Source organism: Cervus canadensis, chromosome 19, assembly GCF_019320065.1.
Source record: "Cervus canadensis isolate Bull #8, Minnesota chromosome 19, ASM1932006v1, whole genome shotgun sequence".
Classification (NCBI taxonomy): Eukaryota; Metazoa; Chordata; class Mammalia; order Artiodactyla; family Cervidae; genus Cervus; species Cervus canadensis.
In genome coordinates, this window is record NC_057404.1 from 7,003,346 (window position 1) to 7,147,524 (window position 144,179).

General features: G+C 37.9%; 1 protein-coding gene across 5 annotated transcripts; it reads right to left on the minus strand.

Annotated features, from left to right (window-relative positions):
- Positions 1-36,238: 36,238 nt before the first annotated feature.
- On the minus strand, positions 36,239-104,344 carry N4BP2 (NEDD4 binding protein 2). Of its 5 annotated transcripts, none has more exons than XM_043438529.1 (17): positions 104,276-104,344; positions 99,561-99,624; positions 82,820-83,960; positions 79,243-79,367; positions 76,940-77,028; positions 72,763-72,839; positions 68,324-68,476; positions 64,265-66,633; positions 63,568-63,653; positions 63,020-63,065; positions 61,409-61,605; positions 57,829-57,947; positions 53,131-53,269; positions 48,579-48,767; positions 47,332-47,500; positions 41,052-41,175; positions 36,239-39,647 (listed from the first exon to the last, which is right to left on the minus strand). In XM_043438529.1, the coding sequence occupies exons 3-17, from the start codon at positions 83,947-83,949 to the stop codon at positions 39,602-39,604; spliced, it is 5,058 nt and encodes a 1,685-aa protein (XP_043294464.1). In that variant the 5' UTR covers positions 83,950-83,960; positions 99,561-99,624; positions 104,276-104,344; the 3' UTR covers positions 36,239-39,601. The 5 variants fall into 5 exon arrangements, 4 of the variants coding, with proteins under 4 accessions (XP_043294464.1, XP_043294466.1, XP_043294462.1 ...); XM_043438531.1 differs by lacking the exon at positions 104,276-104,344 and adding an exon at positions 85,357-85,449 and having other exon boundaries at positions 99,561-99,577; XM_043438527.1 differs by lacking the exons at positions 99,561-99,624; positions 104,276-104,344 and adding exons at positions 87,868-88,207; positions 90,068-90,156.
- Positions 104,345-144,179: the final 39,835 nt, after the last annotated feature.

Consider the following 144,179-nt stretch of genomic DNA (forward strand, 5'->3'; position numbering starts at 1 on the left):
ATATAAGATGTTACAGAGTGCTAATTACAAAAAAAGGAAAGTAAAGCAGGGAAGAAGGACAGGAAGCTTGGGTGGGATGCATATTTAAACAGGATGGCTTAAGAAAACCCTGGGTGCGAAGATGAGGGAAGTAAAGTCTTTCAAGGTCCAATAGCGACTTTAATGGGTAGTGGTCCTTAACATCAGCATACATCCCTAGATTTGATGATCATTGGCCTTCTCAGTGATGCAAGATCTGCTTCCTCTTCTACTCAAACTTGGGAGAGAGGAGCCAAGCACCCAGCTCAGGGGGCAGCTCCGCTTCCTCCCTTGACTGAAAGGGAAACTTGTGCATGCTCACCTGTCAGCCCCAGGCCTTCACTGAACCGCTCACTTCTCCTCCTTTCCTAGTCCTTTCTGACTCTCTCTTCTCTGAAACTTTGTAAGTCATTTGCATGATGGACTGCTAATAACTCCAAAGATACATGACCAGAACTAAGTACCTAGTGGAAGATTCCAGAGTAGTAAGAGTTTTTTCAGACACAGTGGCTCAATGCTACCTTGTCCTTCAACTTGCTATTATTCTCTCCCCCCTTGATCTTTTTAACCAAGTCATAGTAACAAGTCACACTGGCTTGCCATTTATTGCACGTTTAACAGGTGCCAATCAAGCACTTTATATGCATTTTTTAATCATCCCAATAATTATGAGGTAGGTAGCATTATTATCTTCATTTGCAGAGAGGGAAACTGAGGCAAGAGAGGTCAGGAATCTTGTTCAAGATCTCAAAGCAGTAAATGGCACACCCGGATTCCATACTCCATCTGCATTGCTTTATGATGGTAACCTGTTGAATTTTGCCAATATCTTTGGTAACCTAACTACAGGATACAGTTATATCATTTAAATGTTATTTATTGGGTCTCTCACACCAGGTAGGTACATCAACATCCCAAACCTGTTTGCCTGATCCTGGATTTTCACATGGCTTGTTGATGAAGATTGATTTTAAATTTCAAAAGCTGTCATTATGCTCATTCAAATAATATATTGTTTTTTTTCTACTTTTAAAGAATAGTTCTTTGCCCCTTTTTTGTCTTTTTTTTTCTTTCTAAGATGACTCAATGAATGTTGGACCCTTCTGTTTTTAGGTCCTATTTTTGTTAGTTAATTTGTTAGTTAGTTAGTTAGTTTTGTTAGTTAGTTTGTTTGTTAGTTAGTGCCACTATACCAGTAAGTAAGAGGAATTTCACCCACTACTGAAAGTTGTGCTGACAACATGAAGAATATGTGTAAAAATGGCGCTCATATGTTCTCCTGAATAAAGTCCTGGAAGCTGTTACAGATATATGCTGATTTATGGAAGAGGCAATTCACTAGTCTCAAAAACACATAAAACTAGAATTTATGTGGCTTCTCAGGGTATATTGAGTTGAAAAAAAGATGACCAGTGATGCTTTCATTACATATAGCAGTCTAAACATTTTTTGCACAAATACCAGAAATGTATGTAGATTTTTGGCCTTGGATGAATGTTTTTTGTTTGTTTTTTTAAGATGCTGTTTACAGTATTACAAATGGTTAAGAAAATCAGCTCATGATCTCTTTAAGCTCACTAGAAAGTAGCAATACTTCTTTTTTTTTTTTGGCTATATGAAACTTTTAGTATTTTATTCATTTTCATAGTTTTACAGTATTAGTAAAAATAATGGCCATTATAAATAAGTATAAAATGGAAGTTGATGAAAAAATAACCCCAAGTCTTCCTTGACTCCCACCCTCCCACCAAAAACTAGCTAGTATATGGCAAATATCCTTTTCACGCATTATCTTTAGGCATATATTCACTTCGTAGTGGTGGATGGTTTAGTCGCTAAGTTGTGTCTGACTCTTGTGATCCCATGGACTGTAGCCTGCCAGGCTCTTCTGTCCATGGGGTTTTCCAGGCAAGATTACTGGAGTGGGTTGCCATTTCCTTCTCCATAGCAATACTTCTTAAGCCAATGTTTTCTTCAACAGAAAATTTATATTTGACTTGTTTGGTAAATCTGGAATAATGTGGCCTAAGTTTTGGGAAGCCAGATTCAAATGAGCTTAATTCTTCTTCCTTAATAGTTAACTTCCTGTGTTGGAAATACCCACTTGTTTAAATGATAAATGTTGACTCAATGAAGTAAAATTATGAATTCTATTCACTTTATTACTGATGCAGCCTTCATGGAGAGAACTAGCTTGAAACGTATGTGCAAAAGTTTTTATTTAGAATATTTATCAGGTCAATAGATCAAACAAAGCATCATGTCATTCAGCTGAGACTTGACAACAGTTGGCATTGCTTATTAGAAACAATAGTTTTGGATGCAATGAAAGAGAGGCTGGTGTAGGCAGTAGAACTACTTGCTTCTGCAAGACACTGATTTCATCTCTTGACTGATGGTGACTCAGTCCTAAGAAGCAAGCAATTTCAGCTCACTATGAATCAAAAAGTGCTTAACAACATGGAAATGTGCACACAATATATTGTTAATTTAAAGAAAAACAGGACAAAACTTTATTTTAACACATATACACACATATGCAAATATTAGTAGAGTAACCCTCTAGGTGACAGGACACCACTAATTTTTATGTCTTCCTTTTCTGTATTTCTCAAATTTTCTATATTATGAAAAACAACTATATGTGCCATATAGAAAGTATTGGATTTTTTAATTGCATTGAGAAAGTCTACCTAACTTTTCTCCATAAACCCTTGTTACTGCTTCCGCCGCAATATGTTTTGCATAATAACCAGTGACTTTATAGCAGTTGATTCTCAGAGGAGAACCGTGGAACCAAGGCTGAACCTTGCAAAGTCATCTTCCTCATTGCTCAGCCTATACAGGGTCACATTAAAATGATTCCAACCAAATGCAAATTCCACTTCCACACAGACTCAAAAACAAGGGATTCTAAAGGCTTTCACATTAAACCTCTTAGAAATCCTATCTTAAATTTCCCTTAAAATAGGAATCAAAGCTGGGAAAGATCCTAGGCTATTTAGTAACTTTATCTTCTCATGGGAAAGATAAAGGAGTACTCAGAAATAAAAGTGAGGTTTCCGGGAAATTTATTCAGTGTCTGAGCTCAAAAAGAAAGAGGTAGTGGGAAATGCTTGGTGCTTATGAAAGATAAACATGTTTGTGACAAGGGCAGTGAACGATTGCAAGATTTGGTTTCAAACTAAACCTGCTGTTTTCTTATGACTATTATTACCTAAATTATTACAGCTGCATTTTTTAACCATTTTGGAGAAAAGAGAGCATTTTTGTAAATTCTCATTAATGAGTATTTTCTGTTTAAATGACACCTAAAATTATACATAAAATTTCAAGATTAGTCCTAAACAAATGTCTATTTCCTTTACTTTTCTTTTTACCACATAAACCTTTAAAAAGGCAAAATTTCTATTAAAATATTTTTTCCAAATAAAAATTTTACGTTCTCAAAGATTTATTGGAAACAAAATGGTTTTAATAATTCTAAACAAAGCTATTTCTAGGGTATGTTTATTATTCAAAACATAAAATAAGATTGTTTTGCTCTCTATAATTCCTATCTTTTAAAATAACCTTCAAAATAAAAATAATGAGTTTTTTTAATGCTTTGGAAGAAAAATGCTAAGTTTCTTATAACTTTGAATCTTTGTCTTTCAGATTCGACTTACAACTTACAAACTATTTTTATGTACATTATTGTATTTGGTCCTCACAAGATCACTGTAAAATAGCAAAACCAGTATTAATATTATTCTCAGGAATCTCATTTTATAAATGAGAAGACTGCAACTTAAAAAAGATTAAACAATGTGTATAAGACCACGCAACCAGTCAGTAAGAGAACTCTCTAGATCAATTTACTTCTGTAGTATTTTCCCTACCAAAAACAAATTACTTTTACCAATTGATTCATTAAAATACAATACGAAATAAACATTGAAGTTGTTGTTCAGTCGTATCTAACTCTTTGTGACCCCAAAGACTGCAGCATGTCAGGCTTCCCTGTCCTTCACATTGAAGAGAGATATGCAAAAAAACCCAGAAAATCTGTTATTTTTATATGGCCATAGATTTACTAGTATAAAGAAGAAGATACAAAAATAAAGTATCTGTGCAATGAAATCCTAATTTTATATGAAAAAATTATTCATATGTCTAAAAGATTGAGAATAATTATATCAAAAATTAATAGTGATTATCTCTGAATGGTGAAATTGGAGAGAGAGAATTTTTTCACTTATTTTTTTCTAATTTTTTGTATTCTTCAAATTTTTAGCTATAAATAAGGATTAACTCTATAATCTGTCAAACATTACCAGCTTTCTTTAATAAAGTGATCTAAACATTCAGTTTATTCACGTCAGTGATTCTCTATGTGGTTTCACTTCAGTTTTTTGGTTTGCTAGGAATTTTTAATTAAAAAAAAAAAGGCATATGTGGTTTCAGTTTTTTTTTAAAAAGTAATGTGAAATCACAGTGCCATATTCTGAAGAGTTGGTTCTCTCTTCTAGCCCATGTAGCAATATAGGGCAGGTTTTTGAGATCTCAACCTGAAAAACCAATTCTGTAGTTTTCTTCATGTGTGCAATAAGTCCCAAAGTTTACTGTTCACTTGGATGACTGCCTTCCCAATAGCCATTTCTTCTTCCTTGGGAGAAGAATCTTCATTTGGTGATAGGCAAAGTGTCCCGAATCAGGGCATGAACCATGATGTCCAGTCGAAGGTAGTGTGAGAGATTCCTCTGGTTTCTGGCTCCCCAACCTCCCTTGCAGCTACGGGTAACCATGTGACCGAGTTCTACTCAATGAAATACTCAGGGAGGTTTTTTTGGCTGTTCCAGTAAAAAGTATTCTTCACTGGCTAGAACAGTGAGAAACATCCAAAAAATACCTATGCTCCTTTCATGCTTTGACTCTTGTCGTACGAGAATTCGATGTTGTGAGGGCTACAGCAGTCATCTCAGGACAAGAGGGAAAGCCCGAAACACTGAAGCGATGCAGAGCCAGAACGCTGCTGACCCACTTGCTACCCCTTAATTTTTATTATGTGAGATAATTAAATGCATGTATTATCTAAACCACAGTTTGTTATTCTAATATTTGCAACTGAATGTCTTCTAATGATGTAGTAACATACAAAAATTTTCCAATTGAAGCTATCAAATCTTACAAAGTGTAAAAAAAAAATTAGCGAATACCCAAACTAAATGGCCAACAGTGCAGAATGTCATAGAGAAATGGTTAGATATTCATCATATGTCATATATGTCTCAATAAATCTGGAAAAGAAAAACAGTGGTTAGGTAGATTATTTTACTGGGATATTACAAAGTTAGTTAAAAATAACATGTGGGAAAATCATGTGGTTACATGCTGTAAGATTATGTGGGGGGAAAAAGAAAAACAGGACTTGGAATTGTATATATGCTATGATTACAATAATGTTTTTAAAGATTGTGAAGAAACAACCCCAAATAACTATCAGGAATTGTCTTGGGGGACAGAATTACCAATATATTGTTTTTATCGATTCCTCTAATTTTTAAATACTGGGCCTCACAGGTTACAATCTTTACATTAAAAATATAAAATAAAGTTAACTCACATAGACAGGCATACCTTGGAGATATTACGAGTTTGGTTCCAGACCATCACAATAAAGCAAGTATCACAACAAAGTCACACACTATGGTTTTTCCAGTGGTCATGTATGGATGTGAGAGCTGGACTATAAAGAAAGCTGAGCACCAAAGAACTGATGCTTTTGAACTGTGGTGTTGGAGAAGACTCTTGAGAGTCCCTTGGACTGCAAGGAGATCCAACCAGTCCATCCTAAAGGAGATCAGTCCTGGGTGTTCACTGGAAGAACTGATGTTGAAGCTGAAACTCCAATACTTTGGCCACCTGATGCAAAGAGCTGACTCATTTGAAAAGACCCTGATGCTGAGAAAGATTGAGGCAGGAGGAGAAGGGGACGACAGAGAATGAGATGGTTGGATGGCATCACCGACTCAATGGACATGAGTTTGGGTAAACTCCAGGAGTTGGTGATGGACAGGGAGGCCTGGCGTGCTGCACTCCATGAGGTCGCAAAGAGTCAGACATGACTGAGCAACTGAACTGAAAGTGCATATAAATGTTATGTTTATACTATAGTCTATTAAGTGTGCAATAACATTGTCTCTAGAAAACAATGTACATAGCTTAGTTTAAAAATACTTTCTGGGACTTCCTTGGCGTTTTAGTGGTTGAGACTCCATGCTTCTACTACAAGGGGCATGGGTTCTATCCTTGGTTGGGGAACTAAGATCCCACATGCCATGCAGAGCAGCCAAGAAACAAATTAATAAAATAAAATAAAAAAACTTTTTTGCTAAAAAATGTTAACCATCATCTAAACCTTCAGCAAGTCACAGTGGTAACATCACTGATCACTGTAATGAACATAACAATGAAAAGTTTGAAATATTGTAAGAATTACCAAAATGTGACTCGGACACATGAAGTAAGCAAATGCTGGTGAAAAATGGCACCAACAGACTAGCTTAATGCAGGGTTTTCACAAACCTTCAACTTATTTTTTTTTAAATGCAGTATCTTTGAAGCACAGTAAAGTGAAGTGTAATAAAATGAGGTATGGAAGTATACACCCCTGGAAAAATTTATATCAATATAAGAATATGTTTGACTCCCTATTGTCAAGCTGGAACTTGCCAGCTTGATTTTCAAAGCCCTTCCAAACATGGCCCCTGCCTATTCCTCTAGCCCCATCCCCCACTACACGTCCAGTTCCAGCCACAGTTAACACCAATTCAGGGCTGAAAAGTCTTTCCTTTTGTGCAAGGTAAACCTTGCCAGATGTGGCAGAGACTGCTGATTATTCCCTCAAATCCCTTTCTTCAATAGAGAATGATTTTCAATTGAGCACATCATAGCCGAAGATAAAGGCAACATGTCCTAGCCTTCCTTTCAGCTGGTCGTAGTTATTTGACTTTATTCTGGCTACTGAAGTGTGGGCAAGCTCCAGGAATGTCCTTAATAGGAAAGCTGCTCTCGTCTTTGTCCTTTCCTTCTTAGATGCTTACATTTGGGCAACCAACTTGGAGCATGGAAGGAAAGCCCTGAGTTGAGCTTGGAGGAACCGGAAGGCTAGGTCCCTGATGAGCCTTTTACTGCCACTCCAGCCCTGGGCTGCCTAGCTCTCAGTTTCATTTCCACAGGAGAGACAAATAGAGAATTTGCATATCCCACTGCTGGTTTTGAGTTTTCTGTCACATACAACCTATCCTAACTAATATATTAATTTATGATAGAAGCTCCTGACAAAACTAGAAGAGGAATGACAATAATATCATTGAATCACTACCCAGAAGACATGAACTGAAAGTTGGAGGTTTGGGGCTGGCACGCAAAGGAAAACAAAAGGCTGAAGAAGCGGGTGGCTGGTGGTAGGACTAGAAATATGGTGAAAACCAGAGCCACCAATGACTATTTGGGGAAGAAGATAAGGGTAAAGAGTTGACTAAAGTAATTTTAATAAAGATGACTGACAGTAAACATTAAGCCACCTAGTGTCCTTTGCTACAATGTAATTCCTTAATGTCACCACCAAATTCTCAGTAAAAATCTAGTGGACACAGTAGCCTGGTGTGAGCAGGGTTTTTTGGAAATCAAGGCAAAGGGCTCAAGGCAGAAAAAGACAACAGCAGAAATGAAAAAACCAAAAAGCTGTTCATTCACTGGAAGCTGGAAATTAGAGCTTACAATAAAGCATAAGCTCTTCCAAATCCCCAGAAAAATGGGTATAAATGCTACATTTCCCATTCAATATGGAGTGATTTTTAGAGTCAATATTTTGCATATACTAGCAAATTTTAATGACATGTTTACCTATACTTTGCATATCAATTTTCATTGTACCAGAAACAGTCATGCTAGACATACTGTTCTGCAACATATTTTCTTTTGGTTTGGTTGGGTTTTAACCAATCAATGTGCCACAGACATCTTTTCAAATAGATTCACCTCATCCTTTAATAAAAGCATAGTATTCCTTCATATGGAAGTACCATAATTAACTAGTCCATGTTTTTTGTTGCTATTGCAGACAGTGCTACACTTGTGCAAAACATGTCACACTTGAATGCAATTGTGCATGAGCAATTAAGTATTTCTGTGGAATAAATGACAGGAAGAGACTTTGCAGGGTTGCTGGACAGATACATTTTTATTGTAGCAGATACTATCAAATTACATTCCAGAGAAGTCCACCAATGATGAATGGCAGCACCTATTCCCTTGTACTCTCACCACACTAGGTGTTATAAATCTTTTTCGTTTTCATCAGCTGAAAACTGGTATCATGCTAATTAATTAGTGAGATTCAACATCTCCTCATGTATTTACTGGTCATTTCTATTTCTTCTCTGAAATGCATGTCTATATCCTCTGCTCATTTTCTATATTGAATTATTATTTTCATATTAATTTAGAAAAATTATTTATATGCTAAAGATGTCAATAACTTGTCTCTGTATATTTTACAAAAGTATCTCTAGGTCTGTTATTCATCTTATAGTTTTGTTTATGGTGCCTTTGGCTGTGCCCAAGTTTTTAATTTCCAAGATTGATTAGACTATTTACCACTCCAAAATGTAAACAGTATTTTCCTATAGTTATGATTTATCATTCTTTCAAAATTACATGACAATAATGTAATAGTTAAGAGTACAATCCTTTGTACCAACCTGCCTGAGTTCAAGGCCTGATTATGCTGTGCAAAACTCAGGAAACTTATTTAATTTCTATGTGCCTTGGTTACCTCGACTATTAAATGGAGATAATACTAGTATCTATATGTCACAGGACTTGATGAACATTAAATGATTTAGTACATACCAGATGCCTGGGACATTCCTTGCAACGTATAAAGTTTCAATCAACGTTAGTTACTATTATTTTGCTGTGTCTTGATAACAAGAGTTTTCCAAAATGTTTTAATATCTGATACGTCCCATAAAATAAATGCTCCAGAACACATCCAACCCTTAAAAATGGTCTTAACCTTTCTGCCATCTGCCTAGATCAGTAAAATGAAACTCTGCAACTGCAGACAGAAAACTGAAGACTGCAAATGAGAAAATCAGTGTCACACGCAAATCAAATAGAAGTAACAGCTGCAAAAGCTCAACAAGTCAGAAGCAAATAGAAGAGCCTACGGTAGGAATTCTATATTTTAACTATGAGTCTTGCCCTGACAGGAAGGACTCTCAGACAGCAGCTGCACAAACCAGTCTTACCCTATCTGAGACAAATGTGCCCTTAACAGGCAATGGAATCTTATTTCCTATACATTTAGCTAATATACTGAGCAAGTCTCAGGGATGATCCTGTCTGCAAACCTTTGAAAACCTTTCTTTAGCTTGAGCAACTTTATGTTACTTAGAGAGTTTGATCACTGTTCTTGTTACAATTTGTAGCTAAAGATCAAGCTTGTTCCTTGGTTTTACAGTGATAAAGTGTGTCCATGTTTGTTAATAATCATGAAAATCTACTAAAAAGGCACATGTTCCCAAGTACCAGGTCCCATTTGTTTTTCTTTAATGCCTTTATCTCTCCCATATCTGTGAGTATCTTTTTTATGCCTAAAGTTGAATTATTTTTTCTTTTTCTTGGTGAATCTTGCCAGAATTTTCTCTATAACATTTATGTATCTTGAGGAACAGCTTTTGGTTTAACTCACCAACTCTTGCTATATTTTTATTTTCTATTTCATTCACTTCTGATTTTATCTATTTCATTTGTATTGACACTGGCAGGCAACAGCAAAGTAGACTGCTTTTTCGATTGTACTCACTTCTGAGTAAACAGTTCACTCTTCTGTTACTTTGATTTATTTTGTTCTTTGTTTTCTTCAGTTGCTTAAGTTAAATGCTTAAACTCTTTTTCAGTTACTCTCACTTCACAATAAAAACATTTAGCTGTGGCAATTGTATTTGAATTTCAAAGGACAGGGTGACCCCAACAGACATCTAGGCTACATGTGATTTATAAAAGTAAAACCTGCTTTCACACACACAAGAAAGACCTGTGTACAGGCTGGAAAAAAAATTAATAGAACTGGAAGTAGCCTTGAGGCGAGCCAAGATCCTACACAGGTACAAATGAGGGTTCAGATGACAGATAATGAGATAATTTGTCTGACATTAAAAAGTCAGATATCCTCGCACTAAGTCTGTGCTCTAGTTGAGCAAGGAGTCTTAAGAAGCAGAGCAAGGAACAACTATGGTCTTTGCCTCCCTTCCTTCCCTCTGCATGATACCAGACCACCTAAAAGTCCACAATGGACCTAGTAAACCATTTCCTTTCATAAGCACCCTAAGTCCATACTGTGCCAATCCTGTTTTCAAAGTTGAGCTTCAGTTGGGCACCGCCCCAGGCCACCTCCTCCCCTCCTGGAGAAAAATCCTAGAAGGCAGAACACTGCCTGTTGGTGACATCTACTTTGACTTCAAAGTTTAGATGCAAACACAGGGAGCTTGAATAATTAAAGTAAATTCTGTGAAAAAAGGCATGTCACAGTTAATGGGGCCATTATTATAGTTCCTCTTGTCATATTTTCTCTACAGTCACCATGGAGTGATCTCATTGCCTTAATCCTGCAGTTAAGGAGCTCGGGGAGAGGTAGGCTATGCCTATGAGAACCCTCACCTTGAGAGGGTTTTATTGTTGTTGAAATTATACACTCCACTCCTGGGAGGATAAACAAGATCTAACTGTCCAAAAACAGGACAACATTTGTTTTCTTTTTTTTTTTTTTCATTTATTTTTATTAGTTGGAGGCTACTTACTTTACAATATTGTAGTGGTTTTTGCCATACATTGACATGAATCAGCCATGTATTCACATGTGTTCCCCATCCCGATCTCCCCTCCCGCCTTCCTCTCCATCCCATCCCTCTGGGTCTTCCCAGGGCACCAGCCCTGAGCACCCGTCTCATGCATCCAACCTGGGCTCGTGATCTGTTTCACCCTTGATAGTATACCTGTTTAAATGCTGTTCTCTCAGAACATCCCACCCTTGCCTTCTCCCACAGAGTCCAAAGGTCTGTTCTGTACATATTTGTCTTTTTCTGTTTTGCATATAGGGTTATCATTACCATCTTTTTAAATTCCATATATATGTGTTAGTATACTGTATTGGTCTTAATCTTTCTGGCTTACTTCACTCTGTATAATGGGCTCCAGTTTCATCCATCTCATTAGAACTGATTCAAATGTATTCTTTTTAATGGCTGAGTAATATTCCATTGTGTATATGTACCATAGCTTCCTTATCCATTTGTCTGCTGATGGGCATCTAGGTTGCTTCCATGTCAAAAACAGGACAACATGTCATGCTAAGTAGCCCATATTACAGAATATGTTTATAACCATTATCATGACTTTTAATAACGTTAAAAAAAGATTCATGGTTTCTCATTGTAAAGTGCAGGATACAAAAATATATGCAAAGTGTGATTTCAACTATTTAAATGTTTAATTTATATACACAGCAGAAAGTTGGAAGAAGAAAATCACCAAAATGCTAGCCGTTGTTTTGAATAGGATTAATGGAGAGCTTTAAAATTCTTTTTTTTTACTTATAATTTAAAGTGAGAAACTTTATAAGAACTCTACAAACGTAAGTTCATTTGTTTGTTTTTGGCTCTGCTAGGGCTTTCTCTAGCTGTGGCGATCAGGGGCTACTCTTCTTCGTGGTGTGAGGGCCGCTCACCACAGCGGCTTCCCTTTTCGGGAGCACAGGCTCCAGGGTACGCAGGCTTTAGTAGCTGTGGTACACACGTTTTGTTGCTCCTCAGCATGTGGAATCTTCTCAGACCAGGAACTGAACTCCTGTCCCCTGCATTGGCAGGTGAATTCTTAACCACAGGACCACTAGGGAAGTCCTTTTTATTTTTATTTTTTTAGTTTCTTTATCATGAGTTTCATTGCTTTTATAATCATAAATAAATCAAGAACGGTTTATGTGTAAAACTTCAAATCTGTACCTTCCATTTCTTGAAATTAGTTCTGGGAAAAAGAAAAGGAAGATGAGGGGAGGGGAGGAGAGGAGAAGTTACAACACAGAGAAAAGGAAATATTGTTGGTTTGCTAGTAGGAATGATATTCAAAGTATTTAACTTGAGTCCAGCCCAGGCACCACACCGTGAGAACACAATTTAACGGTAACTGACTGATCCACTCATACTGATGTATTCTCACTGATCATCAGCCTGATTTCAGGCTACTTTACAAGGCAAGGTGTTGCTGGGGATATCCTGACCATCACTCTGAGTCTTTGTATACATTTTCTCCTTGAACACAGCACATTTAGCTCTAGCTCCATCTGCAAAACCCTGCTTAGGTGTTCCATCTTCCATGAACCCTTTCCAGGTTGTCCCAAAGTAAATTTATGTTTCTCTGTAGCCTTTTCCCATAGTATTTATCGTAATAGTGGTGCCCTGTAGTATAGCAATTATGTGTCCTACTGTCTTTTCTCCTATTCCATATACCCACAGTGCCTAACATGGTAGAGATCATCACATTTGAGTCCTCATCCAGCTATTTTCTAAGCAAGGACCCTTTGTTGTCATAGGGTACCTTCCAAAGAGGTCCCAGAGTTACAGCAGCCAACTTCGTCTTGCAATGTGGGGTTGTGGACTTGTTCACACCCAGGATCTGAGCAATCTACTGAGTGGGATAAGACAGGTTTGCTAAACTGCCCTCTCCTCTGAGAAGATGAGGGGCTCATGGGAAAGTTGGCCTGATTGCAAGGGATGCCCTCTACTGATGGTGAGAGCAGTGGATATATGTAGCAACTAGGGTGGGGAGTGGGGGAGAAAATAGACAACATCAGGGGAGTGTCAACTGTACCTACTCCCAGAGATACATACAGGGGGAACTTGGTGGTGCTTTTGCAAAAAGACAAAAAAGTTCTTAGCTTGGAAACATCATAGATTTAACATAATCATTTTTTCATTTTGTCATCAAACATCAATACACACTGTGTGCTGGATGTTGGGAGATTATAATATATATTGTTGAGAAGGTTGTGTTGAAATGGTCACTCTCACAGACTTAAACAAACATAGCTGAATTGAACTGCTCTAAACTCGATGGTTTGCTAGGGCTGCCGTAACAGAGGACCATAGACTGAGTGGCTTCAACAACAGAAGTTTATGGTCTCAAGGTCTGGAGGCCAGAAGTCCAAAATCTAGGTGTCAGCAGGGTTGATTTCTTCTGAGGCTGCAGGGAAGGGTCTGCTCCAGGCCCCTCTCCTCTTGGCTACAGAGGGCCCTCTCCTCCCTGTGTTTCTTTACATTATATTCCCTCTCTGCATATCTCTGTGTCCAACTTCCTCTCCAAAGGATCCCATTTTAACTCAGTTACCTCTGTAAAAACACCACCTCCAAATACAATCACACTGTGAGATACTGGGGCTTAGAACTTAAACATATGACTCTTGGGAGAATACTATTCAACCCATAATACCAGCCACATCTTAGGCGGCAATCCAGAGGTAAACCCAAACGCCATCAGATAGCCTTGAACGGCCTCTCTGGCCGAGTTGCATGGGGACTAGCACCCGGCCTAGAGGCAAAGTTAGCAGGGACCCCAGTCACAGCAGCAGCAGGTAAAGCACAAGATGCACGCTCATCTCGCCAAAGGGCTGGCAGCCTTCTCACGCAGCTTAAGTCTTATTTCCCCGGCTCTCTTCCCTGGCGGCAGGGAAAGGCCCCCAGCAAACAAGGACAGTGGTAGCGTGCTCTGGCTCTTCATTTCGGAGGCTTCTGCCAGGGTCAGAAGGCAGACTGAGAAAAGTCGAAGCTCAGTCCTTTATGTATGTAACTCAGCAAGACAGGCCAACACATCCAGATGCCTCTGCCAAACCCCAGCATAAACAAGAAAATCATTAAATTGGACATCACTAAGTAAAATATGCCAATCTGAGTTCACTGAAATAGGAAATCTGAATTCTCAAACAAGTTCCAAAAAAACAATTAAATCTCTCAATTGTCAACATGGAAAATATGTATTTCATATTATTTGTGTGGAGTCCTATCCCAAGGCCACAGGTGCTAGGGCCTTGAACCAAGGCCACAGACCAGAACCACGGTCACGTCTAAAGGTGACTAAGCCCTCTTTGTAATCTTGCCAAAAGTCCCCCTGATACTTACCAGACAGCTTTCTGACCCCATATTAGGCAAAAATGCCACCCAGTACTCACCTTATAGTGCCCTAACCAATCACCGAATGCCTACCTTCAAGGAGGAGTTTTCTTTGTCTTGAGGCTATAAAAATTGGCCACTAGCCCAAGAAAAGCGTCTGCTCTGCCGGGTCTGTCAGGAGGTCAGACCCCTGCATTTGCAGCACCTTCATTATCTCTGCTCCTTGCTCTTAATATAAACTTACTCCCTTCTGAAATGCTTTGTGTCTGGAATTCTCTTCCAACCCAGGCTCAGACTGCCATGATAATCTGTTTCTTAGTTTCAATCCTTTTCCAAACACCAAACAGGAACCAAAGTAGGAAAGACATCATTGAACAAAAGGAGGATATCTGAAATACAGTTGCACTGTGTTAAATGACCCATGACACATTAACTCAATGATTTAAGTTAATGCATAACTCAATATAGCTATTGAGCAGGAAATGGTCTCATTGGTAGCATCTGGCCAAAAAGATACAGCTGAAAATATATAGAGTCAACAATTTCCAATCAGAGCATAAAAAATGGATGCGGTCTGCTGAGCTCCTTATTAGAAGTCTCAGTTCAGTTCAATTCAGTTGCTCAGTTGTGTCCAACTCTTTGCATCCCCATGGACTGCAGTACACCAGGCTTCCCTATCCATCACCAACTCCTGGAGCTTACTCAAACTCACGTCCATCGCATCGGTGATGCCATCCAACCATCTCGTCCTCTGTCGTCCCCTTCTCCTCCCACCTTCAATCCTTCCCAGCATCAGGGTCTTTTCCAATGAGTCAGTTCTTCACATCAGGTGGCCAAAGTACTGGAGTTTCAGCTTCAGCATCAGTCCTTCCAATGAATATTCAGGACTACATAGTTCATTTATGTTGGGATGGTATATTTAAGTGTGTTCAATGAGTAAGATTAGAGTGAAGACTCCAATTAATCTAGTTGCTAAGATGTGGTGTAAAAAAGTTACAGGGGTTCCCTTTAAACCTCAAACCTATCTGATTAGTGTTCTGAGCCTCCTCAAAAGTAAGAAACAAAGGAAAAATACATAAAGCTTTATTTACCAGCATGCTCTTGATGAAACCATGTAGGATTCATGGGCTAAATTCTGACCCCTAGTGGTAAAGTTTTAATAAGGTCCTCAAATGATACACTATTCTGAATTACTGCTACCATGGTGGAGAGAAACCATCTTTAAAGGACTGAGAGGAAGACTGTCACCCACAATCTCGGGCACTGGCCGCTTTGACTCCAGGTCGTTCAGTATGTTAGCAAACTCCTTGGCTGGCTTATATTTCAACACTGATCTAAGCCTCACGCAAACAAGCAAAAGAACTCCAGACAAAGCAACAGTCCTTCGGTTTATTTTCAGACTCCTTTCCTCTCCCCAACCACTTCAGAGTACCCGAAAACAAGCATGCAGAGGAAGGAAAGAAAGATGTGGATAATCAGTAACCATGTAAGTGCTAACATGCGCAGACGTAACACTAAATGGGGTGCTTCCAAGAATAGACAGCAATAATGACATTCCAAGGGGAAGGTAACATGTAGACATCAGAAACTAATTCTTCCACTATCATTTATAACCAATTAAATCTAAACTTTTTGAAACCATAAGATGGATGTAACTATTCAAACACTGGCCCCATAGGTCAAAAATTATATTGACACACTATTCTTATTAAAATAATAGTGCAAAAAAATAATAATAATAGTGCAAATATAAAATTTGAGAAGAAACTTCTTTCTCAAGAAAACCCAAACTATATTCCCTTAAGATAATAGTGTGATCACTTTGACTCAAATATATTTCTGTTAACAGAGGCAATAAAATGGCAAATCCCTCGATCTTAATTATGAGTTCCACAGAACCAGTGCTGCTTGAGAAGCTCATGGCATCTTGTCTATATCATAGTTCCTTCCACTGTTCTAAATTTTTTCTTCAGAACCTACATATTCATCCAACATTGCCACACCCACTCTACAAACTTTAATGTCTACTACCCGAACTTTCTTATATTTGAACATACGTAGGTAGATATATATATATATATATATATATATATGTATATATATATATATATAGAGAGAGAGAGATTTGGCCACACAGCACGGCATGTAGGACCTCAGTTTCCTAACCAGGGATACAACTTTTGCCCCCTTGCACTGGAAGCATGGATCACTGGACCACCAGGGAAATCTCACGAGTGTACTTTTTCTCTTTGTTTACCACTCCCCTCCACCTCACCCGGCAACCAAAGTGAACTTCCTACTGTTTATCTTTACATAGCCTTCTTCCTGTTCATATAATCATGAGTACACACACATATCCAAGTTGCCATTAACTGTTTTACAAAAATAGAATTGTATACCCTTTTCTGATTTTATTGTTTGTTCGCTTAACAATACATCATGGGATGCCCTAACTGGTAAGGATCTGTGGAATAGTTTATTTTCCAAAAATAGTCACGATGGTGTGTCCTGTTCCACATGCTCTTCCACGACCTTACTGCTGTCCCATAAAAATGTGGACTCTATTTCTCCTTCTCTTGAACCAGCTGGGCCTGTGAGCATCTTGACAAATGCGGTAGAAGTTGATGCAGTCTGACTTTTAAGACTAAGTTAGAAAAGATGACACATCTTCCACCTATTCTCTCTCTCTCTCTCTCTTCTTTTTCTTCCTTTCCCCGTCTCCCTGTCTCTCTCTCTCAACCAGGACCATTTTGTGAGGGAGCCCAGGCTACCCTGGGAGGCCATGTGTAAAAGTTCTCACTGACCGTTCTAGCTGAAGTCTCAGCCAACAGCCAGACATGTGAGTGAATGAGCCTTCAGAAAACTCCAGATCTCTTCCATCAAGTCATCCTCAGCTATCGCGTCTTCTGAATGAGGCCTCAGACACCACAGAAAACAAACCATCTCCATGGTGCTTATAGGCTCTGCTGCACCTTGTCCGAATTGCACCCAATTCATGAGCATGATAAAACTGTTGTTTTACATCAGGAAGAGTCTCAGGGACTCATGTTACACAGCAATGGATAGCCAGAAACGGATGAGCTCGTCCTTCCTGTGGCTCTGTAGTGTCTCTGCAGGGTGGCTGTGACCGTTTGCTGACGCAGCGCCTTCTTGAGGACACTCTGTTTCCAGTTTTGGTCACTATGTGTGTGTTAGCTGCTCAGTCGTGGCCGACTCTGAGACCCCATGAACTTCAGCTCACCAGGCTCCTCTGTCCACGGAATTCTCCAGGCAAGAATACTGGAGTGGGTTGCCATTCCCTTCTCCAGGGGATCCTCCCAACCCAGAGATCAAACCCAGGTCTCCTGCATTTCAGGGGGATTATTTACCATGTGAGCCATCAGGAAGCTAAACTTTGGTCACTATGAACATTACTAAGTAAATATCTTTGAATATATAATATTTCTTGAGATTTAAGTTTTATTCCCATAAGAGCTGTAGAGTAGAATTGCTAGGTTAAACGTGTATTTTAGTTTTTACTAGGTTTTTTTTTTTTTCTTTTTTACCCTCTGGTTCATAAGGGGTTAATTTTGGGAGGGGTGCTTTTGATTTATCTTTTCTACTATTTTCTACATTTCACCAAAATAAGTCTTTATTTTTATTAATTCCCTCTTTTACTGTCTTCTTGGTTCTTTTTCTAATTTTTAAAGATGAATACTGAGTTCTTGTACTTCTCATCTTTGCACACAGATTTCATCGGGTCTTGTCGGTTTGGTTTTGTTGGGGTTTCCTTTCTCACTCTAGAGTTCACAATTTCAATTTTAGTTTCTAGTTCTATGCAAAGGTTATTTAGAAGGGTGGGTGTGAGCATGCTAAGTCACTGAGAATCGTTCGAGTCTATGACCCCAAGGACTGTAGCCTGCCAGGTTCCTCTGTCCATGAGATTTTCCAGGCAAGGATACTGGAGTGGGTTACCATGCCCTCATCCAAGGGATCTTCCTGAACCAGGGATCAAACCCACATCTCTTTATGTCTCCTGCGTTGGCAGGCAGGTTTTTTACCAGTAGCATCACCTGGGAAGCCCATTTAGGAGGGCAGTCTTTCTTTTTCTTTGGATGGACTGTTTTCCATTTTAATATTTTTCATTGAGGTATAGTTGACATTCACTATTACATGAGTTTCAAGGGTACATCACAATGATATGACCTGTATCTTGTGAAATGATTACAGGATGGTAGTCTTACATTTCAAATAATTAAGTTATCTTTTATAAATTTATTTCAATTTCATTAATTTACTTCTAGGACTTTCCTGGTGATCCCATGGTTAGGAATTCACTTGCCAATGCAGGCGACATGACTTCAACCCCTGGTCTGGGAAGATCCACATGCCTGGAAACAGCTAAGCCTGCACGCCACACCTGCTGAGCCCGCTTGCCCTAGTGCTGGCGCAGCGCGACAGAGAAACCACAAGAGAAGCCAGGAGACTGCAGCCGGAGAGCAGTCCGGCCTGCTGAAACCAGAGGCCGCCTGCACGCAGCAGCGGAGACCGGTGCAGCCAGAACCAAACAAACGGACAGACAAGTCACTTCTAATTTCATCAGATAGTGTGATCTGCAAAAATCTCTACTTTTAAATTTTCTTATTGGTTTTGTGTGTGTGTGTGTGTGTGTGTGGCAGTTTATGGTCAGGTTTTGTATATGGTCAATGGCCATCTGGAAATTGTATGTGTTCTCTGAAGAATGTAAGATTTATACATATTTAATAATGCACATATGTTGACTATATTAGTTTTTGCATGGCCTTATTTTTCTACTAGATTTGTCTAGTTCTGAAAAATGTATGATAAAAATCTACTCTAATTTTATTTTTATGAAGTTGTCCTATTCTCTGTGTGGAGGGAAAGAAAGGAAAAACAGAGAAAGAAGGAGGGTAACAGATGAGGCCTAGCACTGGCAAAGATATCAGAGAGGGTTTTGGCGAAAGAGGGAGAATAAGAAATAGAGGGCAGAGGCTTTGGGGTATCTATGGGATATGACAGAAGGGGAGACAGAAAGAAAATTCTGTGGTAATGTATAGGGGACCAGTGACGGAAACTGCCCGCCCTGGCCAGTCACAATGGTTAAGCACTTACATATGTTATCTTACAACAGGAGGTCCTGGTAAGGAACGCAGAACTAACAAGCTACCACCAACCAGAAGAATTTGAGAAAAGGTCAAAAGGAATGAGGAGACACCAGGCCATCTATCCTACCAACCTCCCAGAATCCTCCTCGCTGGAATCCATCCTGGCAGAGCGATGCATGAGTCGCCAGGAAGGACCCTGAGCCAAAAGTGATCGGCCAGAGACAACCTGGAAAGTAATCCCATCGTCCTAAGACCCGGGACCCGAGCCTAGTGGCCGAGTAGTTCTCCTGGGTTCCCCTAGCCTCCTAGTCTCTGTCCAGGCACCCTTCCCCAATAAAGTCTCTTGCTTTGTCAGCACATGTGTCTCCTCGGACAGTTCATTTCCAAGTGTTAGACAAGAGTCCACTCTGAGGCCCTGGAAGGGGGTTCCCCATCTGCAACAGGAATGCAGACTTAAAGAGGTGCTCATACAGGGTACATAACACATTATATAAAACACTAGTGATGCTCCTGTAAGTTCTTTGAAGAATACAAATAAAAATTAGAATTACTTCTACTATCTTCTGAACATGCTGCCCTCTTGAGACGGAGTAGAATCCTGTGGTCCTTGCCCCCCCTCCCCCATGTCTTCTGCCTGCCTTTGCCTGTGTTAAACTTTAGTCAAAGAATAAGATCAGAGAAATGAGAAAGGGGAAACAAAGAAAAACAGTCAAAGGAGACTAAATAATAATAATGTAGCCATTAAGCACAGTCAAGGACCTTTTGTTCTTTCTCAAGGGCGATAGATAATATTCTGAGCCAAACCCTGGGAGCGGTCTTGTAGAGACTAAAACACCAAGTGGAGAACGTAACTACATGAGGATCAGACTATACCCAGGACATGAGCTGCCACAATTCCGAGAAATGGCCGCAAGGAAATGAGAACAAATGGACCCTGGAACCGATGATTATCTGTACCTAAAACAACCAAGATGATGCTGGCCAGACCACTGATGACCAATTTGAATATGACCGCCAGAGCTGACTGCTGTTTCTACACGTAGCCCACCATGCCACCCCCACTCTGTCAGGGGAGGAGGAGTCGGCCTTTGGACAGATGTCCGCTACCCTCCTCCTTCCAATTGCTGGCATCTGAAACAAAGCAAACTTTCCTTTCCACAAACTTGACCTGTCTATTGGCTTTCGAGTGGCACGTAGCCGGACCCTACATACACGTTTCTTCAGTAACACTCTGAGGCTGAGTCATTAAAGTCCCAGGTTCTATTCCGTTCACTTTATGTGTGAGTTTGCATTCGTGTGTGTGTGTGCATGTTTGTGTGTGTACACAGAAAGCGAGGTATAGTATATAAGTGGATTTATCTTGTTTTTCAGTTGCTAAGTTGTGTCTGACTCTGCGACCCCGTGGACTGCAGCACACAATATAAGTGAATCTATATATATCCTTTTCAGAAAACAAAATTCTGTAAAGCAATTTTCTTTCAATTAAAAATAAAAAATTTTTTAAACATAAATGGGATCATACTGTAAGTACCTTTTTGCACCTTGCTTCTTTTCCCCTTAAACATACAGATGTATTTATTTATATCCTGCCTGTTTTCTGAAAAGATCTGAGTTAGTTCACAGTGAAATCACAGGCACATGATGGAAAACTGTTAAAATTACTCCAAGGACGGGAACAAGAAAACAAGGGCTAAGGGACACAGTATATTCAGAAAGTTCAGAATGAATTCATTTCATGAGGGTAATAAAAAATTAATAAGGTGCTTTAAAAGCAGATTCTTAAGTAACCAAATGCCAGACATTATTTTTTTTTCAGACATTATTTTTAAAGGGAAGAAATTAATTTTACCTAAGACAGAACAATGAAAAGAAAAACAGCCCAGACCCTCAAAAGACAGTACTTCTCACCATACACCTCCACCTGCTCCGGAGTCTGAGCACAGATTCAAGAGAGTGCCATTAATTCTCAGTTGTTTATACAAACAGGGAAGCCGAGATAATCCACAATAGCAAGTGATTTTTAAAGTACATTTCATTGGTTTTCATATATTCGGTGGATAAATGAACAAGAGTGGCTTCAAACACAACCATGAAATCCTACTGCAAAGAATTATTTCAGAAAGACCTTCCCCACAAAAAAAAGAAAGAAAAAGAAAGGCCCGAGAAACTATCCATCTCCCACAATCTTCTCAGCTCCTCCCGATGACCCCATCCATCTCATCTCTTTACTTGGTGCAAAACGGCAGATCAAAGCTGAATAATCCTCACAAATCTTTCTGCAAAGTGTGGCTGTGTTGAGTCAGATCCTTTCAGTGTGAAGGATGGGGACCATGCAAATAAAGAAAATATTTTCTAATCCATCCATATTTTCAGCAGATTGGCTTTCAATCTTCCTTTACCCTCCACTGCCTGTCATCTTCCTGGGAAAAATGTATATTAAATGGATGATCCAGGAATTTGATATCAGTTCTATGACCTTCTCCACTCTGATAACCATCATCTCCATTCTCAGCCACAAATCAAACTCTGTTGGCAACACATATTTGCATCCCTCATATCTTGTTCTCTGAAATTTCTCTCCCTACCTGCATGTCCTTCCACTTTCCCTCACATGCTCTCAGTCTGTTCTTTAATCTTCACTATTCACCTCCATTCCCCCAGTTTACCAGTCCCCTCTGGGTGCCACTCGACTCCTCACCGGGTCTGTATCTCACAGTCGACCATTGCGACTTCACGTATATAGCACTCTAAATTCTTTCTCCTTTCCTTCCCACACTGACCCCCAACTAGACCTGCTTACCAACCACTGACTCTACTTAACCCAAATGATGTCTGCTTCTCCTCAACTCCTAAGAATTTCTAGAAAAAAATCACTTAACCAATACAATATACAAATACCAGGTTTGGGGGATATTCAGATCTCAATCTGAAACCTGGTTCTGCTATTTATTACCTGGGGAAATTTGGGCAAGTGACATAACCTCTCTGAACATCTGTTTTCTAATCTGTAAAATGGGGTGCATCCATTACAATGCTTTCAGCTTAAAAGAAAACCCAACCAACCTATGTTGCTTCTCATAACAAGGTGGTTAAGATCTGTTCCACTGTAAATCAACTACACTCCAATAAATACTATTTTTTAAAATTCTACCATTATTTCCTCATCATTTAGATTTCAAAGTGTACAAAAATACAGTAAAAGTTTTGTTTTGCTGGAAAAAAATAAGAAGACTGGGGACTTCCTTGGTGGTCCAGTGGGCAGGAATCCACCTGCCAATGCAGGGGACAGAGGTTTGATTCCTGGTCTGGAAAGAGTCCATACGCCTTGGGGCAACTAAGGCGATGTGCCACAACTACTGAAGCCCACATAGCTAGAGCCCATGCGCTACAACAAGAGAAGCCTCCAAAATGAGAAGCCTCCACACCACAGCCAGAGAGTAGCCCCCACTCGCTGCAACTAGAGAAAGCCCACAGGGAGCAACAAAGACCCAGCGAAGCCAAAAATTAACTTAAAAAAAAAAAAAAGATATATTCTGGGGTTAATTCAGTGGCTCGGTGATGTCATCAAAAACAAAGGTTCTTGTAAATGGCACTTGCAGCAACATGGATGGCCCTAGTGTCATACTGAGTGACGTCAGTCAGAGGAGAAGTTATCATATGATATCCCTTATATGTGGAATCAAAAAAAAAAAATACATGATACAAATAAACTTACAAAACAGAGACTCACAGACTTAGAAAACAAACTTATGATTGCCGGGGGGAAGGGATAGTTAGGGAGTTTGGGAAGATCACGCACACACTGCTATATTCAAATGGATAACCAACAAGGACCTATTGTATAGCATATGGAACTCTACTCAATGCTATGTGCCAGTGTGTATGGGAGGGGGTTTGGTGGGGAGTGGATACATGTATACGTATGGCTGAGTCCCTTTGTTGTTCACCTGAAACTACCACAACACCGTTCATTGGCTATACCCCGATACAAAATAAAAAGTTTAAAGTTTGAGAAAAAAAAAAGGACAAAGTCCTTCCTCTTTAAGCTCTACCATGCGCACCTCACGGAGTTTGGCCTTGGAATGCTGCTGCTGCTGAGTCACATCAGTCGTGTCCGACTGTGTGACCCCATAGATGGCAGCCCACTAAGCTCCCCCGTCCCTGGGATTCTCCAGGCAAGAACACTGGAGTGGGTTGCCATTTCCTTCTCCAGTGAATGAAAGTGAAAAGTGAAAGTGAAGTTGCTCAGTTGTGTCTGACTCTTAGCGACCCCATGGACTGCAGCCTACCAGGCTCCTCCATCCATGGGATTTTCCAGGCAAGATTACTGGAGTGTATCCACCCTCTAACCAGTCACTGACAAAGGGAAATGGCAGTGCCATGATGGCCTTTTCCCTCCAATCATGATTCACCCTCTCAGGCTACAGAGGGGCCAGTCTTTCCTGAGTACATTGCCACCACATACCTGAGTAAAAAAAGAGTCAGGATAATGAGAACAAAGAATAGCTGTTAGGCTAACAACTTCTGCCACGTGGGTAATGATACCTACCTTGAGCATGGTTATAAAGATTATGTTGGCTACATCTACAAAGTACCTAATGGTGCCTAACACAAAGTAGACACGATGTTCTTTAAAGAAATCTACCAATTCTTTGACAAACTTTCCTTCAAAAAGTAGAGCTAATTCCCCTACCTTTGAATGGAGTCTATTTTTAGTCACTTGCTTCTAACAAATAGAATTTGGCAAAGATAAGGGTGTTGAGACTCACAGACATAGAGAACAGACTTGTGTTTGTCAAGGGGCAGGGCTCGGGGAGAGATGGATTTTGGGGTTAGCAGATGCAAACTACTACATGTAGAATGGATAAACAAGGTCCTGTTGTATGGCACAGGGAACTATATTCAACCTCCTGTAGTAGACCTAATGGAAAAGAAACATACAATGACGTGAGACTTCCAACAGTATAGTTGTATTAGTCACTCAGCCGTGTCCAACTCTTTGTGATCCCATGCATGGGAGACCGCCAGGCTCCTCTGGCCATGGAATTCTCCAGGCAGGAATATTGGAGTGGGTTGCCATTCCTTCTCCAGAGGATCTTCCCCAGCAGGGAATGAACCTCAGTCTCCTGCATTTCCTGCATTGCAGGCAGAGTCTTTACCATCTGAGCCACTAGGGAAGCTCAGGACTTCCAATACTAAGTCACAGAAGTCATTGCAGCTTCTGTCTGCTCACGTGGATTGTCCACTCTGGGGACAGCAGCCATGTTATAAGGGCATTTAAGCAGCCAGTGGAGAAGCTTGCGTGGGGAGAAATTGAGGATTTTTGCCAAGAAACCAGCACCAACTCACCAAGGTGGTGAATGAGTCACCACCTTGGAAGTGGACTTGCAAACCCCAAACAAGCCTTCAAAGGATTGATGCCCCAATCAACATGCTGGCTTCAACCTCATAACAGACTCCAACCTAGAATCCCCAAGATAGACCATTCCCATAATCCTAGGAAACTCTAAGGATAGTAAGTGTTTTTGCTGTTTTAAGCCACTAACTCTTAGAATAATTTCTTAGGCAGCAATAGACAACTAATACAAATTTTGGTACCAAAAAGGGGGTTCTGCTATAACAAAAAGCTAAAATGTAAGAGTAGTTTTGGAACTTAGCAGCTGGAAGAAGTTTAAAGAACCTTGAGGAGAAAATCATTGAAAAGTTAAAGGGTCTTGAAGAGACTGTTAGTGAAGCCTGTTGAGCTCTGAGGAGACTGCCAGAGAGGGCAGAGGTTCACAACTTACTATGTAGTCCAGGTAACGTGCATCTTGGTGTTCTCCTTGATAAATTTGAAGTCTGAGCTTCTTGGACCATTGCTGGGAGGTAATATGCATCACAGTTAAACACACAGGCTTTGAAACCAGATTGCCTTCGTGTGAATCCCGGTCCCATCACCTCTTGTCTGTGTAATCTTAGGCAAGTCACTTACTTCTTTGTTCCTCAGTTTCCCTCATTGGATTGTTACAGGAATTAAGTAAGCTACTCTATATAAATTTAAAAGAGTATAGGGGAGAGGAGGGGAAGGAAATGGCAAACCACTCCAGTACTCTTGCCTGGAAAATCCCATGGATGGAGGAGCCTGGTAGGCTACAGTCCATGGGGTCGCAAAGAGTCGGACACGACTGAGTGACTTCACTTTCTTTCTTTCTATAGTTCCTTTTGGAGAAGGAAACGGCAACCCACTCCAGTGTTCTTGCCTGGAGGATCCCGTGGACAGAGGGGCCTGGTGGGCTACAGTCTATGGGGTTGCAGAGTCAGACACGACTAAGCAACTAACATACACACACATAGGGGAGAGGGCAGGAGAGGGTGAGATATATGGAGAGAGTAAAATGAAACTTACATTACCATATGTAAACTAGATAGCCAATGGGAATTTGCTGTATGTCTCAGCAAACTCAAACAGGGGCTCTGTATCAACCTAGAAGGGTGGGATGGGGAGGGAGATGGGAGGGAGGAGACATGTATACCTATGGCTGATTCATGTTGAGGTTTGACAGAAAACAACAAAATTCTGTAAAGCAATTATCCTTCAATTTAAAAAAAAAAATTAAAATTAAAAAAAAAAGAGTGTCTATTTCTTTCTGGGTCCCAAGACAGAGTTAATTACGTTTGAGGACCTGCAAACCAGGATTGCAATTGAAGCCAAGAGACACTACCTTGAGTAACTAAGAAAACAGTAAACTGTTTCATGAGGGGCTATTCAACTAGGGTAGCATTTCTTAAGGTATGGCCTACCTGCATTATAATCATCTGCGGTATTTATTTAAAATTCAGAGCCCAGCTTCCTGATTCAGGAAGTCTGAAGGAAGGCAAAACTCTGTATTTTAACTGAGCATTTTGTGGATAACTATTCTGTCTCTAAGGGGCTTCCCTAGCGTCTCAGACAGTAAATAATCTGCCTGCAATGCAGGAGACCCAGGTTTGACACCTGGGTCAAGATCCCATGGAGAAGGGCATGGCAACCCACTCCAGTATTCTTGCCTGGGGAATCCCATGGACAGAGGAGCCTGGTGGGATACAGTCCATCAGGTCACAAAGTCTGACATGACTGATGCATTGTGTATCTAAAGTTTGAGAAGCTACTTTGGGGAAAGGGAGTCCAGGTAAATGGCCTAAAGATGAATCTCCTTGAACCCTACTGTTATACTTTTTAAAATTAAGGTAGAGTTTTCCATTCTTCTCCATAATTTATCCATTTTTGTTTTAATATACAAATAAGGTACATTATATAATAATGTGCATTATTTGCCATCGAGTAAAATTAATGCTCCTGAAAGACATGCTAAGTTTACCCTGGGTTTGTGGTAACCCCTGGCATAACTCTACATATTTAAGTTGACACACAAGGCTTTTGTGATAAACACATCGACCTACTTTATTTCTTGTGCATGATTTGACAAGTACCATCAGTGTTGTAAATATGTACATTTGACCATTCACCCTCCAGCTCCACTTTGAGACTTATAGTAGTAGAGGCTGGAAAGTCTAAAACCACATTTCCTAAACCCCTCTTGCTCGTAAAATTCTGAATATAAAAGAGTTTCCACCAATTAGATATACTCTTATGAATCTGGCAGGCAGAAGTAAGTTGAAAGCCATGTATTTATTGCTATTGCTCATTCTGCTAAAAAGTCAAGTTATGGGTAGATAGTGTCAAATTGAGTTGAACGGTAGAACACCTGCTGGTGTCACAGACAGTTGCATGGTGTGGGGGAAACACCACACATTTGACTGAGCAGAAGTTAGGTGTTCTATGCGAATGGTGAAGGAGGCACACAGAAAAGAGACACACAGAAAGAAAGACTGGGTTTTCCTACCGCAACCACAGTAACATCATCTCTAAAAATAGGTCCTTTAATATAATTAAGTGTCCAATCAATCTTCACATTGCCAATTGTCTTGTTATTGTCATAAAAAATTTTATACTTTTTTTCTGAACCAGCACCCAAATAAGGACTACAAATTGTAACTGGCCAATGTGCATCTTAAATCTCAATGTATCGGTTCCCTTTCCATTTGTGGGGAGGTGGTCCCTTCGTAATTTTTGAAGAGACTGTTCGTTTCCCAGTCTGTATTTTGGTGGTTGCATTCACAGTGTTGACACAACCCTCTGTAATCCCTATAAACTGAGTGTTGGATCTACAGGCTTGAACCAGTATCTGGGTTTGTTTTTGGCAATATATGGTAATTTCCACTTATTTTTGAGCACCTGATTCTAAGTATTAGATATCTTTCTGGGATAGTAGAAGTCACCAAAACAAACAAAAACCGGAACATTCTGCATTCAATCAGATGGGACCACAACTATAGAGTTAATGGGGATAAACAAACTGACCCATCATTGGGATATCAAAGGCAGGAAATCTTTCCTTACAGTATTATCCAATTGATCTTTTCATTCACTATACTCTAAAGAGATGGTATTACCAAGACCCACCTAAAAAGAAGCCAATTCATTAGCTTATTATGATAGTTCAGGTAAAATGTGTCTTGTTTTTCTCTTGATAAACTATAAGTCTGAGCTTCCTAGACTCCCTTGATTGTTGATTTTAGCTTATATAAAGCTGAGAGTAGAAAACTTCCCAAAAGCCATTTGGATAATGGTTTCCATAACTGGTCAAAATTACATGTGTAACTATACCCAAAAGTCTACTTTCATTGTTGACTGCTATGGCCAAGCACAAGTCTCTCAAGAGATAAATGTTTTACTGTTTTCTTTGTTTCTGGGAAGCATGACATTTCCAATAAAATTTGAATAGCTTAAGATCCTGGATAACTTTTTTTCATTTGACTAATCAGGCTAAGGAATTTGAGCAACCTCACTGTATTATTAGTCAGGGTTCAGATCACAGAACAAAAACAATTCCAGGTATTTTTTTCAGAAAGAAATCTCAATTACTGTAAACATTGGCGCCACCATGCAACGTTAGCATTAGCAGAAGATGTCTAAGCCTAAGTTTCTGGAAACAAGCAGACTTTGACCTCCTCCCACTGTTACAAGTTACGTATTTAGTGGATTTCATAGCAAAGGGTTCAGTTAGTCATTCTCCCTAGGTCATGGCACACTATCATCTTTGATCTGTGTAAGGCCCCTACATATTATTGATTTAATTCTGTTCTGCTGCCTTCATTTTCATATCCTTTCCTCACCGCCAGGCAAACTTTCTATTTCCCTGTGTATCACTGTTATCTGTTGCTGTGACACATGCATTGTTGCTTATATGTATTTTTAATTTACACAGTATCATGTAATACTGTTTAATTTAAACAGTATTGTGATGCATAGCTTTTTTTCGCACTCCACTGTTGTTAAAATTTGTCCACATTGCTGTGTGTACATCATGCCCACTGCTTTTAAATCCTTCACAGTACTCAATAGTGTATTATCCATCACTTTCACATTCCCCCGGTGACAAAGACCCAAATTACCTCCAAATTCCAGCATTCTTGTGAACTTGTGGAGAAATCCCTTTGGGATACACCCAGAAGTATGACTGCTGTGCCACAGGATACGTAAACATTTTAACTCAACTAAGCACTACCAGAATGCTCTTCGGGTCTTTCATAAGTGGTGCATGAGAGTAACATGTAGCATTATCCAGATTTCCATTTTGTCAAACGATTAAGTATGAGAGAATATCTCATTTTTAATGTATTAACTGTAGTTCTCTTAGTAGAAATAAATTTGAGCATCTGTTTATTGGCTTTTAGAGTCTCACACTTCTGTAAAATGACCTTACCATATTCTCTGACCATTTTCTATTAGATTTATTTTCACCAGAGTTCCTCTTATATTTGGAAACTAGTTCCTTGTCACTCAGACATTGCAAATAGTTTCTATTGTCACTCATTATGTTCTTCAGTTCAGTTCAGTTGTTTACTCATGCTCAACTCTTTGTGATTCCAGGCACTGCAGCACGCCAGGCCTCCCTGTCCATCACCAACTCCCGGAGCTTACTCAAACTCATGTCCATTGCATCAGTGATGCCATCCAACCATCTCATCCTCTGTCATCCCTTTCTCCTCCAGCCTTCAATCTTTCCTAGTATCAGGGTCTTTTCTAATGAGTCAGCTCTTCACATTAGGTGGCCAAAGTATTGCAGCTTCAGCATCAGTCCTTCCAATGAATATTCAGGACTGATTTCCTTTAGGATTGACTGGTTTGATCTCCTTGCAGTCCAAGGGACTCTCAAGAGTCTTCTTCAACACCACAGTTCAAAGCATCAATTCTTCAGCACTCAGCCTCCTTTATGGTCCAACTTTTACATCCATACATGACTACTGGAAAAACAATAGCTTTGACTATATTTTCCTTTGTCAGCAAAGTAATGTCTCTGCTTTTTAATATGCTATCTAGGTTGGTCATAGCTTTCCTTCCAAGGAGCAAGCATATTTTAATTTCATAGCTGCAGTCACCATCTACAGTGATTTTGGAATCCAAGAAAATAAAGTCTCTCACTGTTCCCATTGTTTCCCCATCTATTTGCCATGAAGTGATGGGACCAGATGCCATGATCTTCATTGTTTGAATGCTGAAATTTTAAGCCAGCTTTTTCACTCTTTCACCTTCATCAAGAGGCTCTTTAGTTCCTCTTTGCTTTCTGCCATAAGGGTGGTGTCATCTGCATACCTGAGGTTATTGATTTTTCTCCCAGCAATACTGATTCCGGCTTGTGCTTCATCCAGCCCGGCATTTCACATGGTATACTCTGCATATAAGTTAAATAATGAGGGTGACAATAGACAGCCTTGATGTACTCCTTTCCCAGTTTGGAACCAGTCCGTTGTTCCATGTCTGGATCTGACTTTGTTTCTTGACCTCCTGATTTCTCAGGAGGCAGGTAAGATAGTCCGGTATTCCCATCTCTTTAAGAATTTTACAGTTTGTTGTGATCCACACAAAGGCTTTAGCCTAGTCAATGAAGCAGAAGTAGATGTTTTTCTGGAATTCTCTTGTTTTTCTGTGATCCAACAGATGTTGCCAATTTGATCTCTGGCTCTTCTGTCTTTTCTAAATCCAGCGAACATCTGAAGTTCTTGGTTCTCATACTGTTGAAGCCTCGCTTGGAGAATGATGTTCTTCATTTGGCAGAAAACTTTAATTTTTTATCAAATGCACTATATTTTTGCCTTACAACTTTTGTTTCTAGGGTTTTAAATTCCTTTCCATCTCTACGTCACAAAGATGTTTTCTAAACTATTTATGATATTTAATGAAACCTCATATGCACCATATGAAGATGCATACTGATTTCAGAGATGCTTAACTGTAGAAAATAATGGCCAATGGCAAATATAAAAATTAAGTCTATGGTAAGGCTCATCCCATTTTCAGAAATAATAAATCAGGATTCTTAAAATTGGTATCATGCACAACTTTATAACTTCAACTGTCACAATCATCTTTAATCCTTCTGGAGCCCACATATGTATATTGTTAGACAGGAATTCAGTTTGATTTTAATTTAGATCCAGTTCCCCAATCTCAGAAGGCAAGATTATAGTATTTTACATTTAAGTATATTTGTGCTTTTAACAAAATACTCTTTATCAGACTAAAGTAATTCTTCTCTATTCTTAATTATCTGAAATATTTTACCATGATTAAGTATTGAATTTTATCACATCTCATTTCTGTATCTAGGAAGTTAATCATAAATGCCTTTTCCTTTTTTCTCCCCCTTCTGTTAATGTGGTAAAATAATAAAATATAAATCCTTGTATTCCTGAAAAATTCACTTAGTTGTGGTATATTAACCTTTTTATATGCCACTGGATTTATTTTTCTAACATTTTGTTAAGATGTCTGCATATATGGTCCTTAAGAACATAGGACCATGTTTTATGGTCTTTTATGATTTTTATGATTATGCTTTAATCAATTTTTTACAACAAAGATAGTTTGTAAAGATCTGTTTCTGTTCTCTTGTCTCTACTAGTCATCACTCTTGCCATATATGACAAACCAACAGCTAATGTCATGCTCAGTGGTAAAATCTCACACTGCCAAAGGCTGGAGTTCAATCAGCAGTCAGGGAACTAAGATCCTACAAGTCAAACATACGTGGCAAAAAATGAAGGAAAAAAGAATAAGACAACACTGCCTCCTCTCACCACTCCTTCTCAACACAGGACTGAAGTCTTAGCCAGAGCAATTATGCAAGAAAAGAAATACAAGGCAACCAAATCAGAAGGAAGTTAAATTGTCTGTTTGCAGATGATATCATTTTACATATAGAAAATTCTAAAGACTCCAACAAAAACTGTTAGAACTAATAAACAAATTCAGTAAAGTTGTAGGATACAATATCAACATACAAAAAGCAGGTGTGTTTCTCTACACTAACAATGAACTACCTCACCAAAAAATAAAACAACCCCATTTACGGACCTCCCTGGTGGCATAGTAGACAGGAATCTGCCTGCCAATGCAGGGGACATGGGTTCAATTCCTGGTCTGGGAAGATTCCACATGCTGCAGAGCAACTAAGCCCTGTGCCACACAGCTTCTGAGCCCATGAACCACAACTACTGAGGTTATGGGCTGCAACTACTGAAGCCCACAAGCCTAGAGCCCATGCTCTGAAAGAAGAGAGATCACCAAAATGAGAAGACCACACACCACAACGAAGAGTGGCCCCCACTGGTCGCACACAACTAGAGAAAGCCCATACAGAGCAATGAAGACCCAGTGCAACCAAAGAGAACACAAAAACAAACAAACAAAATCCACTTACAATAGCATCAGAAACAATAAATACCTAGGAATAAATTCAATCAAGGAAGTGAAAGGTATATACCATGAAAACTGCATGAGGCTGATGAAAGAAATTGAAGATACAAGTGGAAAGATTATTTCATGCTCATGGATCAGAAGAGTTAACATTAAAATGTCCATACTATCCAAAATCATCTATAGATTCAATGTAAGGAAGTAAGGGTCAGTCACTCAGTCGTGTCCGACTCTCTTCTATCCCATGGATTGCAGCCCACCAGGCTCCTCTGTCCATGGGATTCTCCAGGCAAGAATACTGGAGTGGGTTGCCATTCCCTTCTCCAGGGGATCTTCCTGACCCAAGGATCAAACCCAGGTCTCCCACATTGCGGGCAGATTCTTTACTGTCTGAGCTACAGGGAGGAACCAATGTAGATTCAATATAATCTCCATCAAAATTTCAGTGGAATTTTTTCATAGAAACAGAACAATCCTAAATTTTGCATGGAACCACAAAAGATCCTGAAGAGCCAAAGCTATCTTAAGAAAGAACAAAGCTGGAGACATCACACTTCCTGATTAAAATAACAAAGCCCAATAGTAATAATCAGAACAGACACAGACCAACAGAACTGAACAGAGAGCCCAGAAATAAACCCAATGACACCCGACAAGAATAGGCAAGGGGAAAAGGATACTCTCTTCAATAAATGGTGCTGGAAAAATTGGATATTCACTTGCAAAACAATGAAATGGAACTCCTATCTTACACCAGTCACATAATTAAATTTAAATCAAGATTACCCAGAGAAGTGCTCCAGAACCTATGAATGGTGTAACTGTATGGTTATACATGGACTAAAGTCATGAATTTGCAGTGTTTAACCTTTTTCCTACACAGTCATTAAAAAAACAAAAAATCAAGAGAATAAATTTCAAGTTTACCACCTCCAGAAAGAATTACTTATCTCCCCTCTATGCTTGCACAATTTTTTATACATAGCTTCTAATTCTCAGGACATTTACATACTTATATCCCCCTACCCTAGTTTGGGCTTCCCAGGTGGAACTAGTGGTAAAGAACCCGTCTGTTAATGCAGGAGACCTAAGAGATGCAGGTTCAATCTCTGGATCAGGAAGATCCCCTGAAGGAGGGCATGGCAATCTACTATAGTATTCTCACCTGAAGAATGCCATGGACAGAGGAGCCTGGCAAACTACAGTCCATAGGGTCGCAAAGAGTTGGACATGACTGAAGCGGCTAAGCACGTACACATGTACCCCAGTTTACTTGGCTTTACATCACCTGTACCAAGTACTGAGCTTGTATACATGGATGGATTAAAGAATGTTTAAGAAAACACAAATGTCACTATACAAATATATTAACTAAACAGTATCGCTAGAAATAACTTACATACTTAATCTAGTTGCCACAATTGAGTCATTAGATCAAAAGTGATCCCATTAGCAGTTAAGTCATCAACTGAAAACCCATTCCATCAGCAATGTTGTTTGCTATTTGAATATTTAAGTTAAAATACATACAACTGTGAGTTCCTTTGTTATTCCTAGCACATAGTAATCAACAAAGACTTGTTGAAAAAATTAATAAGAACTAATTTTCACATTATTTGCACTCAATAATCAAAAATGATATGGCAGAGACTACGCTTCATTCTCTTCATATATTTTTTTCCTCCAAGAGAATGCCCAAATTTTAGCAGAACATATGGTAGTATGAAATAAAGACAACTTCCCAGCCTCTCTTGCAGCTAGATGTGACCACACGACTGAGTTCTGGCTAGTAAGATGTAAGTGGAAGTGTTCTATGGCAGCTTCCACAATTCTTATGCAAAAGACCACTGGCATTTGCCCATTGCTCCCTTCTCGTCTTTCCTCCAAGAGAATATAGATGTGATGATTAGAGCTGTAGCCACCCACACTGCTTTAGGAGAATGAGAGCCCTCCTTGGATCGGCTAGATTGACGAGCTAAAAGAATCCTAGATCTTCAAAAACTTCATGGAAAAGAGCATGCCCATCAGTCCTGGACTCTCTTTATATTTCTGAAATTTTAAATGAAGAGAAAAATCAACTTATCTTTGCCATTGGAGAAACCCATAATAGCAGCTTTATCCTCCTGGATAAAGGGGGAAGACAGATTTATAAATGACAGACTTTCACAGACATACACTGTGGAGCCACATCTCTCTCAGTTGGGGATAACAGGATATTATCTCTTTTTCAGCAATTATTCTTACTCTTAAGACAGATACAGTTGCTCTATACTAGGAGTCAGAGAATTCAGGTTGAAGTCTTACCTCTGCCACTAACTAGGCAAGTCTATTCAAGCTTTTGTAGGACATCTATGTAATAAAATTCCCTTGAGTCTTAAAACATAATGCGTATGAAAAGTGTCCCACCATATAAATTACCGTACACAAAATAGTTGATGAAATACCTGTAGAGAGAAGCTCCGTCTGTCTCAATTGGTATCCCCATTAACAAATGTCCAATAAATACTTGTTGAATAAATATTTTTAAGTCCTTGCTAAATGCATAAATTATTCTGTTTCGGAGTTTAATAAAGTTCAAAAGACTTTAATATTAATTAAAGTATTACTTGAATCCTGTAGAGATACAATTCTTAATTGTGACATCAGTCAAAAGACATAATGGTATGAGAACATAAACCTAGCTAACCCATTTATCTGGTTCAAAGGCAGACCCCTATTTGCTACAGTAGTAGTAGTTAGTTGCTCAGTCGTGTCCAACTCTTTGTGACCCCAAGGACTGTAGCCCACCAGGCTCCTCTGTCCATGGGATTCTCCAGGCAAGAATACTGGAGTGGACTGCCATTCCCTTCTCCAGAGAATCTTCCTGACCCAAGGATTGAACCCAGGTCTCCTGCACTGCAGGCAGATTCTTTACCATTTGAGCTATAGGGAAGTCCTTTTTTGTGACAGCAAAATAGTTTAAATTAGAATAAAAGTTGTGGTATAAAAACAAAAAACTTTTTGACACTTTTCCCTTGAAATTACAAGTTCAGTTCAGCTCAGTCATTGTCCAACTCTTCACGACCCCATGGACTGCAGCATGACAGGCTTCCCTGTCCATTACCAACTCCCAGAGCTTGCTCAAACTCTTGTCAATCAAGTCGGTGATGCCATCCAACCATCTCATCCACTGCTGTCCCTTTCTTCTTCTGCCCTCAATCTTTCCCAGCATCAGGGTCTCTTCCAATGAGTCAGTTCTTTGTATCAGGTGGCCAAAGTATTGGAGTTTCAGCTTCAGCATCAGTCCTTCCAATGAATATTCCGGACTGACTTCCTTTAGGATGGACTGGTTGGATCTCCTTGCAGTCCAAGGGACTCTCAAGAGACTTCTCCAACAACACAGTTCAAAAGCATCATTTCTTCGGTGCTAAGCTTTGTTTATAGTCCAACTCTCACATCCATACATGACTACTGGAAACACCATAGCTTTGACTAGATGGACCTTTGTTGGCAAAGTAAAGTCTCTGCTTTTAAATATGCTGTCTAGCTTGGTCATAGCTTTTCTTCCAAGGAGCAAGCATCTTTTAATTGCATGGCTGCAGTCACCATCTGCAGTGATTTTGGAGCCCCCAAAAATAAAGTCAACCACTGTTTCCACTGTTTCCCCATCTCTTTGCCATGAAATGATAGGACAGGATGCCATGATCTTAGTTTTTTGAATGTGGAGTTTTAAGCCAGCTTTTTCACTCTCCTCTTTCACCTTCATCAAGAGGCTCTTTAGTTCCTCTTAACTTTTCTGCCATAACGGTAGTATCATCTGAAACTTCTTTGTGTTGAGGATGGGGTGGAGCGGAGTGACAGAAGTCCTCTGTCTCATCCTGTTGTCTGTCCTGCTGGTCTTTACTGGTCCATAAGAGTGTATGCTTTTGCAAATGAAAGTTAGGAACACTCCTTTGGTTTTCCTTTCTGCTGGTCACATCCTTCCCCTGAAGCAATGGGAGAATAAAGGCCTCACTGCTTGAATGGAGGGGAGGAGGAGCAAAGCGGAGATTGTGACCATGTGAAATATTAAGTTACACATAAAAATGTACTTTAATATTTAAACCACTAACCCCACCACACTAAATAAAGGATATCCTCACACTGAGCAGTGGTTAAAGTATTTTATTAAATTAAGTATGTAATTTGCAAATGGTTTCATAAGAAATTTTAAAAGCAAAGTTATAAAACAGTTTCAATAAAAAAAGTACAGAGTTAACAGCAAAATTACATTTTCTTTATAGTACAAATAAAAGGATTTTGTTTCTAATAGACTGTCTGAAAATCTTATAATATATTCTCCAACTGACAGGTGCAATATTATATTTTAATGAGAAGTCTCATGGTTAATTCTCAATCATATGTTAATAAATGGGTTCATCATTTGGACCATAAAAGTCATTTGCTCAACTTTAAGGAAAACAATAAAATTTGTCACCATATAATGTGAAGTTATAAAAAGCTCTTCGGGGTATAGATGTATTCTAGCCTTATTTCTCTAACAAATTTTGCAAAGAGACATTAAGTAACACTGTAAACTTGAATTACATTTAAAAATAAGCACCATTTACATACATTCTACCTAAACTTACTTTACCTTTTAAATGACAAGGTTTTTTGGCCACACAAACATTTAAATCTGTTTTCTTTACCATGTAAAGAAAAATAAGCAATATTTAACCACAACACAGAAAAATTATCAAACTTCACCTCAATTGCACAATGAAAAAGCAATTGGAAAAAACAGCACACATTATTTTTGTGTCATTTTTATACATTGTATCATTTTCTTAAATTGAGAGCAGTTAAAACATTGTCAGAGCAATTTCCTGAGTTTCAAAGTTTCCAATTTCCAGCTCAGAAATAACCAATCTTGCTATTATACATGTCTTTTTTCTAAGCATACAAAACACTGGAATTTAAAAAGGACAAAATAAAGGATTGGAAACAATCCAACAGAAGTATTTAGCTTTTCTCTCCAAAATGTTATAATACACAAGACACTTTAAAGGGTTAAGTCGGGGTTTCTACTATACGGTATGTCCCACATTTAAAGGCCTTAAAATTACAGGCAGTATTCAAACACTAATACAAAGAAACCTCAACTTGAAATAATATAGAGATACATGAACAGCCAATAAATGTTTAGACAAAATACTTCCATTTCTCATGTTTAAGGAAGGAAATGAACAGACTGAAAATACTGTTAAGAGTCCCCTCTGTCCAACCCCACTTTCCCTGCGGTTTTGACATTAGTGCTCATCTTCCCCTGGGAGATACTGGTAAGAGACTATTGAAAGAATATAACTGTTATTAAAATCTTCCAAAATTACAGACCTGTTATACTTTTAAAATATTAATAACTTTGCAAAGAGCCATTCTAGTAAGTCATGTATTAGAACAAATATACCAAAACATACATGAAAACTCTGATAAGCCCCACATTATCTTTAGTTTTGACACATAGGATTTAGAAATGAGTAAAAGAGAAAAATTTGATAATCCTCAAACTCTGTTTACCTTTGGCATACAGGATTTAGAAACACGCAAAACAAGAAAAGAGCCATTATAAAATTTTCTTTCATAATTACATGTTGCTTAAACTATACTAGATGGTGGGATAGAAGCCAGTTTGGTACTAAACACCTTTATAAAAACATTTATAATGCTCAAAATTTCTCCATATATTTTATGAATGATGATTAAGAAGAAATGCCCTAGATTTATCAAAATAAAGCATAAAATCAGAGTTGGTACAGTTCAAAACATAGGTTCTTTGATTTCTGCCTACAAAATACCTCACTTCTTGTTCTTTTTGACTGCTCCCATATTAATCATAATAACTAATACTGAAGTAAAGTCTAGTTGAAGCACTCAAAAAGAGATGTCTTTTTTTAAACTGGGATGAGGAAATACAGAAACACAGAAAATGAGTATGCCGCTGCATACGCTCAAATAATTCTAGGTTTTAGTACTGTTATACACATTTCTTAAATCATATCAATTTATACACAGAAAGGTTTTATTTCGTTAACAGTTGTAGTTTTATAATTAAATTTGATGAAAGGAATTGTTTTATTTTTAATGTATACAACTCTTCTAGACCTCACAAAAAACATATGCCAAACTGTTGGCATTTTTTTTAACAAATTACCACAAACGTAACAATGTGAATAATACTTCAACACCAGTCACTATTTCTAAGTAACAAACATATATTTTTATGGAAATAAATTCAATGATATGGCTCTTCTTTTACAAGCATGCTTTCGTGATATATAAAAACATGTTTCTGAATTTTATTTTCATTAAGATGTCTGCTCTTCTGGGAATTCTTTTAGTAACAGCGCAATCCTAAATCCTATCACCTCTAGTCCAAATAATTTTTAAGCTTATTAAAAATCAATACAGTTTTTTGCTAAAACCAGTATGTTGAAAATACCCTTCATATCCAAAGTCAGATTTATTTAAGCCAGCATCTCATATTGGAAAAGTATACTTTATCACACTAAACTTGTGTAAAGGAAGTTATAACTGACAAGTATACTAACAGGGCTTTTTCAGCTGACCAAGAAAAAAGAAGTCAGTGAAAGTTTCCTTTCAGAAAGTTGGTTCTTTTTAAAAAATAAAGGTAAAAAACATTTAAATTGTAAGAATTTCTTTTATGACTATATCAAAAATGTTTTCTATATCTGTTTTAAGTTAACAGGATTTTACCTACTCTAGTTTAGAAATTACATGCCTCAAATACAAAATATAGCTCTTTAGTACGGTCTTCAATAAATATCACACAGGCAGTGCTCTAAGACTAGGCGCAGCTCTAGAAGACAGCAGCGCTCCTTTGAAAACCTGTCTGCCTATGGAAGGTATAAAACTGAAACATAATCTCAGACCCCAACTTCGCTTCTAGGAAATGTACACACCCAGAAAGAAGGAACAAAGGTAAGCGATCACAACCACATACAAAGCAGAAGGGCAACAGAGTGTCTTCCTTCCTGCAGAATATGGCAAAATGACTGTTTCTATTGTTTTGAAATCAAAAAGCACTCAAAGGTTTCTGTTAGATCTCCTTTCTTTCAGTACTACTACTACTACCAGATCTCAAAGCACTGTAAATACCTCTCATTGAAGCCTTTAAGGCTTTACGAAACGTCAAACAATTTATATAAAGGTAACATTTTCTGTCTGAGAAAGTATCAGAGCATTTCAATCTTTAAAACCACAGCTGATAATTTTCTTAGACATCTGGTAATCAATAAAAACTCTCTTTAATATCTTCAATAGATAATATATTTGGCATTTGATTCAGTAAAAATTAAACTTCTCTTGAATTTTGAAAATCATGTTTTTCTGTTTATAACTGGACATCACTACTAATAAAACATACATTTACATAAAACTGACTAAATCACTGCAAATAAAACTAATTTTAAGCTACAAACTGTCACACTTTTTAGTCAAGGATGTTTATTTTACTTTAGCATGACTTTCAAGCACCCTGGTTTAATTTCAGAGAACCTGCAAAAATAAAAAAAGAGTTAAAGATAAAAATTTCAAACTGATCAAGAAATATATCTTGTAACCAATTCTAAGTGCCTATACCAAACATAATATTCACTATCAAAGCACTCTCCTTTAAGTTAAATCAAGGACTAACATCTATGCTTGTGTTCTTTTTAATCTACTGTCAAAATAAATGCATGACTAAGGCTGGGGATTACTCCTAACAACAGTTATTACAATTTAAGATTTTTAAAAATTCTCAAGCCTGATTTTGACGTTAATGAACAACAGTAAGCTGTATGAAGGATATGATGATGTCTGAATTACATTCTCTCTCTGCATTATAACAGTACCAAATAGAAACTTCCATAGGTAAGTCTGATTTATCAGAACATGAAACTTCCTCCGTGTGAAATTTAAAGAAACACCACCAGTCTCTAAAACAGATGATTAATTCCAATATGATAATGTTCTAGCCTATTTCTTTTGTAAAAGTAACCCTAAAATGTCATCTGTTCTCATGCTCAGAATTAATGCTACCACCTTCTATAACATAGCCAACATTTTATTACATGACATAAACAAAACAGGCTGCAATAACTGAAACCAGAAGTAATGGAAGGAGGGCACTGGGATTCCTCAGGGAAACTATCCATCAACAAGTCTTTCTTCTTGGACTTCTCTTGCCATTGGCTGTTACTGAATAATAATCACTTAATGAAAAAGGACATTTCATATTTGCCAGCTAAGACCAATAGCGGCACTTAATTTATGAAGATGTATAAATTCATAACTGACTAGAGATTTCCACTAAAGTTTAAATACATACAAATTATAATCACATTTTAGCAGGAGCTCCAAATTCTTCCAAAACCCATGTACCAAAACATGTACTTCTTTTCAAAAGAATTAAACAATAACCTTAGGGTGGGAGGAAAAGGGGACGACAGAGGATGAGATGGTTGGATGGCATCACCAACTCAATGGGCATGAGTCTGAGTAAACTCCAGGAGTTGGTGATGGACAGGGAGGCCTGGCATGCTGCAGTCCATGGGGTCGCAAAGAGTCGGACATGACTAAGCGACTGAACTGAACTAAACTGATGATATGTATAATCTATCTTGAATTATATATAAAAAAAAGAATATACTTATTTTCTTTTAAATTTTAAATTTATGATAGAAATAGCTTTTTCAAATGACTACTTAAACAACAAACAATTTTTCTTTCATTTCTGGTTTACTAGACATCATAAATCTAGAAGGGATGTTACATATCATAATTTAATCACAAATTTGTGGCTAAAATCAGATGGCTAAATTTAGTAAACTATCTTAACAACTGTTCTGAGCATACTATTAGTATTTACTATCTGCATATGGGCAACTGCCATTATCGATAACAGAAATCTATACTCACCTAAAGTTATGGCTTGTGAGGTATTTAATGACGGCTGGTTTGATGCGAGCAACTCCTCCCTGGCTGTGGTTTCCTCTCCCCGTTATCACAGAGAGATAGGGCTTACCGCCATTCTGCTTAAATTCTGTTACAACAGGAATTGGAACAGTTAAAATTTATTTATCTTACATTCTCAACAGAAAACAAACCTCTACTCAAACACATATGAAATTGTTTTCATGAGGATTTAAAGATTTATTACTTGAAAAAGTCCGACACTGATGTTTTTAAATGTATGTTTCATCTACACTTTTAAGTATGGAAGCTTCATAGCAATTGATCCACCTAAAGACTTGAGTGGAACCTGAGTGGGGAGAGAGACATGCATGTGCTACCAGAATTTCTCTCTGAAACAATGATGACAACAATAATATTAACAATACTGAACAATTATTACACACATGGAATCAGGCATCACTTTAAGTGACTTACATTTATTAACTAAGAATCTTTACAACAACTCTACTAAATACCCCGAAGCCAGACAGCTTTGATCTTTATTATAAGCAGCTCTGCCACTAAATGACTGTGTATTGGGACCATGGACAAGTTTCTTAGCCTATCTGTGCCTATTTTCTTGTCAGTAAAATGAGGTATGAGGCAACTGCTTTATAGGCTATCACCCTCAGGAATAGCCATTAGCAAACCCATTAATTATAGCATGGACTGCAGTCTTACTGTTAAAGATAATCAATTATTAACGTAAGAAAGTCTTCCAAATAAATGATTTTAAAATATCAAATGAACCTGAGCCTCTTAAAAGACCATAGCTCCTGCTTTGGAAATGAGCCGGTGAAAATCAAGTATATAAATCTGAAAGTAACAGCTACAATAAAATAGCAACAACAAAAAACCTGTTTATAATAAGAATTGATTTAACACTTCAGTAGGTATTCACTCCTCAGTTTTAAATAGCACAAGTTATGACCTTTAGCATAAAATACATATACCCATAAATATTCCATACTCTGTTCATTTAGTTGCCATAAGACTGCTGTTGCTGCTAAGTCACCTCAGTCGTGTCCGACTCTGTGCGACCCCATAGACGGCAGCCCACCAGGCTCCCCTGTCCCTGGGATTCTCCAGGCAAGAACACTGGAGTGGATTGCCATTTCCTTCTCCAATGAAGGAAAGTGAAAAGTGAAAGTGAAGTTACTCAGTCGTGTCTGACTCTTAGCGACCCCACGGACTGCAGCCCACCAGGCTCCTCCATCCATGGGAGTTTCCAGGAGTGGGTTGCCATTGCCTTCTCTGGCCATAAGACTCTAGCAGATCCACAAACATTGTTTTTGAAGTCTCATATCTCCAAGGCAATATTTAGTCTGGAATGAAAGTGGACATGTTGCTCTTGTATTTATAATTCCTGTTTAAACTCATTTAAAGCATTTCTCAGATTTCTTATCATTTCAACTGTAAATATTTCAGTATGTATTTTAAAAGATAGACTCTCTAAAAAAAACATAACCACAATGTCACAATCACATCTTACAAAGTTAAAAGTAGCTCCTTAATGTTTCGAAAAATGGCTAAAACTGTCCCCCAATAGTCTCAAAAACATATTTTTACTGTGATTGGTTTGAATCAGGGTTGAAACATGTCCACACATTGTATCTGGTTGATGTATTTCATAGGGCATCCCTGGTGGCTCAGACGGTAGAGAATCTGCCTGCAATGCAGGAGACCAGGGTTTGATCCCTGGGTATTTGGTTGATATACCTCTTAACTTTTAAAAGGTTCTTCCCCCTGTGTGATGGGGTTTTTCAATTTGTTGGGAAAATAAGATCATTTATCCTAAATATTTACAGCCTGGATTTTGTATCCCCATGGTGTCATCTAACATGTTCCTCTATTCCCTACAAATCCGAACAAAGCAGTAGTCAGATCTAAAGGCTTTATCTGCTTCTGGTTATTTGGGGGCAAAAAGCTTCATGGGTGGTTGTGGTATATATATTTCAATCAGAAGACACAAAAGGGTCAGATTTTTTTTTTATAATCCATCCCTAATTTTGACCATCACCTTTTACAACTAAAAGCAATGTGGGACAGAGCCACAGATTGTTCCCCTGGACACGTTTCTGTTCAAAAATACTACCATCTGGTGGTAACCAACCGTAACTACAGGTCACCACAGGTAGCGTGCACAAGATGGGCTTTGGCTTCCAGAGAAGGTTTGTATCTTGGGTCTGGCCAAGCATCACCTTAAATAAGTTATTTAACACTTTCATTCTCATAATTTTTTCTACTGAAATGAAATTCACCTAACATAAAATTCACTATTTTAAAATGTACAATTCAGTGCGGTTTAGTACATTACAATGTTGTGCAACCATCAACATGATCTAATTCCAGAACATTCCATCATCTCAAAAAGAAATTCTGTGCCAGTTAGCAGTCAGTCTCCATCCCTGGCCTTCCAGTCCCAGAAAACAATAATGAACTTTCTGTTTCTATGGATCCTATTCTAGACAATCTATATAAATGGAAATCATAACATATGTGGCCCTTTGTATCTGACTTCCTTCACACTGCATGATCCTTACAAGGTTCATCTGTGTTGCAGCATGTGTCAGCATTTCGTTCCTTTTTATGGCTTAATTATATTCCACTGTATCGATACACCACATTTTGTCCATTCACCAGTGAACAGACATCTGGGTTGTTTCCACCTTTTGGCTATTATGAACATACATAAGTTTCTGTATGGATGAATTATGATTTCAACTCTCTTGTGTACAAGCCTGGGACCAGAACTGCTGGGTCATATGTTAACTCTATGCTTAACCTTTCAAGGAACGTCAACCTTTTCCACAGGCTGCACCATTTAACATTCCCACCAGCAATATATGAGGGTTCCAATTCTCTGAATCCTTAATAACATTTATTATTTTCCATTTTATTAAACTTACTAAGTCATCAGTTTCCTTATCTATAAAATGAGAGGAATACCTACTCTTTATTCAGTCACTTACTCTAAAGGTTTTTAAAGTGTTGAATGGAAAGCAGAATATACAATAATGATTCAATAATTATCTTTGACTCAATTTTCGGCCAAAAAGATGGACGTTTAGTAATCAATTATAGGGACTTCCCTCGTGGTTCAGTGGCTAGGAACCCACCTGCCGGTGCAGGGGACATGAGTTTGACTCCCAGTCAAGAAAGATCCCGCATGCCATGGAGCACCTAAGCTCGGGCATCACAACTACTAAAGTCGGCACACCTGGAGCCGTGCCCCAAGAGAAGAGAAGCCGCTTCAATGAGAAGACAACGAGAAGCCTGCACACCACAATGAAAAGTAGCCCCGACTTGCCGCAACTAGAGAAAGCTCACATGCAGCTATGAAGACTCAGCACAGCCCCCATGCAAAAAGTCAACTCTATAAGAAGCTTTTTATAAATACTGTGATACGCAAGAGTACTAGCAGAGGTTTTTAACAGGCAGCCTAATTTAGTCTGAAGCCAACAAGCGGTAACATAGATAAACATAAAGAAATGGAAGAGAAGCGAAACACAAGACAAGGATGAAGACGCAGGGCAGAAACAACTTTGTAGGGGTGTGGGGAATTATGCTAAATGAAACATGGCAACCTTATCACAGTGCTAATCATGTAACTAGTCATTCACTATCATCTATTCTACTAGACGGCAAACTCCATAAAGACGGGAATTGTGTGTCTTTTTCACTGCTTTATCTTTGATGTCGAGAATATAGAAGATGATCAAGTTTTTATTGAGTAAATGATATATTCATCCTCTATAGACAAAATATTCCCTTATAATACTTCTATATAGGAATTTTTCTTTTCTCCAGATTAAATAATGTATTTAAGCTGCTCTTAAATTTTCTCTTATAATCTTTGTTGCTGTTTCCTAGATTTTCTCCAAGATTTTCAAAATTATATTTAAAAAACAAGTGGGGGAGGTAAATCCTCTACTCTATCAAAGAATGTCTGCTAATAAACACAGAAGGAATACAAACTACAAAACACCATTATGGAACCACCAATAAAATAACTGATTCAGACAAGGATCATAAGGATCCTTACGATCCAAAATCGTAAGGAAAAATGAGAACAGCTGTATGAAAAGTTATTCACACAGTCACAAAGAATCAATCACCAAAATTTACTAACTGATTACAAAGGGAGAAAAAGTACATTTACAAAGCAAAATCTGATATGATAGAGTTCCACACCTCAGCTAAGAAATCAAACTTAACACCACCAATAAGGGAAAAGTGACCATTTATGTCTTCTAATGAGTTCACCAAGGATGACCTAACATCACCTATGCAGCATTTTTACCAAGAAAATTTTAAACTGAATCTAGCCGCTAAGAAACAATCAGACAAATTAAAATTGTATGACAATCTACCAAACAACTGACTTGGAATCTTCAAAAATGTCAATGACATGGGAAACAGAAATTAGACAAAGGAACTACTCTATATTACAGGAGGCTACTGACTTGGGACCATCAACTGGAACATGCGATGCATGACTGGATCCTGGATTGGGGGTAGAAAATGGCACAGCTACATAAGACCTTTCCATCCAGCTGGAAATCACTAAGTACGGCCTGTATGTTAGACAACACTTCGTTAACAATGTCAAATGCCTTAAAAGTGATAATGTATTGTGATTATGTAGGAAAATGCATTTGTCCTCAAGTGATAAACATGCTGAGGTGTTCAAAAACAAAGTACCACAATGTTTAAAACTTATTCTCAAATGGTTCAGCAGAAAGCAATTTTAGAGAGAGAAACAAATGTGGCCAAATGTTGATGACTGATCAGTCTACAATTCATTCAACTTCTCTGTGGGTTTTAAATTTTTCAATATAAAAAGCTAGGGAAAAAAGATAGTGATAAGAGTAGACATGTATGTTGATGTGCAAAATAAAAATGCCCATCAACAGAGAGATGGGCACATTATGACATGGTCACATAATACTATACAGCAGTTTTAATTTAAAAAAAAAATCCATTAAGATGAGAAAGATGAGTAGATCTTGAAAACGGGATTGGGTGAAAATAAGGAACTTGGCTGATGATGCAGTATGACACCATATATGTTCATTTTTTAAAACTCACAAAAGGAATACTATAAATAGACTGATGATGAATGCAAACTGAAGGGTGTTGATTTCCACCAAGAAGATAAGATAACAAAAAATAAAATAAAGAAGCACACACAGGAAAATGCTACCACTTGTTACCTTACACTCAGGGGCACAGAGGTGTTCTTATTTTACTCTGCAACCTTTCAACATGGTTTGCATGATAAAAAGATGAATTCTCAACCTTTTATATCAATTATATTTAATCAAGTATTTAACTAATAACACAACTGATATGTGTTGAACTGATAAACTTATATAACGTATAGTATACAACTTTCTAAAATACATATAAACTAATTAACCAGAATACAGCTATCAATGACAGAGCAGTATGATGGAACCACAAGAGATAACTGAGGCATGGATTTTATGTCTCCACAATAAAATGGAAGATAAAAAGATATCTTAGCAGTGGTAAAAGGAGATGATTCCCTAGTATTAGATGATTCCCTAGCATTAGTCTGGGTACTACAGAGATTGACTTTTCCTAAGTGCTACCATCTGGTGATGAAAAGGAAACAAGATAATAAACGAACAAGATGCTTTAATACATATAAACTACATGACACAATTTTAAGAGGCAGGCAATAGCTTTCCTATTGACCTGCAAAGACTAAATACAAGCAGAAAGGGAGAAGGGCACACCATTATAATGCAAACACTCAGAAATCCTGAATTTATGATAATTCTATAAAAATCCTATCACCTTATTTCCTTCTGTATTTTATTAAATATCTGTTAAGCAACTGACATCTAATAAGTATCTAATAGCTCTAGTAAATGTCTACAAACAAAGATGTGTAATATCCCTGAAACGTCCAGAGAATTCTCAGATTACATCATGCCCTCCCTTTGAGGCCCAAAAGTTGGTTTGATATATATACATGCCCAGTATAACAAAGGAATACAAACATGACTGAAGCAGGAAAATAAAAATGTTAATGGCCAAGGCAGTGAGAATTCTTTCCCAAGGTTTTCTTGAAGAATGAGTCTAATACAAACATCTATCAGTGTGGCACACATATCCTTAGCCTACACATTCAGACTCCCTTGAATTTGCAAGTTACATCAATATAAACAAAGATATACTTTCTATTGAAAACGTGTCATGACTACAGTCCTACCTTCAGTTTTCTGCTGTAAAACTGTCGTCAAATGTTCTATAGCCTCATCCACATGCAGCCCATGGAGGTCTAGAACATTCTGTGGCAGTAGGGAGGCATTGACTTTCTCAAATATCTCCACGGCAGCAAGGTGATTAGCTTCTTTCATCTTCTGTTCATGGAGACTACCCTTTAAATATAAACATATCACCAGTGATCACTTTTCATATCTGCTACTTAGCAGGCAATGAGAAAACAAATAGTGCCCCTAGTAAAAAGAAGAACAAAAAAATGGAAAAATTAATCTAAAATTTTTAATGCAATGGGCTAATATGCAAAAATGCACCAAAAATTTAGGTGGATTTCAGTGAACTAATAACATAGCTCTTAAACTACTGGATCATCATTTCTAACACATTCTCTGACCCAAAAATCATAGAAGAGGGAGACAAATAAATAACATCCATCTCAAGAAGGAATCCAGTGGTTTACCTTTTGATAATCCTGAGTCTCAACCCTCTTAACAACTTAGAGTTACCCCTGAAACCATCCCTTAAGGTCTGCTATTGTTGTTCACTAGGTAATACCAGTTTGATACTTTTTCTGCTCAGTCATAAAAAAGTAAGCTACGTGGAACCACAAGAAAACAAAAAGTCAATCAATCAGATTTCTTTTAACTATATGCCAAATGGAGTCACAACTGAAGTGACAGAGCACATGCATGCCAAATGAGCCTCGGTAGAAAGTCTATTTCCCTAAAAGATATCAATGCAACTTTCTTTTTCTGACTAGGAAAAGTGATACCTAACTAAAAATTCAAGCGTGATAGAAAGCACAAGTCCTCTGTAATCCCACCTGGGAAGGTCATTACTAACATCCCGCTGCATTTCCTCCATAAAACGTGTAACTGTTCAGAAGCAGTACTCAGTGAGAGATCCCAGCCTAAAAGAGATTGGGACTGGGGGTACTCTTCCTACCCCCTTCTGATGTCTATGTCAGAAGCTTTCTCTATCTCCTTTATACTTTAATAAAACTTTATTGCACACACACACACACACACAAAGAGAAAAAAAAAAAAAAAAGAGATCGGGACTGCTGGGATTCTCAGGCCACACAGTCCTTACGGAGTAGGCCACTTTACACCATTTACAGAATATCATCTACATTCCCTAGAATAACTTCATCCAGTCACATATGAGCATTATCTCCTTCAGATTATTCAGACATCATAAATGACAAAGAAAAAAAGAACTGGCTTTCCTCTTTACCTGCTGGGCATAAAATGTGGCCACGTTCTTCTTCCCCATCCGATACGCTTCTTTGGCCTTGCTGTAGCATTCCATCCGCTTCTGCTGGTGCAGGAAAGCCTCTGCCCTGTAGTCATCATACTCTGGGTACTCAAAGTCCTGGAAAGATGGTTCACTTGGTATATCTTCAGTCTCTTTCAATTTCTTTGCCTATAAGGTGTTACACAATAAGTACAACCCAAAGAAAAGGAGGACACACAAACTTTACCTTCAGAGTCTGTACGTGAAAACTGGGTTCTACTAATTTTTATCTTTCTTCTTAAAAAAACAGACAGTATTTCCCTACTGTCTTCCTAGTAACTCATGCACTTGTCAACCATCATTAACTTTTTCATACCATAAGGGTACTCCATTTTTAACCACTCTTATCTAAGGAGATGTTAAAAAGTTCTCTAAAACTGTGGAAATAAAAAAATCAAACCAAAAGAGAGAATATAAAATATTCAAAGAAAAACACTCATTTATCTAATGCAATATTTTCCAAATTTTAGTTTGCAAACCCATTCATAGGGTCAGTCCAATCACTGAAGGAAGTAATGGCATATTGCAATTTATATTTTTAAAAAACCAATCAATAAAATAATTGAATAATATTCTTTTGAAAACTGAAGAGCATATGGAATGACCATGCCTGATAGTAGTTAAAAATCATAAGGAGGTTTATAGGGCAGTTTTCAATCAATTCAACCAACTAGCCACTATGGTAGTGTTGACTTTTTGAGCTTTCTGAAATATGATCAAGTAGCTGTTACCCATATGGAAACTTAAAGAAACTAAATAACTCTAATTTAAAACATGAGATCATGAAAATAATTATGCAAATTAGCTTCAACACTAAACCAAATAGAAAAGAATAACATAAATGTATCATCACATTCCTAACTCATTACTAGAGTCAAAAATCTATAAATATATTTTTATTTTTGCAACCAATACCCACAACTCTCCCTTACTTAAGAATATTCATAGGCCCTACATCCTTATGTCATGCTCACTAATAATCATACTACTGTTTAACTATTTCATATTAATGTTTAAATAGTCTATGAGTATATAGCTTGCATTCTGGATAAAACCAAAGATTTTGCAGAGAGGGGATTAAAAAAAAGAAAACACTTTTTATGACCTTTGAAAAGCCATAGTGCCTAATATTACAAACATAAATATTTCATAGCCCTAAAGTCTCTATTGGTATTCATACTAAAAAATGCAAATCACATTCGGTTCTCTGGGAAGAGACCCTTAATTTCTTATTTTTAAAAAAGAAAAAAAACAGGGAATTCCCAGGCCATCCAATAGTTAGGATTCTGTGGCTTCACTTACTAGGCCTGGGTTTGATCCCTGTTCATGGAACTAACATCCCACAAGCCACGTGGCAAGGCCCAAAAAAAGAAAGGAAAAAAAAAAAAAAGTATATAATGAGAGCTACTCTCATTTTAAAATAAAACCAAAATCTATTTTTATGTCCCTTTCACAGTGATATGGTTTACTGTAACTTCATTAACTAGGGCCAAGTGAAACACATGCTTCCTAAGAATTCACATAATTAGTATCACTTATTCTCTTGAGAAAGCATGATGTACTATAATATTAAAACCATTTCCAAAGGTAACAAACCTGCAAATTTCATTAACTAAAGGGAAAAGGTACTAGTATTAACAAAACACAGTTTTAAATAAATGTTAGTTTCTTGAACAAAACAGGAAAACCAAAATGTTACCGGTATCATGATACTCTCTTTTAGTATCTCTGGTCCTTTAGTGTTGTGACATCTGCCTACATTTTTTTGAGAAAGGCTAAGTATAACTTATCCCCGGTATAACTTATTCAAATTTATGTTTTGGCCAATGTGTATACAACTCACAAACTCTCCTTTCTTGATTCCAACATCTTCTAACCATCTCCCACTTTCAGCAAACACACTTCCCAGTCGCTTCCTCTACCGCCATAACGACCAAGAGTGCCTGGCTCTATTATCAGGAGAAAAAGTAATCTTTGTTCCCCGTCTGGCACTGAAGGTCTCACCATCATCTTGTATTCTTTGAGTCCTGTAACATACTACACCTACCCATGATGAGCACAGGCATCTGTGTTCCTGTTCTGTGTACACACTAACAGATAACACACCACACCTATCCGGGATGAACACAGGCAACAGCTGTACCAGATACTTCCTGCTCGTGTACACACTGACAGATCACATGAACACCAAAATTACCCAAGTCCCATCAGCTAAATTCTGGTGAAACAGTCAAAGAAAAAAAGGAGCACACAAGTTTATCCATGAGTGGTCTTATTAACAAGGAAAGCAGGATGACTGAGGACTGTTTAAAAAAAAGTCTAAAACTAATAAAAGATTAATATACAAAATCAATTGTATTTCTATTTGCAGTGGACAATCCAAAAATAAAATTAAGAAAACAATTTCATTTACAATGGCATCAAAAAAATAAAATACCTAGAAATAAATTTAACAGAAGTCATGTATAACTTATATTCAAAACTACAATACACTGTTGAATGAACTTAAGAGGAACTAAATAAATTGAAAGGTACTTCCACATTCACAAATTGGAAGACAGTATTGATAAGATGGAAATACACCTCAAATTGATCTGCAGACTCAATACAGTCCCCATGAAAATTCCAACTGGCTTCTTTGCAGAAACTGACAAGCTGATCCTAAAAATCACACAGAATTGCAAGGGGACCAGAATAGCCAAAATAATCTTGGGGGTAAAAAAAGAACATAGTTGAAAACTCACACTTCTCAAATTCAAAACTTACTACAAAGTTACAGCAGTCAAGACTATGGTACGGGCATAATGACAGACACACAGAACAATGGAATAAAATTGAGCATCTAGTAAAAAAATTTACAGTCAATTCATTTCCAACTAGGGTGCTAAGAAAATTCAATGTGGGAAAAATAATCTTTGCAACAAGTGGTATTGTGATAACTGAATATCCATATGCAAAAGAATAAACCTAAACCCCTATCTCACCATATACAAAGATCTAAATGTAAGCACTAAAACTATAAAACTCTTGAAAGAACAGAAAACTTGGGTATAAGTTTGGTGCCCTTGGATTAGGCAATAGTTTCTTAGGTATGACACCAAAAGTACAACCAACAAAAGAAGTGAATTGCACATGATCAATTTTTAAACTTCTGTGCTTCAAAGGACATCACAAAAAAGTGAAAAGACAACCCATGGAAAGGGGAAAAGTCTGCAAGTCATATGTCTGAAAAGGGACTTGCATGTAGACTATATAAAAACTCATACGACTAAAGAAATTTTCTTTAATTGTAATGGGCTTTGGATATTAATAGACATTTCTTCAAAAAAGATGTAATACAAATGGCCAATAAGTACATCAAAAGATGCTCAACATCACCAGCCATCAGGGGAATGCCAATCAAAATCACAATGAGATACCACTTCTGTATTAACTATGTCTTTTATTTCTTATATTCTGATGCTTTGACATGAGGCCTTGCTAATCCCTAGAGACAAAGCCCCCACCTTGGGGTTAGCTAATTCCTAGAGACTGGAAACAATTCACTTGCTGGCACACTTTATACATGCAAACCATCCAATCCAGAACCCACACCCACAACCACTTCCTTTACAGGCTCTCTCTCTCTGGCCACCACTCACACACCCTGATCACCGAAGCCAGGTTCCAGAAACTAGGCACAGTTCCTATGCCCCAGAGCCTGCTGAAATTACTCAAACTAGCCAATACTGAACATACTTATTACCCTGCTTTGCCAAGTCTTTCCCATAGAAACCACAAAAAAAGGCTCTTGTGCACATTTCCCCCTTCTCTCTCTGTCTCCTTGGCCCTGGTGCTTCCTCATGGGGCTCTGGGTGGTAGGCCATACCCCCTGCTTCTGTAACTATAATAACCTTCTTCCTTCATGTCATTTCCATGCCTGCTGTCTTACCATACCTGACTAAAACAAATCCCAGGTATCATCAAACAACTTCACATCTACTGAGATGGCTTTAATCAAAAAGACAAGATGATAACAAAGTGTCACAGAGGATGCAGAGAAATTCTAACCCTCATACACTGCTGACGGAAACGTAAAAGAATGCAACCATTTGGGGAAAACGTTTGGCAGTTCCTCAAATGGCTAAACGTTTCTGGGCTTCCCAAGTGGTTCTGCCTGCAATCTGGGAGACCCAGGTCTGACATAGTTATACTCTAAGACCCATCATATTGCATTCCATAGTTACTCAATTAAACCTCATACGTTTCATGTGTAGTCTACACAAGAAAAGTTAAAGAAATTCAAATGATTGTCATGCACAAAGACACTGAAGAAAAAAATATAATCGGCTATAAATTCATTATTTTGAGAAAATATTATTAACCAAATATGCTATCATTGGTTAAATTTCCAGTCTACAAAAAATGGTGAGAAATAAACATTAACAAATCAATTATATTTCATACATAACTATTATTTACCATTATTGTAAAAAACTAAGAAGCTCTATACCTTTTTCTCCTTGGACTTCTGTGCAGCATGAGAAGTGATATTCTCATTTTGGTGAACAAATTCTTGTGCTACCACTGTTTTTACAGGGTCTCCTTCAAGAACACAATTTAGAAACTGCACTGTGTGTTCTAATGAATAGCTGCAGAGAGTTGAAGTACAAATATGAGGTCAATGAGTGAAAATAAAAGTTATGTGGAAACATTAACAAAGGCAATCTTTAAAACATCTTCGAATACGAAAAACTGGCTCACTTCTTAGTTTTAAACATCAAAATTAAATGCTCATTGTGCATCTCAAGACTCAAGAATGAACAGAAAGTATAAAGTTAGAGGCTCTCAAAAATTAATTTTTTAAATGAATACCCAAAAGTAACATAGTAATAATTAATTTATTTTCTTATCTTTTATTCCAGATAGATTTTCCACAACTCTTTCTTTCATCTTATCACCCATACTTAGTCCCCTTGTTGAATTCACACGTTTCAGTTTCCTTCGTACATCAAAAACAGACAATAGATCTTTACGCTGACATTGTATTCTGTCAAATTTCACATTTTACTTAAACCATGGGGTTCCAGTCAAAGAAATTCTAAGCAGAGATATAGAAAGGAAAAAGTAAAAAACTATCCTACCTCCCACCACTACATTATTTAGGCATATTTTCATGGTGATACCATATTATGTGGAACATGAAATTCTACAAAAATTGACAAAAGCCTGAAACACTCATCTTCCCACAGCCAAAGAAACTCATTCCAGAGCAAATTATAAATGATTTTATACTTATTTATTTTTATGGCTCTGATCTCTTCCAAAGGCTAGATAGTGAAAAGCTGACCACAAAGGACTGTTTTTGAAATGCAATACTTATGCAAAATACTGTGATATTTTGCTATTCTTCAATTTATTAAAGCAACCCCTTGAAGGGGAATCATTTGGGACTACCAATTCCACTTGAGCACTCCCATCTTACTGCCTAACATACACTCAACAAACAGGAGTTTCTTGGGGGCTAGAAACTACCAGAAATTGTCCACATCCTAACTAGTCTTTAAAATCAGTTTGCCCACTTCTAGGGCTGGAAGTCAGCCTCCACCACAGGTGTTGTTAGCAGTATATGGCTCTGGAAGATTATACTGCAGGCATATAATGCAGTAATTGACTGAACCTACCCGTCTTATCAGGGTGAAGCAGACACTACTGCTGAGCCAAGTATCCAGCTGTTGGCAGACAAATGGAGGATCACTGAATATCATAATACCTACCCTTGGGACCTGACTGATCAATCATTCTGAGCACTGAAATGAAGTACTCAGTCCTCTAACTTCACCTGGGACCTGCAACCAAGGGTAGTTTCACATCAGACCTTCTTGCCCTAGGTTCCCATAGAAGACAGTTGCCATATGCCAGCACCAGTCCTCCTAACCCCCAATGCCTGGGGTATTTTAAAACATAACTCTAAGAAAACAGCTGCTCAGGTAACAGAAATAAATAGAAAATTTGTGGACTGAAATAATACCATGAAAAACTTGATTCAAGTGACATATTTAGAACTCTGCATACTCAGCAAAGAATATTATTTTTCAAAAGCACCTTCATGAAATATTTATAATAACTGATCATGTATTAAACCACAAAGAAAATTTCAAATTCCTAAAAGCAGGACTCTTTCAGGCTGCATTCTTATACCCCAACACAATAGAACAAAATAAACAGTAACCACCACCACCACTACCATCACCACCAAACTATCGATCCATTTAGAAAATTTCAAACTCTTGGGTGAATGAGAAAATCAAACTGAATTAGATTATTACAGAAAAAAATGAAAGCACTACATATCAAAGTCAAAATATTACATATACATATCAAAAACATAACAGAGAGAAAAATTCATACCCTTAAATATGTTATTAAATACTAAAAGGAAACAAACTAACCAAAGAACTGAAAGTATGTCAACAAATTTAAAGAGAAAGGAACCAACAAAGATAGAAAGCAATTACTAAAAATAAAAGCAAAAATAAATGGTTAGAGAATATGAAACAGACTTTGATCAATAAACCAAGAGCTTGCTCTTTAAAAGGGCCATTCTGACAAATAGCAAAAACAAAGAAAACAGAAAAAAAATACATTAGGAAAGGAAAAAAGGATGTGATCAAATACAAAACAATAGTTTTAATTATCACAGAATATTATATACAACTTAACAACAATAAACCTGAAAATCAAGGTAAAACTAATGGTTTTCGAGAAGACAAACCACCAGAAAACACTCACAGGAAAAAAAAAAAAAGGCAAATATTTGAATAAAGCAATGCCCTTAAAAGGTAGTGAAAAGTTCTAAAAGACTTCCCTAAAAAGGCACAACCCCAGAACCTTCAAGGTACTAATTTATTTAAATTTTCCAGAGCAAGTTGCTCAGTCGTGTCTGACTCTTTGTGACCCCATGAACTGTATCCCTCTAGACTCCTCTGTCCGTGGTATTTTCCAGGAAGGAATACTGAAGTGGGTTGCCATTTCCTTCTCCAGGGGATCCTCTTGACCCAGGGACTAAACCTGCGTCTCACGCATTGCAGGCAGATTCTTTACCACTGAGCCACCAGGAAAACCCTTTTATTAAGCCAAATACCAAATAAAACCCTAAAACCAAATCTGACAAAGATAACAAAGAAACAGAAAATTACAGACTAATCTCACTTAACAACTGTTGCAAAAAGCCTGAAATCAATTCTGATACTGCATTAAAGGAAAAAAACAAAAATATGAGAGAATTTTTATTCTAGAAATTACTTGTGATTGACATGAAATATACTAATAAACTAAAGAAAAAAATCTGTATTAGATTCTCCAAAGAGCCTAAAAAGGCATTTATTTAAAACAACTCTTGCTAAAATAGAAATTTAAGGAATACATGAAGATCAAAACTATGTATTACTCAAACCAGAAGCATCCCTAACATAGCAAACATCAAAACACATTATTACAATATTGAAAATAAAATTTAGGACCAAATGGCTCAATGGAATCAAAGAGTCAATAAAAGAAAATGTATATTTGAGAATGTAGGAAATATTAGTGATTATATTTTATATCAGGGTGTAAAGATGACCTATCTACCCAGTTTGTCATTCACAAAAAAATTAAGTTAAATCTCTACTTCATACTAAACACACAAAAAAGGTAAATGTTTTAAATTTCACTATTAAAAATACTAAACGATGGTCCAAGATTCTGTGTGCTACAACGAAGACCTGGTGCAGTCAAAAATATAAATAAATAAAAATAAATGAAGGGCTTCCCTGGTGGCTCAGTGGTAAAGAATCCACCTACCAGTGCCGGAGACTCGGGTTCGACCCCTGGCCTGGGAGGAGCCCACATGCCTCAGAGCAACTAAGCCCATGTGCCACACTATTGAACCTGTGCTCTAGAGCCCAAGAGCCACAACTACTGAAGCCTGTGCCCTGCAACGAGAGAAGCCGCCGCAGTGAGAAGCCTGCATGCCAAGACTAGAGAGCAGCCCCAGTTCGCCACAACTAGAGAAAAGCTTGAGCAGCAGCAAAGACACAGGACAGCCAAAAATAAATAAATAAACAAAATTATATATAAAAAAGTTTCCTTTAAAAAAAAAAAGCAAATTTAAAAATAAATACTGGAATAAATAAATTCCATAATGTTGGGGTAGGACAGATTTTCTCAACAAGAGTTAAAACTCTGAACCAATAAGGGAAACAATTTTCTGATAAAACATGAATTAAAATACGCATATGACCAATGAGATTTTATCAAGAAAATTTATTATAATCTATATTAACAAAGATAACTACACATAATATATAAAGAATTCTCATACATGTAAAAAGAAATACAAAGAGCCAAAAGACGACAGGCAAAAAGTAAGCAATTTAATAGAAAAAGAGATCAATGGGAAAAAAGCTCAACCTCACTAGTAATAAAAATTTAAGCAACAATGAAATATTTTTCCCACCAGACTGGCAAAAAAATTAAAGATTCTTAATGTTCAGGGCAAGTTACATAATCAGTGCATAGAAGTAATATGGAAAGCCCTTATAAAAGGAAATCTGGCATTAGCTATAAACATTTTTAGTGTACCTACTCTGAACCAGCAATTTCACTTTTAGAAACTAGCTTACGATAACATTCGCCCATGCACACAAAATGTATGTTTAATGTTGCTCAGTGCAACATGGCTTCCAACTTTTCTTATAGTCAAAAAGCCTATAAACAGAGTATGTTTAATCAAACTATAGAACTTTAAGAAATCACTTTCAGAGTACTCTGGAATACTCTGTAGACATTAAAAAGAAAAGAGTATTTATTCTGTCACAAAGTATGGACAGAAAAAATAAATAACAACAAAACTACAAAATAGTACATAAAACATAAATATATAAATATGTATTTATAAACATAATATATAAAACTATATATATAGTCACCAAAACAAATAGGTACACATGTGTACGCATACTTAGTATATGAACATGAGAAAAAATTGAGGAGGAATATGAACAAATTGACAAAAACTCACTTTCTACATTATTGCATTTAAATGGTTTATAATACACCTATATTATTTTTGTTATCAGAAAAATAAAAATAAGAAATTAAAATGTATGACATACACTTTCAATCACATCACAACAGAAACTGCAGACAATCCTTCCAGTACACTCACTTGTGGTCCTTGAAAATGTCCACCAGGAAATTTTGGTTAATGGCTGGAAATATCTTAAAGAGTTGCTTCTCCTTTAGCTTGGTGGCACAATCTTTCTCAAACATAAGCGTCTCCCTTTTCTAAAACAAACAAAAAAGACAAAACTCATTCTTACGATGTAATTTACAATACTAGTTATGCTGATCCAAAAGCATGGTTATTTCATTGCAAAAACACTAATAATTTAAAAGCAACCACAGACTTTCTTCATTGATTAAAGGCTGAAATTAGTAATATAAGTATTCTTGCACTGTTCATTTATATCCCACTTTTCACTAAGTATTTGAAGCTGCTTATTAACACACACACATAGTCACACATATACATATACATGTGTGTGCGTTTGTATATATACACTCTCACACGTGACACGCCTAACACATGTGCCTTGTTGCTCAGTCGTGTCTGACTCTGCGACCCCATGGACTGCAGTCCGCCAGGATCCTCTGTCCAGGGGGTTCTCCAGGAAAGAACACTGGAGTGGCTTGCCACGCCCTCCTCCAGAGGATCTTCCCAACCCAGGGCCTGAACACAGGTCCCCGCATCGCAGGTGGATTTTTACCGTCTGAGCCACCAGGGGGGCCCACATTCAATCATGTATTACACATATTAAAAGGATGACGGACATACATATAAACAGGATATAAATAAACGAACAAATCAAAGAGTAGAGAAAATAAAGCTAAGAGTATAGGATAAAGCTAGCAAGAAAATTAGTATAAATAAATGCATGCTACAAAATCCTGTACAATTGCTAAACGTGGGTCACAAATTCAGTTCTGAGCTTCTCAATGGCCAAAGCAAAGGAGGAAGCAAAGATTCTCAGTGTCCATGAAATAAAAACAAACCGGCTGCTCAGGAGAAGAACAGCTTTCTCTGGTACTGAGACCTGAGAGAAATTTCTCGCATGGGTCCTCATAAAAGGGACACTGTCATGCTGTGAACAACGGCCTTAGAAACACATTCTCCTCAATGGGCAGAAACTACAATGTACAAATGAGCTGCAAATTCAGGTTGACAGAAAAATCCACATTAAAAATTTTTTTTCACAAACATATTTATTCCAAAGAATTATATGAGAATCGCTAATTGTTATTTTTTCAAAGTCATATTTGGATTGTTTAAATTGTCAAACCAAACAGGCTTTTCTAGTATGTGCTAATTTAATTCTAATTAAGGATTATAGTAATCATCTGTAAAGGGATTTCTAACTCTAAGACAATTTGTTGACATTGTGATTTAACAATGTAATATTCTAGTTTATTCCAAAAGTCCTAGTATCTAAAAAATAACTTCCTATAAAATTTCAAGGGTCCTAAAAATTTAAAAATTACAATAATTTAGGATAATCCTAGAATAGCTATTGGTTTTGAAACCTAGCCATATTTAGGCCATTTATAATACCAAACAACAACAAAAAAAGAATCACAATAGGCAACAACCTGACCAGTCAAAAACACTGGTGAAGCCGAATATATCACATACCACAAGAGTGATGAAAATAAGCCACCTTAAGAATTTTAAATATTTCACATCTTATTTTAAGATATACATTATAAGCTGACCTTACTAAAAAATTCAGTGATTTTTTTTTTTTAAACCTCAGTGATCAGATTTACTAGCATCTGCCAGGTCATAGAGTATCTCTAAACTACAAATTCTAAGGTCTTATCAATTAACTGAAAACAGCAAGGAGATCAAATCAGTCAATCCTAAAGGAAATCAACCCTGAATACTCATTGGAAGGACTGATGCTAAAGCTGAAGCTCCAAGACTTTGGCCACCTGATGCAAAGAGTCAACTCACTGGAAAAGACCCTGATGCTGGGAAAGATGGAGGGCAGAAGGAGAAGGGGGAGACAGAGGATGAGATGGTTGGATGGCATCAGCAACTCAATGGACAAGAGTTTGAGCAAATTCCAGACATAGTGAAGGACAGGGAAGCTCGATGTGCTGCAGTTCATGAAGTCGCAGAGTCAGACATGACTTAGCGTCTGAATAACAATCATCTTACAATTAATTATCCTCTGTATGCATTATGCCTAGTGTTTATTTTATATTCTTTGCTTTAAAAGAATTTAAAGTGTATTTCTCCTTTGGAAAATTCTGAGAAATTACTGAGAAATTTTTCCAGAAATTCTCTTACTGAGGCTCTACTTAAGCAGGAATATCTTTAGGATCAAAAGAGTATAGCTTCTATTATCAAATTCACAGAAAGACAAGAAAAATCACTGACAGAAAAAAAAAATTAAGTTGGAAAGTCAAAGCAACTTATTTGTTCATCATTATGTGAAGTGAAGTGAAAGTTGCTCAGTCATGTCTGACTCTTTGAGACGCCATGGACTATACAGTCCATGGAATTCTCTAGGCCAGAATACTGGAATGGGTAGCCTTTCCCTTCTCCAGGGGATCTTCCCAACCCAGGTATACTAAGAGATAAAAAGGCAGGTTAGAATCATAAAGAAATGTTTCAGCAGAAAACAGCATTTCAACAAAAAGTGTCTCATCATTTGAGCATAAGTTCTAGGCTTTCCTTATTTTTTAAGAAAATCTATTTCTCCAATTAATTACATATGTAAATTGAAGAGGATATCTGAAACAACACTAAATTATAAGATCCTACTGAAGAGACTGTTCCTTGGATTCTATAAACATGTAAAGATGGTAACAGTAGCATATTTCCAACTTAATTAACAAGACAAGTGGGGAAAATAAACATGAAAGTGGAAGAATCCCATCATTCTTTCTATGCCCCCATTCTATCAAATATATTTCAACCAATATAAAGGTGTTCCTTTGAGCAGTCAAATGACGAGGAAAAGAGGGTAAAATGTTACAAGATCACCAACTAAGAATTTTTTTTTTCCTTGAGAACTGAACTAATAATCTCTAAGGTCTTTTCCCTTTTGATCTTGAAATTCTCTAATACTAATTTTCAGAATTCCAAAAAAAGTTAAGAAAAAGAAATGCAAAAGAAACCAAATTCTCTTATGACTTCATATAGCTAGATAGGTTGAAAAAGAACAAAAATTAAATTCAGAGCAAAGTGAAGTATCTGTTTGAACTTGTCTTATTGAAAAGTTAGATAGGAAAAGAAGAGTATTTAAGATTTGAAAGTTTCTAAAATTTTTCTCTAAAAAATTTTTGCTTCAAATATGAACTCTTCAATAGCAAAACAGTCATTTCTTATTAGTAACTTATGAATTAAATTATCTTCAAATCAAATATTTCTTTTGTTTTTCTAGAATGAAAAAATTACAGAAGTAAAATTATAGACAAGAAATACACATCTGCAAAATTAAATCCAAAACAACAAAGTTAACATAACTGGCTTACTGTTATAGAATATCAACTAATTTTCCAGAAGTAAAAACCTCCAACTTCAAACTACATTTAAAACATTTTTCAATTTTAACACTAACTTCAATCAGGTTAAAACAGATTCCAGACTACAAAAAGTAGATTCAAATGAAAATCACAAACTAAACATATAATCAAACTAGAGTAAGAAACAAAGGCTTAATATTTATACGAACTCATACCATATCATGCTTTTCCTGTAAGGCAATTTCTTCTGACATTATTTCTCTGAGTGATACTTTTTTAGTTTGAGTGTTCCAATGATCCAATAAAGGTAGCATTTCAGGTGCTGCTAAAGTCTTCAGTAATTTTTTGCCTGTTCTCTGAGATGATTTTTGTTCTGAATTATCAAGACCAACATGCCCAACCAGGGAAGGATCTACAAAAGCAGTGTCAGTAGCGTCAGACCGTGAATAATAAATGTACAAATTAACAATTATTCTGATGTAACACAATTCATTCTGTTATATTTACCTCAGGCCCAGAAAACATGACTTTTTACTCTTTGCTTATAATACAGTTTGCAAATTTCAAAAAATATCTTTATATATATGAAAATATATCTTTACAAGTATGAAATATGTATAAATGTAGGAACACTTCAAATGAGCAACAATCTGCTGCTGCTGCTAAGTCACTTCAGTCGTGTCCAACTCTATGTGACCCCATAGAAGGCAGCCCACCAGGCTCCCCCGTCCCTGGGATTCTCCAGGCAAGAACACTGGGTGGGTTGCCATTTCCTTCTCCAACAATCTGAGTATCATTGTAAATCAACTCAATGCTTCCCACTCTTTTTCATATCCCTTCAACAGAGAAAACAATAACACACATATGCACTGATAAACAGGGAGCTGCAGCCAGCCAGGAGCAACCAGTGAGAGCAGCTGCCTGGCCACTCCAAGAACTGAAAGGACAAATATCTTTGCAGATCTGTAACCCACTGGAGGCACACAATAAATACTGAACATTGATATTCAAGATAAAGAAGGAGCTGAACATTCTACGAAGTTCATAACAGTAAGACAACGTATATTTCAGCTTTTCTAAAAGCAACACATTCTGATATACACTTTTGCTCTCCTGGAAAGTTGAAGAAATAGCTAATACTGTCATCTGAATAACTGATACTATTTGGGAACCTCCAGCTCTCAAACAACTTTGGTTCTTAAAGCTACAATACAGGTCTGGATTAAAGTTAAGAATCTTTAACAATCTTCAGTCTGGAGTCCTAGTATGAAGTGGACAGAAACATCTAGAGAAACTCGAGCGCAAAACTCAAGCTCAAATATTTTCACTTTGGCAGATATACCCAAAAAGCAGGCTGACTTTTATGCTCTAATCATATTAACATCAATAAAAATTTAATAGCCAAAGTAATATTTCAATGATGCTATCAAAGACAGGAATATTTTATTGCTCTCAGAACAGTTTTCTATCATTCAGAACAAAATCATTAACAGGAAACACTCTGAATATATGCATTAGAGTACGCCTAGGTGTTTCATAGCCTCATAGTTGAAAAAAAAATTTTTCAACTAAAGTATAGTTGATATATAATGTTGTGTTAGTTTTCAGTTATAACCTGAAAGTTAAATAATACAGGGACTTTTTCTTCTTTTAAGTTTTATTTTATATCAATATAAAATGTTAAATTTTTTAAAACTTATCTACAAATCAAAATTCTTTGGTAACATATTTTGTGGAAGTATATTTAAAATGAGTTGAAATTCATACACACAAACCAAGTTTCAACATCAAGATAAGAACATCAGAAGTGAAACTATGTGATTTACCTTGCATTAACTTGCCACAAGATACCTCTTCTTGTCTTTGTCGTTCCTAAATACAAAGGCAGAATAGGGGATTGGCAAAGAAGGGTGCATTAGAAAACAAGCTTATGCTATTTTTCTCAGTAATCATTTCTCCTTATAAAACTATCAATCATTCTCGCTAAATCTAATAAATCTAGATAAATATAAATTATGATTATATCTATGTATCTTTTCCACTTATAGAGCTCTTATGCTATAATTTTTTAAAAACTGTTTATGAAACTTATTAGCATTTCAAGTCTTTAAGGAGCAAAAAACTATTTATGATTTTTTTTCCCTAAAGTAAAAAATCAATCATATTGAGCTCCATCATTTATTATAAAGTTTGATCAATCTGGATATAATCTAAAATACTGGAAAGAGAAAAAAAATCAGTAATCTGTTAACTGGTAAAATTCATTTTCTCTCAAACTAAAAATTCAATAGAATCTTTCATATAACATAACAGATTGTAATGAAGAGACAAAATGGACACAAAAGGAGCTCTTTATAAAAAGAAGCCTACCAACCATTACAGATTCTTTCCATTTCTCATGAATCACTTTAGCCAGATTCAGATCTATATGAACCACACAATCCTCAACTGTTAGGGACCCTTGTGAGGAGAGGAAAAAAAGAAAAGAAAATATGACCATTACTCGTTATACATTTGCAGAAAACATACTCAACTACCTTACACATCATAAAACTAATCTGTATTTTTAATTACTAACCTATGTCTCTAGTTTTAAAACTCTTGGAATATTTTTATGTAATATGTCATTGTATTTACACTCCTTGGCAGATGCAATTATACAATGTTTCATATATTTAAGTTATTCATGTCCATTACACTAAATATATTTAGTATGTTTACTTCATTAAGTTAAGACTTTCCAATAAGTGTGTCCTAAGGAATTATCTTGCCTTAAGTGTATCTTGAGTAGCATCAAAGGATTAAAAAGGTGTATCTGTGCAAACAAGTATGAGGTAAATACCAGAGAAAATTTTCAATATATGCATGGGATGAACACAAACTCTATACTCTCTGCTTCTTGAAATTATATATTTAAAAATCTTCTACAAACACATGGTGCCAAAAACAATGTAGTCAACATACTTTTACATTTGTTAACATACAAAATAATTTTAAAATTGAACTGAAACTATCTATATTCTAGTCACAGAAAAGATGCACGTATAGGTAATAATTTACTTTTTCCTTACCTGAATCAATACCAACAGGGCCAAATAATTCATTGAGCTGAAAAGCCAGTTCAGGGGGCAATGCCAATTCAAGACAGTCTATGGTCAGAGATTTGGCTGTCACTGGAGTGGGATTCAGCGTCTCAGCTTTATCTTCTCCAGTAACTCCAGCTGACAAAGCACTCCCTGCCACTAGAATTGTCTCCATTTCCTGTTCCTCTTCAATCGTAAATTCTTCTGTGTTTGGAAATTTCACATAGTCCTTTGGAAGATTTTCAGTTTTATTTATTTCAAAAGAGTTAGTAAAGTAAGTTTCTTCATGTAATTCAAGATTTGAAGTGCCTGATACCGAGTTCAAAATATCAGACAAATTCAAAGAAGGTGTATGATCTCCAGTCTCGGCAGTTTCTAAATTCTTTTCCATTTCACTTACATTTTTAGTGGTAGTAGCTTTTAGAGTATCCGGAAAAAACTGCTTCACATTATATAAACCTGCAAGTTCTGTTTGACTATTAGGAAGTACTTCATTACTATTATTTAGCTCTACAGTAGGAAGTATACTTGCTATTAATCCAGGTTTTTCAGTAGTTATAGCTCTTATTTCTGCCTGCTCTAAGTTTTCCTTTTCGGAATTACAAGTAGACGGTATATTAGTGTTACTGATATCAATTCCATGGCTAAATTCTGGCACAGAAAAATTAGAATCCTCTAAGCTTCCTCTTTGGCTAATAATTTCCTTCAAATTCAGTCCCAGAGAAAATGGCCCAATTTGTGCTTCATCGTATGATTTTTTAATATTCTCAAATTCAGTATCCTCACATAATTTGGTTTCAGAATCCAACAAAAGGCTTGTGGCCCAAATAATATCTTTGTTACACCTCTCATATAAGTCTTTTAGGGCTTCTAATGAAAAAGATCCAAATAGTTTACAAAGAATGTTAAGATTTTCAGATTCATCAGCACTGGTAAGCTCACTTTCTTCAACATATGTGCTTTTGTCATACATTACCCTATATGGAATTGTCTCTTGAACATCCAATTTTGTGTTAATATTGAAAATTTTTGGTTTAAATCCATCTAATCTTCCTGTTAATACTCTCAGAGAATCGGAAACACTAATTTTATTTTTTTCTACTTTCCACAAGAGAGCAAAATCCTGTGGTTCAGTCTGGGTACACATGCCTACTCCTATTCCAGGGACTCCTTTAGTCTTTTCTTCTGAAAATTCAGCTAAAGTTTGTGGTCCTATTTCTCCAGGGACAGTTGGCACACTATTGATGAAAGGAAGAGACAATGTGTGTTCCCTACGAATCTTTTTACTTGGACAAGTCTTACTCTCATAGGTCATTTCATTGGGCAACATTTCAGAACTTCCTCGAGTACAACTACCCAGTGTTTTTAGCTCTTCAGGGCTTGTGCCCCAACAGACCTCATGTGCTGAGTATAAGGATATTTCATTCATACTGCTGTTAGTTCCAAATTCTAGGTTGGGTTCATTTAAGCCAGCCTTTGGTATTCTTGATCTGTGCTCTCTCTGAGCTAAAGAATCAGGGGAAGGCCAGTCACCCACAATGTTGAATGAATCTCTTTCAGTGTTTTTACAAGTATCATATTTACAGCTATTGAAAGATTCCGAGGCATCATCACACTGTGACCTGCTGTCATCCTCTACATTTTCATATGGAGATCCTTGTGGCAGGATACAATCTACACTCACAGATAAACTATTATCTTTATGTGACTGAGGGCGATTATACTTTTTGTCATTGTGTACAGATGAAGCTTTTTCCATTTTTCGGTTCCTTTTTGTCCTCTGACCAATAGTCTTATCAACTGGCCAGTCACCAATAAAAGACAGCTCGTGTCTTGGAAACTTTTCCAAAGTTGATTTGCTTTTTTGTTTTCCAAAGGCTTTTTTCTTTACTGCCGCTCTTTCTTCCAATATTTCACTAGATGAAGATTTTTCATTTTGATGGGGTACAGGATTTGAAAGACCACAGTCTCCTTGATTATTTTCACCGTAACAACTACTTGGTGACGTTCTCTCTAACAAACTATCTGCACTGGTTTCACTACACTCTTTTTCAAGAGCCATTTCTACTGGCTCTTGTTTTTCACTTTTGTCTGTAACTTGTACTTCGCTTTCAGAATCAGGAAAGTAAGTGTTTGGAGCTTCCTGAATGAAAGCATTCTGAATACTGGGATTCATATCACTTATTTCTTTTTTTCCTTTGTTTAAATCTGCGTTAGGGAGATATGCAATATTCTCAGGTAACATATTTTCTTTGGTCACATCGACTTTCTTCTCTTCAGTTAACTCTAGATGCTTCAAAGACGAGGATAAAACATTTTCTTCTTTTTCAGAAGTAATATCTTCATTGTCTCTTGGGCTGTAAGATTTTTTTTTAAGTATTATAACGAAATCTCTTACTGTTATGATTAGTAATATTAATACTGTTAATATTTAAACTAAAGAACATTAACATTATGATTTAAACTAAAGAATCTTTCAACTGAAAGACAAGATACCTGATCTTTCCCTAATACATGATGAACACACCCCTTTATTGTAATCCCAACACCTGGCACAACGCCTGGCATACAAGAAGCACTCAAACTTTTTTTCAAATTGAATAATTAACAGGAGATTTTCAGTTCAGTTGTTTATTATGCATTAAATATTAAAGTTAAGGTTCTAAATTTGTCCCCAGGACAGGACACCTCCTGGGCTCCTTTCCAACTTACTTAAGCTTAATACATAAGAAACTAGGTCTGCCTCTGTACCACCTGTCATTTGCCACCGAGGAAAATGCGTAAGATTGATTTACAAAGTCACAAAGAGCCAATCAGCATGATTTACACAATTAAGTCAAAGGAGAGAAAGGGAGGACAGCTCTCATTTGAGATGTCACTTGCTAAATTTCTTTTTAAACCACCCTCAATGTTATTTTCAGACTCAGAGCACTTTTGCCAAATCATTATATTAATACTTTCAACTTCAGTGCATTTTCCTTATTTGTCAACTCATCTTGCTTTCTTTATTGCAGTTCTCAAAGGCCCACCTCTCCCATGAAGCCTTCCTGAGTGAAATCACACCTAGCCAGTTTTCTACATCCAGATGCTACTATAAGTCCTTTACAAGTATTAATTCATAATCCTTACGAGATCCTTATAAGCAAAGTGTTATTGCCATTTTGCAAATGAGGAGCTGAAATATACAGAGATCTTATAATCTGTGAAGATTAAGTTCTAGGATATGAAGCCTGGAAATACAGCTAAGGAGCCCATATTCTTATCCATTTTGCAACAGTGCAGTATTTACAAATCTTCTTTTCCTAACTCCTTTCCAACAGAGCCTCTCATCCCCTACTATCAAAAAAATGTGAGCATTCAGACCTTTCTACATATTTAAGGCTCCTCTTTCCTCACCTACTTATTCAATTGTTTATGTGCCCTAAATATTTTTTAACAGAATCAGTACTATCCTGAACTACAAACTTCCAAAGGCTATGACCTGTATTATTTAATCAAAGTATACCATGAATAATAAATTTTTATGATAGTTTGAAAATATTTTTATTAACATCTAAGAGAATTAAGAAGTAATGTAGCTACAAAATAACAACAGAGGGTAGATAAGGTAACAGATAAATACTACAATAGCAGCAAGTTAAACAAAGAAGACAGGAATATTCATAGCATAAAGATGAACCTATATAAATCAGAAGACAATGAAACTCCCACATATATCATCACTCACATAAACTTCTACTTCTCTTGGTAACCGTTAAGTATCCTGCTCTAGGTAAAACTATACCTAAACCTTATAAACAACAAATGCCTAACTTATTTTTAAAGCTATTTCACAGTGATTTTAGAAGTTTTAAAATTATCTTTTTTTTTTAATTTATTTTTTCTGGGCTTATGGGATCTAGTTCCCTGACCAGGTATTAAACCTGGGCCCACGGCAGTGAGAGCAGCGTCCTAACCACCGGACCACCAGGGAATTCCTTCAAAATTATCACACTTTTTAAATTAGGTTTTTAAATTGAACTTTGGTACATAGAGACTCTAACCTACCTAGTACTTCTGTCACAAGAATATGCACACAACTCAATGCGTTCGATTTTCTCTGGAACTGAAGAACTCATGATTATTGGCACTGAAACAAAACGTTGATAGTGTTCCAACATTCTTGTTATTTTTTCTTTGCTTATCCCATGAATATTACGCCTAAAAATTCCAGGGGGAAAAAAGGGAAGGAGGAACATCAGTGATGACATTTTTTAAAAATCAGCTCATATAATGTCAAAAAAACAAACATTTCTAATCTGTAAAAATATCAAAACTGGTTTATTATGACACAATGTAAGCTATTTAATTTTAATTTTATTCAGGATGTCCTAAATTACTATTTTCTTAATCATGCCACACAATCTTTTCCAAACATCCTTTATCAAGTTGGAAAAAAACCAGCAAATCTTAATAACTTTAAAAGAACTTATTTGCAAGTGTTATTAAAAAAAAAACTCATAAGAATATGGCCATCATTTTAATTAATTAATTACTAACTAGTAACTAAAAAAATTCTACTCAGAGGCTCTCACTTACACCAGCACAGCAGACAAGATGTCCCAAAGGACTCTCCTATTACAATAAAATTGGATCCCATATAAATTAAACACACACTTTAATACATCTTAAGTTCAAGAGAAAAAAAAGTCCTATTTGAAGTGTCTGGATGTCCAAACGTGAAATCTGCTATATGTGTGCTTTCACTCTTGCAGCTTATTCCTTTGTTTTTGTTTATAAGCTCATATATTTAGCTGAATCTAATATATGGGAATCCTTAGGCCTGAAACTGAGGTTGCTTTCATTCATATAGCATCAGGAGTTGCATCTGCCAAGAGGCAAGATGGTATGCTTTAGTTCTTTAAGGGTTTTATCTTAATGAAAACATCTCAATTGCAACTCTCCTATCTCAGGTTGGATCCAAGGTTTAGTGTCTGGATCCTGGGGCTAGTATCAGTATTTGCCAGCTGGGCAAATCTGGCTTTCATATTTACATACCTCCATCTTGTCTGGTTTCAGATCACAAAGAAGCAAAGAGATAGAAAATATGAAAGAGAGGTTAAGAGGCATAGACATAGAGGACAGACCAAAAAGGTCTAGTATGTATCTATCCAAGTTCCAGAAAGAGAAGAGAGTATGTGGGACAGAAACAATTTAAAGAAAAATAGTTTAAGAATTTTCCAGAACTGATGAAAGACATCAATCTCCTAATCTCACAAGTTCAACAAATCCCAAGCAAGATAAATAAGAAATCCACAACTAGAAACACAGTACTGAAACTGTCATTCACCAAAGATAGAAATCATGTTAAAAGCAAATAGAAATTTGATAAATGAATTATCTAAAAAGAAAACAACCATTAGAATTACACATGACAACAATAGTAATGGAATCCAGAAGACAGTTAAATGTTATCAATAACAGAAACTGTAAATCTAGAATATATACATTCAGCAAAAGCTTACAAGAATGGGCACAATAAAAGAACTTCCAGATTTTTTTTTTTAAAAGTTTGACATAAAGCATGCCTAAATTGTAAAGAAAATTCTAAAAGATGAATGTCAGGCAGAAGAAAATTCTTAGATGAAAGGCCTATGATGAAAGAAAAATTAAGCACAGAGCAATAACTAAATGAGTGAAAACAAATACTACCTGTACATTCTAGACAGGGCCTGTAAGCTAGAAGGGAGGTTAATTATCAGTTAATATGTCTGAAAGTTCTTGTATGTGGGAGGAGGAAAGCTAAGAAAATAGTTTAACTTAAAAGTCTGAAAAAAAAAGTCTGCATGATAAAACTTTTAGTGTAACCACTAAAAGACTTAGTATATGTAATCTCCAAACTAGTAGAGAAGGAAAAAATGAGCAAGCAAATCTGCATTCAATTTTAAAAATCCAACGTACGGCAAGACAGGAGGAAAAAATCAAATATTTAATTTTCTGTGATAGGAAGAAACAATTACAAAAAATGTGAGATAAATAAAAAGTACACAGAATGAGACAGTAAGAAATAAGACCAATTATATGAATAACCAAAATAACTGTAAAAAAAACTAAAGTATCAGTTAAAAGCTAAAGACACAGTGAATTTTTTAAAACCCAGCCACACCGGTTATAAGAGATACACCTAAACACAAAGATACTGAAAAGTTGAAAGGAAAAGTATAGAAAAATTAATAACACTCAAATACTAACTAAAAAAAGCTGGTATATTTCTATTAGACAATTAGATTTTATAACAAATATTAATACTAATAAAAGAAAATCAGTGGACAAGGATAAAAGCTTCAATTAGAGCGATACAAGGTCTTAAGATTATATGGACTTCAAAAAATATCCTCAGTATATTTAAAACAAAAATGGAATTATACGGAAAGGCTAATATAATCAACTTAATAGTGGTAGAGGAAGATTTCAACACACCTCTCACAGTAGATTTTTCTCATCCCTCTCTTAAAGATTAACCCATTAAGCAAAATTTTCAAAAAAGTAAAGTTTTATATAATGTGAGCAAATTAATAAGCATGATTTAATGATATATTAATACACTATAACCATTATACATTCTTATCAAGCAAATATGATTATAACAAATGATAATGAACTAGTAAAACACATCTTTAAAAATATCAGAGAATTAGTATGATACAAACCACACAATCTTATCTACTGCAGTAAAGTTGAAAATCAATTTTTTGAGAAGATAAATTTTATATCCTTCTACTCAAAAATTCAAAATATAGTTCTAAACAACCCAAAGGTTAAAGAATAAAAGTAAGAGTAATGCAAACTAGAAAATAAATGATTAAAAGAAGATATTATACAATAAAATTCTAGGAGCAGCTAGCATGGTACTTAAGTAAATTTATAGCATTAAATGCTCATATTAGAAAACGACCTAAACTTTCAGTTCAAGCCTTACAAAAATAACAATAAACAAAGCAAAATAGTTTCTTTTTTAAAAAGCAAAGAAAGTAGAAAAAAGAGAAGCAGAAATGAAATTAAACATAAAACAAACTTACAATAGAAAGCTCAACAAAGCAGAGATGTTTATTTGAAAATGCTAATAAAAAATCTGATCTCTGGTGAGACTAACCAAGAAAAAAAGAAGATACATATAAACATATTAGGATTAAAAAGGGGAACTAAGTATAGATATAGCAGAGATTTAAACTTTAAGAGAATATCAATCATCTTAATAAAAAGTCTTAATAAATTTGAAAACTTTGGTGTAATGGACAAATTCCAACTGAAACTTCTTACAAAGAAAACACATAATACAGACAGTTTCATAAGTAAATCTTATCAAACATTCAAACTTACATAAACTCAGAAAAGAGAAAAAAAGAAAATACTTCCCAACTAACTCTATGAACCTAAAACCATCATATCAAAACCAGGCAAGACAGGGCAAAGAATAAAAACTGTAAGTCAATCTCACTCATTCATGCAGATGCAAAAATCCTAAACAAAATATCAGAAAACCAAATCTAGTAATGTAACAAGAGGATAATAAAAGGGAATAAAGTACTGATACATGCTACAACATGGGTGAAGCTTGAAAACATTATTAAGTGAAGCTGCCAGACACAAAAGTTCACATATGATTCCACTTACATGAAATGTTCAGAACAGGCAAATTAACAGAGACAGAAAAGCAGATTAGTGATTGCCAAGGGGTAGAGTGGAGCTGGGAGTGACTAGCAGTAGCAGGTACAGGGTTTCTCTTTGAGGCGACGAAAACATTCATTAATTAGATAGTGGTGATGGTTGCACAATGTTGTAAACATCCTGAAGATAAGCTGTCCTTCAGTTAGTACAGAAATCAGTTCAAATTACCAAGAAGAAAATAGCCTGACCAAAATTAATTTAGGGCTACCTCTATGGGAATACAAAGCAAAAAACAAAGTATACTGTCCATGTCCCGAGTAACATTTTCATCCAAATTAAACAATTAAAGAAAAAAGTATAATCTTGTGGGGGAAAGCAGAGTGAGTAGTGAAAAACCCGGAGAGCTACCAGTTGCTACCTCTTCTGCTTACACGTTCTCACGTCCCTCCAGCACTGTAAGTCACCGGGCAGCTACAACAAGCTGTTCCTTCCAGTGGCACATAGCTCAGGTTTGCCAAACCCTAAGCAAACCCTAAGCAGCAGTCTCTTCTAGTTTCAGATACTGACATTATGTTTTTAATAAGTAACAAAGTACTGGCTATATAAGACAACTGGAATTTTTCTGTTTATTAACCCAATTTCAGAACAAAAAGAAACAAATTCTTCATAAACTGAAAAAGAGAACCTACAGGCAAAACAAAATTTGTTGATTTTTAAGTGGCGAAGCCACAATCTAATCAATTTTGTTTTATTCATTATTTACAAGAGGAAAATAATCTAGGTGGACTTTCTATCACTCTCACAAAACTAAAACATTTTATATAAGTTCCAAGTTTTACCTTGCAAGTTCCTTCGGTTTGAATTTCCACCATGTATCCGGTTCCCGGAAAAGGACTTTATATTTATGTTTTTGAGACTACATACAAAAAAGACAAATGCATTGTTAAATAATTACTTCCATGAAATTAAATCTTCCCCAAATTCACAGCATGTTAAAACTGAAAGAATATAAAAGATTATCTATCTTGATGAGTGTGTTACCTGGCAAGATGAAGTCTCTTTGATCCAACAACGAACTTCTAGAAATTTATGCTACTGATAAAAACCTATGTCAGAGTGCAAAATTATGTATACAGCAGAATATCTAGCTCATCATTATTTGTAATAGCAAAAGAATATACACAACTCAGTGTCTGTTAATAGGGAATTGGCTAAATAAAGGAGGATATAGTCATACAATGAAAATACATACAGTGGCTTTGAAAATCCTCTATGTGTTAATAAGAAAATGTTCTTAATGTAAATTGTTAAGAAAGTAAGATACAGAATTTTCACCAGAATAAAAAAAGATTAATCACACATTTGCATAGGTATAAAAAACTTCTGGAAGGAGTCTCAAAAATACTACGAAAAGCATCTCCCTCAAGAGAATAGGACTTTAGGCTTTCTTTTTTATGGTTTGAATACCTATCAGAATACATACATGACTTTCATAATTTTAAAACTATTTTATTTTTTTTTATTTTTTTCTTTTTTTTTTTTTTAGTAGTAATGTGAAATTTTTATTCCATAATCCTAACAACAGGAATCAGCTTTCTTCTCTAAAATCAAATCATGTCTGTTCTTTTTCTTTTTTTTTCCCCTTTATTTATTTATTTTTTTTTCAGTGGGTTTTGTCATACATTGATATGAATCAGCCATAGATTTACACGTATTCCCCATCCCGATCCCCCCTCCCACCTCCCTCTCCACCCGATTCCTCCGGGTCTTCCCAGTGCACCAGGCCCGAGTACTTGTCTCATGCATCCCACCTGGGCTGGTGATCTGTTTCACCATAGATAATATACATGCTGTTCTTTCGAAACATCCCACCCTCACCTTCTCCCACAGAGTTCAAAAGTCTGTTCTGTACTTCTGTGTCTCTTTTTCTGTTTTGCATATAGGGTTGTCATTACCATCTTTCTAAATTCCATATATATGTGTTAGTATGCTGTAATGTTCTTTATCTTTCTGGCTTACTTCACTCTGTATAATGGGCTCCGGTTTCATCCATCTCATTAGAACTGGTTCAAATGAATTCTTTATAACGGCTGAGTTAAAACTACTTTAAATGACAACGCATTCTTTTTTTTTTTTTGACCACATTGCACAGCTTGAGGGATCTTAGTTTCCCAAGCAGGGACTGAACACGCACCCTCGGCAGTGAAAGCAAAAAGTCCTAACTACCGGTCTGCCAGGGAATCACGGAATTCCCAATGACAGCTACTGGGAAACTATTTTTCAAAACTCTAGTATTTTGGCACAGCAATGCCAAAAAAAACAAAAGAGAAAAACTATTCTACCTGAACTTTTCCATCTCAACTGATGTCAATCTTCAGTTATACAGGCCAAAACCCAACTTGATGTCATACTTATTGCCTCTCTTTCTTTCACAACTGTATCAATCCAATAAGAAATTCAATTGGCTCTACTTTAACAATATATCCAGAATTTAATCTCTACTCACCATGACCTTCACGGCCTCCGTGTTGGTCTGAACCGTGTCGTCTCTTACTTTAACTACCACGATAACCCTCTAACACGTCTCCTCTGCTTCCATTCTCCCCCACTCCCAAGTCTATTCTCAACACCGCCCTACAGGGACTCTTGCAACAGTCAGATCATGTCACTATTCTGCTCAAAACCGTGTTATGAATGAATGAATTTATCCCCTCAAATCTTATATGTGGAAACTCCCACTCCACCACGTGACTGCGTTTGGAGATAGGACCTTTATGGAAGTAATCAGGGTTAAATGAAGTCAAAAGTTTAGGGCACTGATCTGCTAAGATTAGTGTCCCTATAAGAAGAGACACCAGGGAACTTACTCTCTCTACCATGTGAGAACACAGCGAGATGGCCATCTGTAACGCAAGAAGAGAACTCTCAACAGAACTTGATCCTCCTGGACCTTGATCTGGGGCATCTAGTCTCCAAAACTGTGAGAAAATAAAATTCCTCTTCTTTAAGCTATCCAGTCTATGGTAATTTTTATGGCAACCTGAGCAGATGAATGTATCTTCCATGTTACGCAAGGTAAAATTCTAAGTCCTCACAGAGACCTACGTGTAAGCCCTTACGTAGTAAGTCTGCCCTGCCATCTCCCTGCCCACCATTACATCTCTGACCTCACCTCCCACTACTGATCCCTTCAGTTTTATGACAAGATGCCAACAGTGGTCATTGCTATTTTCTGTCATTCTGACAGAAAAGTCCAAAGATCAACCCAGACACCAAGGTAGGTAGTGACATGATACCCTATAATGAGCCTGCTCACTTCCATCTCCTCACCTCAGCACCAAATTTCTATAACTTATTCAACAGCCGGCAATAGTCCAGGTCTCTAATTACCTAAAGGGGTACATTTAGCTCTTAGAATCAAATTAATTTTAAATGCACACATACACACAGAGAAAAAGAGACTAAGCATTGAAAGACTTTTTCAACACCCATATCAATGGACAAATCTCAACAATAAGTTATATTACTTAAGAGGATCCTGACTTAGGTCAATCTATATGACAGCCCACAGAGGGAAGATACTACTTTGCCATATATTATTATGTGTGTGTGTGTCTACACACACACACATATTTATGTTTAGCCAGTAGAAACTAAGCATACTTGACTGCTCCCTATTTATCCCTAACTTACTATTTTAGCTACTTTTGTGAATGACAGTCAAGATGGTAATAGACTATTATCTCCAATCTATCCCACTCTTCTACACCTTTCATTATCTTAATAACAAAAGAAGCAAAAGGTGATCCTCTTCTCTACAGTAATTCCTGCATCTACTTCTTTATGAAGACAAAAGCATTTTGCATCTAAGATAAGCAGGAGTCCTTTATATTTCTAAGTAGAGTTGGAAAGAGTCAAGGAATCAGTACTGGAAAAAAAGATTCATATTTTTAATTATTATGTAACATATAAGGGAAAAGATAACATTATAGACGGCTGAAGCCTAAATGAAAATCAGAAACACATAATTTGGGGACTTCATTATTTCCTACACCAGAAAATAAAGTGTTAAAAAATTTTCTAAGATGACAGCAGGAAGCTAAGAAAAACCTACAGAGGAGTCAAGTAAGGTTAAGGGTGAGGCACGTCCCGTGGTAAATATATTAGTCTAGAAATTAGGAACTCCTAAGGCCAGAAAGTGAACTGAATTTCAGCTCCCAAAGAAGTCTGTTTACTCTACCACGCTGCACAGAAGTAAAATCTCACTGGCTTTCAAAGGAAACAAAATTTTCTTTAGCAAAGTAAAGAATCACACCCTCAAAACAGTACCACACACCAGGCACAGCAAAGGGGGAGAAGCTGGATGTGTTAAAACACAGGCAGCAGGGATAACACCCATTAACTAAAGAAACAAGCTGAGCTTCAGCATGCCAGACAGGTGCTCATCCTGGGAGAATAAAACACACACACACACTCACAAAAGCTCCACTCATCAGTTTACTCAACAAATAATATTTAGTATATGCCAGTGCTACACTTTGTAGACTCAATGATGAATAAAGCAATAGCCCTACCCTCAAGAAAAATAGATGGCTTAAAGCCAAATTCAGCCCATCAGCCAATATTTGAACAGATTAGGAACTAAGGATATATATATATGTGTGTGTATATATATATATATGGATATATATATATATTTTTTATGTTTAAAGGATTGCTTAAAAAGAATATGCAACAGACTGTGGCCTGCAAAACCTAAAATACTGACTATCTGGTGTTTTCTAGACAAAAATCATTCAACTCATGACCTACTGATAAAAACAATATACTTAGTGCCATAACAGAAATAAGCCATGATGCCATGAAAGAAGAGTGCCCAAGTCAGCTTTTTAGTAAGTGAATGAATGCTAACTTACTAAAAACCCAGGACTGTTTGCTTGAATTCACCTAAGTATTAGTATCCCCCCAAAATTCCAAGCCCACTATTAAAGACTCACAACAATTCATGGTACAGACCAAAGCAACATATGGCTTCATTTCCCATGCCTGTAGGTTTGTATTGTCTATTATTACAGGAGACACCTTCTTCTCAAAAGCTTCTTTTGCTGAAAAACAGAAAATGAGAAATCACTTTTATTAACAATATGTTTAAAACCTAATCTTATTGATTAGATTTGAAATTTCATAATTTGAAAATCATAGATATGTGCTAATTTTACTCACAATTCTACTTCTAAATATGCTGAAGAAGGAAATGGCAACCCACTCCAGTATTCTTGCCTGGAAAATCCATGGACAGAGGAGCCTGACAGGCTACAGTCCACGGGGTCACAAGAGTCAGATACGACTTAGCAACTAAACCACCACTACTTCTAAATACTATTTTGAGTATATGAAAAACTAAAGTACAGGAAAATGCTGAATAATAAATCCTAAATACTAAAATTATAATCAGAAATTAAATAAAAACTGGTCTAAGTTTGATGTGTACATTAAATGTACAGACAGCATAAATGGGGGAAAGTTTTCATTAAAACCAATAAAAAGACAACAATTCAATTTAAAAATGGCAAAAGATCTAAATAGAAAGCTCTCCAAAGCAGATAAACAAATAGCCAATAAACAGACAAAAAAATGGTCAACATCATTAGCCATCAGCGAAATGCAAATCAAAACCACAATGAGATACCACTTAACACCCACCACATCAGGATAGCCATAGTTCAAAAGATCAGATTTTAAAAAATTTTTTAACTAAAAAAAAAGACAAGTGTTAACAAAGATGAGGAGAAGTTGGAACTCATAAACTGCTACTGAGAATGTAAAATGGTGCTCTTGCTTTGGAAAATAGCTTGGCAGTTCCTAGAAAGGTAAAACACAGACAGGTATGTTCATAGCAATATTATTCATAATAGCCAAAAAATGAAACAACACAAATGTCCATCAACTAATGAATGGATAAATGAAATGTGGCATATCCACATAATGGAATGTTATTCAGCCATAAAAAAAGAATAAACTACTGATACTTTCTACAACACAGATGAACCTTGAAAACATTATGCTAAGTGAAAAAAAGCCATTCACAAAAGACCACATATTATATGATTCTACTTGGATAAAATGTCCAGAATAGATAAACCTATGGAAAGTAAAGTAGTGGTTGCCTGGGGTTGGGAGAGAGTTAAGGAGAAATGAGGAGGGACTGTTCCTGGGTATGGGGTTTTTCTGAAGTGATAAAAATGTTCTAAATTTGATTGTGGTGATGATTGTACAACAAGGAACATGTTTAAAACTATCTGACTCTTATCTTAATAAACTTTTTAAAAAGTTCTGCCAATTAATTTCAAATTATTATTGCTGCAGTTTTTGTTACAGAAAGACAAGCTGAACTACTGATAAGCACTCTTCATTCTCATTTAACCTTTATAAGAATTCTGGGGGATTAGTACTATTAAACTCTTTTACAGATGAGGACACAGGATCCTGGAGAGTACAAATAACTTGCTTAAGGTCACACAGCTGGTAACTGGCAAATCCTAGACTGCACTTGATCACATCAGACTGTTTTATTTTTGTGTTGGTATTTTCATATTCCTGATTTTCACTTTAATATTTAGTTCAAGAAAGAATATAGAAAAATTTAACCATGTCTAAAGATGACAAACTCAAGAATAGCATTCATAGTGCAAAAGAAAGGCTAAGTAAAATATTGTCTATATGTCTCAACAAGAATTTCCCATATAAAATTCAAACTATTCATAACTAAACATTTCATGATAAAACCATCTTCAGTGAATAGTTGCACTAATAAGAAAATTAAGGTTTTACCGATAACCTTCCTGCAGGTTCAGTTTGAGGGAAGTCATTTTCCACCCTCACACAATCCTCTACAAAAATTAAGCCAATCTAGGGAAGATTAGTGGTTAACAATGCAAATTCTATTTTAGGAAACTGGAACCAGAGCGTGCCAGACAACTGTAACCATCTTGAGCTATTTCCAGACCAGTGTAGAAAATCTGACTTACTTCTGACAAGATCGCCATTGACTAAATAAAACTTAAAACATTTCAGGCAATGTTCTAAGCTATTTTACAAAAATTAACTCATTTAATCCTCATCACATATCTATGAGACTACCTCTTCCACTTATTATGTAATAAGAATTGCTATAGTTATAATTTTATCTATATTATATAGTTATAATTTAGAATGAAAGTTAACTACAACTTAAAAGTTGTATGTCACTCAAAAACACTCACTGGATTTTTTCCTTTATATTGCTTTAATATTACCCATCACCTGATGTCTATCCTTACCACGATTCTGGTTCCATTCATGTGCTTCTCCTAAGTATCTTACATCAAACTGGTATTGTCCATTTATGTAAAAATAATCATCAGTACTAAGAATGACTCCACTTGGATTATCTTCTTGCAAAGTCCTGTGAATGATAAATATAATTATTTTCATTAATTTTTCTTCTAAATTCTCTCTCCTGATTTTTGCAAGGTCATAATCCAAATGAAAAATTCAAGTATCATTATTTAAAAGAATAAAGACACTTTATTTCTCAAACAAATCACATTGAAAATCTCTAAGCAGAAGTCTGACTCCCAAGAAAACCAATCTGAGGCAAGTCTACTTTACTTTATGTAAATTATTATTTCGGAAACTTTTAAAAAATATTATGAAGTCCTTTGTCCTTACTATAAAGGTATGAAGATTAACACAATTTTAAATATCAAGAAAACCAGTAACTAACAATGCTTCAAAATTCTTATCAATCACATGCATCTCCCTCATCTGGTCACTTGACACACACAGATCTACCTTACCCGTTCTAAGCCGAAGGTCACTTCCAGGTAGGCGAGAACCTTGATATTCAATTCTACTTCAAAAGTAGAGGAAGCTCTTAGACTATTAATTTAATCTGCTCAATTATACAAAGTTAAGGACTGATGCTGAAGCTGAAACTCCAGTACTTTGGCCACCTCATGCGAAGAGTTGACTCAATGGAAAAGACCCTGATGCTGGGAGGGATTGGGGGCAAGAGGAGAAGGGGACGACAGAGGATGAGATGGCTGGATGGCATCACCGACTCAATGGACATGAGTTTGAGTAAACTCCGGGAGTTGGTGATGGACAGGGAGGCCTGGCGTGCTGCGATTCATGGGGTTGCAAAGAGTCGGACACGACTGGGCGACTGAACTGAACTGAAGGACTTCTCTGGTGGTCCAGTGGTTAAGAATCCACCTGTCAATGCAGGGGACATGGGTTCAATCCCTGGTCTGGTCCAGAAAGATTCCATGTGCCACAGGGCAACTAAGCCCATGTGCCACAACTACCAAAGTCCCAAGGCCCTAGAGCCCATGCTCTGCAATAAGAAGGCATTGCAATGAGAAGCCCATGCACCACAATTAGAAAGTAGGCCCCACTCATTGCAACTAGAGAAAGCCAGCACACAGCAATGAAGACCCAATGCAGCCAAAAATAAATTTAATTTTTTAAAAATTTTAATAAGTAAATAATACAAAGATAAGATAGTTTTATAAGGGTTTTCTGACTCCCCTCGTTCTTTTGGCCACATTAGCTTGCAGGATCTTAGTTCACCAACCAAAGACAGAATCCAAAGCATGAAGTCTTAACTACTGGACCACCAGGAAAGTACCCCATCTCTCTTTCTTGACTCTGGAATTTATCTTCTATATAATTGAGATACATGTAAAAAACAAGGAAAGAGAATCCACAGAGACATAACAGTGCTACCCTCTTGACATATATGTATATGTACAACTGATCCACTTTGCTGTACAATAGAAACTAACATAAAATTGTAAAACAACTATATGCCAACAAAAATCTATTTTATTTTATTTTATTATTTTTATTGTGTTGGAGTATAATTTACTTACAATGTTGCATTAGTTTCAGGTGTACAACAAAGTCAATCAGTTATGCATATACATATATCCACTCTTAGATTCTTTTCTCATATTAAAATATATCTTTTGAATTTGATTTTCATTAGTATCTACTAAGCAAAAACGGGATTCCCTGATAGCTCAGTTGGTTAAGAATCTGCCTGCAATGCAGGAGACCCCTGTTTGATTCCTGGGTTGGGAAGATCCGCTGGAGAAGGGAAAGGCTACCCACTCCAGTATTCTGGCCTGGAGAATTCCATGGACTCTTTAGTCCATGGGTTCGCAGAGTTGGACACGACTGAGCGACTTTCACTCTCACTTGAAAGAGGTGCTGTTTTAATCCCTAAGCATCCATCAGTAAATTGCATTCATGAAGCTCACAATGTAGTGAATGCTCACTTGATCTCACTTTCTAAGACTCCTATATTTATCTTCTTCTATCTCTAAGCTTTCCCCTCTGACACTTCACATCTATCTCAGCTATCTTTTGAATTTTTAACCACACTTTAAAGATCCCTTTTCAAGTGTTACCCCACTTCTCTCCTTAACTGCTTTAGTATAAATGCTTTTTTAAGGTTTTAAGGTCTTCCACCTGTCCAGGGAAACAAAACTGTTTTTCAAGATAGCCATTTGTGGCCTTCTTTCCAATAAATCTGAAAGAGTTTTTCATCTTTCATTTTCCTTGGGCACAACAGCTTAACACTGTGGTCCACTCTCTCTGAGAAAACTCAGCTGCCTATCTCTGCACTTCCCAGTTATTTCTCTGTTTTCATTCAAATGTTAGCAAGCTCCAACCTTTGTGACAAGCATTTCTTTCTCTTCCCAGTCTGTGACTGTAGCTGCTTCTGGCTCTAAGGCCTCTGAAACCTACTTCTTCAAACCTGTGTCACAGCTCTATTACCTTTTAAGGTACCCCCTTTTGTTTCAATCTTTCACAAAATGAAGTATCATAATTGACTGTATTATCTATATTATTATTTCCTCTTCTTGTGGTCATTAAATCTAAGAGAAAGCTTACGTCTATAGAAGAATATATTTATAAATACATGAGTAGAATATGTGAAAATTTATTGGAAGATAAATCCAGACTAAGAAAGGACATTTAAAAAACAACTGAAAATGAGCCTATCAAGGTATACATGAGTATTCCCAAAGACTAGATATACCTAGGATCAAATAGAAAAGACTCAGCTGAGAACAGCAAACCATGAGAGAAAACAAATAAAACTTAGAAGGAAAAGGGGAAAACTGGCAAATAAAATAAATTAGATGTAAATATTCTGGAATTTAAAGAAGAGGATTGAAGAAACTTTGAAAACAACACCCTTTAGCAAGTATCACTGAAAGTATAACGAAGTTGCCTCTAACCCTGACTGTGGTCTCTCAGACCAAGACATCCACAATATATCAACTACAAAAAGCATACAGATGGGATACACAAGACAGAACAACTGAGGGTACCGCATTTGCAAGAAAAAAAAATCACTGAAAATTTGAAGTTCTCTGATTACCAATGGTTCATCCTATGTTCTCTTCCTTCAAATTATACATTTCTAAACCTTATTTAACAACATGCTACAATTCCAAATTTCCAACTACCAGCAGAATTCTTGTTACGACTTCCTTGAATTCAAAATCAATTATGACCCTTTATCTATATAATCAAAGCTGAATTCATCTTTCTCCCACTCAAATTAGTTCTCTTCCACATGAACTTATTTCGTTTGATTTTACAAGCTCACAATCTTGAAATCATCTTTAATTTTTTTCTTCTATTCTGTCTCTCAAAATTATATTCTAAAACAAAAGAATTCAATAAAAACTTCTGGAGAAAACAGTGCTATTAGCTACAAAGTTAGAAAAAATTAGTAAACATCTCTATGAAGTAAAGACATTTCACATATTCAAGCTGTTAGAAAATATTCAAGTTCACACATTACACTCATTTTTTAAACTCAATTAAACCTCATACCTTGCCAAAAAAGATTTTCCTGATCCTGGAAGGCCTCTGAGAAGAACGAGAACTAGTCCAACATAAGATGATGTCTTCTTTCTTACAACCTGAGAAACTGGAGTTTCTTGTACCTGATAAGCACTTGTTCCCTCTTTACTTCTCCATACCTTTGTTGGGGAAGTATGAGAAATAACTGGGGGTGGAAATGTGTAGTTGACAGGCCTCCAGTGTGCAGCTGTTGTTACAACAGGAGCTACAAAGCCATGGTTTGTTTGAAAGAGGTCAAAAGCAGGAATCATTGGGTTCCACATTGGTGGAGGGGGAGGAGGAGGCAGCAGTAGAGGGAGGGGGGTGAGTACTGGGCAGTAATTCACATCCTTCCCCTTTGGTGGCAGTTCAGTATGTTTGTGTGGCTGGAAACTGAATTCTTCAGAAGGTACAAAAACATCAGCGACAGGCGTAGATTTCTGATCTCCACCTGTACCTATTAAACCAAGCCCTGGATTTTGGACAGCAAGGTTTAGAGGAGCCTGAAGCTCATTGGCATCCAAATCTACAGGGGTTTGAGAGAACTGAGTCTTAACACACTCAGATTCTGAAAGCTCTCTCTGAATTTGGTTCCTGCCATCCATCACACTATCATTATCTGCATTTAAAGAACTACTGAGATGAGAATCTTCCAATGCCAATGTGTTATCTTTTGTAAAACTTTTGGACCCATTTGAAACTGAATGTGAAGTTAAGGAATTTGAACTTAATGCAGAGACAGAATGCTCTAAATTTTCACTGTTCAAATCCATATTTTGGGTAGAAAGAATGGGAGTCATATTACTTGAATCTGAACTTATAAATGAACTCGGGTCACTAAAATTATTAACATCTTGCAAAGGCAAAAATGAGTATGCTTGGTTATCAGGAGAAGAGTTCAATTTCTCAAAAGCATTTTGTATTAAGGAATCTAAGTCTTCAGTTAGCTGCATGTCCAAAAATGAATCCATTTTTGAATCTTCACTCTCTTCTTCTGGAGGACACTTTTCCATTATTTCACATTCCACTGCATTTACTTGTTTCTCAGAAGCAACAGAGGTTTTTGAAGACGATTCTTCTATCTTAGCATCAGTGGCTGATAATTCTAATAGACAATCCATGGCATTTTCAACTGTACAACAATAAGAACAACAATAACAATAAAATATATCTATATGGATTGAAAATAGTAAAATATAATTTAATTAAAATTCACATAAAATTATACTGACTTTACATTGAATGAAATGTCAAGAAATTTATAAATATTCAAGTCATTTTTAACTTAACACTTTACTAATATTTAAGTCTGTATAGTGAAAGGTTTGAATAATGGAGACATGCAATGTTGTTACCTTCAGACAAACAGTAATAAACTAGGCCAATAAATTGCCATCAAGTAGATATTCTCTGATGAATTTATTGAGTAAAAGAAAAATATCTGGAACTGTATACTTTAGGGTTGTTTATAAAGATCCTAAAACCAGTTGATTTAATCAACAAATACTTACCTACTACATGCTATTTTAAGTATGAAGTATTCTATTTATTAATAAGTATTCTAATAAATCTAATTTGTTTATATGGTCCATACTATGAATTTCACTTAACACAAAAAATATGCATGAGCATGTACTACATATCAGACATACTTTATACAAAGATGAATAGGATATAGTTTTTACTATACTCAAAGGATTTTCGCAGTCTAATGGAAACAACTGAAGATGTTAGGAAACAATTATACTATAATATAGATTAAATACTGCACACTCTTAATAATATACAAATGTTTAAGCAGCCTTATAGGAAAGTAAGGAAAGATTTCACATGATGTGATATGTAAACTGGGAGTTGAAAATCAAAAAGAAACTTGTCAATACAGAAGGGAAAGGCAAACCCAGTCCTGGAAACACACAGCATGTTTAAGCTATTGACTTTCTTGGAATGCGAGTACACAGTAATATGGCAGATTAGAGAAGGAGATAAAAATGGAAAGGGAAATCAAGTAAAACTGGGACGGGTCCTCTATTTCATGGTAAGAAATACTAATTTTATTTTCTAAGGGAACTTGAAGGGAAACTACCTGTCATAGCATTTGGGCTAGATGTTTTGTTGTCTCACTGAATCTTCAAATGATACTACAAGCTATAGTATTCCCAGCACAGAGAGAAAGACAATGAAGTTTAGAAAGTACATTAACTTAGCCCAAGTCACACAGATAATAAGTGTCAGAGTCAGGACTGGTGTGTCGACTCCAATGCTGAGCTCTTTCCATTATAACATAAATACAGAGAAATTACAATTGTTAAGCATCTGAAATCTGAGGCTTTTTCATATTATTTTTGTGTATTATCTGAAGGAAGATAAATGTGGAAACAGCACAGCACAGTAAGTAAAAGCTCTGGCCGGGAATCAGAATGACATTTAAATCCCTACTTGCTGGCATGAACACTTTGAACAAGTTAGTTAACTTTCCTAAGCTTTGATTTTCTCATTTGCAATGTGTGGATAACAAAAGTACCTACCTCATAGGGCTGTTGTGAGGATTAAATGAGATAATCCATGAAAAAGGGCTGTGCACAAGGGCTGGCACTTAGTAAGCACCCAATTAGTGTTCCCTTAAGAAGAAAAACAAAGAGGGGTTGGAGGGGGCAAGCCTGGCAGAGAGACCAGTTAGAAGACTATAGCAATAAACACGGAAAAAAGGGAAAAAAAAAAAAGGGAGGGGAAAGCAAATATAAGAAGAATTTCTAAGGAAAAACTACATGATAGAAAAATCACAAAAGATCAACCAAAAAAATTAATGTGTATATAATAAAAAACAGTATATGTAAAAAGAAGTAAAAGATCAAACTATATACATAAAACACCGAAGTTTCTACAGTGTTGAGAAAAACTAAAACAATGGAAAACACATCAACAATTCACACAATACAAGAACTAATAAACAATCATACATAAAAAAGTTAAAATTTCTCTTTATCTTAAAAAAAAAAAAAACCAACCATGAAAGAAAAGGTAAAACCTTATTCCTAAAATCTTAAAAGAATACCACTCAATGCTGATAAGGCTGTAGTGAAACCCTTATACAGAGCTAGTGTCATTACAAATTGGCACATCTTTATTGTATAAGGTAAATTCATTCTTTAATTAATTTTTATTGGAGTGTAGTTGACCTACAACGTTGGTCACAGTTTTTGCTATAGGGCAAGCGCAGCAGTCACACATGTACACACACCCACTCTCTATTTAATCCTTCTCCAGCCCAGGCCCTTCCAGGGTACTGAGAAGACTCCCCTGCGCTGCACAGCACATCTTTATCAGTTACTATTTCACATGGAGCAGTGTGTGTATATGTCAACTAAGTCTCCGAATTTATCCATCCCCCCGCCTGCACCTCTGGTAACCATATGCCACACCTCTTTAGTAGGCGATTCAGCACTATGTTTCCAAGAGCCAAAAACTGTCCTTACCCTGTGATAGAAGCAATCGGAATTGGGAGAAAGCCAAAAGACGGAAAAGGTTATTCATACCAAGATGTTCTTTGCAATATTAATAATTAAATAAATTAGAGCATAATAACCCAATAGAATATTAGAAAGCTATTAAAAAATATAAAGACTGCAGCCAAACTGAAAAAAAATGATTGTATTAGGTTAAGTTTTAAAAGTAAAATATACAACATCATAAATGTTATTATTCAAACTACTCAAAACATTAGTATTTATGAACAAGGTATAGAGAAGATCCTGGAAAAGAAAAATGTTTTTTGTTAGGATGTAAAGGTAACATACTGATATCTTCCTTGTACTTCTTCACTGCTATTAGTGTATGTGCAAAAGTAAATTTTAAACACACCAAAATTAGGAAATATATGTTGAAGCCACAAGTAACACTGTAAACTCTATTTCTGAGCATCATGTAGACTGCTGAAAACTGGTTTTCTGCATACGTAACAGGACAGGTAAGATAGGCTCACATTACAGACTGTGGAATGTGAAAAAAAAACCAAAAAACTGAAGTTTACCCCATTACCAAAATTCCCCAAACCTAGAATAATTTTACTTACACTAATCATGGCCAACAGCAATACTAAACATCAATATTTAACTTACTCATCCATTTAAATTTGATAGTTTCCCCTGTCTGCAAACATATATCTAAACAATTTATTACAAATCATTAATAATTTACTACACTGAAGACTTTATCAAAACAAAACAAAAACTCAATCCTTACTGAAAAAGTCCTGTGAGGTATATACTATTATTTTTCTCTTTAACATATAAGAAAACTGAAACCCAGAGAGGTTAAGAGGTAGAGCTGGAAAATCAACCTAGTTTTCTTGACTCCAAAGCCAATTTAAAATCACACTGATCTGTTAGCCTCAACTCTTAATCAGCTCTCATTTCCATAATTATAATTACCTTTCCACTCAATAAATATTTACTGAGGTCCAAGCCAGTCGTTTGGTTATTTAGGAGCTGGAGATACAGCAGTACAACAAAACAGTTTTTTAAATCCCTCTCTTTATAGAGTACTCTAGGTCAGCGGCTCTCAACTGGGAATGATTTTCCCCAGGGAACATAAGATGATATATAGAGGCATTTTTAATTGTTACAACTGCGGGGGCGGGATAGGGGATGTGCCACTGGCATCTAATGGGTACAGGCCAGAGATGTTGCTGAACATCCTATGATGCCCAGGAAAGTCATTCACAACAAAGAATTATCTGGTCCAAAATGTCAATAATGCCAACCTTTTCGAGAGGGAAAATAAAAAGAAATAAAACATAAAAGATGAAATCTACACATACATTCTATACCTAGAACTATACATTTCTTGAAAGAAGAAACGATGTTTTATTCTTCTTTATATCCCTCATAATACTAAACTTAGTACCTTACCCACAGCAGATATTCAAGAAGTGATGAACAAAATAGAAATAACGTAGTCATTTTCTATATTACTACTGGTAATATAGCACATAAAACCTTTTTATAAAATGCAAAGGGTTCAAACTAAACTTTTCTCACCTTTGAAATCACATTCAGAAAGCATCAAATACACTACATCAGGATCCAGATCAGAAAACATCTCTGAGACACTGGTGAAGAGTTCTTCCTGATCAACCTCTGTCTCATACACGGAAGGAAGAGTAGTGGCTGGCTCCTCATGACTAGTAACACTGGATACAACTTCCTTAGAGTTTGTGGTCTTCCGAAAAGGATTTCCCCCAAGATTTTTCCTTCTCCTTGGCATTCTGACTTCCAAAACTAAAATGTTTCCCTTTTCTTATTTAAGATGTTTGATATTTAAGTCATACCTCAAAGAAAATAGGGTTAAATATCTTGCACAATCCAGTAGTAAAAGGACCTAAAATAGAAAGCAAGTTGAAACACTCAGACTATAGTTAATAGTTTCAGATCTAAAACTGGAATGACATCTTTATTTAACTCTAAGAAAGTACCATCAACTCTGGTGGGCACCAAAGCCCAAGAGCAGTCAATTTCCCTCTCCAAAATATTCAAGTTTTTCAGGATTGACCATGTTAAAAATTAAGATATTGACAAATGTAATATAGTTTCAGAATGGTGAGTACACTATTTTAGCACAATCACTTCATTTAAAAAAACAACAACACAATATTCATAATGAGGATGCCTACTGAACACCTATTTGGATGTCCAACAGGCATCATAAACGTCACATGTCCAAAACTGAGCTCCTTATCACATACTTCACACTTGTTCTTCCCAGTCTTTCCCATCTCAGTTAAGGTGACTCTATCCTTCCAGCTGCTCAGGTCAAAAATCTTGGAATAATTCTTGACTCCTCTCATCCCACATCCAATTAGTAAGCTAATTTTCTCAATGCAACCCTCAAAATGTATCCAGAATATGATCATTCCTCACCATTTCCATGGCTACAACAGTCTTGCCTGGATTAGTATAAAAGTCTCTTAACCTCCTTGCTTCCACCCTTGCCCCTTCAGTCTACTGAGCACAACAACTAGAGTGACTCAGTTAAACCACAGGTCAGATCACACCTCTCTTCTGCTAAACTATCCACCAGGTCCCCATTACACTCATAATAAAGTCAGGACCCTTAGAATGGCCTACAACCCAGACATTTTTACTTTGGTGCAGTCATCCCTATTCCTCTCTCCCTTGCTCATGTCACTCGAGCCATACTTCACCTTGTCCGTCACACATCAGTCATGCTCCATCTTAGAACTTTTATATTTGGTCCCTTCTGCTTCCCTGGTGGCTCAGAGGTCAAAGTGTCTGCCTGCAGTGCAGGAGACCTGGGTTCGATCCCTGAGTCGGGAAGGTCCTCTGGAGAAAGAAATGGCAACCCACTCCAGTATTCTTGCCTGGAGAATCCCATGGAGGGAGGAGCCTGGTAGGCCACAGTCCATGGGGTCGCAAAGAGTCGGACACGACTGAGCGACTTCACTTCACTTCACCTAAACTACTATTATCCCAGGTATCTAAAAGATGTCTTTCCTATCATTACTTAATTGTTACCTTCTCAGAAGTCAGGTGTCCAACACCATTTATCCTTCTTTCCTTACTTGAATTCTCTCCATAAAACTTACCTTCTAAAATAGTATATGTGTTTCATCCACTTGTTTTATTTATTACCCATATTCCAGCAAAGTGTAAGCTCCACAAGGGCAACGACTCATAGATCTGGAGAATTCTGACAATCTACTTGCTTTCTCCGCTTGGATCTATCTAATGAACAATTCAAATGTAACAGGATCTAAAACCAACTGTCTGATATTTTCTCTGAAACCTGCTCTAAACATTTGGTCTGGCTATAGTCATCCTCCATCTGTATTCCTGTCTCCTAAATGGTCTCCCTCTTTCTACACCTCTTATCCCCTACAGTCTATTTTCAATACACCAGCCAAAACGATCTTCATACAACGTAAGTCAGAACGAGTCACAGTATGCTTTAATTCTCATCTGGCTCTCCATATCACTCACAGTGAAAGCTAAATTTCTTACTATGGCCCACTTCCACTTTTGGCCTTTAACATACTTTTTCCCAAGATACTTACATTGCTAACTCTTTCACCCCTTCAACTCTTTGTTCAAGTACCACATTCAATGATTTCTTCCTTGATTATCTAATTTAAAGTCATATTCCCCACTTTTTCTTTCCCAATCTCCCTTTTCTGTTAACCACCCATTGCCCTTAACACCTTCTACATTCCATAAAATTTACCTTTTAATTAAATTTATTGTGTCATAGCTCTCTCCATCTTCCAGGACTGCAATCTCAATATGGCAGCCACCAGCCACATGTGCCTATTTGAATTTAAATTAGTTAAAATTAAGTAAAATTACATTTTATATATAAATATCAGATAAAGTAGATTTTAGAGCAAAAAAAAATCAGCAAAGATAGAGAACACTATATAATTATAAAGGATCAGTCTGACAAGAATTCAGAGCAACCCTAAATGTGTAGACACCAAACAGAGCTACTAAATTAAGTGAAACAAAAATTGACAAAATTGAAAGGAGAAATAGACAAGCTTATAATTATAGTTAGAGACTTCAACACCCCTCTCTCAATAAGAGTAAATAGACATAAGATCAGCAAGGATACAGAAGAACTCACTAACCATCATTTAAGGATCTAATCAACACTTATACACTCCATTCAACAACAGCAGAATGCATATCCTTTTCAAGAACCCAAATAACATATACCAAAATAGACCATATCCTAGACTGTAAAACAAACCTCAACAAACTTGAAAGAACTGAAATCATATAAAGTATGTTCTCTGACCACAATGAAATCAAACTCAAAGTCAATAACAAAAAAGATTACAAAAATCTCCAAACACTTAGAACGTAAGTAATAGACTAAATAATCTATGGGTCAAAGAGGAAGTCTAAAGGAAAATTTTAAAATACAGAAAAATGAATGAAAATGAAAATACACCATATCAAAATTTGTAAGACACAGCTAAAGCAGCAATGGCAAAAATTTATAGCAAATTTAAAACTATAAATTCATACATTAGAAAAGATGAAAAGTCTCAAATCAATGATTTAACTTTCCACTACAAGAACCTAGAAAAAGAACAGCAAAATAAACCCAAAGCCAGTAGAAGGAAGAGAATAATAAAGACCAGAGCAGAAATGAATAAAACTGAAAAGAGAAAAACAATCACTCTAGACCCTGCAGACATCAAAAGACTTAGAGAATACTACGAACCAGCGTATATACAGAAGTCTGACATCTTATATGAAATATTTATTTCTCAAAAAACACAAATTATCATAACTCACCTAACAGGAAATAGATAAAAGCCCTATGATTTTTAACGAAATTTAATTCACAATTTACAAATTCCCAAAAAAGAAATTTCAGGCCTAAATACCTTCAATGGAGAAGTCTACCATATATAGTCTCTTTCAAAAATAGAAGAAGGAACACTTCTTAATTCATTTTATCAAGTCAGTACTGTTACCCTGATACCAAAATCAGACAAAGCAGTACCAGAAAAAAAAACTACAAACCAATATCCTTCATGAATACAGGCATAAAAATCCTTAGAAAATATTACAAACAGAAATCAGCAATTTATTTTAAAAGAATTATACACCATTATTAAATGAGGTTTATCCCAGAGATACAAGGCTTCTTCATTATTCAAAAATCAGTATAACGCATTATATTAATAGGCTAATGAAGAAAAACCTTAGTTGCATGAATAAATGAAGGAAAAAAGTGACAAAATTCAATACCCATTCATGATAAAAACTACCCAAAAAATAGGAATATATGAGAACTTCCTCAAAACCTTACAGATTACATTTCATTTAATAGTAAAATACTGTATGCTTTCATCCTAAGATTGAGAACAAAGCAAGATGTCCACTCTCACCACTCTTAAGAAATACAATGCTGGAAGTTCTAGCCTGTGAAGTAAAGGAAGGAAAGGAAATAAAAGATATACAGATTCAAAAGGAAAAAATAAAACTTTCCTATTTGTAAATAACATAGCTATCTATGTGGAAAAAATCCCAAGGAATCAACAAAATCTCCAACATGAGTTCAGCAAAGGATGCAAGATAAATACACAAAAGCAACTGTATTTATATATTCTACTAATGAATACATGAATCTTGTGATTAAAAATACAACATTATTCACAAATGCTCAAATAATGAAATATTCTGAATAAATCTAAGAAAACATGTATAAGACATATGCTAGAAATACAAAATAGTGATGAAAATTTTTGAAAAAATAGATGAATGGATTTATGAGCTGTTAGATTCAATATAGTAAAGATGTCAATTTTTCTCAAATTGACATACAGTTTAGCACAATTCCTATCAAAACCCCAGCAAGAATTTTTGTGGATATGGACAAGATTATTCCTAAATTTAAATGGAAAGACAAAGGAACTAGAACAGTTCAAACAATTTTGAAAGAGTAAAAAGATTCAGTTGCTTCCATTTTAAGACTTACTATAAAGCTACACTTATCAAAACTATATGGTATCAGTGGAGGGACAGGCATACAGATCTGACAACACATAGAGATTAGGAAACAGAAGAGACCTACATGAATATGCCCAACTGACATCTGACAAAAATGCAAAAGCGATTCAATGGAGAAAATATAACCTTTCAACAAATAGAACTTTCAACAAATGGAACAAATAGACACCCACAGATAGAAAAAGAAAAACCTTGGCCTAAGTCTCACACTTTATTTAAAAAAAAAACAACAACAACTCAAAATGGATCAAGGACTTAAATCCATAGTACTATAAAACTTTTAGGAAAAAAAAGAAAATCTTAAGGATGTAGGGCTAGGCAAAAACACCAAAAGTATGTTCCATAAAAGGAAAAACTGATTAAACTGTACTTTATCCAAACTTAAAACTTTTACTCTGGGAACAATCTTGTTAAGAGTATAAAAAGAAAAACAACAGACTGAAAGAAATTATTTGCATATCATGCATCTGACAAAGAACTAGTATCCAAAATATATAAACAAACTTTATCAAAACTCAAAGTAAAAAAAACAAAAACCAAGTAATTCAACTAGAAAGTGTGGGGAGCGGGGGGGATTTCACCAAAAGGATATACAGATGGCACACAGGTACATAAAGAATTTCAATATTAGCCATTAAGTAGATGCAATTTAAAACTACAATGAGATATTATAATACTTACACATCTATTAAGTTAGCAAATATAAATAATAATGACAGTAGGAAATCCTGGCAAGGATACAGAGAAATAGGATGGCTCCTATGCTGCTGATAGGAATGTAAAATGATAAAACCACTCCGGACAGCAGTCTGGCAGTTTCTTAAACTAAATCTGCAACTACCATACAATTAAGTAATTGCACTTATGGACATTTCTAAGAAATGGAAAATTATGTTTACCCAAAAACCTGTACATAAATATTTGCAGCAGCTTTATTTATTATAACCAGAAACCAGAAAACAATTCAGATGTCCTTCAATGGGTACACAGTTAAACACACTATGTTACTTCCATCCCATGGAGTTAATAGTCAGCAATAAAAAGAAACCTACAATTGGCACACAAGACCTGGATGAAATTGCAGAGAATTAGGCTGAGTAAAAAAAGCCCATGCAAAAGGCTATGTATTGAATGATCCCTATTTGCTTAACATTCTTGAAATGACAGAAATATAGAAATAGAGAACAGATTAACAGTTGCCAAAGGTTAAGGAGGAGGAAGGAAGAGGGAGTAGTGGATGTGGCTATGAAAAGGAAATTTGAGGGATTTTTGTAGTGACAGAAATGTCCTATATCTTGACTGTATTAATATCAATACCCTGGTTGAGATGCCATAAGTCATTTTGCACATGTTTCTTTCACTGGGGGAAGTGGGTGAAGAGCACAGATTTCTCTGTGTTATTTATTACAACTGCATGTGACTCTCAGTTCAGGAGCTCACTCGTGTCTGACTCTTTGCAACCCCATGGACTGCAGCACAACTGGCCTCCCTGTCCAGCACCAATTACCGGAGCTCGCTCAAACTCATGTCCATCACATCAGTGACGCCATCCAACCGTTTCATCTTCTGTCGTCCCCTTCTCCTCCTGCCTTCAATCTTTCCCAGGATCAGGGTCTTTTCAAATGAGTCAGTTCTTTGCATCAGGTGGCCAAAGTACTGAAGTTTCAGCTTCAGCATCAGTCCTTCCAATAAATGTTCAGGACTGATTTCCTTTAGGACTGTGGTAAGATCTCCTTGCAGTTCAAGGGACTTTGAAGAGTCTTCTCCAACACCACATTCAAAAGCATCAATTCTTTGGTGCTCAACTTTTTTTATTTATTTATTTATTTATTTTTATTAGTTGGAGGCTAATTACTTCACAACATTTCAGTGGGTTTTGTCATACATTGATATGAATCAGCCATAGATTTACACGTATTCCCCATCCCGATTCCCCCTCCCACCTCCCTCTCCACCCGATTCCTCTGTGTCTTCCCAGTGCACCAGGCCCGAGCACTTGTCTCATGCATCCCACCTGGGCTGGGGATCTGTTTCACCATAGATAGTATACATGCTTAGACAGCATATTTTAAAGCAGAGACATTACTTTGCCAACAAAGGTCCACCTAGTCAAAGCTATTGTTTTTCCAGTAGTCATGTGTGGATGTGAGAGTTGGACTATAAAAAAAAGTTGACGCTATGGAAAACAGTGTGGAGATTCCTTAAAAAACTGGAAATAGAACTGCCATATGACCCAGCAATCCCACTTCTGGGCATACACACTGAGGAAACCAGATCTGAAAGAGACACGTGCACCCCAGTGTTCATCGCAGCACTGTTTATAATAGCCAGGACATGGAAGCAACCTAGATGCCCATCAGCAGACGAATGGATAAGGAAGCTGTGGTACATATACACCATGGAATATTACTCAGCCGTTAAAAAGAATTCATTTGAACCAGTTCTAATGAGATGGATGAAACTGGAGCCCATTATACAGAGTGAAGTAAGCCAGAAAGATAAAGAACATTACAGCATACTAACACATATATATGGAATTTAGAAAGATGGTAACAATAACCCTATATGCAAAACAGAAAAAGAGACACAGAAATACAGAACAGACTTTTGAACTCTGTGGGAAAAGGTGAGGGTGGGATGTTTCAAAAGAACAGCATGTATACTATCTATGGTGAAACAGATCACCAGCCCAGGTGGGATACATGAGACAAGTGTTCTGGCCTGGTGCACTGGGAAGACCCGGAGGAATTGGGTGGAGAGGGAGGTGGGAGGGGGGATCGGGATGGGGAATACGTGTAACTCTATGGCTGATTCATATCAATGTATGACAAAACCCACTGAAATGTTGTGAAGTAATTAGCCTCCAACTAATAAAAAATTAAAAAAAAAATAAAATAAAATAAAATATGCTGTCTAGGTTGGTCATAGCTTTTCTTTCAAGAAGCAAGCATCTTTTAATTTCATGGCTGCAGTCACCATCTGCAGTGATTTTGGAGCCCAAAAAAATAAAGTCTCTGTTTCCATTGTTTCCCCATCTACTTGCCATGAAGTGATGGAACCAGATGCCGTGATCTTAGTTTTCTGAATGTTGAGTTTTAAGCCAACTTTTTCACTCTCCTCTTTCACTTTCATCAAGAGGCTCTTCAGTTCTTCTTCGCTTTCTGCCATAAGGGTGGTGTCGTCTGCATATGTGAGGTTACTGATATTTCTCCCAGCAATCTTGATTCCAGCTTGTTTTTCATCCAACCCAGCATTTCACATGATGTACTCTGCATGTAAGTTAAATAAGCAACGTGACAATATACAGCCTTGATGTATTCCTTTCCCAATTTGGAACCAGTCTGTTGTTCTATGTTCAGTTCTAACTGTTGCTTCCTGACCTGCATACAGATTTCTCAGGAGGCAGGGAAGGTGGTCTGGTATTCCCATCTCTTGAAGAATTTTCCACAGTTTATTGTGATCCACACAGTCAAAGGCTTTGGCATAGTCAATAAAGCAAAAATAGATGTTTTTCTGAACTCTCTTGCTTTTTCGATGATCCAGCAGAAGTTGGCAATTTGATCTCTGGTTCCTCTGCCTTTTCTAAATCCAGCTTGAAATCTGGAAGTTCACGGTTCCCGTACTGTTGAAGCCTGGCTTGGAGAATTCTGAGCATTACTTTGGTAGCATGTGAGATGAGTGCAACTATGCAGTAGTTTGAACATTCTTTGGCATTGCCCTTCTTTGGGATTGGAATGAAACCTGACCTTTTCCAGTCCTGTGGCCACTGGTGAGTTTTCCAAATTTGCTGGCATATTGAGTGCAGCACTTTCATGATTTGAAATAGCTCAATTCCATCACCTCCACTAGCTTTGTTCATAGTGATGCTTCCTAAGGCCCACTTGACTTCACTAGGATGTCTGACTCTAGGTGAGTGATCACACCATCGTGATTATCTGGGTCATGAAGATCTTTTTTATATAGTTCTTCTGTGTATTATCACCTCTTCTTAATATCTTCTGCTTCTGTTAGAGGTCCATACCATTTCTGTCCTTTACTGAGCCCATCTCTGCATGAAATGTTCCCTTGGTATCTCTAATTTTCTTGAAGAGATCTCTAGTCTTTCCCATTCTATTGTTTTCCTCTATTTCTTTACACTGATCACTGAGGAAGGCTTTCTTATCTCTCCTTGCTATTCTTTGGAACTCTGCATTCAAACGGGTATGTCTTTACAATCTCAAAAAGTTGTGTGACTCAACAAAAAGTTATGTGACTCTACAATCTCAAAAAGTTTAATTTTGAAAAAGAGTATATAAAACTAAAAATTCAGTTTCTCAGTCATCCTTGTTACATTTCAAGTGCTCAATAGCTACATGTGGTTAATGACTATCAAGTCACATATGAACTTTTCCATAAGCACTGCTCTAGAATATAAGTTCCATGAGGCAAATGAATACCTAATTTTAGAAAGTTAAGAAGTTTTATTTACAGAAAGTACAAACTGAAGGCCATAAAGAAAAAGAAGTACTAAACACATCTACCCACATTTAAATATAAAATACCTGTATATCAAGAAAAAAGTTAAAACATGTATAACATAGAGTAACTGTTTTCAATTTCTTCCCCTTCATCCTTTCTTAAACATGATTTTGCCCCACCATTTCTACCACTATACTAAAAATTGCTCATATCTATATCACCAGTAACCAATGTCAATGATAAAAGTCAAAGATAAAAGGTCTAATCCACCAGGAAGGTAAAGCAATTCTAAGTTTGTATTCAACTAGTAAAAGCCCTCTCTCTGTAACTTTTATAACAAAGAGGTTCCCACCTCAGCCACTAACCTGCTCCTCACACACACATAGAGGAGAGGAAGGAGAAAGAAAAGGGAGAGAAAAAGCAGTAATGACATAAAAGATTTGAGTTATGTAAGTATAACTTGAATTAGTATCTAAATAACACCAGATCCAATAACCACAGAATATTATTTTCAAGGTCACATGGAATTATGCTAGAATCAATAGCAAAAATATAACTAGAAAACCCAATTACATGAAAATTGAGAAACATACATCAATACATCAAAGATGAATCATTATGTAAATTACATATTAATACTGATTTTAAAATAATTATTAATTATAAAATATTTCAAACAAATAAAAACATTATACATCCATACTTGTAAGATACAATTAAAGTCATGCATAGAAGAGTATACAAATGCATATATTAGAAAAGAAAGACTAAAAAAAAAATGATCTAAAATAGATTTACTGAATTTTTATAGCTCCAGAAACTATATGCAAAATACCCTATGTACTCTGTACATCCCAATATGACTGATTGTACATAAACCATATCTAAGCCCTACTCAATCATTTCTTTCCTACCAACTACCTCCCACCAAAAGTCTCTATCCTCTCCTACCTTTAAAAATACTAATTCTAAAAAGTTCAAATTCCTGTACTGGAAAACCTGTTTGAAATCTGATTTCTCAATGCACCCTGAATTATTAACTCAGAATTCTTAACTGAGTTAATAGGAGAATTCTTAACTCAGACTATCCGAACTCCCAGGATTTCCTAAGCAGTTTGTTTCTTAAAAGTAGTTTACATTTACTGTTCAACTTCCCACTTTCTGTTGACTTCTTGAGCCAATGTAATCTGTCCCCTACATCTCGTAGTTTTTCTCTGGCTGCCCCTTCTCAGTTTCCATCATGGATCTCTTTTCTTCTGCTCACTCTTTCAAGTATCATTGCTACCCCGGGCTCTATTCCCAACCATCTGCTCCGTCACCTTTTTCTAGGTCCATCCAAACCCACTGCTTCAATACCTATGACTCCAGCTAAGAATTCTCTCCCAAACTCCAATATAGTTAACTGCCTTGAGGTAGGAGATAAGACAGGCCCTTGGGCTGGACAGTTGGTGTTTGTCAAGCACAGTAAAACTGAAGCTCTGTCACCCCCAGACAAGCCAAGGATAAAAGCTACCAGCAAAAGTGAGCTCTGTTGAAGTAAACAGATAAGATAACCACGCCTGAGTCAAGGAAAACTTCCCTGTCTGCACTAGAGTAGGAAGGCTCCTTGGGGGTCAAAAAAGGAGAGAGCACCACCCCTTAATAAGTGTGGACACACCCCCACAGGCCTCTGAGGTAGAATCCAACTTTAGCAAAAAGGTGCACACACATGTTGGAGAAGGGCCTAGGACAGGTCAGAAGGGGAAAAGGAACAAGATAATTCACCAAAGGTAAACAAAGACCTTGAAAGACTATCCTACACAAGTGATTTAAATCACCTCTTTACTGTGCTCCTCCTCATACACTTACTCCCCCAACACGTATTTCTGCCTTGTGTGTGCGTGTGCGCGCTCGGTCTTATTTCAGTCTTATATCAACAAGTTTAAAATAAACAAGTGTGTTCTCCCACGTGTGGTGCTGTCTCTAACAATAAACTTTTATCTGTTTTTTACAGTTTTTGCCTCCTTGAAACATTCTTGCTTTCACACAGAAGCAACAGTCAGGGTCATTTTGCCTCTAGACACCAACCCCTGGTGGTCTAGTGGTTTTCTAGCCTGGTTTTCATCCAGGCTGCCCACGTTCAATTCTTAGGCAGGGAACTAAGATCTCTCTTCAGGACTACTCACTGATGTCTCTGTGAGTTCAGCCTCACAGACATATGTACTTGGACACTACTTTGGCACTTCAGTCCTGAGAGTTCCAACTTAAAATGCTTCAATGTCTCTACGGCTCTCAAGACCAAGTTCCAACTTTCCAACTGTAAAGCATTCAAGGACTTCTATGATTTGGCCTCTTACCTACCCCTACCCTTCTCTTCTCTATTCTTCCTCAGGTACTCTCTGCTTCTCCTGTATCTAATTATTTGTTTCCCAAAGTAGACCACTTCACATCTCTGTGCCTCACACATGTTCCATGCAGAAGTCCCTCTACCCCATCCTACCCAATCCTTATTTCTTGGCTCAAGTAACTTTCTTTCAAGAAAGTTTGCCACTATCCCGAAGCCTGATTTACACAGAGGGGCTACTGCACCTTAAATATACCTCTATCATAGTATCTGTGTACTTATTTGTTTAGACTGCTAGTCTATAAGCATCTCACAATATGTTCTTATTTAGCAAACAAGAGATTAATAAATATTTGTTATATGCCAGGACAAACCAAAAAGTCAATTTAGTTCTTTAAAATATGGGACTTACCATTTCAGTAGCTAGACTACTCAGGTCCATAATACAGGGCATCTCTTTCCCATGAATAAAATATCTAGGAAAATAAATTTGAAATCAGAAGGGTGGTTAAGATTCAGAATAAATATTCTTTGCCCAAAACTCCTTCTCCCCTACTCCAGCAGGGGCCTATTTCTGCTAACAGACCCCTGGCCATATAAGTAAGCACATCACATGATTTAGGCTGAACTAGGCATATACCTCATCCCCTCAGCTGCAGGAACTGGTCAAGGGACAGGCAAGTGACCAAATCTATCTAGAGCCTCTGACGGGCGGCGCTAAGTAGCTAAGTCTGTGCTCAGGAACCAGGTCCCAGCCTGTGGAGAAGCATACCGCAGTGGGAGAGATGGTGCCAGAGTCACGGACGATAAGCACAGGGAGAACTGGGAAGTCCCCGAGAGTCCAGCGGTTAGGACTCTGCGCTTTCACTGCCAACTCCGACCCTGGCCGGGAAACTAAGATCTGCATCTTTATATGTAAAGATATGGTTAATTAAAGCTGTAAAAGGACCTACATAGTATGCCTTTCCTACTTAGAAAACTTGCATCTGTCAGATATGTCTTTCTCTTCCCTACTAGGTAAACCCTAATATCACTATTTAATTCGCTTTGAATACACTCTTCGCAAACCACGTCTCTTTTCTTTCGTGGCTGCAGCATGTGGGATCTTAGTTCAAAGATCTGGGACCAACCCATGCCCCTTGCAGTGGAAGGGAGAAGTCTTAGCCACTGGAAAGCCAGGGAATTCCTCACATCATGGTTTAAGGTAGTCAATTTACTTCTTTCTTTTGTTACACTCTAACCAGGACATGGTGAGATGACAATGAGCAATTTCAAGGAGAATGTAGAATGCTAAGGAAAATAGAGGACTGGCTTCCCAGGAGAGGCATCACCTCTATGGGGACCTGAAAGCTAAGTATGTGTTAACAAAACCAAAGGGGAGGGAAGCAGGGAGCAAGGGAAGGCATTCCAGACAGAGGACAGCTTCTGTACTCAAGCCTAGATTGAACAAACTTGGCACCTTGAGAGAAAAATGAAGTAACTGAATATGACTAGCATATTGAGGGCAAAAGGACAAAGTGACAGAGGATGAAGTTAACAGATGCCAGGTCATGATCCTGAAAGCCAGATTAAGAAGTTCAGAGTTTATGCTGAAGGCAATGAAAAGCCACACACACAAAAAAGGTTTTGAGCTGAGGAGTCAAGGGTTTAAATGTGTTATATTACTCCAGCTACAGTGGGATAAAGTGGATAATGGGAAGGCAAGACTGGAAGCAGGGATAACCACTTAGGAGGCTACTGTGGCAATCCAGGTAAGAGATGATGCTAACTACTGAGTAGGATGGTAGCCTGGGAATGGAAAAAAGATACAGATTCAAGAGATATTAAGGAGACGGGACTTCCCTGGCAGTTCAGTAGTTAAGACTCCAAACTGCCACTGCAGGGAACATGAAGGTCAGGGAATGAAGATCCTGTAGGCCTTACAATGTGGCCAAAAAAAAAAAAGAGATACTAAGGAGCAAGAATCCAACAGGTCTCAGTGATCTATTACAAAATGAAAAGAAGGAAAGAAACAGCCCAGGTTTCTGCCAAGTTATTGTTAGCAGTGCCTACTATTTACCAAATTCTTACCACATATGCATTATCTCATAATCTTCCCCTAGGAAGAAGAGGTAGTTTGTTTCATATTTTTGGTTTGAGGCTGGGAAAGGGAAGGTTGATAATAACTATAGTTTGGGATACACTCAGTCTGAGTCACCTGTGAGAGAATACAAATGAACGTGTTATGAAGGTAGATAATAACCCAAGTCAATTTATCAAGAAACAGCTCTGGGTTGGAGATGTAAAAATTATCAACATACAGATAGTAACTGGGAGAAATATTTTTTTAAGAGCAAAATATCTTCTTTAACTCTGAACTTCTACTGCCGGGGGCTTGGGTTCAATTCCTGGTTGGGGAACTAAGATCCCACATGTCATGCAGCAAGGTCAAAAAAAAGAAAAGAAAAAAAATCTCCTTTATTCATGCCAATATTTATTTAATACCTACACAACTATAGCTTTGGAACTAGAATTAAAGGAAAAAAACTGAGTAAAATTCAGTGAAACTCACAGTTACTATAGGGAGGAGATAGCTCCATATAGCAGTAAGTGGACAGTGGAAATACTATGTTAAACGTTCAGAGGTAATATGATGAATATGTGATTATCTCTGCTGGGGGAAGAAAGCAAAGCAAACTTTACAACATATACCACCTAAATTTTGAAGTAGGTCAGCAGAGAGTTTAAGGTGGGTAAGGCAGGGAGAACAGTGAAGACACTACAGCCAGAAGAAACAAATTCGAAGACAAAAGAAAAAATTTTTTAAAAGACAGCCTGCTACAGAACAGAAAAACTGAATATTATTCATGTCAGTCCCAAGCTAATTCTTAAATTTAATAAGTAGAGCGAACATATTTTTAAAAAATTTTAAGGACACATGGAGGAAGTTCATTCTACTAAATACTATATCATGTTAAAGTAACATTGTAAGATTAAATGATACAGCTACAAAAATCCAATAAAAGATGGAAGGATCGTTATTAAAAGTTAAGAATCCAGATATAATCCTAATGACATTTGGCTTACTCATTGTCTGGCATGGTAAATATATATTTAAAAAAATTCAATCTCTTCTTTAATTCCTAATAAAACTACCACTACAGGCATTTAATCTGCTAAGATCCAGTGTACGACCTGACAAACTGAAATTCTTCCCCAAGACTTACAATGTGAGTTTGCATATAAAAAGCTGAATAGAAGAAAAGCAAAGATGGTAGATCTTTTCTAAAATTCACATTGACTTATAAATGGTTACTGCTTTGCATATCAAAAGATGCATAGCCATAGATAATCATGAAGAAAAGGGAGATTTTAAGAGAAAATCCTCACATAGTATTTTTTAAAAATGCCCCTTCACTGATACTATTTAGCCTCTATTATGTACAGATACTACGCCTACTTCAATAAAGAGAAAACATTCCATAACTTAAGCCCACTTTTTCTGTGAAGTCCAGTATTTACTCCTCTTTATTACCCCCTTCAAAGCAGCTAAAGTCAACAGGTGCACAAACTGACATTCGTTAAGTTCTAAACGCTGATTTGTCCCGTGTTTTGTTTTACGTTAGTCTTTTCATGAACTAAAGTGTAGTATTCTTATAGAAAAGCAGCCATTTCTTTCCTATTCTTTTCACCCTCTCCATCACTGTAGCCCCCACACCCCGCCGTCCTGGCACAGCCACTTGAATAATAAAGCTCTGGCAAAGGAACAAAAAAATGTTTACTTAATTTCTGACCTTGTAAAACGGGCAAAGTAAGAAAATTGAACCACGGTGATTATCAAAACACAAACACATGACGTTTACATTTCTTAAATCTTTTTAAGAATTCTTTCATTGAAAAATTGAAAGGTGAGGGTTAAAATGAGTTATAAAAGAGAACAAGGCGTTTGAGAGAAAAACAATGGAAATAATAAAAACAGAATGAAAAGGCTGCTGTTAAGATTTAAAAAAAAATTTTTTTTAGAGGGAGGCGAGAGGCAGCTGCAAATCAGTCACTGTTTTCTGAGAAGCCAGGTTCATCTCCAAGATTTTCTTCTCTGAGCTCAACCAATCCCCACCTTTTCTGAGTTATCCAGTCTCCAGGCAAGCAGCGCTTCTTGATTGGCTTAAAGATGCCGAGTAGAAAAACCAGCCAATCCTGCCTTGAAGTCAGAACTGTGCTATGGAGACATTACAACCACTGCATGGCGAGAATGTGTACAAACCTGTCCGTGCCACAAATATCAGATCCTGGTTCTAAAGACTGTTGCAGAAAAGAAGATTTTTCCAAGCCAACACTGAGCGTGATCTGGCATTTACATTTTTTTAAATTACTCTATCTCTCTTTCTGAGAGAGAGAGAAAATAAAAATACCACGTTTTAACCAAAAGAGCTTAAGGAATAAACTGCCCGGTGTCGGATGACTTACTCTACCGAAGACGGATTTTCAAAGGGACCTCTCTAGAGAGTCCGGATCACAGCGGGGCTCAAGGAGGGAGTCTGTGAGGATCAAAGTTGCCGTGGGGGAGGGTGGTATGGACGATGATCAAAGAGACACAGATACCAGTAACCGGGAATGCCTCCCCACAGTACCCAAAATCGGAACGTGCGGAGAGGCTGTGTTTGGATTTGAAGTGAGTAAATAAAAAGGCTGTGCTAGGACTACGTGCTCCGGAGGGTGGCCCCAAGTTCCAAGAAGGTTCCGCCTGGGAAAGCCGAAGGAGCTCGGAGGGCCGCCAGGTCAAGTCCCAGCGGGAACTGACGGGGAAGCCCCGGGGGGCGAGAGGGGTGTGTCACGGGCCCGGAGGCCCGCCTGGGACTGGGAGGCCAGGAAAGCGGCCACTGCCTCCGCCTTCGCCCGACCTCGGGCGGCGAGCCAGGGCCCGCCTCTCACCGACGCCTCACTTCCCCTCCGTCCGGGCGACCGGGCCCGCGGGCCGGACTGGAGACGGCCGCGCCGGACCTCCACGTCCGGGGGGTCGGGGTCTCGGTCGCAGCGCCTCCCGCCGCTGCCTCAGGCCCTCCGCTCGGGCTTGGGGCCCGCCGGGATCCCATTCTTCCCGACCCTCAGCCCAGCCCCGCCGCTCCGCCTCCCACCCGCCGCCCTTACCTGCTCCAGAAGCAGGCGGAGGGCGTCGAGGCCGGGGCCGCGTCGTCGAGTGTGCGACGCGGCGCCGCGGGTCCGCAGCCCTTTCCCGCCGCCACCACAGCGCTTTCCGGCGCGGCGCAGGGCTGGCGAGCGCGACGGCCGCCGGGGGGAGACGCGCGGCGGGCGCCTGGCGGGGAGACACTGCCGCTCTCCGTCCGGCCGGGGAAGAGCAGCCTCACAGCAGCCAGCCGCGAGAGGGCGGGTGGGCGGCCGTATGGGGAGGGGTCTCGGCGTGCAGGGAAGGGCTGCCACGTCGCCCAGGTGGATTGCCGCTCCCCGCCTCCCCCGCCCCCGCCGGCTTCGGGCCGCGACCTCTGGTTCGTCCCCGGGCTCAGCTGGGGCGCGTGGGCCCGCCCCGCCTTGCCGGCCCCGGTGACCCCGGCCCCAGGCTCCCGCCTCTCCGTCTCCCCTCAGTGAGCGGGTCCCGGCCTGGCGCGCTCTGCCGCACCGGGCCCGCCCTCCCCCGCCTCGAGCGAAAGCCTGACGTGTTTCCCCCTTCCCCTGTCGTGGGGTCACACGGAGGAGCAAGCCCTTTGCAATGTGTCGGGTTTTCGAGGTGGGAGTCGTTGTGAGCTAGTGAACGGAGCGATAGGGACCTGAAATTTCTGCGGAAATAAACTGCGCGATAACCACAGCCGTGCCTAAGCCTCTTTCCCTCTCTCCCAGTTCCCCCAAAGCAAAACCAGAAAACGCAAGGTTGTACTGGCTGGGCGGGGCAGGCCCGCCAGGTGGCGGGTCCCGGCGGCAAGTTGAGAACGACCGCGAGGCGGACCAGGCGGCCTCGGCGTAGCCCTAACTGGGCAGTTGTCTCTGGGCGAGCGAGGCCACGGCGGCGGCTGGCGCGCGAACCCCGCCTCCGCGCGCGCCGCGCCGTCCGCGGGAGGTTTCCGGGCGCGCGGCCCGCCGCCCCTCTGCGCGCTCGGGAGGCGGACGCGGCGTGGCCGCTGTGGAGCCGGGAGACAAAGAGGTCGGCGGCGGCCGCGGCAGGGACGGAGGTCTGCCTCGTACCAACCGGCGCGGCCCCTGTGCCTTCTGAACGAGCTGACAGAAGCACAAAAAAACCGCCTGTTGGCAACGTAGGACCGCAGGCGCTGACCTTTGCCCTGCTTAGAGCGTCAGTTTTCAGGTGCCGAGAAAAAGCAACGAGGTTTTTCTTCGCTCTTGCCATCCATCACTGTGTTGTTAGACCGTCACCCAAGCCTGCTCCATTTTTTTTTCCTCCTAAATTCTACCTTCCTTGGTTTCCTGCTTCTGTGTTCTATCGTGAAATGTCCAGTGTTTTCAGGTACACGAACTTTCCCCCCTTCTTTTCTGGCTGTGCTGATTGTGGCTATATTCGTTTTTTTGCCCCTCCCTCTGTTCCCCTCCCTTTGAAATTACTTTTTGTTCCGTCATCAGTGTTTTTCGTAGAGAAACAAAATAGTCCCCTGACAGACATGAAAGAGACAGTCTGTCGATGTTATAGTAATTGCTTTAAACTGAATGGAAATGTGGGGGGAAACGTAAGTGAATTTTTTTTATCTTCATTTAGGTCTAATTGGAACACTTAACTCACGAAAACATTCTAGGGGGGTTTTTTTAGAATCTCGAAATAGTTAAGCAGAGATCTCGAGATGGTCAATTTTCTAATGAAACCAACCACACTGGGAAGGAGGATTTTTTTACCCCCCTTTGTGTGATTTTGTATTTTTGAAAAGTTTCCTTGAGCCCCTGTTTAGAAATTACAATGCAGATACCTCTATTAATGCTTTTATTAATTTCGAAACACAAAAATGTTAACAAAGTGCCCCAAATCGCAAGATCTACATAACATTATGTTGCCTAACAGCCATTAAAAGAGAGTAATAACAGTGTTATATGCCACTTGAGGAATGAAAGAATCCTAGTAATTATAAACTTCAAACAAATCTAGAAAGTTAATTTTGTTCATATGAAATATGTTCAGCATGATACTAAAAACTGGCATTTAAATTCTTGATTTTTCCTTTGATCATTGTCAAGGATTTATCACATTCTTAGGTCTGAACAATAAGAAGTAAAGTATTCTTAACACTGGAAAATATATTTCAAGCCAGCAAGACATCACCCAGGAAGAAAGGGGGGGGGGGGAGCGTTTGCTTAGTATATCAATGGAAGAAAAACATAAATAAAAGTTCTGAAAATCAGACTCTAATAAGGAACAAAGCAATCTTTACTCAACATTCACAATGTTAGCCTTCGTTTGTGAATATTTATAAAGATTCCCTCCTTCCTTATTGGTTTAAATTCTAAGCCAATAGGAAAAGTACAACACATCTTTTAAAGAGTGAGACATAAGCATTAGGTTAAAACATTGGATAAACAGATTGTTTATCATGCTATTCTCATTTCAGATCGTGTATCTTTTAATTTTAAAGAAGAAATTTAAGAATCTTTGAATTATTGAGTGTCTTGATGTAACTTAAATAGCAAGGTGCTACTCCTGGTCACATTCTGCTCTCTGTAATCTTCCTGTTGGTTTTGTTACAATATTTAATTCTCTAAAATGCCAGGTGAATATGAAGAATGGCAAAGTGCTACTGCTTAACGTTTTGAATAAATAAGATGAACCCTGGCATTTCTTTAGATGAAAGACTGGCCTTTAAGGAAATAATAAAATTTACATTTTTTTTAATTTCTCAAATTTTTATAATAAATTTTTTAATTTATTATAAACGAATATTTTATATTTATCTAAAGCATCTTTGGTCTGTTTAATGGCTAAATTCTAAGCATGCTTATGTTTAGAACTTAAGTGTGATTTCATCTCAGTCACAAATAATCAATGCCACCTTTGCATTTTTATGCTTTGAATTTGGGAGCATTCTACTTAATTATAACTATTTGCATATTTATCGTCTTCTCTGGTAAAGAATGGTAAAGAATCCGCCTGCAATGTGAGAGACCTGGGTTCGATCCCTGGGTCAGGAAAATTCCCCGGAGGAGGGCACAGCAACCCGCTCCAGTATACTTGCCTGGAGAATCGCCCTGGCAGGCTACAGTCCATGGGGTCGCAAAGAGTCAGACACGACCAAGCAACTAACCACAACACAGCACAGCATATTTATAATCTCCCTTAGTAGGTCATCAATCTCTTGAAGATAGGTTCTGTTTCCCATTCAGCCTTGTATTCCTCATTACCAAACTCAGACCCTCATACAGAGCACCTCTTGGACATTTGATGAGTAAAAGAATGAAAAAAAAAAAAAAGAATGAACATTACTCCATGGCACAGCGTATGGCAAATCAAAAGAAAGTCGGTCTCAGGATTTTTTTTTTTTATGTAATGGCTGACAAATACTTGTTTTCATTCCCAGTTAAACAGAATAACACTTTGCAAGAATTTTACTAACAAGTAAAAACCAACGTATGCTGGAACTCCTGTGTTTTTCCATTTTAAATCTGATAGAAACTGGATAGTGAGTTATATTGCCATTATCTAAAGTAAATAATATCAATGGGCTTATCTTTATAAAAAAATTGCTTTACCACACTAAACAGGAGCTACAAGTTCTGTGACCTTGGGAAAATTACATTAAACCCTCTAAAACTCAGTTTTCACATCTGTCAAATACATTCACTCATATCTATTTTATGATTAATTAAAATAATGAAAGCATGTAAAAATAAAAGCTCAAAAGATGATAGTTATTACTTGCAGATATTGGTGGATTCAATCATGAAAAGTAATTTTCTTTGTGCAATTACTTATGTACAAAAAAGTAGGCATAAAGTGCTGCTTTAAAAATAGTGAGGAAACATATCTTAAAGGAAGGAATAAAATACTAAGAACTAAGGAGATAACTTTTAAGAATTGAAATTTGCCAAGAGAATAGAGCTTAAGTGTTCTCAGCACACACAGACAACTATGAGAAGTAAAGGGATGTATTAATTGTGATAACACATTTCACAGTGTATATACACCTATATCAAATTATGTTGTACACTTTCTGTACAATTTTGCCAGTCATACTATACCTCAAGCTATAGTAAGCGGGGAGGTAAGGAGGGTGGGGGAGAAATCAATCTCTGTTGAAAAAATAATAACCGACAAACAGAAAAACCAAATCCCTTAGTGTAACTTCCAAATCCTGCCCTCCTACAGAAATGGGCTTCAAGACCTCGAGCCTAGATCCACTGATGGATGCTCTCAAGAACTGGACCTTTGCTTTACCTAGCTTCTCCATAAGTGGATGGCCAGAGTACCAGTCAGGCGGTCTCCAGACTTACCAGGGAAAGGTAGAAAAGGAATTGGCAAAAGAGAATATTAAAAAAAAAATAAAACACCTAAAGAGAACAAGAACTACAGAATAGATGGCAAAGATAGCTTCCTTGTGCCTGGGATAATCCTTCTGTAAATGTGATGGTAACCACAGTACTGTGGCTTTGTGAGTAATTTTCGTAGAAAGCCATGCTTCAGTCCAGAAGCGTATTGTGGTAGCTCTAGCTTTATGTAACTGAAATTTCATATCATTTACCAGTAAGGAAATGTTACATCCTATAATCATACCTGTTGACATCTTTCTGTCAGTTGCATTACTTTTCCACTTGTGACAATCACACGCATCCACCTTCCAATGATGTTGAGTCATTGGGTAACCTCGTCATTCATTTTCACTTCTGGGCTTCCCAGGTGGCTCCATGGTAAAGAATCTGCCTGCAGTGTTGGTGCAGAAGACATGGGTTTGATCCCTGGGTGGGGAAGATCCCCTGGGAGAGGACATGGCAACTCACTCCAGAATTCTTGCCTAGAGAATCCCATGGACAGAGGAGCCTGATGGGTTATGATCCATGTGGTCACAATGAGTCGGACACGGTTGAGGACTGAGCACACCTTCACATTCTTTACAAATCTAGTCTAAATGTCTTTTCTCCTGTGGTTTTCCAAGGCACCTCAAATATAATGAACTACTTCTTCCTCTAAGACCATAGCAATTTGTATATATCTCTCTTTTTCAGTCTCGGTGATGACTGTTGGTATACATCTTCATCAAAACTGTAAACTGTTTTCCTCTAGATAAGAAATAACTCCAGTGACTAGAAAATGTCCTCTATACGTTGAAATATATAGACCCCTTTTAGCGTACCTCCTAGCTCACAATTTCCCCTTTAGCTTTACCTGCCTCCATTCCATAGGGTGGACTTCAGGGTATTAAAAAATGACTTCACTTCCCTGGCCATAGTTAATGAGCCAGGGGTGGGTGTCTTAATCTAAGAGCCCCTTCCTGGAAAATTTTAGGATTGAGACAAAATCAAAAATTAGCATTAGTAAAATCAAAAGGAAAAGAATAAAAATAGTGCAATTCATATCAGAGACAAAGGACTGTTTCCTCTAATATACAAACACTTAGAAATCAATTTTAAAAAGACCAGCAACCCAACAGAAAAAAAAAAAAAACTGGGTAAAGCATAAAGAAGGCTCCTAAAAATGTATATATGTTTATGTATTATATACTATGCTGCTGCTGCTGCTGCTAAGTTGCTTCAGTCATGTCTGACTCTGTGCGACCCCACGGACGGCAGCCCACCAGGCTCCTCCGTCCCTGGGATTCTCCAGGCAAGAACACTGGAGATTATGTACTATATGCACATTATAAACATACTTCTGATTTTCTATTGCAGCATTAAATTCCAAATTTTGGAATTCTGTAAAAGAATGATGGCATTCTCTGAGTGCTGATTCTGTACAATCTCCAGGATAAATTGCTCAGTGAAAAAAGTTTGTGTATGCTATACTGCCATCATAAAAAAATGGGAATAAGAGAATAGATAGGCAGATTTTATCACATATACATAAAATTTCTCTGGGAGGAGATGGAGTAGACTTGAGAAAGGGAACTGAGCAGCCGGAGGGAAGAGGCTGGAAAGAGTTTTCACTGTACCTTTTTTGAACCAAAAGAATCTATTTGCTATTCAAGAAAATAAGTTGGAGTAAGATAGTTGGGATCCTAGAGAGATGCAGTTTCTTTGTGCAACTAAGCCAATGTGGGGTTAACTCAGGAGTTGAGGGCAACTACATTCTGCATGAAGCCTGGGACTTAGAAGACTGAAGCGGATAAGCAGACAAGAGGGACTGGATATGCAGAGAACAGGGATTGGAGAGAAAATATTGTCTGGGCTCGCAACAATTTGGTTCTAGTCTTTCCTGGAGCCAGCTGCATCCCTCCACTTGGTTTCTGTTAAAACATTCCTATATTCCTTTTTTTTCTTCCAGTTTTATTGAGATATAATTGTATACATTTAAAGTGTACAGCATAATGACTTGCATCATGAAATGATTACCACAGTAAATATAACAGACATTCATCACCTCCTATAGATACAAAATAAAAGAAAAAAATACTTTTGCCTTGTGATGAGAATTTAGGATTTGCTTTCGTAACAACCATTATATGTAACATACACCAATGTTAATTATATTAATCATGTTGTACATCATATCCGTTGTATTTATCTTACAACTAGAAATTTGTGCCTTTTGACCTCCTTCATCCAGTTCTTCCTTCCTCCAACCCCTGCCTTTGGTAACTGCAAATTAGATCTTGTTTTGTCTGAGTTTGTTTGTTTAAGTATAATTGACATATGTGTGTGTGTGTGTGTCTGCCTCTTTGCGACCCCATGGACTGTGGCCCGCCAGGCTCCTCTGTCCAGGAGATTTCCCAGGCAAGAATACTGGAGTGGGTTGCCATTTCCTACTCCAGGGGATCTTCCTGACCCAGAGATAGAACCTGAGTTTCCTGCATTGGCAGGCAGATTCTTTATCACTAGTGCCACCTGGGAAGCCCCATAATTGACTTAATAACAGTGTTAGTTCCCGGTACACAACATAGTGGTATGATGTTTCTTTACATTACAAAATGCTCACCAGAGTAATTCTAGTTACCATCGATCAACACACAAACATATTGCAGTAGTGAGTGTATTCCCCGTACTTAAATTTTATCTCCGTGACTGACTTATTTTGTACCTGGAACTTTGTATCTCTTAATGTCCCTTACCTATTTCACTTACCCCCCCACCCCCATCCTCCATCCCTCAGACAATCACCTATTGCTCTCTGTATCGATGAGTTTCTGTTTTGTTGTATTTGTTAATTTGTTTTGCTTTTTGGATTCCACATACAAGTGAAGTCATATCTAACTTACCGCACTTAGCATAATACCCTCAAGGCCCATCCACATTGCAGGAAATGACAAGATTTCACTTTTCTTTCTGGGTAACATTCCATTGTATGTATACAAACACATGTAGTGTATCCATTCATCTATCCATGAATACTTAGGTTGCTTCCATACTTGACTATTGTGAATAATGCTGCAATTAACATAGGGGTGATGCATTTTCTTGAATTAGGATTTTTGTTTTCTTTGGCAAAATATCCAGAAGTGTGTAATTGCTGGATCATGTGATAGTTCTATTTTTAATTTTTTTGAGGAACCTCCATACTGTGTTCCATGATGGCTGCACCAGTTTACATTCCCAAGTACCCTTTTCTTCACATTCTTGCCAATATTTGTTATTTGTTCTTTTTGATAATAGCCATTCTGACAGGTGTGAGGTGATGTCTCACTGTGGTTTTGACTTGCATTTCCCTGATGATTAGTGATGTTGAGCATCTTTTCATGTACCTGCTGGTCATCTGTCTTTGGGAAAATGTCTGCTCGGGTCCTCTGCCCATTTTTTAATCAGGTTGTTTGGTTTTTTGATGTTGAGTTTTATGAACTCTTTGAATATTGTGCTTATTAACCCCTTATCAGATATACTGTTTACAAATGACTTCTTCCATTCAGTAGCTGACCTTTTCTTCTTGTTGATAGTTCCCTTCAATGTGCAAAGACTTTTTAGTTTGATATAGTCCCATTTGTTTATTTTTGCTTTTGTTTCCCTTGCCTGAGAAGGCAGATACAAAAAAATATTTGTAAGATGATGTCAAAGATCATGTTGCATATGTTTTCTTCTGGGAATTTTATGGTTTCAGGTGTTAAATTTAAGTATTTAATCCATTTTGAGGTTTTTTTTTAATGTGGTGTGATAAAGCAAATCATTTTTATTATTTTGCAAGTAGCTGTCCCATTTTCCCAACACCATTTACTGAAGAAGTTGTCATTTCCCCATTATATATTCTTGTGTCTTTTGTCGTAGGTGAATTAATCATCTAAGTGTGGGCTCATTTCTGGGCTCTCTGATTCTGTTCCACTGATCTATGCATCTGTTTTTGTGCCAGTATACTGTTGACTATGCTATGTTTGTTTACTATATAGTTTGAAATCAGGGAAGGTGATACCTTCAACTTTCCTATATTCTTATAATAAATCTCCTTTTTTTTGTCCTAAGCTAACCTAAGTTGTTTTCTGATCCAAAGAGTTTAATTATTAAAGTGGCATCGAAAAGAGTTTAACTATCATAGTAGGTTTTCTGTAAATTCTTGTTAAAATGAAATGTGAAGTTCTTTATAATGAAATCCATCTGGGCTCTCAAAGTTTATACTGTTTTCTTTAAATCTCTCAAATTGAAAGAGGATAAGTGAACAAGTTCAGGGACATTCTGAAAGACCTTCACCCTAAGCTAAGGTGGTGTTTGCTGATGGAAAATATAAACTAGGCCTGAAGCCAAGTAACACATTCGACCTGCTAGACTTTCCTCTCGGTTCCCTGCCTGAGAACTGAGACGTCTCAGTTAGTGTTTCTTGATAGCCTGCCTGAAAGATAAGTTCTTAACTTTTTCTAGTTAGGATGGAGTTTGAAGATTGTGGAACATTTTTATTGGTTTAGTTTAGGCTGATTTATATTTTGATAGAAAAGGGACTGGGGAACAGGGCAAGAGCATCAATCCTATGGTGAAGAGACATGGGTGTCATTATTTGAGCACATTCAAATACGAGTTTCCAAGATTTAGGGCTAGTTAATACATCGACACTTACCCATTCAGAAAGCAGCGCCCATTTCTTTGTTCACGTTTTCAAATCTACAGATAGAACTATCATTTTACTATTTATTTTATATCATTCTTCCTAGTACTGCGAAACTAGGAAATACTTCAGAAAATTCATAGAAGGCCCAGAATGCATTTATAGAGAAACTCCTAGAGTTCAACAACTTGCAAATGAGGCTAAATATAGTTTATCTGAGCATGGTGTCATAATGCACATTCCAGGGATGGCAGCATAGAAGCTTCACAAATGTTTATGTACCTTTTATATAGGGTGAATTTAAACAGGATGATGAAATTATCCCTCATGTAAAATGTCAAAATAATTACATATAAATACTAAGATGTAGAAGAGCACAGTTTATTTCCATCATTAAAATCCCATTGAAAAGTTAAATATTATTATTTAACTGCCAGGAGCTATTCTTTATTCTTTCTCAATATTTCTTGAGAATTTATTATCTGAGATATTGTAAAAGTATAAGACACAGCCCCTATCCTTAAGGAGTTTTGTTGTGATTTTGCCGAGGTAAGACATACAGGTATAAAGCATCATCATTGTTATTTTCCACTAAGAGGAGTAGGATGATGACATGGAAAATAATATGGGCTTACTTTATTTTTTATTATTAAAGAGCAACTTTGAAAGTCTGCAGTTGAAACCACCACAGGAATTGAAGGTTGTGATCCCAAGCATCTTGGTTCCTCACCCCATCCTGTCCCCAGTGTGACTCGCAGGGGGCATCCCCAGACTGACACATGGATGGCCGTCTGTAAACATCTACTAGCAATATGGGCTTTTAAACTTGGTTCCCATTCTCAGTTCTGCCATGTCATTAATATATGAGCTCTACAAGGACATTTAACTCTCCCAACCTCAGTTTCCTCAATTAGTAAAGTGAGGATAAGAATGATAACCTTAGAGGACCATTTTAAGAATTAAATTAGACAATATGAATGAAAATAGTTAAGTAAATGCTTAATATGTATCAGGTGCTTGATAACTATTAGTTTATTCTTTAACTGAACTTGAAAGGATTATCTATTTTTCTCACTTTGATCCATTTATAATAAGCTTCAGTGAATTTTAAAACTGAAATTAACATAAATAAATGAAAATTTAAACAATTTTTAAACCAAAAAAGGAAGAAAAATTTTAATATAAATAAATTTTTAAAAATAAAATTGTAGTTAGCTAAAAATTTCAAACATTTTGAGAACCAAAACTCTAATCGCTTTAAAACTTAAAGCAATATCTAGAGTTTTAATCAAGTAAACTAGAGAAGGAAAAATAAATAAATATCATTATTTTCCTAGAAAAAACATTATCATTCCTAGGAAAAGGTTGTCATTCCAACTTGCTCTCTGAATGTCATATCACCTCACATAAGTGACTTTTCCATGTCAAAATAGTTCCAGAGTTTACTTGGGGTTCCATACAGAATATATGCGAGTATTTCAAACTATACCCTATATTGGACATTTGTTCATGTAATTTCTCATTATTTGCTTTGATGGATAGCTCAAAAAGCCTGTTCCAAATCAGGATAATTTGTAGGAGGATGTCAATGAGTTTCTTCATTTTCTTTTGACTGATTCCAAAATATAGAAGAATTTGATTTGCATAGAACATAGAAATGGGAAGTTAAGTAACAGTAATTTCTCAGAAACTGACCAACATTGATCAGAGTAACCCTGCTCAGTACACAAATTCCCCAGTCTGCTTTCACTTAATTCGATAAATATATATTCCTGTGATTGATGTTGGAGTCTTCAGGGAGCTCAGTAAATATCATTGCTCTCCTCTGTCTAAATTGAGGATAAAGGTCAAGTGTAAGGTAGATGAGGGATCAAATATCTCCTTGAGCTGATAAGGACCCACTGCAGGCTGCAGCTCATGAGAACCAAACCGACCTGTCACGCGAACCCCTCAGTTAGATAGAATTCCCTACTCTGTTGCACAGACAGCCCAGGACTACAAAGGGTCTTGCTCGGCATTTCTCCCTTTATGGCCACCTTCTATCGTTAAAAAAAAAAAAAAAAGCCATATTTTATGACTGCACTGATATACTTCAGTTCAGTCACTCAGTCATGTCCGACTTTGCGACCCTATGAACCGCAGGCCAGGCCTCCCTGTCCAGCACCAACTCCCAGAGTTTACCCAAACTCATATCCATTGAGTCGGTGATGCCATCCAACCATCTCATCCTCTGTCCTCCCCTTCTCCTCCTGCCCTCAATCTTTCCCAACATCCGGGTCTTTTCAAATGAGTTAGCTCTTCACAACGGGTGGCCAAAATATTGGAGTTTCAGCTTCAGCATCAGTCCTTCCAATGAACACCCAGGACTGATTTCCTTTAGGATGGACTGGTTGGATCTCCTTGCAGTCCAAGGAACTGCACTGATGTAGATAAAAATATATTAATACTATGTATTAAAACATTTTCATTGGCTTACAAGTTCATTTTTTTTCCTTCTCATTTTAAATTGAATCAAAGCATTTTCAGGGCCCCTGAAACTATCCTGACTCCTAGACACTGGGCCCTCTGTGCCTAATGGAGAAATTAGCCCTGGGAAACACACTGGATGAATTAAATCTTAAATCCTGGAAGAAGCATGTACTCTCTGAGCAGCCTTACTTTCAGGAGAGAAGACAAGAAATCAGGCAACCATGCTTCGGTCATTCTTCCTGAATTTACCTGTGAGATGTTACTTTCTCTTCTCCTGGATGGGTAAAGGAATAAGAAGCTAGGAGTTACACCTTTCTCATTTCAGTTCATATAAAAGGAAATATTGGTAGAGAAAAGCAGACCTCTCTTAGAAAGCATTTTCTTACTACTGAAATGATTATGTTCACTTACTATAATCTGATAATCCTGGCCTGTGTGATTACCCATCTAGGACTTTCCTAGTGGCCCAGTGGTTAAGAGTTCACCTGCCAGGGTTGGATCCCTGGTCTGGGAAGATTCTACATGCCTCCAGCCAGCTAATGGTCCACAAGTACCGAGCCCTCACACCCAGACCCTGATCTCCACCGCACGGGAAGCCGCTGCAGTGAGAAGCCTTCGCACTGCTATGAAGAGTAGCCTCCTACCACCACCGAAACTAGAGAAAGCCCAAGCACAGCAATGAAGACCCAGTGCAGCCAAAAATAAATACGTTTCTTAAAATAAAAACTAGAAGATTACCCATCTAGTTCTTCTTGCTCCAGATTTCACTTTACCCGGAAACTTTCTGATTTTAACTATGTGTGCATGCATGCTAAGTTGCTTCAGTCATGACCGACACTTTGCGACCCTCTGGACTGCAGCCCACCAGGCTCCTCTTTCCATGAGATTCTCCAGGCAAGAATTCTGGAGTGGGTTGCCACGCCCTCCTCCAGGGGATCTTGCCCACCCAAGGATTGAACCTGCATCTTCTACATTGGCAGGAGGGTTCTTTATGACAAGCGCCACCTGGGAAGACCAATTATAGCTATATGGCCTCCCATATTTTCCTACCAGGAGTGTATCAAGCAGCTGACAAGGCATACAACCTGCTCTCTGGTTACAGTTATCATTGTAAATTAAAGCATCCTGGTTTACATATTATTCTCACAAGAAATTTGTTGGCATGAGAATTCATGGATTTAACTCATTCATTTAACTGACTTGACTGTGTTATGTTATTGAACTAGAAAAGTTGAGGTTCAAAATCTGAACCATTGGGAATTCCCTGGCAGTCCAGTGGTTAGGACTCCGAGCTTCAACTGCAGGGCACACAGTTTCCATCCCTACTCAGAAAACTAAGATCCCTCATGCCTCTCGATGTGGCCAAAAAAATCTGAATCATTGATGGTTTAATCTAAGGCAACCCTAGAGGACTCCACCTCAGTAGTCAGCAAGTTTTTGTTAGCTGCAGTTCAATTTCCCCATTCTCTAATCACAACATCCTTCACACTACTAATAATAGTGTATTCTTAAATTATAATAAATGGGGGGCAGAGGAAGAAATACTCTGGCAAATTTTTCCACAAATATTGTTTTCCTCTAGTTCTATCCAATGTCATGGGATTAAGAATGTTTGCTTTTCTTCATGGCTTATAATTAGGGGAAAATTATTGCTAGTTCTGTGTAGAAGAAATCATATTCTTTACAACAAATCATCCACAGGAAATTTTCATTTGGTCTTAACCACCTCCATGGCCAGACAAGATGTCAACCTGGATAAAGAAAAGAAAGAACTGGTGACACAACAAAATTTATAATGGAATATGTCAGCAGTTATATTTCTCTCATTAAACATATACTGAGAGCCAGTGATGTGCCAGTCAATATGTGCCTAATATAACCAGAGGCTGCAAAGGATTATCTAGCTGCATGTCCAGGAAGAAAAGGAAACAGATTTTTGTGAATATATATTAGTTTCTGACTCAATGACTGGGATTATTGTCCCCATTTTCACAGGAAATGGAGGCACAGAGAGAAGTAATTTTCCTAAGCTCATATCTAGAAATTGTGATATAATCATGATGCAATCGTGACTGAAACCTAAGCCTGTACAGTTCACTAAATATATGAGTCATTACTCTGTGGCAGGCCTTGTGATGGGGATAGGGGCTTCCCCGGTGGCTCAGCGGGTAAAGAATCTGCCTGCAATGCAAGAGACACAGGTTCAATCCCTGGACTGGAAAAATCCCCTAGAGGAGGGCACAGCAGCCCACTCCAGTATTCTTGCCTGGAGAATCCCATGGACAGAGGAGCCTAGCGGGTTACAGTCTGTGGGGTCGCAGAGTCCCACAAGAGTGAAGCAACTGAGCTTGCATGCACACACGCAAGCAGGTGATGGGTATTGAGGATACAGCAGTGGTCTTCCCTTGAAGAACTCCATCAGCTTCCTGCCAATGGGCCAGTAAACCTACCTACATGGCCACTCATGCTTCCTGCCAGCCCTACTGGTTCCATGGGCACAGCGTAGCGTTACCTCCTAAGGCTACTTTTCCCCTTGTTTTCTAGACCCCACCACTCATCATTATTTATTTTTTAACTTTTTGGTTTGAAATAGTTTGGGACTTACAGAAAAACTGCAAAATTGCAAAAATAGAAGAAGAGTTCGTATGTACCCTTCACCCAAGCTTCCTCCAGTATTAACAATCTAAATAACCATAGTTCAATGAACAAAACTGGACATTAACGCTGCTATAGTACTATTAACTAAACTGTGTAGATGTGTGCTCAGTCGCTCAGTGGTGTCCAACTCCTCTGCAAGTCCACACTGTAGCCCGCCAGGCTCCTCTGTCCATGTGATTCTCCAGGCAAGAATACTAGAGTGGATAGCCATTCCCTTCTCCAGGGGATCTTCCCGACCAGGAGTCGAACCTGGGTCTCCTGCATTGTAGGCAGATTCTTTCCTGTCTGAGCCACCAGGGCGGGGGTTTCTCTGATATTTTCTAATAATTAAAGTTGTGCATGTTGAGCAAAAATACCACATAGATGGGGTTCCCTGGTGGCTCAACCGTAAAGAATCCGCCTGCAATGCAGGAGACCCAGGTTCCATCCCTGGGCCGGAAGATCCCCTAGAGAAGGAAATGGCAACCCACTGCAGTATTCTTGCCTGGGAAATCCCATGGACACAGGAAGCTTGCGGGCTACAGTCCATGGGGTCACAAAGAGTTGTACACAACTTAGTGGCTTAACAACATCCACCACCACATAGGCCATAGTATGTTCTCAACACCTATCAGAAGATGCATGATATCAGTACATCTTATTACTGGTGCTGTTAATCTTGATCACTTGGTTAAGTTGATATCTACCAGGTAGTAAAAATTACCATTTTCTTTCCTTTATATTGATAAATATCTTGAGGAAGTTACTTTGAGACTATGCAAAAATTCTGTCTTTCCTCAGACTTTCACCATCTGACTTTACCGTCTATCGGTGGATCTTGCCTGCAACAATTACTGTTGTATTTGTCTAATATAGATTGGCTGTTTCCCTCATTCATTCTACACCTATTAAGTGAAATTTTTCTGCAAGGAATAGTTGTTCCTTCTTTCTAATTTATCTAATTATATTTATGTCAATATGAACTCATGGATATTTATTTTACTTTATGGGTTATAACTCAATGTTATCATTATTTATTTTGTTTCTCAAGTTATTCAAGTTACTTTTGTCATTGGGTGCTCCTTCAGGCTAGTTTCTCTGTCCTTTTGATGTGTCCACTTCCTTTTTCAAGCACTCCCTTATTTTCTGGTATCCCAAGATACCCCAGACTCATCCTGCACCAGCCCTAGAATTAAGCACTTCCCCGAGGAGCCCCAGGTTCCTGTTATTAAAGAATGTTACTTAGGAATTCATCTGGATGCTAGATGTGCTCATTGCTACTGGATATTATTGCTCCTAGGCCCTTCTAATGAACAGAGCTAAGGGATCCTATGTATGCGTATTAATGCACACACTTTTATATTTCTATCTATGTATGAGTTTATTTGACATGAGTTTATTCTGACATCATCTAGTGTCAGAAAATTCTAACCTTTCCCCTCTCCTTATTTATAACATTTTTCTCCAACAGTGAGGAAGCCTGGCGCTCATTGTCTACAATAGAGACATCTGTTGAATCCTAGTATACACATAAAGTAACTAGAAAATGCTAACCCACGAAAAGCATGAGAGAGATTTACTAAGTAGAATGCAGTATTTGTGCATTTTTTTGTGTTCAGTCTTGGAGTATGTAATCTATATACTGTTCACTTGTATTTTTTTTCACTTGTATTTTTAATATCTTTTTATTGCCTACTTATCAGCATTTAAACACGTCAACCCTCTCCTATATGAAAAAGACTATTTCTCATCCTTCATTCTCCTTCCACTTTGTCCTTAGTTCTGAAAGCACTTGAATAATTCTATATTCCCTATCATCATTTCCTCTTATCTTTACTCTTGAAGTCACTGCACTCTGACTTCCATCTTCACTACTCCCCAGAATCTCCTCCTACTTCAATCACTTCTAACCTCTGTTAGAAGTTTTTTGCTTGACATCTCAAAAAAAAAACAAACAAAAAAAAACCACTACACTGTTGAGCTCTCTCTTTGACAACAATGGTAAGAAGTCTTCAGTATTCCTGCTACTTATCTGGCAGATCCTTGTTGTTCTTTACAAGTTCCTCTTCTTTCTTTTTTCCCCCTCTTATTTATTTATTTATGGCTGCACTGGGTCTTTTTTTTCTTTTTAGATCTTAAACATTGATGCTTCCCTGATTCTTTCAGCATCCTCTTCGTTTCTTACCGTCTGGCTCCTGAATAATCTCAATATATCTAACGATTTATAATTATTATCTGTATGAAAATGACTCTAAAATTTAGAACTGCAATTTAGACATTCCCAGGGAGTATCAGAATTATATATTCAAATGCTTGTTAGACAGTCTTCATCTGAATATATCATAGGAACTTCAGATTCAACATGTTTAATTATCAACCTGACTTTAGACCAGCTTCTCTTCAGTAAGCCTATTTTCAAAATCTTTTGAAAAGTCTCTTTCCCTTCACTTAGTCCAAGTTTTTCAGATATAAAGAAATTAATCCTTTTCATAATTTGTTTTTAATTTTTTATTAACCATTTTTTACTGAAGTGTAGTTAATTTACAATGTTGTGTTAGTTTCAGGTGTATAGTAAAGTGATTCTCATATATATGTGTGTATATATATATTCTTTTTCAGATTATTTTCCATTATAGGTTAAGATATTGAATATGGTTCCCTGTCTACACAGCAGGTCTTTGTTGTTTACCTATTTTATATAAAGTAGTATGTATATGTTGATCACAAACTCCTAGTTTATGCCCCCCCCATCCCTTTTGGTAATAACAAGTCTATTTTCTTTTTTCTTTTTCTCGTTCTCTCTCTCTCTTTTTTTTTAATGCACTGCCCAACTTGCAGGATTTTAGTTCCCCTTATGGGGATGGAACCCATGCTCCCTGCAGTAGAAGCTTGAAGTCTTAACCACCAGGGAATTCTCATAAGTTTGTTTTCTATGTCTGTGAGTCTATTTCTGCTTTGTAAATTAGTTTATTTGTATAATTTTTTTTAGATTCCACATAGGTATAAGTGATTTCCTATGATATGTGTCATTATCTGTGTTTCATACTTTGTTCAAACATAATTCTGAAATGTGACACATATTGCTAAAAACAACACAATTTCTAGTATTTAAATTGTATTAGTCTAAAATTTAAACAAAAAACTGTTATAGCAATGAACTCCTTGCATCTAAACTTCATCCTGGAGGAGGAAATGGCAACCCACTCCAGTATTCTTGCCTGGGAAATCCCATGGACAGAGGAGCCTGGAAGACTACAGTCCCTGGGATCACAAGAGTCAGACACAACTTTACTGTTATTCAGTTGCTAAGTCTTGTCTGACTCTTTGTGACCCCGTGGACTGCAGCACGCCAGGCTTCCCTGTGCATCACTATTTCCCAGAGTTTGCTCAAACTCACGTCCATTGAGTTGGTGATGCCATCTAACCATCTCATCCTCTGTCACCCCCTTCTCCTCCTGCCCTCAATCTTAGTATCTAGACAACAACATGTTCCATTTAGATTGTATTCCTTTCAGTTCCAAAAGTTAGACATTTATGTATTTCAATTTTGTTTAAAGTAGCAACTAATGAGGAAAATCCACCTCTAGTATTCCTTTAATTATATGTCCCAAAGTTTCAAAAGCCAAAGATATTCGGCCTTCATTTGTGATTTTTATCTCTTTACTACATTCTTGGCACTTCTCATTGATGAAGTTCCAAGCCCCAGCCTCCCAGCCCCTGTAAGCCCCCGTCCTCATTGATGAAGTTCCAAGCCCCAGCCTCCCAGCTCCTGTAAGCCCCAGTTCTCATTGATGAAGTTCCAAGCCCCAGCCTCCCAGCTCCTGTAAGCCCCAGTTCTCATTGATGAAGTTCCCAGCCCCAGCCTCCCAGCCTTCCAGCCCCTGTAAGCCCCAGTTCTCATTGATGAAGTCCCAAGCCCCAGCCTCCCAGCCCCTGTAAGCCCCCGTCCTCATTGATGAAGTCCCAAGCCCCAGCCTCCCAGCCCCTGTAAGCCCCCGTCCTCATTGATGAAGTCCCAAGCCCCAGCCTCCCAGCTCCCGTAAGCCCCCGTTCTCATTGATGAAGTTCCCAGCCCCAGCCTCCCAGCCCCTGTACGCCCCCGTTCTCTCTGGTCTTGCACTACTGCTGTCTCCCAGGCACCTTCATCTCTTTCTCTGATCACTGCAGCTGACTCCTAACTGATTTCACTCCCTCAGTCTTGCTTACCCACATGCAACTAGCCACACCACAAACAGAGCACTCTTTCTAAAATGTAAATCTGCTCTGATCACTTTCCAATTAGAACTCTCCCTTTTGTGTTTCATGACAACATCAAGAAAGTGAGGGGGGGGAAAAAACCCACAGGAGACATTTTTTGCAAATCATATATCTGATAAGGGACTTATAGCTAGAATGTACAAAAAACAATTGCAACTCAATAACAAAAAGATAACCCAATTTTAAAATGGGCAAAGGGGACTACGCTGCTAGACCGGTGGTTAAGAATGCAGGGCACTTACAATGCAGGGCACTCAGGTTCAATCCCTGGTCGGGGAACTAAGATCCCACATGCCACAGGGCAACTAAAGCTGAGCACCTCAAGGAAAAGCCCGCATGCAACAATGGAAACCCAGCACATTTAAAATTTAAAAACTAAAATAAATGGTCAAAGGATCTGAGCAGACGCTTCTCCCATGATGGCCAATAAACATATGAAAAGGAACTCAACAACATTAACTATCAAGGGAATTGTATTAACCCTGTGTTTCTGATGATTTGACATTTTGGGGACTTGCTGATCCTGAAGAACTGCCCCTCCTGGGGTTAGCCAATATTTATGGACAGTAAGGCATGCCTTTCATCTGCAGACTAAATAATCTACAGCCCAAACCCTCAATCATCTTCTTTATCAGATTCTTATACTCCAAGTTACTATTTCTCTGGAGGTCCAGGTCCAGGAAGCAGACAAGCTGGGAGCAGCCCCTTTATCCTGGGGCCTGTGGAAATTATCCACCTAGCCAATCTTAAACCTGCTTACTCCACCTCACCTGCTCATGCTCACAGAAATCACAGTAAAAGTTCTGGCCTGCCTTCCCCTCCTCGCCTGACTGAGCTTGGTCGCTCCTTCTGCCATGACATGGCTTGCCGCCTCCTCTTGAGATCTCTGAGCATCACAGCTGTTTTTTCAATGACAATCTGACCTGTTGACCTTTCATACCTGAATAAGAATAAAACCTACGTTTTAAAACAAAAATACAAATTGAAAACAAAATGAAATGCCTTGTCACACCCACTAGGATGGCGGTTATCAAAAAGATGGACAACAGCATATGTTGGCAAAGGTGTGAAGAAATTGGAATCCTCATACATTGCTAGTAGGAATGTAAAATGGTGCAGCTGAATGGAAAACAGCCTGGCAGTTCCTCAAAAAGTTAAATAGTTATGACATGACCCAGAAATCTACTCCTATGTATATAGAAAATATGCAAAATCTTGTACATGAATGTTTACAGCAACATTATTCACCATAGCCAAAAAGTAGAAACAAGCCAAATGTCTATCAGCTGATAGGTAAAATGTATATCTATGCAATGGAATATTATTCACCCATAAAAAGGAATGGGAGCTTCCCAAGTGGCACTAGTGATAAAGAATCCGCCTGCCAGCGCAGGAGATGTGGGTTTAATCCTTGGGTTGGGAAGATCACGTGGAAGAGGACATGGCAACCCACTCCAGTATTCTTGCCTGGAGAATCCACGGACCGAGGAGACTGGCGGGCTACAGTCCACAGCGTGCCAAAGAGTTGGACACAACTGAAGCAGCTTAGCACGCATGCACACACTAACGGTAAGGATTTGCTGCTTTTTTATAATACTGCCATGGCCCAGGTTCAATCCCTGGTCACAGAATTGAGATCCTGCAAGCCACACTGCACTGTGTAGTCAAAAAGTAAATAAAATGTTTCTTAAAAAAAAAAAGTATTGATACATAGTGCAACATAAATGAATCTTGAAAACATGATAAGTAAAAGAAACCAGTCACAAAGTACCACATATTATATGATTCCATTTGCATGAAAGGCCAGAATAGGTAAATATATATAGAGAAAAAGTAGATTGGTGGTTGCCTAGGGACAGGCAGTAAGGAGTAACAACTAAGCCTTTCTTTTTGGGGTAATGGAAATATTCTAAAATTGATCGTAGAAAGAAATGTACAATTCTGTGAATATACTAAAAGCCATTTGTTGACCACTTTAAATAGTGATTTGCATGGTTTATGAATTATATTTCAATAAAGTTTTGAAAAAAGGAAAACTTTTCAATGGCTTCCCACTGCCCTTAAAATAAAATCTAAATCACTAATATTAATAGGCAATAAGGAATCTGGCTCCAGCTAATTTTTCTAATGTCATCACTCACAAGGCCTTTTCATCAGTCATTACCCTCCTCTTTTACACCAATTCTAGCCATGCTGAATTTTTTTTGTCATCTCCCTGAATAAGTTTGGTAGTTTTAAAATATGTCTACAAGATCTTTGACACTCATCCTGTTAAAAAGTTGAAGCATACTTCTCCTCCCCTTAAATATAGAGTAGACTTAGTGACTCACTTCTAATGAGTAGAAAGTGGTAGAAGTGATTTTGCATGGCTTCTAAGACTAGGTCATTAGGCACTGTGGCCTCCTTGCTCTCTTTTGGGGAAGTTGTCATATTTCAAAGATACTCAAGCAGCCCCCTGGAGAGACTCATGCATAATAATGGGGAACTGAGGCCTTCTGCCAGCAGCCATGTGAGTGAGACATTTGGGGAGCAGATCCTCCAGTCAAACTTTAGCGAGCCTCCCTCCAGATGACTGCAACCCCAGCCAATATCTTGATGTAACTTCATGAGTGACGCTGAGCCACAACTACACGATTAAGTCACTTCCAAATTCCTGACCACAGAAACGGTGAAATATTTTTTTTAATTTGATAATTTTAGCTTAGTCTGCAAAAACAAAATCAAGCCAAAATAAACAAAACAAGTTCAGTTCAGTCGCTCAGTCGTGTCCGACTCTATGAGACCCCATGAATCGCAGCACGCCAGGCTTCCCTGTCCATCACCAACTCCCGGAGTTTACTCAAACTCATGCCCATCGAGTCGGTGATGCCATCTAGCCATCTCATCCTCTGTTGCCCCCTTCTCCTCCTGCCCCCAATCCCTCCCAGCATCAGGGTCTTTTCCAATGAGTCAACTCTTCGCATGAGGTGGCCAAAGTATTGGAGTTTCAGCTTCAGCATCAGTCCTTCCAATGAACATCCAGGACTGATCTCCTTCAGGATGGACTGGTTGGATCTCCTTGCAGTCCAAGGGACTCTCAAGAGTCTTCTCCAACACCAAAGTTCAAAAGCATCAATTTTTCGGCGCTCAGCTTTCTTCACAGTCCAACTCTCACATCCATACATGACCACTGGAAAAACCATAGCCTTGACCAGACTGACCTTTGTTGGCAAAGTAATGTCTCTGCTTTTTAATATGCTATCTAGGTTGGTCATAACTTTCCTTCCAAGGAGTAAGCGTCTTTTAATTTCATGGCTGCAGTCACCATCTGCAGTGATTTTGGAGCCCAAAAAAATAAAGTCTGACACTGTTTCCACTGTTTCCCCATCTATTTCCCATGAGGTGATGGGACCAGAAGCCATGATCTTAGTTTTCTGAATGTTAAGCTTTAAGCCAACTTTCACTCTCCTCTTTCACTTTCATCAAGAGGCTTTTTAGTTCCTCTTCACTCTCTGCCATAAGTGTAGTGTCATCTGCATATCTGAGGTTATTGATATTTCTCCCGGCAATCTTGATTCCAGCTTCTGCTTCTTCCAGCCCGGCGTTTCTCATGATGTACTCTGCATATAAGTTAAATAAGCAGGGTGACAATATACAGCCTTGACATATTCCTTTTCCGATTTGGAACCAGTCTGTTGGTCCATGTTCAGTTCTAACTGTTCTAACTGTTGCTTTTGAAAATAAGCTTTTCAAATTATACAAATTCCTCCTTTCCAAGGAAGCAAAGGGTAAACCAGTCCCTAGGGCCACGTAAATCCTGCTACGGCTGCTTGCCCTTTGTTGGGTTTTGATCCTTCTTTGAGTCACAGTCTGAATCATTTTCCTTATCTCCTTCTTCTCCCCTTTCCTCATCTTTGTCTCTCCTGTTTTATCATAATCATCGTCTTCTTCTTCAGTAACTTCTCCAGTCAAGTATAATACTGATCTTGGGACTATATATTCATGTTAAAAAATGATGACTTTTAAGGTGTGCAGGAAGAATAGCTTCAGCAGCAGCAGCAGACCTCCACTCTCAGGAACTTCAGGAGGGACAAACGAAAGAAAGAAAATTAGAAACCATTTTGGTCACAGTACCAACAGACCCAAATCCCTTGTTTCTGCTTCCTAGTAGTTTTCAAAATGACAATTCTTTCCTTTTTTCCAGTCTACGTGGCATCGTGTATAACCCATAATTTCTGGTCCATCAAAAGAAAAGGGATCCGAGTCATCTGGTTCTGACCTCATATTATGTGTCTTCGTCAACACTTCACTTGTGAAATATTCATTGGGTTCAAAGTGAAATCTGAAGACAAAATACATAGACTGACCTGTACCTAAGGACTTCACTTGAGTACCTTCAAGTGCTTCAGCATAGGTTTATCATTTTCCTGAAACATACCACTGAGCAAATCAACACTTAAAAAACAGTCAACCAAAATTCAGGAATTCCCTTGAGGTCCTCTTTCTCTTTATCCTTTTTCTCATCTTCAATCTTGACCTTTACTGTTAGCCCCTCCAAAATTTCATCTTCCTCATCTGGTTTCCATCCACATTCTTCTTATGTAGGTTCATAAATGATCTCAAATGGCTTATCAGATAGAGGCTGGTAGAGAACAGCATACTTTCCTTCAAGATCATAAACTTCCTCACAGAATTTGGCTTCTATCTGGACACATTTACCTTGTATCTTGTTAAGATATCTCTTGTTAAGAGATAACTAATACAACACGATATGCTACCTGTCACCTCAAAGCCAAACATCATGAGATGTTTACTTCATTAATATCCAGTCATTCTTAGCTTTATCACTTTCAAAATCATTTTTAACGGGCTTTTTAACGACTGATTAGTTCCCTCTGCTATTTGCTACCATGGCGTACATCCATGAGTTAAATCATTTATACACCCCGACAGACATAGTTTAATGAGGTCCCGTATGGGGTCTCTCTTGTCAATATTATGTCACCAGCACCTGCCACAATGCGTGATATATGGTAAACTATAAATAAATATTTGAGGAATGAATAGTTAAATGGATGAATGATTGGATGAGGGTATATAAGGAGATAATATAAATGCAATGAGATAAAGAACCCATGTGTGCAGAAGGTGCTGTGAGAGTGCAGAGGAATGGCATTTAATTCACACCACTCCCTTATAGTGTGAATTTTTGGCAAGTTCCTAATCTCTCTCTCTCTCTAAGGGACAGCTTCCTTATGCATAAAATTAGGATATAGCTCCTGCCTCATAGGGTTGTTGTACTCATAAGCTAATACCTAGTAGAAAAAAAATGATAATAACACTTGGGAATTTAGAAAAGAGCTCCATGAGAAATGAATATCTCAGTAGAGTCTTTTTTTTTTTTTAAGATTTATTTATTTATTGGCTGTGCGGGGCCTACATTGCTGCACTCAGGCCTTCTCTAGTTGTGGCAAGTGGGGACTACTCTTTGCTTTGGTGTGCTGGCTTCTCATAGCTGTGACTCCTCTTCTTGCAAACCACAGGCTCTAGGCTCAAGGCTTTTGTAGTTGCTGCGTGTGAGCTCAGTAGTTGTGGCACATGGGCTTAGTTGCTCTGCAGCATGTGAGATCTTCCCAGACCAGGGATGGAACCAATGTCCCTTGCATTGCAAGGAGGATTCTTAACCACTGGACCAGCAGGGAAGGCCCTGGGTAGTCGTAAAGCATGAATAAAAATTGGGCAAAAAAAGTGGGGGGCGGAGGTCAGAAATCTAGGCAGAGAGAAAAGCAGAAACAATTTCAGAGGTTAAAAGCAGCAAAGTGCATGTAGAAAACTCCATGCAATTCAATATCACCAGAGTATAAAATGCAATGAAGGGAAGTGGCAGAACGTGAGGCTGGAGATGGGAGGTAGGGCTAGTAACATGGAAGGCTTCCTATGTTATATTATGCTTTTAGAATTCTGAAAAAAATTAGAACCATTGAAATAGAGTGCTTATATTTGCATTTTGAATATACTATTCTGATTAACTTTAAAATCAACAACCTTCACACCCACTGAAATGCCTATAATAAAAAAGATGGACAATAATAAGTGTTGACAAGGATTCAGAGAAATTGAAACCAGCATGCATCGCCATTGAGAATGTACAATAGACAGCTGCTTTGGAAAACAGGCAAGCAGTTCCTCAAAAAGTTAAACAGAGTTGCCACATGATCCAGATGTTCTACTCCCAGGAATGCACCCTAGAGAAATGAAAACAATCAGTCCTCTCAAAAACATGTGCATGAACATTGGTAGCAACATTATTCATAACAGACAAAAAGTGGAAACAACCAAGCGTCCAGAAGTGAAGAATGGACAGATAAAATGTGGTACAGCCATACAATGGAACCACAAAATTCGCCCATAAAAAGAAATGAAATGTTAATTCATGCTCCAACATAGATGAACCTTGAAAACATTATGCAAAATGAAAGAAGCCAGGCATAAAAGGCCACATTATGATTTCATTTATAAGTAAAGTTTAGAATAAGAGATAGAATGTAGATTAGTGGTTGATAAGACTTTTTCTAGGTTCAGGTGGAATAGGGAGTGACTGCTACTGCATGAGGAATTTCTTTTCCAGAATACAAAAACGTTCTGAACTTAGATTATGGTGATGGTTGAACAATTCTGTGATTATACTAAAACCACTGTACACTTGGAATGGTTGAATTTTATGGTAATGTGAATGATATCTCAAAATATGTCTTTTTATTAAAAAGCCAATACTCTTTCCACCCTATTATTTTGTTACCTGGCTATTACTATTATTATTATATTATAGGTTTCTCTTATATAATGTGACAAAACATATATGCTATGAAAGTCATACATTTTGTTTCACAATATTGCCTTCTGTAGCATTAAATTTTTACTTCTTTAAAATTTCCAATAAAGAAAGTTTTAAGAGTTCCTAGTCACATACTTAAACTTTACTATTATTTCTATCATATTGAAATTGTGTCATTTCGAGGGCACATTGCAACTATAATATAAGGAACATTGGAGGTAGAGTTTCCTTGTATAGTTGGTACTTTATTTTATTTTTTTTATAGTTGGTACTTTAAACCAAACCTAAAATATATAAATTTATGACTTATGGGAACAAAAGAAACAGTCTTAGAAGAATATAAATATATGTTATTGCTTTGAGTTGAGAAAAAAAATAAATTTTTTGTATGTGAGAAATTATTTGCTACAGCACAGGGAATATAGTCAATATTTTATAATAACTATAACAGTATATTCTTTTTTTTTTTTTTTTTGTGACCCTATGGATTGTAGCCAACCAGGCTTCTCTGTCCATGGGATTTCCCAGGCAAGAATACTGGAGTGGGTTGACATTTCCTTCTCCATAAGAGTATATTCTTTAAGCATTGTGAATCACTGTTTTACACCTAAAATTTATATAATATTATAAATCAACTACACTCCCCACCAAAAGTAAAAAAAGAGTTCTTTGCTACAAAAAAAAAATCACCACATAATTTTTTTCCCCACCTAAGGTTATCTTACACCACAAATCCTGAAAGATATTTGCTGACTTTCAAAAAAGCGGAGATGACTGCAAAGATTCCTGCCCTCTGATGCGCATGCCTTGTATATAATCCCCTCCCCTTAAGTGTGGACCCAGTGAATATGACAGGATATTATTCCTGTGATTAGATTACTAATCGGTGGCCTTTTGGTTAAACAAAGAAACAAAAAGATTATATTTGGTGTATGTGTGTGTGACTCTTTGCAACCCTATGGACGGTGGCCCACCAGGCTCCTCTGTCCAAGGGAGTCTCCAGGCAAGAATACTGGAGTGGGTTGCCATGCCCTCTTCCACGGTATCTTCCCAACCTAGGGATCAAACTGTGTCTCCTGGGTCTCCTGCTTTAGCAAGTGCACAACACTTTGATTTCAGCCTGCTAAGGCCTTGACCAGTTCAGTTCAGTTCAGTTCAGTTGCTCAGTCCTGTCCAACTCTTTGCAATCCCATGGACTGCAGCACGCCAAGCTTCCCTGGCCATCACCAACTCCCGGAGCTTACTCAAACTCATGTCCATTGAGTCAGTGATGCCATCCAACTATCTCATCCTCTGTCATCCCCTTCTCCTCCCGCCTTCCATCTTTCCCAGCATCAGGGTCTTTTCAAATGAGTTAGTTCTTCGCATCAGGTGGCCAAAGTACTGAAGTTTCAGCTTCAGATCAGTCCTTCCAATGTATGTTCAGGATTGATTTCCTTTAGGATGGACTTGTTGGATCTGCTTGCAGTCCAAGGGACCCTCAAGAGTCTTCTCCAACACCACAGTTCAAAAGCATCAATTCTGTTCAAGCATCAAGACCTTGACCAGAGGATCCAGCAAACTCAGACAAGACTCTTTCTTTATCTCAAGGTTTTAGGAGAGAAATCAACACAAGAGGTTAGAGGAAATGCTTCTGATTCTGTTGATGTCACATCATCTCAGTAAGAAAAGCTGTGGAACTCATTATTATGGCAGTGCCACGCCTGTCCTTTTTGCAACATGTGTCAATAGAGCTCAGGCATCTCAAATATACTGGGAGAAATTTAATTTGACCCAATCCTGTATTTCCTAGAAAGAGACCAACACTTGCTATGAACAGACTCAGGAATACCTACAAGAAGTGTTCTTACAAAGGCAAACCGATTGGAAGTGTTACTGTGGAATTTGTCCTGAAGCTGAAAGATGGCGCAAGAATAGGCTACTTTTACTTGGATTGTATGTTTATTTGTAGTGGCTGATGGGGGTGAGGGTGGGGCTTCCCAAGTGGCTCTAATGGTAAAGAATCCACCTGCCAAGGCAGGAGATGAAAGAGACACGGGTTCAATCCCTGGTCTGGAAGATCCCCTGGAGTAGGAAATGGCGACCCACTCCAGTATACTTGCCTGGACAAATTCCCTCAACAGAGGAGCCTGCTGGGCTATGGCCCTCCATGGGGTCACAAAGAGTCGGACACACGGAGGCAAGGGTAGCTGATGAAGAATGTGATGTTCCTCTGGGGTCAGGATTTAAGGTGAAGCAAGTAAGTCACTCCTTTAGGGGGTAAAATTTAAGTGGTGCCCAGAAAACTCAGTAATCAAGATGAATACTATTTAATATAATATTCAAAAAATAAAAATTGGTGCAAAAACTCCCATAAAAAAAACAAAATATCATAATGTAAAGATAGGATCAATTTTACTAATTTGCTCTTTTGTTTCAGGCACCAGTATAGACAGGCATATCACTGCTTGGTCCTACCACTGAACCAAGATTACCTGAAGACAGAGCTGTCTTAGAAAATAGTTTAGAAAACTATTTCTTTTTGGTTTTCCTGTTTGTTTTTTGTTTCTCAAGAAAATCTGGATAGTCATGATCAAAGCAACTTCTTGGAAGTCACCTCCACAATTCCCAGGATTAAGATGGCTGATCACTGACCTTTCTAACCTCTTCTTTTGAAAATCTGCTACAGAGAATTCCCTGGCGGTCCAGTGGCTGGGACTCTGCTTTCACTGCAGAGGCCCCCGTGTCAAGCTTTGATGGGGGCACTAACTTGCCGCAAGCCACGCACTGGGGCCAAAAAAACCCCAGAAATATAAACCTCATCTTCAATAAAACTAGGAAATATTTGTATCCCCAAACCCCAATATAGGAAGACAAAAAGCAGGTGGAATGGTCAGCAGAATTTTGCAGAATACTCTCAAGAAGCAAGACTACCTCGGGAAAGATTGAAACCTGCAGTACTGTGGAAGGTAGCGGAAGGAATAGGGCATTGAAAGAAGTGAGTGGTGTCTGAAAAGACTGAAAAAGCAGTTAGCGCTGCAAGCCTCCCTGCGTCCATCAGGACCACCCCTCCCCCCACGCCCGCAGTACTTTCTGGCTCGGGGCGGGGAGGCTTTCTGGGGAGCAACAGGCGGAAAGAGGGCAGAGGTGAGGATTTAATGAAAATGAAAGTCTGCATTCTGAACTGAGATTCCCCAGTCCTCTTAACCTCACTCTGTGCTACAGCTGCCAACAGCCAGGCTTATCCTTCCCGGCGGATTAGAGGCACTTTTTCTTGATAAACTAAATTGCTACAGAGAAAGTACCTACACACGCGGACATTTGGGGGACCACACCCACACCCACAAGCTCGCTGGCTACCTCTTTCATCTAAAAGTAAGCCCGCACGCTGACAAGACCTACCCACTCACGCAGAGCTTCCAATCAGCTTTGCAGTCATTCATTTGAAAATCTGAACAAACATCCAAGGATCACCAGATCTTTGAGGCAAGTTTCCAACAGTACAGACAGAGCCCAAAGCAAATAAACCCAGAGGGGGTTAAGAAAAACTCAGGGGAACAGATAATGCAGAGGTAGCCAAACATTTCAAAAAGCAAATTAGCATTCTCAGGGAGATAAGATTTTGTACTCCTGAAATAAGACTGAAACTCTCTCGGGAAGGAAGGGAAGGGAGAGAGGGAAGGAAATGACAGGGAGAAGGAAGAGACATTAGAGAACAAAAGGTGCTTTTGCAAAATAAAAATGAGGGTGAAGTAAAAAATATAAGAAAATTAAAAGGTTCAGCCAGGAAGTTCAACATTTAACCAAGAGTTCCCAAAAGAGAGAACGGAACAAAATTATCAAGGAAATAGCACAAGAAAATTTCCCAGAAATAAAGCCCAAGTCTCTAGTGTAACCAGAGACTATATTCAACTATATTCAACTAGTATATTGAATACATATTCAATATACTCAATATATTCAAGAGTATATTGAATATACAGATATGGAATCATTATGTTGTACACTTAATATAACTAAGATAATGTTATATGTCAATTATATCTCATTTTTTAAGGAAAAAAAGACCACATTGAGTGCCCATTATAATAAATTTTAAAAATAGCAACTCAAATACATATGAACTTGAAATTTCAGAATGCAACAAGAGATATGATTCTAGAAGCTTTCAAAGAAAGATCACATACAAAAAAATTGGAAATTAAATAGTATTAAATTTCTCAGCAACAATGGATGCTAGAAGACAATGGATAATGGTCGTCAAAATTCAGAATTAGAAAACAAATTTTTAACTTAGATATATTTAGACATGCATAGTATCAAAATGTTTATCTTCTTTTTACCCCTGCTCCAGATGCTACTGGGGGATGCACTCCAGCAAATAAAAGAGTAAGTCAAGAAAGCGTAAGGCCATCAGATTCAGGACTCTGGTTCGTCCAAGGATGACTGCTGTGTGATAGGTCTAGAAAGAAATCAGTACAGATCCAAGTCTGAGGCCAGACTTCTTTCTAGGAGGGAGGTCTACAGGGAGAGGAAATGACAATGAAAGTGTGAAAAATGGAATTCACAGGCACTTTACAGAGGAAGGAAGTGGAAGGAAATTCTTCAAACCTAGCTAGAAGTTCAAAGAAAACTAAGCTGAGGGGGGAGAAAAGGTGGGGTGGGGGAGGTTAATGTCATCATTCTATACTCAGGCTAAGAAGTAAACAGCATAAATGTGTAAAACATTAATATGCCAGTGGTATTGAAAACTGGAAAATTAAGGAGGAATCTCATATTTTCCTAAACACAGAAAAACTTTTAGGCATAAAGATATGCTTTACAGTAATTAATTATAAAATCAAACATTGAAAGCAATCTCAATGTCCAACAAGTGGGGAATAGCTGAATAAATTGTGACTTATTGCTTCATGGAATTTAAATTAATAACATTACAGTCATTGCTGCACATCAACAATTCATTATAGAACCTGCCTTGAGAGCAGCTTACGTTGAAAGAACAGAGAAGAGAATGAGAGTTGCTTGTGTGCTACTGATAGGGATAGAATAGGATAGTTATACAGGTAGTTGTAGAAGTCCCAGTAGGGAACAGCAGATAGGGAGGGAAACCTAGGAAACTTTGGGAGACCACTCTAAGTTAATGATCACTCAAGCTTTTGGAAGGTGAAGTAAGCAGACTTGCTTAACTCTAAAGCCATAAATAAAAGCATGAGATATGCCCCAGGCCATTGGGTGAAAGAAAAATGTTACCACTCTTCTACTAATATGATAATCCTAGTTTGACCTCATAAGGTCAGACGCTCTCCTGCCTGATAGGAAGAAGCTAGTGATGTATAAGCCTCAAGGCTATGTCTACTTGAAGAAGGCAGTCTCTTCCCCTTCCCTTTGACTATAAAATTGTAGCCCACTTAATCCTTGGGGTGGGCTTCCCTCATAGCTTAGTTGGTAAAGAATTTGCCTGCAATGCAGGAGACTTGGGTTCGATTCCTGGATTGGAAAGATCCCCTGGAGAAGGAAATGGCAACCCACTCCAGTATTCTTGCCTGGAGAATCCCATGGACAGAGGAGCCTGGTGGGCTACAGTCCAAGTGGTCTCAAGAGTCGGACACAACTGAAGTGACTTGCACTTTCACTAATCCTTGGGGCAGAGCTCCCTCACCTGCCTGCTTACATTTCTTACAATATTTATGTTAATAAATCTATTTCTTGCCAATCACTTTGCCCCTCACTGGATTCCTTCTGCACTGAGACACAAAGAACCTGAGCCTCAATAAATCTAGAGAACAGGTAAGTGATAAAAAGATTGTGGTTTCAAGCCCCAAGTAGGGTTTTGGCTGGGTTAGAGTCCCAATCTGAGGTGAAGGGTTTTATTACTGTTGTGAGAAACTAAAACTAAATGCCTACAGAAAGATCAGTCAATCAAGTAAATCCCCAAACAGGCAGCCTCAGAGCCCCCACGTGGCTAATATTCAGTATTGTCGGTAGGAAGTAGGAAACAGAAGGTAGATGTTTTGGTAAACCTGTATCTGATGGCTTTGGGAAGAAAGACAGGAGGGTTAGTAATACCATGATCTCAAAATTGTACCGCCTGGAACAAGACGGATGACAGGAGCAATGTCAGCCTACCTCAGGAGTGACCTCATTCACTGTGCAATGCGAAATCATTGGGGAAAGGTCTTGGATACATCCAAGATCAGAGGACTCACATTCCCCTTTTCCTAGGACCAGAACCTCAGCCAATCAAAAAAGCTACCCTTCTTCCCCAGCAACTCCAGGCATGAAGTCCTGGCCGCTTCTAAATAGGATCAGTGAGGCAAGGAAGCAGGGACCCTGGGTAAACCTACTGATGACTACAAGCCCCAGAGGCTCCAACTCTTGGAGTCATCTGCCCCAACTCTTGGAGCATTATGCAATATGACTGTTAGATGGCTTCAACAGCACGGCCCTTTAGCGCTTGAAAAACTGAAAACTTTGGCCCTGCATTCCCACCCCCACCCCCAAAACAGGACAAACAAAACCACTCCATGAGTACCGGAGTCTGTATTACATTTTCTTGTCTAAGTTAAGACTAGTTTTGAGATAGAAACTGCAGTCAGAAAGTAGAAGTTCCCTGTAAGAATACAGAGGAAATCTCTTGAAGCCATAGGTTTGAAACATAGCCAGGGAACCAAGAAGGGAAAGCTGTCACCAACAACCCCAAACGCGCTCTTAGTCTCTAGTCTGTCTGCCTGTCCCTTCCTCCTTCCTTACATCCTCCATCCCTCGCTCTCCCTCCCTGTCTGTCTCTCTCTGCCTTTCTTCCCTCCCCTCAAGGACTCTCCCTCCGTCCTGTCCTTGGGTGGGCTTCATCCTCTTCCCTCCCCCTCCCATGGGCAAACCTGGAGAGGCAGTTTTGTCTCCTGCTCACTTTGCTTTTTCTTAAGAGAAACATACCCCTTCCACTCTTCCGCCTCCATTTTACTGAATAAAATTCTCTGTGGTTCGCAAATATCAAGTACTTCTGACTCATTTTGAACTTGCTGGCTCAGCTGTCCTTCTCCAGCACCAGTCTGGCAAAAATCCCAGTCCTCAATCAGCCCTATGGTTCCTATTATCATTTGTGTACCTGTGCTGCTGTGAACACCTGCGGAAAACCAGCACCGCTATGAATTCGTGGTTTCTGGTCTCCACTGGGCTCTTACAACACTGTCCAGGAATTCTCTGACTCCCCCATCCTGTTCGCACACCCATTCTTCACAGATCTTCCTTACTCTTCTCACATCTCCAATCCTACTGCCTCTCCATCACTAGTACCAAATTTCCTTGTCGATTACAATAGAAAGAAAATGGAAGTGGTAATAATAGTAGAGTGTGTGAGTGAGTGAAAGTTGCTCAGTCGTGTCTGACTCTTTGTGACCCCATGGAATTCTGCAGGCTAGAATACTGGAATGGGTAGTCTTTCCCTTCTCCAGGGGATCTTCCCAACCCAGGGATCGAACCCAAGTCTCCCACATTACAGGCAGATTCTTTACCAGTTAGCCACAAGGGAACCCCAATAATAGTAGAAGGCTGTTAGAAATAACAATAGAGGAGAAACATAATAAAAATAATAAAACTCTGTTAACTCTTATCAGCTAAACATTCTTTGATCTTCTTTTCCTATTAACAAGACAGACATCTCTTCCCTTACCTGAGGCTAATTCTTTTACAGTGCTCCTCTCTTATATATTATTATACTTGCTGAAGGCGCACCCTACCAGCTAACCTTTTTTTTTTTTTGGCATCATGCATAGCTTGTGAGATTTTAATTCCTGGGCCAGGGATCAAATCCAGGCCTTTGGCAGTGAGACCACAGAGTCCTAACCACTGAACTGCCAAGGAATTCCCAACATCCTTTAAAATTTTTAATTTTAATTTTTTTTAAAGAAAAGTATGTCTTAAACACAAACTGTTTTAGCCTGTGTACTGGAGAGTATTGTGATGAACTAGACAGATATGGCTTCCCTCGTGGCTCAGCTGGTAAAGAATTCACCTGCAATGTGGGAAACCTGGGTTCGATCCCTGGGTTGGGAAGATCCCCTGGAGAAGGGAAAGGCTACCCACTCCAGTGGCCTGGAAAATTCCATGGACTGTATAGACCATGAGGTCGCAAAGAGTCAGGCACGACTGAGCTACTTTCACCCGTGAACTTTCCCAGAATTCAGACTTTGAGTTAAGATTTAAAATCTGATCTGTTACATAACAGGGAGTTCAGGGTGCTGTGGAAATAGCAAAGAAATTTAATCTTACATAGGAAGTCAAATAAGATCTTGAGAAAGGTAAAAGTTAAAGCTGCCACTTGAGGGTTGTAACAAAAGAGTTTAAGAAGAAGGAAAAGGTTTAAATGCTCCGCAGCTCTAGCGAAAATCTTACCAGAGATGTCCATGAAACTTGACAAGCTCATTCTAAAATTGACTTGGAAAAGAATAAGATCAAGAAGACCCAGAACAATTTGAAGATGAATAAGATGGAGAAAGTTGTCTTGTCAAGTCCTATTTTAAAACTATAATAATTAAGACCTATGATCTTGGCACAAAAATAACCTCAGATCAATGAAACCCTCTGCATGCTGTGCTTTCCTCCTCATCCTCAAGATACTAAGTGCTAAGGGCTAAGTGAAGTCGCTCAGTCATGTCCGACTCTTTGCGACCCCATGGACTGTAGCCTACCAGGTTCCTCCGTCCATGGAATTTTCCAGACAAGAGTACTGGAGTGGGTTGCCATTTCCTTCTCCAGGAGATCTTCCCGACCCAGGGATTGAACCCAGGTCTCTCGCATTGTAGCCAGGCGCTTTACCATCTGAGCCACCCTCAGAAGGGGAAGTCATCCCTCAAAATACTACGTGACTACAACCGCCCCTAGAGACTCTCTGACTGCCTCTCCCTCACAGTCTTGACTATGTTTCATCTTATGGTGCTTCCATAAGTAAGAAGTTAGCACTCTTACCTCTCCATCACAGAACTTAACACATTCTCTCCAATATCTGTCTCCCTATCTGTCTCTCTATTAGGACAGAGACAATTACTCTTTTCCACTGTTGATCCTTAGCCACCTGAAGTGAAGTGAAGTGAAGTCTCTCAATCGTGTCCAACTCTTTGCGACCCCATGGACTATAGCCTGCCAGGTTCCTCCGACCATGGGATTTTCCAGGCAAGAATACTGGAGTGGGTTGCCTTTGCCTTCTCCAGGGATCTTCCCGAGCCAGGGATTGAACCCAGGTCTCCCGAATTGTAGGCAGACGCTTTACCGTCTGAGCCACCAGGGAAGCCTTCCTTTAAGGGAGGACTTAAAGTGCTACCTCGAAGTTGATATAAAGATACTATCCTGACCACACCTCACCAGTGTCTTAACTACTGTTGACTTTGCAGCCACTTTCCGTCCTTTATTGAAGATTTCATCAGTTCTGACCATAGTCGTTTTCTCCTAAAGCCAGAAAATTTTCTGAACTTTGACATGTACACAGACATGTCAAAATCCATCAAAAAAAAATTTAAAATATTTATTTGGGTGCGCTAGGTCTTAGTTGTGGCATGCAAGATCTTTAGTTGGGGCATGTGGGATCTCATTCCCTGATCAGGGATCAAACCCAGGCCCTCTGCATTGAGAGCTCAGAGTCCTAACCACTGGACCACTAGGAAGTCCTCATCAAAAATTTGTCTTTGCAGTTTCTTGACATCCCAATTCTTTGAATAGACTTCTTTTCTTCACCTCAGTCTCTCATTCAGAGGTTTATAAATATACCTTTAAAATTATGAATTCAACCTTTCTGCTAAAGATATTAATGAGGATCATCCAAATGACAACAGTCAGAGACTATTTATTCAGAGCTTGTAATGGCAAAGTAGTTAGTCACCATCACTGGCTTTTAGCAAGCAGGAAATCTGTTATATATACATATATATATATATATATATATATGCTTTTCCATTTAGTTCATTACAGGATATATAGTTCCCTGGGCTATACAGTAGGATCTTATTGTTTATATATTTTACATATAGTAGTCAGTCCAGGTGCTCATTCATGTCTGACTGTTTGCGATCCCATGGACTGCAGCCCACCAGGCTTCCATGTCCATCACCAACTCCCAGAGCTTGCTCAAACTCATGTCCATTGAGTCAGTGATTCCATCCAACCATCTCATCCTCTGTCGTCCCCTCCTTCTCCTGCCTTTAATCTTTCCTAGCATCAGGGTCTTTTCCAATGAGTCAGTTCTTCACAACAGGCGGCCAAAGTATTGGAGTTTCAGCTTCAGCATCAGACCTTCCAATGAATATTCAGGACTGATTTCCTTTAGGATGGACTGGTTGGATCTCCTTGCAGTCCAAGGTACTCACAAGAGTCTTCTCCAACACCACAGTTCAAAAGCATCAATTCTTTGGCACTCAGCTTTCTTTATAGTCCAACTCTAGTGTGTATCTGCTAATCCCATACTCCTTATTTATCCCTTCCCTTCCCATTCCCCTTTTGGTAACCATAAATTTGTCTTCTCTGTCTGTGGGTCTGTTTCTGTTTTGTAAATAAGTTCATTTGTACCATTTTTTAGATTCCACATATAAGTGATATCATATGATATTTGCTTTCTCTGACTTACTTCACTTAGTATGATAATCTTGAGGTCCATCCATGTTGCTACAAATGGCATTATTTCATTCTTTTTATGGCTGAGTAGTATCTGGTTGTATCTATATATCATATCTTATTTACTTGTTTATCTGTTGATGAACATTTAGGTTGCTTCCATATCTTGGCTATTATAAATTATGCTGCTATGAACACTGGGGTGTATATATCTTTTCAAATTAAAGTTCTCTCTGGACATATGTCCAGTGAGTTCAGGGAGAATTACCTGCCTATTGATGCCTACTGGAGGATGTTTTAATTTATTTATTTATTTGGAGAGGATCCGAGTATGGGACTGTTTTTGTGCTTTGTGGCACAGTGTCCTGGCCAGAGGTCTTGTGCCTTCCATCTCTCATGTTCTCAACTTCATTATTGAAAACCCTCGTCACATTTCAGCTATCCCATACTAGGTGAATGTGAAGATACTCACTTAACTCAAAAACAGCTGCTAAAGAACGGTTGATTAAATTAGAGTCTGTTTATCTTTCTATGTGGAAAACAAACTTTTTTTTTTCTTGTTATGAAAGCAATGCATGATTGCACCAATTGAAGTCTGTAATTGCAAACAGCATAATACAGATTTTGTTAACTTAAATTCTTTAAAAAAAAGTTTATCAGAAATGTGTCAGAGTTGTTCACAGAATCAAACGGAGAAATGAAAACATGAATATCTGAAAAGATAGCAGCAAGGGCAGCCCCTCTAACCTGGAACTAAATGACCAATACTTTCAATGGCTGCCTTTCAACAAATAGTCACTAAACTCCAACTACAAGCCTGGCACCACCCCAAGCCCAGTACAATCAAACACTATCCTTGTCTTTCAGGGGAGGAAAAGGAAGAAGGTCAAGTAAGCCTTCACCAAAGAAGAAAGGCTTGTAACAGGTTTTAAGTTAGAGTTTGCTGGGTGGATCAGGGAGACAACAGCATGAATAATATGCAAAGATGCCAAAAATGATGGATGGCATATAGGGGAGAATAGTAGTTAGGGAGGCGGGGGAGGACACTGGAGGACTTTGTGTGCAGTCCCCGAAACTGAAGGGAGACTCTGGGGGCTGTGGAGGTTGGGAGTCAGGAGAAGGGGGAGGAACTCAGTCTTGACCATACCTGGACAGTAATGCTAAAGAAGGTGAAGTTGAATGGTTCTATGAAGACCTACAAGACCTTTTAGAACTAACTCCCAAAAAAGATACCCTTTTCATTATAGGGGACTGGAATGCAAAAGTAGGAAGTCAAGAAACACCTGGAGTAACAGGCAAATTTGGCCTTGGAGTATGGAACGAAGTAGGGCAAAGGCTAATAAGAGTTTTGCCAAGAGAACATACTGGTCATAGCCAACATCCTCTTCCAACAACGCAAGAGAAGACTCTACACATGGACATCACCAGATGGTCAACACCGAAATCAGATTGATTATATTCTTTGCAGCCAAAGATGGAGAAGCTCTATACGGTCAGCAAAAACAAGACCGGGAGCTGACTACGGCTCAGATCATGAACTCCTTATTGCCAAATTCAGATTTAAACTGAAGAAAGTAGGGAAAACCACTAGACCATTCTGGTATGACCTAAATCAAACCCCTTATGACTATACAGTGGAAGTGAGAAATAGATTTAAGGGACTAGATCTGATAGACAGAGTGCCTGATGAACTATGGACGGAAGTTCATGACATTGTACAGGAGACAGGGATCAAGACCATCCCCATGGAAAAGAAATGCAAAAAGGCAAAATGGTTGTCTGAGGAGGCCTTACAAATAGCTGTGAAAAGAAGAGAAGCGAAAAGCAAAGGAGAAAAGGAAAGATATTCCCATTTGAATGCAGAGTTTCAAAGAATAGAAAGGAGAGATAAGAAAGCCTTCCTCAGTGATCAGTGCAAAGAAATAGAGGAAAACAACAGAATGGGAAAGACTAGAGATCTCTTCAAGAAAATGAGAGATACCAAGGGAACATTTCATACAAAGATGGGTTCAATAAAGGACAGAAATGGTATGGACCTAACAGAAGCAGAAGATAGTAAGAAGAGGTGGCAAGAATACACAGAAGAACTGTACAAAAAAGTTCTTCATGACCCAGATAATCACAACTGTGTGATCACTCACCTAGAGCCAGACATCCTGGAATGTGAAGTCAAGTGGGCCTTAGAAAGCATTACTATGAACAAAGCTAGAGGAGGTGATGGAATTCCAGTTGGGCTATTTCAAATCCTGAAAGATGATGCTGTGAAAGTGCTGCACTCAATATGCCAGCAAATTTGGAAAACTCAGCAGTGGCCACAGGACTGGAAAAGGTCAGTTTTCATTCCAATTCCTAAGAAAGGCAATCCCAAAGAATGCTCAAACTACTGCACAATTGCACTCATTTCACACGCTGATAAAGTAATGCTCAAAATTCTCCATGCCAGGCTTCAGCAATACGTGAACTGTGAACTTTCAGATGTTCAAGCTGGTTTTAGAAAAGGCAGAGGAACAAGAGATCAAATTGCCAATATCCACTGGATCATCAAAAAAGCAAGAGAGTTCCAGAAAAACATCTATTTCTGCTTTATTGACTATGCCAAAGCCTTTGACTGTCTGGATCACAATAAACTGTGGAAAATTCTTCAAGAGATGGGAATACCAGACCACCTGACCTGCCTCTTGAGAAACCTGTATGCAGGTCAGGAAGCAACAGTTAGAACTGGACATGGAACAACAGACTGGTTCCAAATAGGAAAAGGAGTATGTCAAGGCTGTATATTGTCACCCTGCTTATTTAACTTATATGCAGAGTACATCATGAGAAACACTGGGCTGGAAGAAGCACAAGCTGGAATCAAGGTTGCTGGGAGAAATATCAATAACCTCAGATATGCAGATGACACCACCCTTATGGCAGAAAGTGAAGAGGAACTAAAAAGCCTCTTGATGAAAGTAAAGGAGGAGAGTGAAAAAGTTGGCTTAAAGCTCAACATTCAGAAAACTAAGATCATGGCTTCTGGTCCCATCACTTCATGGGAAATAGATGGGGAAACCGTGGAAACAGTGTCAGACTTTATTTTTTTGGGCTCCAAAATCACTGCAGTTGGTGATTGCAGCCATGAAATTAAAAGATGCTTACTCCTTGGAAGGAAAGTTATGACCAACCTAGACAGCATATTAAAAAGCAGAGACATTACTTTGCCAACAAAGGTCTGTCTAGTCAAGGCTATGGTATTTCCAGTGGTCATGTATGGATGTGAGAGTTGGATGGTGAAGAAAGCTGAGCGCCGAAAAATTGATGCTTTTGAACTGTGGTGTTGGAGAAGACTCTTGAGAGTCCCTTGGACTGCAAGGAGATCCAACCAGTCCATCCTGAAGGAGATCAGTCCTGAGTGTTCATTGGAAGGACTGATGCTGAAGCTGAAACTCCAATACTTTGGCCACCTGATGCGAAGAGCTGACTTATTGGGAAAGACCCTAATGCTGGGAAGGATTGGGGGCAGGAGGAGAAGGGGACAACAGAGGATGAGATGGCTGGATGGCATCACCGACCTGATGGACATGGGTTTGGGTAGACTCTGAAAGTTGGTGATGGACAGGAAGGCCTGGCATGCTGCGATTCGTGGGGTCGCAAAGAGTCAGACATGACTGAGCAAGCGACTGAACTGAACTGAACTGATGGGTGATTAGAAAGAAAAGAGAGAAAATGGAGACACTCACTGTTATTTTGAGTATTTATTAATGCCAGGCATTGTGCTAGGAATTTCAAACACATTATATAATTTAATCTTATGAGACAGATACTAGTATTTTTCTCTCTTTTATCGGGGAGGAAATTAAAACACAGAAATGCTAAGTAGTGAGTAAGCTATGGAAACAGGATTTGCTGGCTCTTTTTAACTTACCATGATGTGAAGAAAATAATCAGTTTTGCAATTTATAAAGATCTGTCTAGTGACAGCATGAAAGGAATTCAGGAGAATAAGAGTATGGCAGGGACGAGGGGGTAAGCAGAGAGGTGTGAATGATGAGTGAAGGCAGGGAGACTAATTAGGAGACTGCTGTGGTGTTCTGGAAAAGAGATGTTTAGGATCTAAGCCACAGTGATTGCAGAAGGGATTAAAAAATAGAGTAGAGATTAGAGGATGGAAAAAAAAGAGAAAACAGAATTATCATTGACCTCAG

Coding starts and splice junctions, on each gene's coding strand:
- N4BP2 (XM_043438527.1), bottom strand. CDS start 88,093: ATGCCAAGGAGAAGGAAAAATCTTGGGGGAAATCCTTTTCGGAAGACC. Junction 47,501..48,578: donor CCACATTTTATGCCCAGCAG/GTAAAGAGGAAA, acceptor TTATATTTAAAG/GGTAGTCTCCATGAACAGAA. Junction 39,648..41,051: donor CTCACAAGCCATAACTTTAG/GTGAGTATAGAT, acceptor TTATTTTTGCAG/GTTCTCTGAAATTAAACCAG.